This window comes from Benincasa hispida, chromosome 1, assembly GCF_027475165.1.
Source record: "Benincasa hispida cultivar pf3 chromosome 1, pf3_genome.v1.1, whole genome shotgun sequence".
Lineage (NCBI taxonomy): Eukaryota > Viridiplantae > Streptophyta > Magnoliopsida > Cucurbitales > Cucurbitaceae > Benincasa > Benincasa hispida.
Window position 1 is genome coordinate 23,321,230 of NC_143478.1, and position 144,179 is coordinate 23,465,408.

Sequence of the window (144,179 nt, forward strand, 5' to 3'; positions counted from 1 at the left end):
CTTCGTTCTCAACATCTCCATCTTTGATTTTCAAATTTTCAATCAATTGGTCTTCCTCATCTGATTCAAGTTGTGCAATCTCCACGTCAGCTCCTTCAATTTTTTTTTTCTTCCAACGCAATTTTTTCCTCAATCGCCACTGATTTTTTTCTTCTTCACCTATCATGGCCTTCACAATTGAACTATCTCAACCTGTTTGCTTTCAATTCTTTCATACACAAGTCTTGAATCTCTATGTCTTTCCTTTTTATTTGTTTATAGTATATTTTCACAACTTGTTAAGTTGAATTCTTGATCTTCTTGAGTGCTTAAATGTAGTTCTTGAAGGTTTCTTGAAAAATCTTGAAGAATATTATTATGCCTTTCTTGAACTTACCCCAAAAGATCCCAAATTCCATCCCTTGCGAAAATCCTTATGATAGATGTTTTTATTTGAATAATTCGGTTTTCTTGAAAATGTTTCGACTTCCAAATTGGTATTGGAGTGATTTTTAGGTGTTCTTTGATCATAATATCATCTTCTTCAAGCCATATTCAAGTTTTCATGATGCTTCACAAAGGCTTCATCCGAAGATTCTGAATCTTCCATCAAATATCTTGGGAATTGACCTCTAGAATCTAGCCAAGTGTTGGTTAAAACTCTAATGGGATGATTAAAATGTTGGTTTCTTGTTGAAAAATCTTTAATTATTCCTTGAGGTTCTTAAAGTCTTGTCGGTTGGTTTCTTGAAAAACGAGTTTGATTGGATCGAGCCGTTTGTCGATATTTTCGACTTCGTATTCCATCCCAAACTATCTTAGAAATGTAGTCGGAGTCATTAGAATCACTAGAATCAAAATTTCATTGTGGATAATGATAGGTAGGGGTGGAAACGGTTCAGACTGGTTCGATTTGACAACCGAATTTTCTAATACGTGAAACCGAATCAAACCACATATATGTGATTCGGTTCGGTTTTAAATTTGGTTTTGGTATTTTAAAAAAAACTATGTTATATGTTTTTAATTAAAAAACGATTCGGTTCAATTTGGTTTTAAATTCAATTTTGTTCTTTAAATTAAAAATGGTTCGCTTTCAAATTCGGTTTTACTCTTTCTTTAAATATATAAATAAATAAGTATATATATATATAAGTTAAAAACGGTTCGATTCGGTTTCAAATTCGATTTTCGAAATTGAAACCGAACCGAACCGAATTAATTCGGTTCCAAAATTTCTTCAAATCAGACCAAACCGCATTTTTTAGTTTCACTAAACTTTCTGTTAGATTTTTAGAAACAGTTCAATTTTTGCAGTTTGAATTGCCACCTCTAATGATAGGTTCTTCGAGAAAATCGGGCATGGGTAAAATTAGTATGTGATAATTCTTCTTATGAATCACTTGAATCAAAATTCCAACACTATTTTTGGAAGTGAAATTGATTTTCTTGCCCATAGCAATTGTTGTATTTTTTCTTGGATGCCTTCTTTGATCGATCATAGTTCATTCTTGCAAAATCTTGAAAAATCTTCGATTTCTTCCTTCTTTCTTGGAATTTTAAGGGTTCCTCCTAATCAGATTTGTTGTTTGGCACCGAGCACAGTCCATGAAGCTATCTCTTGCGATCGGTGTCGTCAAGAGTTTCCCAGTCTTCCACCGATAATCAATCTCGTCCCAGACGATTGCTCTGATACCAAATTAATATAGCCTAAGGAGATAAAAGAACTTTTTTCAAGAAGTTAGTTGTTCTAATACCAAATTAGTATGGCCTAAAGAGATAATAGAACTTTCTTCAAGAATCAAATCAAAGTTTTTATTATGAATCAAAAGTTGTCTAATACAAGACGGTGACTCTTTATTTAGAAAGAATTAGAAGAATCCTAAAAGGATACCAAAAAGAGAGATTAAAAACTAATTGAGTAATTAAAATGTAATTAATCAAGGATTAACTAAGATTAATTTGAAATTACCAAATTATTCCAATCATATTACATCAGATAGACTTGTATAAATTTCTATCACTGATAGCATTAATGATAGATTTCTATCAATTTCTATCACTAATAGATATTGATAAACTTCTATCAGTAACAAACTTCTAACAGTTTCCAGTTTCCATCACTAATAGACACTGATAGACTCTATCAACCTTTATCAGTGACAGACTTCTAACAGTTTCCATCCCTGATAAACACTAATAGACTTCTAACCGTTTCCATCAGTGATAGACTTGTATCAATTCCAATCATTAATAGATACCAATAGACTTCTATCGGTATCTATCTACAATTGTTGATGTCCAACTCTTTTCTGTAAAAGTATATAACAAATCGATAAGTGTTTTATTTTTTGGGCATTAACCAAAGCAGAAATTGGGAATGCTCAATACTGAGATTTCATTTGTTATTGCCGTGGATGTCAAATATACCTGTATACACAAATTAATCCGGGTGGAAAATGGCAACCTCCCCTCTTTCCCTCTATAATTTCCTAGTAAACCTCAAATCTTCCATCGAGAGATTATCTAAGAATATAAATGAAAGGCGTTGTTTAATCAAATAGGGAAAAAGAATTATCTACATACAGGAGAAATAACCCAAGTGGGCTTCTTCAACCTAACTTTGGCCAATAATTTCTACCAAAATTCTTTGAATGCTAAGAGGTATTTTACAAGAAACTATAAAGGTGATATGTTGCGATCAAACCAATCCGACAAGCGTCTAATTTTCTTCGACATGTCTTCATTCTTTGCCACAAATGACTCAAAATTCGACAGCATTACCATGAAGTCATGCTTCAAAGCTTCCAAGCTTCGGTAGTAATCATTCTGTAATCTTTCCTGGATTATCTCAAGGCACAATGGCACAGGAAACCTATAAATGTACAAGAGGCCAAAATCATAGATAAGGATCTGTTGAGTAAATTACTCGGGAGTAGGGAACAGTGGTTTATAGAGGATCAACATGATGGATCAACAAAATGATCAAAAAATGGCTTTATTGAACTACCTGTTCTTGTATTGTGTCTTCCGTGAGAGAAGCATCAAATCTTGGATCCCATAACGACCCTGGGATTTTAAGGACGAAATCAGGACATGCCGACCATATGATGTATATAATCAGATAAAACATTATAAACCGTGAATAAGCAGACTACCTGCATAGAGGGTGACATTAATTTGTCAATGGCCATTAACAACTTTGATTTGTTTTCATCATCTATTCGAGGCTGTTCCCACTGAGTAACAGTATCATACAGCTCCCAAGGACTATGCAAATGTGGTTCAGCAGGATCACTCCTATACTTAATTGTGTACCTCTCCCAAGGACTTTCTGGGAACTCTGAAGATTTTGCCTGCACAGAGACAATTCGACCATCCCACCAACTACCATCGACTCCAACGTCATTTTTCCACCACACTTTGCACTTGTCCCTGAACGTCCAATTCCTCTGCATTGCAGCTTCAAACCGAGTTCTTTCAACTAAGAAGTCAGGGAAACTAGTCAACTCGGGAAGAGTTAACTTGAAAGATTGGAGGAATACATGAGAAGTAGGATCTATGAACTTGAGAAGCATTTTACAGCAACTATCTCCAGAACCTGCAGAAGTTGAATAAACAAGCTCCACAACCTTACAGAACTCAACAGCTCGTATGGTTCCTCGGTTTGAGGTCCAAGGTCCCATGTCTCTTGTGTGACAGTAATTTGCACAACAATGATCTATGTATTCCTGATGGCCCTGTCAGGAAAGTATTCACGTTTCGTTAATAATCAATTAATTAGCACCAAATATTAAAAGGAATGTAGAAATCAAGCTGCAGGAAACCATTCATGTACTTACCTGCCTAAGATACGCAACTTCATCTCCAAGTTGGGGAATATATCTGGAGCCACCCTCATGTGCAGGCATCATTAACCACGATCCTTTTCTGGCATATTGAACCGACTTCCTTCTGTCTACTGGATTTATGTCTTGAGTAAAAGTACCCCTTCTGTTTCGAGTGGATCTGGATCCGCCTGTCATCCTTGAGCTCGATCCCCACTCTTCACTTGGTATATGAGATCTGTTCACAGAAGAATTTCCAGAACGTCTTGATCTCTGTTCAAGTTCTTGATCTTCGTCTGATTTTAGATCATCAACCACATTATTTAGATCATATGAGGAATCCTTAAACCTTAAAGATCGTGTCTTCCGAAGCATAATTTTATGATTGTCTGCTTCAGCAGGTAGACTACTGTTGCCCAAGGCATGTTCTCCTGAGCCACAACCGTTGCTATCTATATTGCTCTTTCCTTTGTTTGACTTGGATCTTCTATAAACTGCAGTGTACATTTTGTTTGTCTCAACTGCTTGCAACTCTGATGAGTTGCATAAGGTTGAAACTGGTTTTTCATCCATTCCAATGTCCATATCTTGTGAGCAATCATTTCTAAGATCAGAATAAGTTTCATTCTTGATACTATCTTGTAGCCCATTTAGATGCTGAGGGCTTCCAGATACTGTATTGTATTCATCATTCTTTGAGCTTTCATCAAAGGATTCTATTTTATGCCTCAACGAATGTTCAGGATCCAAGGAAATAGTCTTGAACCTTATCTTTGTACACATTGGTGCAATATTTTCAGTTTGCTCAGGAGCAGGAGTCCCATTTTGTATTGATGTGGTGGTCGCGTCTGAAGAAAACATAAAATTCAAATGACTTGAATCATCATGATGACATGACTTGCTGTTGCCAACACATTTAAGCTCTCCACCATTAACCATCTCCTGAGAATGCCCAGAAGCATTATCATCCTCATCCTTCAAATTTGTGGGAGATACTGTGTCCGTTTCATCTGCAGAATAATTCTGCACCTTTGCATGGGGGGATGGTGCACCAAAATGATTTTCTCGTTCTAAATACTCATGAACTGCATTCTCATTTTCATTATGATCGCCATTGGGAAGTGAAGTAGATACTGCATATGCATTAGAAGGCGCAGTATCCCCAAATCTTATGCGCTTGGACGAGCGAACCCTGGACCCTCCCCATCTTATGTTCCCATTTGTGTAGACCACAGTCAGATCAGAATGTCCATCAATATTAACAAATTGCCTCTCAGATCTCATAAGATTCTGACTGGTTTCAATAACTTCCTTTGGTGATCTTGACGATGAGCTAGCCACATCGGCCATGTTGGAACAAGTAACGGCCGTGTTTGAAGGAGGATCAATCTTATTTGGATTCTTAAGGGAGAATTTCAGAATCAACTTCTTTCTGTTTCCAGCATCTACGCGAGATTCAGAAACATCAAGCGATTTTCTGATCTCCTCAGCTCCATCAAAGAATACTTCTTTACCTTTCAAATGCTTATTTCTGTTTTGCAATGATCTTTCATATTCATCACTCTCAATGTCTGAATCTTCTAATGTAGATTCACTTTCTGAGCATTCACCTCCCGATTCGTATTCTTCTTCTCCATCTGTAGATTTTCCCTTAAATGATGATATCCAATTGCGGGCATTACGTGCAGCCGCTCTTTGAGGTCTTGACTTGGAAGCTGATTTCTTTTTGGAAGGCTTATGGCCAGATTTTGACTTCCGACTTCTGGAACTCCTGACAGTATCGCCTTCATACTCATCCATATTTCGTCTTTTAACACGCCTTCCTGAAGAAGTCATAACTTCCATCTGAAATGTAGGTGGAAAGAATATATCAAAAATATGAAGGAAAGGGTTCTATTTCAGAGGAAAATATTAAAAGATGGAAAAGGATCTTAATTTGGCGAAAATTAATATATCTATTTGCAAAGAGAGAGCTTCAGAGGAAGGATATACAATACTCACGTCTGCTTTCTGTTTTTTCCTTTTTGATCTTCGAAGACCATCAGCAGGAGCATCATCAATCCCTGTGTCGTCGGAGCTGCATTCTGGATCCGTTGAGCAGTTTGAATTTAGACTTCTTTGCTCCCCGCCACTAGAATAATCTTCAGTGACATTGTACTCTGAATCGGTATCCTCGCTTTGTACTTCATTTTCTGGTCCCCAGTCCATTGCATCCACAATATCAGGCAATGGTTCAATCAACATGTCCAAGTCTGCCAAAGGCAGTAATTGGTAATCTGGATCGAGATTGAAGTCAGGCCCAACAGAAAGTTTTAGAGAAGAAGGACGCCACTCAAGACCCATAGCTCCTAAACGTCTTTGCTGGTATGCAGTCTGATAAGGCTCTGGATAGGGTATCATGCCTACCATTTTTCATCACACAAGCAACAAACACAAAATGAATTAATACCAAACTGAAACCATATACCAACATCAGTTAGAGAAGAGGGAAACCTGAGTCAGAAAGAAGATCTTGCAAATTCCTTCTGTAAGTACTGAGTTGGGTTTCCTGAATCAAATATTGGCACAATCAGTATGATAAAGTATCATAAGAATTTAAATGAGAGCAAAGAACAAAAGAAAAGAAAAGAAAAGGAACAACAGACTTTTTTTTTTTTTTAAAGCAACCAATTTCATGGGAAAAATGAATGAGTACAAGGGTGTACAAGGGAACCCTGTTGTAGAAAAGGGGTCCAATTAAACAAAATAGTACTTATAGAATAATTACAAAAAAAAAAATGAAGTTGAAGGACCGAAGAGAAACATAAAACCTAATAAGAGCCTAAACATCACTAGACTCCTTATCCAACCCTCTAAACACTCGGTTGTTCTTTTCTCCCCAAAGATTCCACATTACAGCACACACCCCTACCAACCACAAGAAGCAACCTTTCTCAAGCAAGGTCGGATGGAAGAGAAACTCCCAGATCATAACACTAATGTCCCCTCTAACAAGTGAGCACAAACCATACATCTAGAGTCTAGAAGAACAAATTCCAAACCAAATGCACAAACACGCATCTCTAGAGGATGTGATCCATGTCTCCATCTGCCTTTCGATGGAGAATACAACAAAAAGGACCCACTAACGTAGGTTTCCTCAAAAACCAATCCAAAGTGTTCACCCGCCCGTGTAAAACTTGCCAAGCAAAGAATCTCATTTTCTTTGGAACCTAAATCCAGAAAAGATAGACTCTAGCACAAGAAAGATCCAACCAGCGAAAGAAGAGTTACAAGAGAAGCTTTCCAACATGTAAAGGATCTAGACACACATATCCTTTCTCCCACACCTAAAGTTAAACTCCCCCAACAATGATAACAAAGAGATAACATCAGTCGCTACCCTATTAGTCAAACAACGACTAACCCGAAAGAAAAGGAGACCAAACTCACCGACCAAATCAAAAAATAAAAAACTAAACGACTTTTTAAGGAAGATAACTAAAAAATACCAGGGAGCATTTAATTTGTTTATGTGAACATTTTGGATAGGCTCTCAAAGAAGATGGCCTCATTAATGATTCCTTTGGAAGGCAGAGGAAGATATGAACCACCTTCTCTAGAGCTATTAATTTGCGCGATCTGTGTGGAATTAATTTTTTTAGGAGTTTGTTTAGTATTGTGATAGCTCAGCTGAGGAATATTAGAGCAACAATCATAGAGTTCCTCCACCATCCGCCTTCCTAAGAGAGGTTATGATTTGCAAAGGTGTGCTTTGTTATGGGACCTTTTGGGGTTAGAGGAACAAGAGTGTTTACTATTTAGAGGTATGAAAAGGGACCCGAGTATTGTTTGGTCCTTGGTGTGGTTTCATGTTTCTCTTTAGGGTTTGACTTCTTTAAAGCTTTCGTTTACGATTTCCTCCATTTCTCTGTTTCTTCGATCTTCGATCAGCGTCTTCAGCAATGGCAGATACTGAAACATTTGCCTTCCAGGCTGAGATTAATCAGCTTCTCGGTCTCATTATCAACACCTTTTACAGCAACAAGGAGATCTTTCTCTGAGAACTTATCAGCAATTCCTCTAACGCTCTAGATAAGATCCGATTTGAGAGTTTGACTGACAAGAGCAAGCTAGATGCTCAGCCTGAGCTCTTTATTCACATCATTCCTGATAAGGCAAACAATACATTGTCGATTATTGACAATGGTATTGGAATGACCAAGGCTGATTTAGTGAACAATCTTGGTACCATTGCAAGATCTGGGACCAAGGAGTTCATGGAAACTCTTGCAGCTGGCGCTGATGTGAGCATGATTGGACAGTTTGGAGTCAGTTTCTACTCGGCCTACCTTGTGGCTGAGAAGGTTATTGTTACAACTAAACACAATGATGATGAGCAGTATGTATGGGAGTCCCAAGCTGGGGATTCCTTCACAGTCACCAGGGACACATCTGGTGAGAATCTTGGCCTGTACCTCAAGGAAGATCAGCTTGAATACTTTGAGGAGCATCGTCTTAAGCATTTGAACAAGAAGCATTCTGAGTGCATTAGCTACCCGATTTCTCTCTGGGTTGAGAAGACCATTGAGAAGGAAATCTCTGATGACAAAGATAAGGAAGAGAAGAAGGACGAGGAAGGAAAGGTTGAGGAAGTTGATTAAGAGAAGGAGAAGGAAGAAAAGAAGAAGAAGATCAAGGAAGTTTCCCATGAGTGGTCCTTGGTGAACAAACAGAGGCCTATCTGGATGAGGAAGCCAGAAGAGATTACAAAGGAAGAGTATGCTGCTTTCTACAAGAGCCTTACCAACGAATGGGAGGAGCATCTAGCCATAAAGCACTTCTCTGTTGAAGGTCAATTGGAATTCAAGGCTATCCTCTTTGTTTCCAAGAGGGCTCCTTTTGATCTCTTTGACACAAAGAAGAAGCCAAACAACATTAAGTTGTATGTTCGCCGTGTCTTCATGGACAACTGTCAGAAATTGATTCCTGAATACCTTGGCTTTGTTAAGGGTATTGTCGATTCTGAGGATCTTCCTCTCAATATTTCTAGAGAAATGCTGCAGCAGAACAAGATCTTGAAGGCCATCCATGAAAACTTGGTGAAGAAGTGCCTTGAGCTCTTCTTTGAGATTGCTGAGAACAAAGAAGACTACAACAAGTTCTATGAGGCCTTCTCCAAGAACTTGAAGCTTGGTATCCCCGAGGATTCCCAGAAGAGGCCTAAGATTGCTGAACTTCTCCGTTTCCACTCCACCAAGAGTGGTGACGAGTTGACAAGCCTGAATGATTATGTGACCAGAATGAAGGAAGGCCAGACTGATATCTTTTAAGTTTTACATCACTGGTGAAAGCAAGAAAGCTGTAGAAAACTCTCCTTTCCTTGAGAAGCTCAAGAAGAAGGGTTACGAAGTTCTGTTCATGGTTGATGCAATGGATGACTATGCAGTTGGTCAGTTGAAGGAATTTGATGGTAAGAAGCTTGTATCAGCAACCAAGGAAAGTCTGAAACTTGATGAGAGTGAAGATGAAAAGAAGAAGAAGGAAGCTTTGAAGGAGAAGTTCGAGGGGCTATGCAAGGTGATTAAGGATGTTTTGGGTGACAAAGTTGAGAAGGTTGTTGTTTCTGACCGTGTGGTGGATTCTCCTTGCTGTTTGGTAACTGGTGAATATGGGTGGACAGCCAACATGGAAAGAATCATGAAAGCTTAGGCATTGAAGGACAATAGCATGGCAGGTTACATGTCAAGCAAGAAGACTATGGAAATCAACCCTGAGAACCCCATCATGGAAGAGCTCAGAAAGAGGGTTGATGCTGACAAGACAAATCTGTTAAGGACCTTGTTATCCTCCTTTTCGAGACTTCTCTTCTAACTTCCGACTTCAGCCTCGATGACCCGAACACCTTTGGAAACAGAATTCACAGGATGTTGAAGCTTGGATTAAGCATTGATGAGGATGTTGGAGAGGGCGATTCTGAAATGCCTCCTCTTGAGGATGCTGATGATGATGCAGAGGGTAGCAAGATGGAGGAAGTCGATTAAATCCGGTAGCATCTTTTTTAAGGGTTCCCTATGTTATGTTTTTGATTTACAACATATATTTTGTCATGTCATTTAGTTAGTGTATGGCTTATTAAGATTTTTCTTCTCGGTTTCCTGATCAAGTTGCTGAGACAATTCTATTTTCACAAACATTTTGTGGCGACTTCAGTGATAGTATATTTCACTCAAAATGTGTTTCATCTTTCGAAACAAAATTATTCCCTCAGTAACATTTTACTTAGTTGGAACCCCTTTCTTTAACGAGATTGTTGTGGGCTTGGTTGGTTTTTTGTATGTCTTTGTTCTCTTTCCTTCTTTCTCAATGAAAGCAATTTGTTTATATTAAAAAACTTTGTGGGCTTGGTTGGTTTTTTGTATGTCTTTGTTCTCTTTCCTTCTTTCTCAATGAAAGCAATTTGTTTATATTAAAAAACTTGTACGAAAAGCTTACAGGAGCAATTATCACAGACTAGTAGAAATTGCTTCATAACAAGTTTAATAACAACATATCGCACAAAGTTTTCCTACCTGGTCAACTACATTGCCGGAAGGATCCTGAATAAGTGGGCGATAGTCACCAAGAAAGAACTGCAGTAAAGGCAAGACAAAAAGTATTCAAAAATTTCGCAAGACACATGATCATGAAGGAAGAAAAGTAGTGCTCAACAAAATATCAATCAACTCAAGTACCTGATCATACTTGGCATCCTGTTGGGATTCTCCCTGCCCTGTGCTTAATATATATAGCTGCCCAACATCATCTGAAAGTATAATTGATGTCCCGTCTCTATATCACAGAGGCAAAACTAAGACATTATCATATGTTTATACGTAAGGGATACATAGTAAAAAAGCAAGCCCTCACATTAAAATCATCTCAATATGAAGATCAAAACTGATCCAATTATGCACAATCAGCTCAATACATAATGATCAACTATGATGAACCTATTACACGGAAATTATAGCCACAGGCAAACATTGAATTTCTACAGTTCAATAATTCACTAAGTTTGACAAGCCTTATAAATATTATCCACCTTCAGCATCCTGCACCACTCAATCATAACTTCTAGATTCATTATATCCACAAAAGCATCTTGAAATTGCAAACCTTCAATATCAAGAAATACACACTTCATACAACTGATTGCAGAGCAAAGGCCATGGTAACGTCAAAGGCAATACCCATCTCTATGGCACCTTGGGTATCTAATAATCCAATCATTCATATCCACCCACTCAATCAGGGACCCCAGGCCCCAAGTGATCAAAAGTTCTCCCCCAATGTTTTCTAAAAGTATTGGGGGAGAACTTTAGATCTAGGGGCTCCTGGGTACATTGCAAAGCAGATTAATCTCATCCATAATAATATTGTCCATGTTATCGGCAATGGTGCATCCACATCCTAGGAATGACAGTTGTGTCGGCGATTCATCCCTCACAATTGCCTATCCTAGATTATTTGCTCTCTCTAATCAAAAGGAGGCCACCATTGCACAATGCTGGAATTTGGAATACGAATCTTGGGACCTTGGTTTGCGGCAAAATCTTAATGAAGAAGAGATTCTTGAATGGTCTCTTCTCTCTACTTCTGCCTCCTAATGACCACTCCATGGATGAAAAATGGAAATGGAAATTAGATAGGTCTGGTCTATTTACCACTAAGTCGCTCACGCAACTTCTTGCCTCAAGTGGTAACAAACAGAATGAACACCTTTATAAGAACATCTGGAAAGGTGCCATTCCAACAAAAAATTGATTCTTTCTGTGGGAGGCTAGCCATGGTAGTATTAACACGGCAAATGTTCTTATCAAAAAGGCCCAATGTGATGTAAAAAGAATAGGGGTAATTGGGTAATTAGGTAATATTCTAGGTTAATTCCTTTTTTACCCTCACTTGTAGTAAAACTCTATAAATAGGAACTTGTCCCTCTTGTATGAAACACTTTATTCATTCTAATAAAAGATTCACAATCTTGATTCTTGGAGAGAATTCTCCTTTTATCTCCTTTAGGCTACATCAATTGGTATCAAAGCAACCGCCTGGGCCAAGATTGACTGCCGTCGGTGCAAGACCGGGAAACTCTTGACAATGTCGATCTCAAGAGGGAGTTTTGTGAATTGTGCTCGTTGACAAACAACAAACATCTAATTAGGGGGAACCCTTGAATTCCAAGAAAGAACGAAAAAACCAAAGATTTTTCAAGATTTTGCAAGAATGGACTATTATCGACCAAAAAAGGCGTCCAAGAAAAAAGTACAACAATTGGTATGAGGAAGAAAATCAAATTTACTTCCAAAAACAGTGCTAGAAATCTGACTCAAGTTATTTCGAATAGAAATTTCAACACACTAATTTTGTCCATGCTCGATTTTCTCAAAGAACCTATCATTATCCATATTGGAAATTTGATTCTAGTGATTCTAGTGATTCCGATGATGTTTCAAGGACGGTTTGGGCCGGAATAAGAAGGCGACAATATCGAAAAAGGACCCAACGATCCAATCAAATCCATTTTTCAAGATATCAACGTAAAGATTGGGAGTTAGATGAATTAAAGAATCATCAAGAATGGATTTTTACCGTCCAAGAAAAACGTTCAAGACTCAAAATTACTCTTTTGGTTATGAAACACGATCAAGAAAGGTTGATTCAAGAGAATTAGTGGATGAGTCCTATACCCAACATGAGATTAAAACATATTCAAGAATCCAACAAAATGACTACTTAGATCTCATAGCATTGGAGGAAATAAAGAAAACAACAAAAGAAATCCAACGTTCATTGAGGAAAATGACTCAACATATTGATCAATTATCAATTCATTTGCAAGAGTTCAAGAACGGATTGATTTCATATACCGAAGAAAAACAAAAGAATCATGGTTGGAAAATTTTCAAATAGAAAATCCTGAAGATAAAATTGAAGAAAAACAAGAATTTGAAGATGTTGATTTGGAAATAGTTTCAAGTAAAAAAGAAAAATCCATTGAAGAAGATGGAAACGAAGTATCAAACATCGAGCAAAAATTGAACAAGAACAATGACACACTGATTGTGTGGAAATGGATCACCAAACTGTCAAAGAACTTGAAGCGAATGATAAAGAACACATGATTCTTGAACAATTTTCCTTGGAAGGTGGTTTTTTAGTGATTGGTCCTTTGAATACGGTTTTGAATGAGCTTGAAGGAGACATCTTTTTTGGGTTTATATCCGATGGAGAAGTTCATCTTTTGATGGCAATATTAGACTTTTTGTCTCAAATTTATACTTTTGATCATAATATTTTTGTTCAAAATGTAGGAGGTTGGTTTGGTCATACTCCGTTGAACAAGTTTATTTCATTCTTTGTTTGCTTCATAATTTTTTTCTCTTTAAAACTCGAGGGCAAGTTTTCTTTTTGGAGGGGTAGAATGATGTAAAAAGAATAGGGGTTAATTGGGTAATTAGGTAATATTCTAGATTAATTCCCTTTTTACCCTCACTTGTAGTAAAACTCTATAAATAGGAACTTTTCCCTCTTGTATGAAACACTTTATTCATTCTAATAAAAGATTCAAAATTTTGATTCTTGGAGAGAATTCTCCTTTTATCACCTTTAGGTTACATCACAATGGATCGTGTCTGCCTCCAGCTGGTGTATCCTTTGTCACCAATGTGGCGAATCCATTATGCACATCCTAGTTTTTTGTGACTATGCACAATTGTTTTAGTGGAGAATATTATCATGCTTCAACTACCATGTGGCCTTTCCAAATGACCCTCTCATCCTATTGAATATGTTTCTTATCGAACATCCATTCAAAAATGAGAAAGCGATCATGTGGACCTGCATCATCAAAGCCTTCTTTTGGCTCATTTGGAGCAAACACAATCATCGTACTTTTGAAGATAGAGAAACGAAATTCACTCTATTTTTAGATCACCTTTTGTATACTTCTCTATCTTGGTATAATTTTACTCCCCTTTTTTGTGATTACGATTACAATCTTACTTCTCTTATATCACAATGGAAAAGCAATATGTAATCTCTCACGGCTTTTATTGCCCTTTTGTAATTTCATACTGTCAAAAAACAGCTTGTAACCCTAGGGGTATTTTAGTAATTGTATGTACCCTAGGGCTTCCCACTAGTCTATTTATTTGGCCTATTCTCTTGTACTTTGTGTATCAATTCAATAATAAAAAATCAGTCTCAATCGTGGTTTTTTCTCCCTGATCTAGGGTTTTCCATATAAATCTTGTGCTCTTGCCTTCTCTCTTTTTCAACATGGTATCAGAGCATGGCAACAAAGCCCTAGCCACCATCGATGAGAATAGACCAGATTCTCCTCCAACAAACTCCATGGAACTAGTGGGACCATAAACGCCGACATCACTAAAGCCGTACGAGAAGCCGTGGAACAGTACCTTCAAGATGCACTACCGAAAATCATCCAATCAGTGTCGGACCTCAACCTTAGCCAACCTAGCTCCAGCCACCCATCCTTGGCCGAGGAAATCCCATCGGACTTCAACCCCAGCTGACCCAACTCCAGACGATCTTCCCCAGCCGAACCGCCGCATCTTCAGTCGCGTGATACCCGTGTGTTCCAGACCCAGCCGGCATATTCCGGTGCACGATTTCGCGATGACCCAGCCAAGCAGCATCAAGATTACCCAACCGATCAGCCACCGATCGCGATTTCAAGCGACTCCAAGGCTTTCCAGACCCAGCCAATCTATTCTACCGCCTGCCTTCACGATGACTTAGCTGCACAACCACCGATCGTGATGACCCAGCCGGCGAACCCAACGCCCTTCATGGCCGAGTCCACCCAGGAGAAGTCGGCCAAACCCTATGCGTCGGTCTTCTACCCAAATACTTCGATCGGCTCTTCGATCCAACGGTCTGCTCCGATGGCACCAGCAGTCGGGTCTGTACATGAACCTTGCCGAGGGTCGAATGATCTCCAACGGCGTTTTGCCCATCTCCAACAGCAGACTGCCGATTTCGGAACGGTTCTTGGGACAAACTCTCAAGATTTATCAGACAACATATCAATATATTCTGAAAATCCGGTAAATTCTTTCCCTATTTTACCCACTACATATATTGTCTGGATCCATGGAAAATTCTATAGGATTTATTACCGGAGAAAAACTGAATGGCCAGAACTATTTTTCCTGATCCCAATCCATCAGAATGGCCTTGGAAGGACGTCATAAATTTGGATACTTGACTGGAGAGATACCTAAGCCTGGATCAGGAGACCCTCAGGAACGAATCTGGAAGGGAGAAGACTCGTTGTTGAGATCTGTTCTGATTAATAGTATGGAACCCCAGATTGGCAGATCGTTATTCTATGCTGCAACTGCCAAGGATATTTGGGATGCTGTACAACAACTCTATTCGAAAAGGCAGAATGCATCCCAGCTCTACACGTTACAGAAACAGGCACATGAATGCAAGCAAGGAACTATGGACGTAACATCCTATTCCAATAAAATGGCTCTTTTGTGGCAAGAGATGGATCTGTGTAGGGAGATAGTCCGAAAATGTGCGCATGACGGACCATAGTATGCAAAAATTGAAGAAGCTAACCGTGTCTATGACTTCCTTGCTAGACTAAATTTGAGGTTTGATGCTGTTCGGAGTCGGATTCTGGGGTAACGCCCTACACCTTCTCTCATGGAAGTTTTCTCAGAAATACGTCTGGAGGAAGACAGATCAAGTGTAATGAATAACCCGGTAATTATCCCTACAGATGTTGCTGCTTTTGCCACTAAGTCCTCCAGCATCGATAGTGATAAGAAGCCCACTCCTGTTTGTGAGCACTGTAAAAAGTCGTGGCATACAAAAGACCAGTGTTGGAAGTTACATGGACGGCCCCCGAATAGTAAACATCATCAATCACATGAAAAATCAACCCCTGGACGTGCCCTTGTGAGTGACTCGACGAATGAGAACCCCCAGCATCAACCCTCAGCAGACAGTACAACCAGTCTAAATACAGTTGGAGTCAGTGCCATCGTCCAGTCAGGTACTATCCAGTCTTTTGGTCTTATTAGTATTAACGGTAAAAAACCATAGACTGTTGACTCATGGGCGACAGATCACCTTACTGATACTTCTGATCAGTTTCTTTCATGTTGTCCAAGTGCCAGTAACGAACGAATTAGGATCTGAATTGTCAAGCAGTTTTTTCACCCGACTCTATTTTATTTCAGGATCTGAGCTCGGGGACGACGATTGGCACTGCCCAGCATAATAGGGGACTCTACTTCCTCACTGATGATGCTTCCTCTAGGAATGATTATAGGACTAGCCTTGTCTCTTTAAATTGTGATGTGTGTATTCGTGCCAAATAGGGTCATGTCTCCTTTCACTCCCAGCCCTACAAACCATCCAAATCCTTCACATTAGTTCACAGTGATGTTTGGGGTCCCTCACCAACCACAACCTCCACAGAGAAACGCTGGTTTGTCACCTTTATAGATGATCACACTCGGCTTGCTTGGGTCGTTCTCCTCACTGATAAGTCCGAGGTGTTATCTATATTCCAACAATTCTATGCCATTGTGAAAACCCAGTTTAATGCCAGGATTGGTATTTTGAGAAGTGACAATGGGTGGGAATTCTTTAACGCTTCCTTCCAGGACTTCCTTGCATCCAAAGGGGTTATCCACCAAAGTTCGTGTGCTTACACTCCCCAGCAAAATGGGGTAGTCGAAAGGAAAAATCGTCATTTGGTGGAAGTTGCCAGGTCCTTAATGCTATCCACATCCTTCCAGTCTTACCTATGGGGAGATGCTATCCTTACTACCGCTCACTTAATCAACCGAATGCCTTCCCGAGTCCTCAACTTTCAAAAGCCATTAGACTGTTTGAAAGAGTCCTACCCAACTACTCGTTTAATCTCCGATGTACCACTTCGAGTGTTTGACTGTGTTGCCTTTGTTCACTCCCATGGTCCTAACCGCACAAAGTTCACCCCCCGTGCTCAAAAATGCGTCTTTGTTGGGTATCCGCTTCATCAGCGTGGGTATAAATGTTACCACTCATCCTCTCACAAATATTTTGTTTCCATGGATATCACCTTCCTTGAGGATCAGCCTTTCTTTCCCGTTAGCCATCTTCAGGGGGAGACATCCAATGAAGAGGCTAACTGGTCCACCTATACAGTTCCCTTATAGAGTCATCTCCTATTCCTGAATATGTCCATCCTATCCTCCCTACCAATCAAGTCCCATGAATAACATACAATAGGAAGAATCTCAGGAAGGAAACAGCGCCACCTGTCGCAGCTCCAGCTCTGGTCCATGAATCAAACCCGGCATCAGGTACGTGTATTCCTGAAATTATTGAGATTGATACTTGTGCTAAGACTAACGAATGCAGAGAGAAAAAGGGAGGAGAAGGTGCTGACAGCACCACTATAGCAGATGGAAAGACGATGGTGAATAGTGATTCGAAAATTGTTCCAGAAAATGTAAGTGATATTAGAGATGATGGTGTAAAGGAGACTTCTGAAGATGAAACCCAGGTAAAGGAGACTATTGATCACAGTGGGAATTCTAGCGGTCTGGAAGAGCACGATATAGTTCCGTTTTTCTCAAGACACCTCATCTCCTCCATAACAGGTCAGAGATTGAGGACACAAGTCATCCTACCCAAAGGGCACAAGACAGTTGGGTGCAAATGGGTCTTCATTTTAAAGTATAAGTCAGATGGAACCATTGATCGGTACAAGGCCAGGTTAGTTGCCAAAGGGTTTACTCAAACCTTTGGTGTAGATTACTCCGAGACATTCTCTCCCGTAGCTAAACTCAATACTATCCGAGTATTGTTATCTGTTGCAGTTAACAGAGATTGGTCTCTGCATCAACTGGATGTAAAGAATATCTTTCTCAATGGAGAACTTGAGGAGGAAGTCTACATGAATCCTCCTCCCGGATTTGAAGATCAGTTCAAACAGCCAGTCTGTCGGCTGAGAAAGTCGCTATATGGGTTGAAACAGTCTCCGAGAGCCTGGTTTGACAGATTTGCCACCTTTGTCAAAGGACAAGGGTATATCCAAGGGCACTCAGATCACACACTGTTTACAAAGAAGACAACTTCAGGGAAAGTTGCAGTTCTCATTGTGTACGTTGACGATATTGTGCTCTCCGGTGGTGGTGATGATGAAATTGTGAAACTCAAAGCAAAGATGGCCAAAGAATTTGAGATTAAAGACCTTGCAAAGTTAAGATACTTTCTCGGAATGGAAGTAGCCCGGTCAAGGAATGGGATCTCTGTGTCCCAACGGAAATACACTATTGACCTCCTAAAGGAGACAGGAATGACTAGGTGCAAACTTGTTGACACCCCGGTCGGATATAATTCAAAGCTCAGCAATACTAGTAACAGTGTCCCGGTCAATAAAGAAAGGTATCAGCGGTTAGTTGGGAAATTGATATATTTATCTCACACAAGATCCGATATTTCATATGCAATTAGTGTTGTCAGTCAGTTTATGCAGGCCCCTTATGAGGAACACATGAGGGCAGTTGAACGCATCCTACGATATCTGAAAGGTACTCCTGGTAAGGGGTTATTGTTCAAGAAATCTGATAAACGTTGCATTGAAGCCTACACTAAGTCTGATTGGGCAGGATCTGTTGATAGAAAATCAACATCTAGGTATTGCACATTTGTCTGGAGTAATCTAGTGACCTGGAGGAGTAAGAAACAGGGAGTTGTGGCCAGAAGTAGTGCGGAAGCTGAGTATCGGGCCATGAGTTTAAGGATATGTGAAGAAATCTGGTTGATGAAAGTGTTGGCAGATCTTCAAAGGCATTGAACTCCCAATGAAACTGTTCTGTGACAATAGTATTGCAAACAATCTTGTTCAGCATGACAGAACAAAACATTCTGAGATCGACCGACACTTTATCAAGGAAATACTTGACAACGGAAATATATGCATTCCTTATGTTCCCTCAAATCAGCAAATCGCAGATGTGCTCACAAAAGAGTTACTAAGACAAAACTTTGATTATTGTGTTAGCAAATTGGGCCTTATTGATATCTACGCCTCAACTTGAGGAGTGTCGAAAAACAGCTTGTAACCCTAGGGGTATTTTAGTAATTGTATGTACCCTAGGACTTCCTACTAGTCTATTTATTTATTTGACCTATTCTCTTGTACTTTGAGTATCAATTCAATAATAAAAAAATCAGTTTCTATCGTGGTTTTTTCTCCCTGGTCTAGGGTTTTCCACATAAATCTTGTGTTCTTGCATTCTCTCTTTTTCAACACATACTACCAATGAAATTATGATAGGATGTTTCTCATAAAAAAAAATGCTTTCTAAAAGTATGAAGCACATTAAAGTGCTATAGTCGTTGAGGCTTAACACATGAAACACCAAAAAAGAAGAGTGGAAAAGGAATCAGCAACTAGGTTTTCTTTAAACGCATAATAAATGTAAGTAACTATTTTATATATGATGAAATATAGTTTTTTTTCTTGGATACGTTTAAAATTGCAGTATTATGAATTATTATATAATTAAAATTTTAATAATTTAGAGCTTAGTCAGGGATTGTTATAAGAAATGAGGGATTTGGGGATACTTCTTAATTTCTCTTCAAAAAAAACAAGTCACGCATTCAGAAGATACTACTGCTTTTACCTGGGCATCGTAATTTCCACATTTATTTTATCAACTCTCCCACATATTGATACAACTATCAGAAAACATCAAACACCACCTACATTGACGAAAAATAACAAGACGCACATCATGCCATTATGCAGATTTCTCCCTGGAATGTCATCGGACCTCTCAAACATAAGTACAAAAAACTACCTCAAGAACCATATCATTTCACGAGAGAATGCTTTCACAAATGTGGGAACATTAATTCAGAGATAAATCAAGCATGTGAGGATCACTTGGGCAACTTGAATATGAACTTACGACGAAAACTTCCCATCAACCAGTTTGAAATGAGAAATTTCATATATCCGAATCGGTGTGCCTTCCCAAATCTAGAATCAAATAACATCATATAAAACAAAGGTCCTCATGAAGAAGTAAAAAAATAAAAATTATAACGTAAGACTGAAGGGAACCCAGAAACTCACATCCCAAACTATCGTCTTTCCATCGTATCCAGCACTCATAGCAATCCTTGGATTGAAAGGATGAACATCAAGTACATACGTCTGTCAGGGATATAAAGCAATCTTATCAGAATCTATGACTACGAAGTAGATATCTTTAGGGCTCATAGTGCATAAAGCAATGAATGTCAGCATCTTTTCTAACGATAAAAACTGCTAATATTACTTTAGTCTGGCTTCACTCTTATTTTCATCATTTCATGCTGTGGATAATCCATTTTTCTTAAAACAGCTGGCCTTTTGACACATCGGCTAGATGGTTTCAAGTAACAGATGTCAACAATTAGTATGAGGTATTGGGTTATTTAGTTATACTGGCCAGTGAAGACCAAAAATATCTTCTGGTTCAAGAGTCCGTGTTGCATGAAAACCCCATTAATGTCCAAGGTGACTCCCTCACAGATTTCTCTCAACTGCAATAACGAAGATGGTATTGATTTGGCACAAGAAAAGTCTCCTCACGTTTTGCATTCTCATCTGGGATTGGAGAAGTCTTTGAATTTTCAGAAGCAAGTAATAATTGGTTTTAATTCAGCAATTGATGGGCCAAATTCTTTGGAAGAGGAAGGGTCAGCCAAAATATCTCTTACCTTGGAAGGTGAAAAGGCTATCCCAAACACCCAATTAATTGGTGGGTCAATTTCTATGGAAAAGAAAGGGTCATCCAGTTTTCTTTTATCCTTGGAAGGTGAAAGGTCTGTCCTTGACAACCAAAGAAAACTTCAGTCTTTGGTATCCATTGTTGAAACTCCTTCAAAGACTCTTCAATCTTTTCCGTTATATTATTCTAGGAAAAAGAAGTCCTCTGTTTTTTATAAACAAGACAAATTTAATCATGACTGTTTGGAAGAAGCTGTTACTCAAACTTTGTTACCAGAATTGCAAAAAATCTCTCTAAAGCCAGTTCACCCTTCATAGGAGGTCAGATATTCTTCATTTTCTATTCCCAATTCTCAGATTTGTTTCCAACGGGGTGTTCTGTGACAGTTGAGCTCTATTAGTTCTCCTAAACAAAATGTCTCGGACGATGACTTGATGGTAAGTGTTAGTAGTGAAGAGCTGGATTTTAATTTGATGGAAAAAAATGTTGAGAAAATTCCTATAATTGAGAATTATGGGAAAGAGCTTAATAGTTTGTTTCAAGTTTCAGTCGTAAGCGAGTCTAGCAAAGCAGCTCAAAAGCAAGGTTCTCTCCACTTTCTTCTTCTCAAATCCCTTCCAAATTTTCTTCTCTGATTGAAGCTTGCGGTTTACAACTTTGTAAAGTCTCCAATCACCATTCTCCTTCGGTTAGGTGATTGTTTGTATGATAAGATTAGAATTTTTCAAGGTCATTTGTGGAGGTTTGTGGAGAGGCAAATGCTCTCTACGTTAGGTGGGTTGAATGTTTATTGGAATTGTTGGAGTATATGTTTCGGCTGCAATATTAATTAAGGCTGTTGAATTTCTGTCTTTTTTCAAGGAGTACTTTCAGCTGCATTTTTTTTTTTTTTTGGAAGAATTCTCCATTTTCAAAGCATTCTACTCATCTGCATTAACTATTTCGAGTTTTTCTCTCCTGCAATTCGGAAACATTTGTTGTAGTTTTGTTTTCGAGAATGGATAGCTCATCTGGATGAAGAAGTGGACCGAATTCAAAAGGAGAAGCTTCTGTGCAAAATAAAGTACCCCTAGCAGAAGATTAAAAATTTTCAGCAACTCTTGTCGGAGCTTTCTGACCTCTACTTTAAATTCTATGGGCCATTTGATGTCATTTCTTTTGCTTAATGGGAGTGGCCTTTTCTCAAAGCTGTCAAAGTTGGTGGATGGTTTCTCATTTCTCCAAGTTCCTTTGGTCTTTTGTCTCCGATTTTGGCCTCATCACACAGTTGTTGGTTCTCTTAGTTTCAGATTTAGTGGTCTTCTATCAAGAGCCATCTTATTCCGTTTTGGGTTGTATTTCTTTTTGTTCTGATTTTTTTGGACTAGTCTAATCATGGGCTATATTTGGTTGTATTTACGTCATTTTACTTATTTTGTTTCACAGTGCTTTGAGCATTAGTCTCTTTTCATTTCGAAAAGTGTCGTTTCCTTTAAAAAATAAATAAATAAATAAGTCGTAAAATCTAAATTCAGGTACATGTAACCTGATGCAAAAATTACAGGAAAGTCAGTCTGAGAACATGGAACATAAGTATAATGAAGATCCTTAAGTCGCAATACACTGAATTGTTCTTAACATAAAATTTTCTGCAAGTAATTCACTCTCTTTGAAACCACACACACACAACGCTCCTATCTATAGTTTTATCCTTCCTCTTTATCATAACTAACAAATCCGGTGTTAATCCTAGTTAGATTGGTATCAAAATCATCCAAATCAATATTTTTCAACACGGAGTAACTAAAGACACAAAGAAGCCTTGATTGGTATAGCTCCAGCAAAAACACAACTTCTCTTTCTCACAACTTTTAAAAGAATTACATCCATACTATTTCCAACAGTTAAGGAATTGCCATAAAACCCTAGACAATAGAGTGAAAGCATGAAACATTGTAATGACATAAATGCAAGGATAAAATAAGAAAGTATCTGTATGGCACTATGTATTGTACTATGACTAGATGAGACTTCACAAAAGTCATCATGTCATTAAACCAAAAAATTCGCAAATAAATAAACCACTTACCGATTCAGTATGACCTGTCAAAGAGTGAACTAAGCTGCCATCAGAAGCATTCCAAACACAAATTCTACAATCTGTACCACATAGGAAAAACTGCTAGGTTGAGAAAATTATAAATTATGCTCCTAAAATTTACCAGACTATTTGAGATCCTAAAGTAACATATTAGTTACACTGATGTCCAGCAGTCCTGGAATAACCAAGAAAAATGATGATAAAGAAAACACAGATTTAAATAACACAAAATTGTTCATTCTCCCACAATATAGCATCATTAAAATTTGTACAAATGCATGCATGTGTGTGCGCATCAAGGTTATGCCTTAATTTTATAAAAAAATGATAGATGTCTTAATTTTATGGAAATACTTGTCAATTAAATTTTTGTGATTTCTCTTGATAATGAAAGTTATATTTCTTGTCAATGGATATTTGTGGAAAAATTATAATATAAAAAATCGTAAGAAATATTTGAATTATCACACGTATTTCACTCTAAATTTACTATTATTAAAATTAGATCCACGTTTGAAGTGGAAAAATGGGGACCAACCTTTTGAGAAAATATGGCTTCAACACAAGGATTTCAACTCCCTGGCTGGTAAATGGAACAGAAATCTCACAAGGTTGGCCCAAAAATGGGTTTATGCAAAAACTAAGGGCCTTTTGGGATGCTAAGTTGGTTATTATGGTCAGTAGATATTATAGTTTGTGGGTTATAAGTGTTACCTAAGGAGTAGTCGATGGATAATATTATGTAGGTTTTAAGTTGGCAAGTTCTTGTTTTGTTTTGTTTCCTTGTATTTCGAGCATTAGCCACTTTTCATTTATTCAATGAAAAGTCTTATTTCCTTTCAAGTGGTATCCAAGGAATAGCCAATGGATATTATAGTTAGTGGGTTATAAGTGTTATCTAAGAATGTGAATGGTCTGCTGACCATGACATTGAAGGTGAATTTCTAAACTTTTATCAGAATCTTCTTACAAAAAGCAAGAGCAGCCGTTTCCTACCTCCATCTCTGCAACATGACCCAATTTCCCAAGGACAGAATGCTTCCCTTGAACTCCCCTTAACTGAAGATGAAATTCTCCATTTGATTCACGACTGAATTCTGTAAAAATATCATGGAACACCCTCAAAGAAGATATAAAGGGAGTTCAATGATTTTTTTTAGAATGCTTTCTTGAATGGTAGCCTCAATGAGATCTACATTATCATTATCGCAAGAAGGAAAGCGCAAAAATGTGGAGATTATAGGCCAATGATATGATCTAAAATATAATGCCCCCATGATATCCTCCACCAACTCCTACAAAGAATGCAACAAAGAGGCCCAACCATTATAGAACCTCTAGTCGAGATCCGATCCATGGTGCTAACTCTTCCGTGCCAAACCTACCATACAAAGAACTTCACCTTCTTAGAAATTTTCACCTTCCAAACCAAGGAGAAGATGGGACCACCCACTGAGGAAGGATTAGACGAGCAATGGAAAGAACAGCTACAAGAAAAACCTTTGGAAGGGCTAAGTGACCAAAGGCGAGAATCACCCCTCCCTGGCCTAAGGTAAATAGAGGAGAGGGAGAAAAGAAGAGCCAAGACATCCAATGTTTCCCTGTCCGTCGACAGACGACGAAAACCCAAGGACAAAGAAGGCGACGAATCTGCCAAACTGTGGGTAAAAGCAATTGAGTAATTCCTGAAGGAAGATAAATGATATAAATGAGGGAATAAGGAGCAAAGGAATCTATCCCCCCAACCACTTATCTTCCCCAAAATAGGCATCTCTCGTTGACGTCAACATGAATAAAGTGCAAAAGAAGAGAAAATCAAACGCAGCTTTCCATAGATTTCAAGAAGTGCCTTCTAACCGATCAAAGGGATAAGGTCCGTACTTGCTAACAATAACCTTATGGCAAAAGGTATCGGCTTCATGATAGAATCGGCAAAGCCATTTAGCCAATAGGGTTGTGTTTCTCGTCCTAACATTCCCAATACTAAACCTCCCAAGTCTAGAGGCCTAGAGACCACCTCCCAGCGCACGTGTGAACTCTTCCCCTTATCCACCATTTACCATAAGCTTCTCCATTTCCTTGCCAATTGAAGACAAGACTCTAAAAAGAGAAAAAGTAAATAGGGATGCCACTCAAGACTGATTGAGTCAGAGTGAATATCCCTCCTGTGGACAACTATGTCTTAAGACACAGCATCATTTTGATAGTTTTAGTATCTCTCCCTTTTTATTTTGCTGTATTTTTTTTTAATAAGAAACAGAAGAAATGCAAGGAACAGCCTATGCCCCCACGGAAAAAATGAAACCAAACAAGAAGAGCACTCCAATTGTTTAAAATCATAAGGAGGCTATAATTACAAAAGAATTTAGTGTAATTTGTACACCACCAAGAGGCCGTGTTCTGAACCAGGTCCAAAAAGAATCAAAAGAGGTAAACTTATCATCAAACAACCTATTATTCCGCTCGTTCCACAAATGCCACAAAAGGGCGCGGGTCGCACATTGCCAAAGAATTCTACCTTTAGCACAAAATTTCCCACCATACAGGCCATCCATAAACCAATCATCAATCTTCTCAAGGAGGCAACTAACCACCCCGAACGTGGCAAGAAGACAATTCCAGCCTCTAGACGCAAAATCACAGTGTGATGGTCCACAGACTCCATCTCTTTAAGACAAAGAAGACCAATGAAAGGGGAGCGGGACCAATTAGGGAACTTCCTCTGAAGCTTATCATGAGTATTTAGACTTTTATAGGCAAGGGACACCAAAGGAAGTCTTCACTTTTTTAAGAATTTTTCATTTCCAAATAAGGTTGACCAAAGGCAATTTAACTTCATTTGCCTAATACAAAAGAAGACAGAGGTAGTCTCAGTGAAAGATTCAGACCTATCAATTTATCTACTATAGTCTATAAGATTATAGCCAAAGTTCTTGCGGAAAGACTTAAGAAAATCATGCCTAGCCTAATAAGTCCAACTCAAAGTGCATTCATTGAAGGTAGGAAAATCCTTGACCTGATTCTAATAGCAAACGGCAGTAGAAGACTATAGAAGTAAGAAGAGGAAAGGTTGGATTCTGAAACTCGATCTTGAAAAAGCTTTTGACAGAGTGGATTGGGAGTTTCTTGAAAAAACCCTTCATGGAAGGAACTTCCACCCCAAATGGATTTCTTGGATTATGGGTTAATCCAATGTTCTCTATCTTCATAAATGGAAGACCAAGAGGTAGAATTAAAGCTACAAGGGGAATTAGACAAGGGGACCCCCTCTCTCCCTTTCTTTTCCTTTTGATCAGTGATTTGCTAAGTGTGTTGGTTGACAGAACCCGAGAAAAATGATTGTTTGAAGGCTTTGTGGTTGGAAAAGACAAGATACAGATCTCCATTCTTCAATTCGCTGATGATACTTTGCTATTTTGTAAGCACGAGGACGACATGCTAGATACTCTTAGAAAAACCATTGCACTTTTTGAGTGGTGTTTCGGACAAAAGGTTAATTGGGAAAAATCTGCCATTTGTGGGATTAATATTGAAGATTTCAAGTTGAGGGCAGTAGCTTCAAGGCTGAATTGTCAACTAGCACACCTTCCTTTCTTATATTTGGGCCTTCCCCTTGGGGGACATCCAAAAAAAGTGGAATTTTGGCAGCCGGTTATTGATAAGGTGCATAAGAAACTTGACAAGTGGAGAAAATATAATTTATCAAGGGGTGGAAGAGCTACTCTTTGCAAATCAGTCCTTTCTAATCTACCAACCTACTGCATGTCCTCTTTTTTTATGCCTAAAAAAGTGATTTCAACTTTAGAAAGGACCATAAGAAATTTCTTCTGGGAAGGTCACAAAGGTGGTAAGATAAACCATCTTTCGAAATGGGAGCTTGTATCTAAAAAACAAGAAGATGGGGGTCTTGGGCTAGGAGGACTGAAAGCTAGAAACTCGGCCCTTTTAGCCAAATGGGGCTGGCGGTTTATGCAAGAACAAACCTCCTTGTGGAGTCAAGTTATCACAAGTATTCATGGCAGCAGCCACTTCGGTTGGCACACGTCCGGTAAGGTTCATTGTAGTCTTCGCAGTCCTTGGATTAGTATTTCAAGAATATGGTTGAAAGTTGAGATTTTGGAAGCCTTTAAATTGGGGAATGGAAACAGAATTGCATTTTGGCAAGACCCTTGGTGGAGTATTCTCCTCTAAAAGACAGATTCCCTACCTTGTTTGGCTTAACCACCAACCCCAATGGTTCAGTCTCAAACCATTGGGATTTTCACACTTCTTCATGGTCCATCATCTTCAGAAGATTCTTAAAGGAAGAAGAGATTCTAGAGTTCCAAAATTTATTATCTTTGGTGATCAAGAAAGAAGTAAACAGTAGGCAAGATACTCGCATTTGGTCCCTAGAATCTAATGGCTCCTTCTCAGTTAAATCACTGGTAAAACACCTTTCTTTGGCCTCTCCACTCTCAGCTAGCCTTCAAAAAGCTCTTTAGAAGTCCAACAGCCCTAGGCGAGTTAATATAACAATTTGGATAATGCTTTTCGGAGCTCTTAATTGCTCCTCTGTGCTGCAACGGAAGCTGCCTTCACTTTATATCTCCCCAATTGGTGTGCCCTCTGCAAATCAGTCGAGGAAGATCTTCAACACCTCTTCTTCGATTGTAATTTCGCCATTAATTGCTGGAGAGCACTTTTCAACTGCTTCACCACTTCTTGGGTCTTCGACAGCTCCTTCAAAAGCAATGTACAGCAACTCCTTTCTAGGCCAACTCTCAAGAAAAGCTCAAATTTACTATGGATTAATGGAACAAAAGCAGTGTTGGCTGAAATTTGTTTTGAAAGGAACCAAAAAGTGTTCAACGGTAAGGAAACTCCTTGGTTTGCTCGGTCTGAGGCGGAAAAACTCAATGCTTTTCTTTGGTGCTCCCTCTTTAAATGTTTTGAAGCTTACTCCTTACAAGACATAAGTTTAAACTGACAGGCATTCATTCAACTGGAAAACTAGCTGACGGTTCTTCTAGTTCGGGTGTTCGAAATTGCCGTATTTTTAGTTTTGTCACTTTTGTTGTATTTGTTGTCTTTGCTATGTTCTCGGATTTTTGTAGCTTCAGCTTGTGAAGCCTCTGATTGTTCTCGTTTCATTGTTGTTAACCTTATTGTTAGCTTTATAAAGTTCCCTCAGTATTGTTGGGTATGATGAAGGTAATATGGGATGTCCGGGTGCGCCTGCTGATCCTTTGGTTTCGGTTTTGGTTTTTGTATTTGCCTTTATTTTCAAGTATACATCTCCTGTACTATCTCTTAATGATTAATAAAGGCCGTTTCCCTTTCGAAAAATTTTGAGGAAGGTGGACTTGGTAGAGAAGCTGCCCGAGGCTTCTAGTTTCCAATGCAAACTATCCCTGGTATCTCTCACCACCCAATCATTTAACAACTGGGCAAGAGCAATAGAGTTACCCATCTCTCTATCAAAAAGTCCTCTTCTTAACCCCAGATCCCACGCCTGGTTCAAATTATTCCAACAATCCGCAATGACACATTCTTCTTAGTAGAAATAGCATAGATATCATAGTAAAGGGAAGCAAGAGGTTGGGGAGTACACCACTAGTCTTCCCGAGTACACCACTGGTCTTCCCAAAACCTGGTCCTCTGTAATTATAGTCTTACCTCTCTTTTGTCCCATTGGAATAGCTTTTTGTAATTTCTTTGGGCTTAAGGACTCCTCTCCTTTTTGTAATTTCACATGATCAATAAAAGAAATGTTTCTTCTTAAAAAATGTTAAGGTCTCTATGATATAATAGAAATGTTGATCCACCTCTCATGTTGATGTCAACCCCAGGAGCATATGGGAATTTCGACACAAAAATTTGACATGGGGAGGAGAATTTAAAACCATGATGCGTGTGTGATTGATAGTTGGAGAAAATTACAGAAACCACATATATAACTTAAATATATCTTTTTTTTTTTACGAGAAATGATTTCATTTAATGAAATTACACAAAAGGGGAAAATACATCCACAGATATCACAAACATAGATATTTTATATTGCATTATAAATAAAGTGTCAAGTGATATATAAATAAAGTGTCAATTGGTGATTAGATGGTATCAAAGCAGGTTGTCTAGAGAGGTCCTGTGTTCAAGACCCTCACATTTTCTGCATTGTTGTTTACTCCTCATTAATATTGATTTCCACTTGTTGGGCATTCTTCATGTTTCAAGCCCACAAGTGAGGGGGAGTGTTAAGTGATATATAATTAAATTCACCTTCACCCATCAGCTTAAACTTTTGGGTCAATTGGTAACTTAAGATAAAGAATTATTAAAAGATAACAATAATGATTATTTTTTATCCCAAGAAAGTAACAGGTTACAATAATGAAATGTTTTAGACAAAATTTGAAATTTGAATTAAATATTTTTCAGATATTTTTTCTACTCATGCCAATTTTAAATATTGAAGTAACAAATATAACCATCTACTTTCCTTCTTTGAAAAAATTAAACTCTTGGTCCCTGACATTTAAAGTTTGTTTCAAATTGGCCCTAAAGATTCAAAATTGGACAATTTAGTTTCTGACATTAGGAAATGCTCTATTTTAGTTCCTCCACTAACCAAATCCATTAAATATTAACAGAGGTGCTGACGTGGATATTAAAAAATAAAAATCTCTTCCACCTTCTGATGCACACAAGTGAGGAATGCTTGGAAATTTTATTCAGAAGATGATGAAATGAGTACAAGAGGGCCCTATTTATAGGGAAGGCAGCTGGTCAAGGATACAAAAAGGTGACCTGCCGAACAGGTACCCTGTTTTACAAGCAGAGTACTGTTTTAGACTAATTTAACCAGTTGTAAAAGATTGTAAATGAAGTAAAACAAATAACTACTAACTAAAACAGAGAGTTATTACATCAAATTCTTCCCCCCAAGAAATTACATGTCCTCGTGTTATTTAGCTAAAGAAAATCCATCAGGAGGGTAGTATTCAGAAATGTCAGCAATGTAGAATGTAGGGCTGATTCTGAGATCAGGAGGAAGATCTAACTTGTAGGTGTTTTCGCCATATTTTTTTAGGATTCGAAATGGTCCCATCCTCTTGTTAGTTAGTTTATTGTGAAGCCCGATAGGTAATTGAGATTTCTTCAAGTGAACCATTACTAAACCTCCATAATACCATCGATTGTTTTCAATTTGCTCCCACCACGCCGACGCTCCGCTTTGAAGCTTGTAAGCTACCAATCGGACCTTCTTCTTCTCGGCAGTATTGGTGTAGGCTAAAAAATTTTCCACGTTCTTGACCCAATTTAGGAATCTCTTGATGTCCATTCGGCCATTAAATGGAGGAAGATCCATTTTGATGGTTCTTGAGTTTCTTGCATCATTTCGACTTCTTCATCCAAGGAATTAGAATCATCTACCATCAATCCTGGTAGAGTGATGTCATTTGATCTTTCTTTCCTTCGTTCTTGAGAGTAATCTTACAGTGGGTACCTTCTCTCGGGTGGAACTCTTTGCACAGGCCGATTGGAAATGGTGAGGGATGAAACTTGTTGAGTGAGGTTCTTGATGGCCCTTGTGATAGTGGATAGCTGTTTGTTGATGTCAACGACCGCCAATTCAACATCATTTAGATGATCTTCAAAGGTGGAGGAAGCTTCCGCAACCATGGTTGATAAGGGGTGAGGATCCAATTTGAAAGAACTTTAGCCTTGGATCGATGGGGCACCGATACAACTTGATGCACACGAGTGAGGAGTGCTTGGAATTTTATTAAAAAGATGATGAAGTGAGTACAAGAGGGCCCTATTTATAGGGAAGGCAGCCAGTCAAGGTTACAAAACGGTGACCTGCTGAACAGGTACCCTGTTTTACACTAATTTAACCATTTGTAAAAGTTTGTAAATGAAGTAAAACAAAACAGAGAATTACTACATCACCTTCCTTCTTAACCCCTCCCCCATCGTCACCTCCTCCAATCGGAGAATCCCCCAAAGAAGCTTGATGGGTTTGTCCCCAAATCCTCCCACCAGTAGCCATTTCAATGACAGTACATCCAAAGCCCAAAAATTAGATGGAAATCTATGTTCTTCACCTCTCGCAACTCCCCGACAAACCAGAAAAAAATCCTAACTCCATTACCGGAAATTCCATCCACAAATTTTGCACAACCTAGATCAGAGATTTTCATACCCCCATCACTCAGTAACACATTCTGCCTCTTAATATCGCAATGTGCCAAATTATTAGTGTGAAGGTACTCCAATCCTGTGAGAATCTAATGCGAAAAGACTCTAATTGTCAATTTCTCCATCCACCCGTCGTTGCTCTAGATCGCATCCCCTCCGACAAATACTCCATGAATAGATTGAACACCGGCAGATTGAAGGCTTCAGTTTCAATGTCAAAACCGAGGCACTTGATTAGGTATGGGAGCCTAAATTGGAGAGAAGAGTGTGTTCCTTCTGCAACTACGACAGCGGTGGATTGACGACAAACAACAACATCGATGGGGAAAAGGTGGGGGAGATGGGAATCGTGGGGGAGAAGCAAAAGAGAGAGAAAGAGAGAAAGAGAGAGTAATATTTACTTATCTTATACTATGTAATTATTTTAATTATTATTTTATTATTTAAAAGTTGCGCTAGCAACTCCATTAGTATTTAACCGATTTCATTAGAAGAGGGACCAATTTGAAACAAATTAAATTGTTCAATTTTAAAACCTAAAGATCAATTTGAAACAAACTTCAAACCTCGGGAACCAAAAGTGAGTTTCCCTTTTTTTATCCTTGATTGATTAAGATTAAGATTAGTTTCCTTGGTTTATTAGGATTAGAATTAGTTTCTTTGATTAATTAGGACTAGGATTAGTTTGCTTTCCAATTCTCTATAAATTGAAAAATTGTCTTCTTGTATTGGTAACTTTTGATTCATAATAAAGACTTTGATTTTATTCTTGGAGATTTCTCTCCTTTTATCCGTTAGACTACATCAATTTACATGTGATCAGGATAAGCTTAGGAGGTGGGCAAATGTGATTGGCTGCAAGGTGGGTCCCTCTCCCTCCTCTTACCTTGGCCTTCCCCCGGGAGCAACCCAAGGGCCATATCTTTTTGGAATCCTATTTCTAAGAAGATTCGTGAGAAGTTAGCCTTGTGGAATAAAGGTTTTTCTCCAAAGTTGGTAGACTAACTCTACTAGTTCAGTGCTGAGCGGCATTCTCATATATTGCTTTTCCCTATTTCGTCCCCCAATTCGATTTGCAAAAGCCTTGAGAAGTACATGAGAGACTTTCTTTGAGAAAGGATAGATGAACGAAAGGGTTCTCATCTAATTAGTAGGGAGGTTGTTAGGCGCCCTACGAATCAGGGTTGGTTGAAGATTGGTAATTTAAGGCTTCAAAACAAAGCTTTGTTGACTAAGTGGCTTTGGCGTTTTACCCTTTAGCCCAAATCCTTGTGGCATAGGATCATTCTGAGTACGCATGGTGTCACAATCGCTCTTTCGGAAGCTTCTCTTAGCGATTGTGCGGCACTTGTTCCCGCTCACGAACAAGCCAGCCAACTCGATTACGGACTGCCGATGGCACACCGAGTGCCTCTTGCAACCTCCACCCCCGTTTTAGGGAAAACGGTTTTAGAAAACGGGTTTGGAGAAAAGGTTTTCGTAAGAAGATTTGTGAGTGTGAATAAAGAAAGAAAGATTGTAGTAGACTAGAAAGCAATAAGCAACAACAACGGCTTTATAGAGTACTACTCCGGGTATGAGGAAATGATGGTTAGTCTTATCCCCATATAGTGCATTCTGAACAAAAAGCCAACTGGCGCCCTTGCATATGCAAAAGGGCGAGTGGTCACTTACAATGAAAATGTAAAGAAAGCAAGCTAACTAAACTAATACAATATAGGACATGAAAATATGCTAGAAGGGGGTTGGATTGGGCATGCGGCCATGGGCAACAGGCCCTGGACAAGCATGACCGTTACATTCTCCCCCACTTAATTGGTTGACGTCCCCGTCAACCGACCTTGTTCAAAACCTGCGATGGCCGGAGCTGCATTCTTCAAGTCTTCGGCCCGCTCCCAACTGATCTCTTCATCGGGGAGATCCTTCCATTTCACCAAGAACTCTGTCAGTTCTCGTCTGGGTCTTCCACTACGGCGCGTACGTTTACCCAAGATTTGTGCAACTTCTTTCTCAGCAAAACTCTTCATCGTGACTGATGGGCGCCTTAGCAAGTTCCGCTGTCCATCCTCGGGTTCGGGATGATAGGGCTTCAGGAGGTTCACACCGATGACAGAATGAATCTTCATCCATGAGGGTAACTGAACCCTATATGAGGTTCTCCCGACCTTCTCAATTACCTCCACTGGACCTTCATATTTCCTTACTAGCCGTTGGTCTCTCTGGCCTCGGAACTGAAACTGTCCCGGTCGTAGCTTGATCAGGACCTTGTCTCCAGCTTGAAACTCAAGGGCCCTCTGCTTCTTACCAGCCCATTTCTTCACTCTCCTTGATGCTCTTTCTAGGTAGGCGCGAGCTATCTCAGGGGTTTTGCTCCACTCTTTAGTGAAGTTATGTGTCTGAAGACTTTTGCCTGCATAAGGGTGGTCCACCAAGTGTGGCCTGAGTGGCTGTCTGTCGCACACTTCGAGGGCCGCCTTTCCGATCGCGGAACTCTGCTGGATATTGAAGCTAAGCTGAGCCATACCTAACAACTCGTCTGACTGTTTTCGACGCCCAGCCAATTCGGGCGGGGCCATCTGATATGCCTTCCTGGCAGGCGGCTTTGCCCCTGGCAACAACTCGACCTCATGGTCAATCCCCCTTCGTGGGGGTAGGGACTTGGGCAAGCTTCTCGGCCTGACGTCCCGATACTCTTCCAAGACAAATAGATCGTCTTGGGGGATCTCCTCTTCAGTGGACTCAACCGATTCTACTGGGATGGTCATGAACGTGGGTTCGTCGTGGGCCGGGCCCCTCTTCAACTGGAGGGCTGAGATCATTCTCACTCCATTTGGCCGCTTGATACTGGCTTGGACTACAGTCGGTGTAGATCCCGTAATGACTAAGCATTTGGCGAGGGGCACTGGTATGACTTTATGTTCAAGTAGGAATTCCATCCCCAGTACCACATCAAAATCATCCATCTTGACAATCACGAAGTCGACGAGGCCCTTCCAGTCTCCTAACTTTACCGGAGTTCTCTTCGCTATCCCCGAAATCGGTAGGGCTACGGAATTCACAGCTTTCATCTTCCCTGCATCTCTTTCCCAATTCAAGTTCAGGCGGCGAGCTTCCGTTTCCGCCATGAAGTTATGGGTAGCCCCAGAGTCAACCATAGTGGTTTTGGCCGATCTTTGGTTGACCCAAGCGTCCACATACATGAGACCTTTCTCTAGTGGCTCCGTCGCCTTTCCCATATTCTTCTGGAGTGCAGACAGAAATTTCAATGCCCTCATCCTGGGATTCTCAATTTCTGCCGCTGGCTCGGTTACCGTCTCCTCTAGTTCGGCCTCGTCTCCAGAGGTAGAGGCTAATGTGGCTTGAAAAGCATTGAACGCAGTTTGATTTGGACATTCACGCGCCCTGTGTGGCCCCCTACATATGAAACAAGACAGGGGGCGATTGTAATTGTTATGCTGTTGTGGCGGCCCCCGCCAGTTGCTTCCTGATCTCGGTTGGAATGATTTACGATCCCCCCCTGTGTTCTTGTCTCCTCCCCCAGGCCTGGGAGGACTGGAACGACTGTTTCTGTTTTCCTCATTTGAGGTAGTTGATTGCTTCCTCACATCTTGTGAGTCAGTGCTAAGGTCGTATAGTCGTTCAGCTGCCGCATAGGCAGAGGGGAGATTCTGTACTCCCTGTTCATATAGTTTTGCTTTCGCCCACGGTTTCAGCCCCTCCACAAAGCAAAAGACCTTGTCTTTTTCAGACATATCTCGTATGTCCAACATGAGTCCTGCAAACTGTTTTACATAGTCCCTGATGTTACTTGTTTGCTTTAGCTCTCTGAGTTTTCGTCGAGCCAAGATCTCAACATTTTCAGGGAAGAACTGCGAGCGAAGTTCTTGTTTCAATCTATCCCAAGTATCAATAGTGCAACGTCCTTCCTGTATATCTGTAAATCGTGATCTCCACCACAGTTTTGCATCTTCAATTAGATGCATCGTTGCTATTGTGACTTTCGACTCTTCAGTCACTGTGTTCGTCGCCTTGAAGTACTGCTCAAGGTCGAAGATAAAATTTTCCAGGGCTTTCGCTTCTCACACCCCACAGAAGGGTTTCGGTTCTGGGATTTTTATTCGGCTTACTGCCACTGCGCCCCCAGGTGGGGCTTGGTTCCCTACCGCTCGGATGGTGAGATTCACCCTCGCACTCACATTCGCTATCTCGGCTCTGACGACATCCAGGGCCGATCGAAAGTCTTCAGATAGGTCGGTTACCATCTGAAGTATTGCTTTTTGGGAGCTGTCCAGCTCTTCGACACGCTCCTCTATGTGGGCCACAGAACCCGAGGAGCTATCGCCTCGTTCAAAGTTGCCGGACCGTACTGTTTTGGTCTCGAGGGTCTCTACCCTCATCATCAATTCTCTGACGGGTAATCCGTCTAGGCGGCCTACCACCGCATCAATTCCATCGGCTTTCTCGGCAACTTCTTGTAGCCGAGTCTCAAGGAAACGAACATTATCTGGGACCTCTCTCAGGTAGAGCATTTGTTCTTCCATCTCTACCAATCTGTCCACATGGGACTTGTTCAGGTTCTTCGTCGCCGACATGATCACTGATCTTCCCTCTATAAGCCAACTTGGCTCTGATACCAACTGTCACAATCGCTCTTTCGGAAGCTTCTCTTAGCGATTGTGCGGCACTTGTTCCCGCTCACGAACAAGCCAGCCAACTCGATTACGGACTGCCGATGGCACACCGAGTGCCTCTTGCAACCTCCACCCCCGTTTTAGGGAAAACGGTTTTAGAAAACGGGTTTGGAGAAAAGGTTTTCGTAAGAAGATTTGTGAGTGTGAATAAAGAAAGAAAGATTGTAGTAGACTAGAAAGCAATAAGCAACAACAACGGCTTTATAGAGTACTACTCCGGGTATGAGGAAATGATGGTTAGTCTTATCCCCATATAGTGCATTCTGAACAAAAAGCCAACTGGCGCCCTTGCATATGCAAAAGGGCGAGTGGTCACTTACAATGAAAATGTAAAGAAAGCAAGCTAACTAAACTAATACAATATAGGACATGAAAATATGCTAGAAGGGGGTTGGATTGGGCATGCGGCCATGGGCAATAGGCCCTGGACAAGCATGACCCTTACACATGGCACCCATCCCTTTGATTGGTTCTAACGAGGTTAAAGCACAGACCAAAATCCATGAAAAGATATTTCGATTGAACACACACATCCCTCTTTTTCCCATTTGGTCGGATGCATTGTGGGGGATGATAAGGATACATACTTTTAGGAAAATCCGTGGGTAGGGATTAGTCCCCTCTGCTCTGCGTTTCCTCATCTTTATCATTTGTCATCCTCTAAAGATCGCCCAATCTCTAATATTTTGGTTTAGACAAGGAGCTCTGTGTTCTGTCCTTTCAGGTTCCGCGTCATTTTCCAATAGGGAGACGACAAAGGTTGTCTCTCTTCTATCTTTGTTGGAATAGTGCAATTTTAAGGTGGGGAGAAGGGTTGTTCTTGTTTGGAGCCCTAATCCTATTGAAGACTTTTCTTATAAGTCTTTCTTTAGGTTGTTATTAGATCCCTCTCCTGTTAGTGACTCGGTCTTTGATGTGGTTTGGAGGATTAAGATACCAAAGAAAATCAAGTTCTTTTACCTGGAAAATTCTGCTAGGTCGAGTGAATACTTTGGATAGGCTTACTAGGAAGATGACCTCATTAATGGATGTTGAAAGGTGAAGGAAGACCTGAATTACCTTCTTTAGGACTGTTAGTATGCAAGGTCGATTTGGATTTGTTTCCAGCAAGAGTTTGATGTTCAGATAGCTAGCCAAAGGGATATTCATGCGATGATTCAGAAGTTCCTCCTTCATCTGCCTTGTAGAGAGAGGCTGTTTTTTGTAGTCTGCTGAGGTGTGTGTTGTGTTGTGGGATATTTAAAGGAGAGGAACAATAGAGTGTTTCAAGGTTTGGACAGGGAAACCTAGCGAAGTTTGGTCCCTAGTGAGATTTCATGTTTCGCTTAGGATTTCGATTTTGAAGGTTTTTGGTTGTTTTTGGTTTTTTTTTTTTTTTTTTTTTTTTGAAATGGAAACGAGACTTTTTTATTGATATGATGAAATGAGTCTAATGCTTAAAGTACAATGAAATAAAAGAAAGAAAAAATACAAAGAAGAATTCAGAACAACAAGAACAAAATAAAAGAGACTAATCCTTAGAAGCAAATTAGGCTTTTAACTAAAATACAAACACCCTAGGAAACAAAACTTCCAGACGAGCACTCTTCTGGCAAAGAGTGACGCTTGAAGCTTGAGTGGCAAAGAGCTTTGAAAGCATATAAGGTTTGGATTTGAACTCATAAGCAGATTGACTAGCACGCTGTCAACTTAGAAGCCTCCCCATAAACTGATCCAACCACTCTTCTTATACAACCATACCACAACAGCCAGGACAAAGGTAGATCACGAAAGGACCAAGGACACCAAACAACTGTCAAGAGGCCATAAGATGAATTCAACAAAATTTTGTTTGGGCCCATTTGATGTTATGAATATCTTGCTGCTCAGACAACAAATTCTCCTAACAAAATATCAAGTAAGGCATAGGAGTAAAGCTCCTGTTCCTTGGGGGCGAGAGAAACATCAAAAATATTCTCTGGGTAACATCTTACTTAGTTGGAAACCCTTTCTTTAAAGAGGGTGCTTTTATGGGCTTTTTTTTTGTATGTCCATGTATTCTTTCTTTTTTTTTTTTCTTCAATGAAAGTCGTTGATTCTATTTTTTTTTTTTCAAAAAAAAAAAAAAAGGCGCATCAATTTAGAGAAAAAAAATATTGCATCAATTTACAATCAATGTTTTCTTTCAAGCTTCAAGTAGATAACAATAGAGACTGAAAAAAGGTATTCTACATTATCTATAGATTTGTTAATGAGTTATAGAAAAAGCTGACCCATTATAGCTGCTAAGACAAAACGATTATCTAGGCTCCAAATTATCATATTTACACCACGAGGGGTAGGAAGAATCCTCTGACGAGGGCCGCCTCGAGCAGGTTGTGGGGGCATGGGTGGAGGTGGCACTTTTAAATGGTATGCACGGGTCCAGCGACCAACCTTCCCCTGAAACAAAAATTTGAAAGCAATGTCCATCAGATATAAGAGTGACCTATAAACACTACATTTAATTGACCCGTAAAAGAAACCTACAAGAACATCTTTCCATCACATTAAAGAGTAGACACCAGCATAAAATGAAAGGAGTCATGCATAAAAACCTACATGTGACCTCCGTGATCTTGGAACCCAAATAATTGCACTTCCATCACGAGAACAAGTAACTATATTGTCATAAGTGAACCTGGAAACCACAAAAAGAAACTAATTTAGGATAAAGATGCACTATTACAAAAGGAAAATGCACAATCCATTTTTATTTTTCTTATTTTACTACTAAACCCATATACTGGTACTATTTTTCATTTTCCATCCACTCAAGCAATGTTCTATTCCTCTGGTTCCTTGGTCACATTTTGCCAAAAGTCCATCTTTATAGACTTGACGAGGATATGGATACCAATGGTCTCTCAATGGACGTTCCACCAATTTGGTGAAGAATGGAGTGAGTGGTTTTCACCCAATAATGCACCGAATGGGAATGAAATGAAAAATACTCATTTTTTTTTTTAAAGGAAACAAGTCTCTTTATTAAAATAATTAAATGAGACTTGTAAAAACAAGGAATATTATATAATGAGATATTTTATGGCCTACATATTTAAGTCGTAGAAGTTCTTGTGACATCCAGAGAAAACTTGAAAGTCCTAAAACTTTAATAGAAGGACCACAAAGGGGAAGAAAAAGAAAGAACTGCAAAATTTCAAGTCGAATACTATAGTCCAAAAATAATATAGGCAAAAAGCAGACAAAGTTATCAGCAGTTGTCAACGATATCATCCTATAAACGGTTATATCCTCTAGCTCTAAACTTTCTTCCCACCAGAAATAGCAAAACACACCAGGAGTTTTTGAACTTATGAACATTGTCCTCCTTCACAATGTCAGTAGTTGTAAATCTTGATGCTACTGCACATCCACTGCAGAAATATAGCAAGGGTAGATTAGCATGAAACTTTTAAAAATATAAAAGAACCTATACAATAAGAGGATCTGACCTGAATTGCACATAATTGACATCATTCTCGTGGCCAGCTAACACATCAATCTCATGATTTGGTTGTTCTGGGTTTTCATTGTTTCCTTTGCAGGCACTCCAAACCTGCTTGGTACAAGATCTATTAGTTAATAGTAAACTACCTGCTTTGTCTATAGGAGCTAGGAGCTTATCCTTGCTTCAAAATTTAGAAGCTATGCATGAAAATCATTCAAGGGTTTAAAGAAGATTAAGTATTTGAAGAAAACAAGTAATCTCACCCTTGCTAGAGTGTCAGAACTACCAGTAACAAAAATAGTTCCACAGGCATTAAAAGCACAGCAAAATATTTGATGGCTCTGAGGAAGAGTACTCATGGAAGAGCCTCCGCTTCTCGCTGCAGCCAAAAAATTATTGCAAATTAAGTTTTACGCAAATAAGATATCAATTGTATCGATAATACCAACAAATCATCCAACCAGTCACAGAGTCCAAAGGCCTTGGAACATAAATCCGAGGAGCATTCTGAGAAGAGCTCCGAGCATCCCATATCCTACATGTTCCATCATCTGACGATCTACACAAAATAGATAAATCCTACAAAGTGATTTTTCATAAAAAGCACATGTTTCATTTTCTAATGGTTATAATGAGGAAAAGAAATGAACAAGAGACAAATCTTTTAATTGAAGAGATGAAAAGAGAGACTACCACTCAAAAGATACAAACTCCAAAATGAGTGAAAAAGGAAAAACAAAAATGAAGGAATACATAGAAACAGAAACCACAACAAATGACAATCCTAAAAACCTAACTGATACAACTTCTTCAAAAGACAAAGGGAGGCAGCAAGAAAAATGCTAGCATCTTCAGCAAATAACTGGCACATCAATTTGTATCAGGAGAATTATATTTGCACTGTCCATAGAAGTTGGAATTGGCTTCGTAAAGTTCCAAGCATCTAACAAGTTTTCATAAGGAACTCTGAAGAGTTCTTCTATAAATTCAATGTTGAGGGATAATAAGAAACAAGCAAGATAAAATTTGGACTACTTTCCAGATGAAACACACAGAAAGATACAACCTACATCACAAGAAAATAATATAAGCTATCAGTTTCCATGGATAAAGATACAGTTACAGATAAGAATTTCCTCATGATGTGTCCATACAGTACAGACCATAAAACTTATGCAATTGTATCTCTGAAGAAAGACAGCAGCACACATTTTTTTTTTGTTTTGCGTGAAAGTTACGAAAGCCATAAAATTTGAAAATTGATTATTATATCATTGGACAACGGTGCTCGAGAGAGGGACTGGGGGAAGATTAAGGCTATTATTCATTTTGCAAGACAATCTTTAAGAAGAATGACACAAATACACGCATATGGTTCTTGGTATGAGATATCAGAACCAAAAATTCAATTTAATTCAACTTCAACCAATAAATATACACCAAACATAATGTCATCCCGGGAGGGGGGATGGGGGGAAATGAAGGCTTTTTATTCATTCTGCAATACTATATTATCTTTAAAAGGGATGGCACACATACACTGTATACGGTTCGTGGTATGAGGTATCAGAACCAGAAATTCATTTTCATTCAACTTAGAAATATACACCAAACATAATGTCATCCCAGGAGAGGGGGATGGGGGAAATGAAGGCGTTCTATTCATTCTGCAATACTATATCATCTTTTAAAAGGATGACACACATACACTGCATATGGTTAGTGGTATGAGGTATCAGATTGCATATAAGCAAAAACAAATGTGCCCAGTGCCCACAGAGCAAGGACGCTAAAGTTTATGTCACCAGTATGATGTTATGAACACGAATGCTATAACTTGCCACACTAGTATTTCATGCTTCCAATATACCACTCACAAGAAGCTATTTCATTTCTCATTTTCTCTAAAGTACATAGCATAAAATAGCTCCAAGCCTCCATCATAATATTTTTCAGTTGATTCCTCATTCATTGCTTCCAAGTCAATATTTTTCTTCATTTTGTAACATTTTGGGTTTTGGAGGTGGTTTTAGAATTATTCGTTGGGCTCTTGAGAAATTTCCAATTGGTTGTTTTCGGGCCCAAATCTCTCACTAGGAGTTGGTTTACATTTCCGTTGGCATGAGTTCCACTCTATCATCTCCCTATCTTGAAACTATATTAGCTTTAAGTTGGTTCGTGTATAGAAAAAACTACCTTTATTATAGATTCAGCGGTCAGAATTCTCTTATCAAATTGAAGTTGGAAAGAATCAGAAGAATTTTTTAAGAGTATTTTCCTTGGGTTATTTGGTTTGAATCCAAACGCTTTCATGCTTCATCTTGGTGCTCTTTTCTAAATCATAAGCTGATTTTTCATTATTTGATATCTGTACTACCCATCAAAGTGACCTTTCATCTTCTCGTGTGCCTGATCAATCTGATTCGAACTCTGAGGTAAGTTTGGGTAGTAATGACCCAGAGGATTCTTTCAATTTTCCAGCCCCAGTATTAATAGATGACCAGCCTTTGGATGATCCATATCTGGCTTTATTATTTTAAGAGAATTATGGTAAAAGGTTAGAACCCTCTGGCAGTTATTCCTTCTTCTGATTCTTGTTTGGACCTTTATCTGCAGAGCTTTCTAGCAAAAAGACTATTTCAACCACTGACTCTTATCAAAATAGTAATACCAGTGAGGATTTCTCCTTATTTCACCAGCAGTGTGAACTAGTCATCTCTGAGATAAAGGCTTCGGGTTCTTCTCTGGTTGCCTAGGCTATGAAGATCATATCCTGGAATACAAAAGGTTTGGGAGGATTCCAACAAAAGAATTGCACTGCAAAACTTCTCGAGGATCAGAATCCTGATATTTTGCTAATTAAAGAGTCTAAATTACCTCTCTTCGACTCAAATCAACTCAAATCAGTTTGGAGTTCTAAAAATGTCGGTTGATCAATATAAATTCCATTGGATGCTCAGGTGGATTGTTATTTTTATGGTATGAAAGTACAGTCAAATTCATTGAAGATCACAAGGGATCCTCTCTCTCAGTTCACTTTTCTTCTTTGACCAGCACTAGCTTTTACGTCACATTTGTTTATGAGCCCAATGATAAGCGTGAAAGATCCTTGCTACGGGTTGGATTTCATTCATTTTCCATTCGTTGTAGTGGCTTCTGGTGTATTGGAGGAGTCTCTAACATTGTTCGCTAGATGCATAAAGATACACATTTGGTAGAGCCTCAAGGAGTATGCATCAGTTCAATAAGTTAATTGATGACTGCAGCTTGGTAGAGTTTCCCTTATCCAATGGTGATTTTTACTTGGTCAAGATCAGGGAATTGTGCTCCTCGCTCATTATTATGACGAGATTTACTTGGCACTTGTTAGGTACCGAGATAATTAGTATTAGTAAGGGGTATAATGGTAATTAGATAAAGAGATAGTTACTAATAATCAGTTATTGGTTATAAATAGAAGGAAGGTGAGTGAGAGAAGGAGACTATTTGGTAGTATGATCTAGGGCTTGGGTGAGAGCACTCAAGAGGAGGGAGGTTCCAAGTTCCATTATACTTGATTATTTGGTAGTTTCTTCTTTAATTCTAATATCTGATTCTTGTTAGGAAGTATTCTAACAGCATAATGACAATTGGGTAGTCCCCTAAGAGTTTCCATTTTATCTTGGATTCTATTCATCAGTAGCCTCGGTACACCTTATTTGGGTTAATGCTGTGAAAGCTTTGCTGTCGGGTTTATGGTTTTTTTTTTTTTTAATTAAAAGGAAACAGTTTCTTCATTAAGATCATGAAATGAGACAAAAACTCAGTGTACAATATGAAAACAAAGAGCAATAGAATCTAAGAATTAGGAGGTGCACTAGAGCATCTTAACTAGGTTGACACCCCCTTAGTACCCTCATCATCTCCAGTTGTCAGGTTTGTGGTTGGAAAAAATTCTTAGAATTTAAAAAAAAAAAAACTATTCTAGCTCAAACGTCCTTGCTTCAGCTCATCTCAATGCCTTTATTTGGTGTTCCCTTACTTCATCCTTTGTTGGCTTCTCTTCTCAAGACATCAATCTCAACTAGCCAACCTTTCTATTTCCTTATTAGTTCGGCTTTTGTTCACTATGTTAATGTGTATTTTGGCATATGGAATCGTTCGAATTATGTTTTTTTTAATGATTTGTCTTTTATTTACTTTTCTTTCTCCTTTGTAGAATTTTGTATCTATTGAGCATTAGTCTCTCTTTTCATTTAATCAATGAAAAGTTGTCTCTGGTTCAAAAAAAGATATATGTATTGCTTTATTGCTTTTTTATATTTGTTGTAACTCTCTCCCTTGTGGAGCTTGTACTCTATGAGCAAAAGCACTTTTCATTGACTAAATGAAAAGTATTGTTTCTTATTCAAAAAAACACATGCCTTTTCAATATCAGATGCTTTGCAAAAAGAATTTTGGAAGTCAAAGAGTGATGTATTGTCTTTTTTCCTATGTTCTATTACTGTTTAGTGTATTTTCTATTATTACCGTTGGTAAGTTAATTTCCAACAGCCGTTAGGTTGTTAAGAAGTAGTTAGGGAGTTGTTAAGAAGTTATGAGCGGATTGTAGCCTATATATAGCCGTTTATTAGGTTGTATAAGGCATTATCATTGAAACAAAACTCCCATAGTTTGTCTACTACATTAAAGAGCCCCAAGAAGGAAAATATTCTCATGTGGATTTTGCAAAATATAGCAGATGGACTTCAAAATAAATTTCAATTGTAGGCCTTTCAACTTTTGAAGTGTGTTCTTTTTTTTAACTTTGAAAGCAAATGCGGATCAAGATTTTTTTTCCTCGGTTCTATTCATGGGATTGTTGGTAGTGTAGTTCCAATCTATTAATATACATTGGGTGTTCAATAAGAATCCAGGAACGATATCTTTCAGCTCCTATGTGTTTCAAGCTGAAGTCTAAAACCAAAGATGTTTAGGAAAAGTGTTGAACTTAGTCTAAAAAAATAAATGATCTTTTTAACACACATTTCTTGAATGGGCTGAAAGATGTAGTCATGTTTGTAGCTAACTTTAACGCATCCTGGCAGTGGTTCAGATCTTTTTTTTTTTTTTTTTTTTGCTAACTATTCCTCAAATGATATTTGTCAATTGGGAGGGCTTTTGCAACTTTGATGACTCTTTAGATAGAAGAGACCTCATTTTCACTCCTCCCATGTAATTTTTAACATATTTTAACTTTTTAATCTTTAAATTGCATCTTCGATGAATCTATACATAGAAAGGACACCATTCCAACTTCTCCCTTGTAACTTGAACATATCATTAACTTTTAAATCATCAATGTAAAGTCTGCTTTCTTGTTTGGAAAAAAAAAAACAACAAAAAGGAAAAACAAGACTTCATCGGCTAAGCTAAATGGTGAAAGGAGTCAGCCTTACGAAAGAAGCTGATATGCAGCTCTGGGACTAAAGGCAATTGCAGTAACAGCACCAGTATGTCCTCGTAAGACTGAAATTGGTAGCCCATCAGGCAAACGCCACTGTAATTTACCACAAGGGAAAGCAAGTAAAGGTTGATTTTTCCATAATACAAAAGTGAACTGAAAGAACCTGTCAGCAAAGTGAACTTACAACACGGATAACAAAATCATTTGAAGATGATGCCACCACAGCATTGTTAGAACTAACAGCGAGGTCAGTGATATCACCCTTTTGAAGCGCAAAATAGAGCAACATATAAGCACACTCTACTCAAGAAATTCTGAATTGTGCCGAGTATTCTACTCCAAATAATTAAATCTCACCTCATGTCCTCGGCAGCTTGCCAAGCAATATGCAGTTTCCATTGACCAAATCTTTACAAGGCGATCATCTGACCCAGTTATAACATACCTTCCCATGCGATCAAAAATTGCTGTCAAAAGTGAAAAGAAAAATGAACTATTGGCTAGACAAAGAAATGATATGACACAGTGATTGGACCAGGTGGATGGGATGGTATTAGTGGATATTTAAATCAATTATGAGACAAAAGTTGGAGAAATTGCAGTAGCAGCAACAGAGTCCTTTTTTTCTTAATAACCGAACTTTTATTAAAAACAAATAATAGAAGCAATTAAACAACTCAGTTGATTCCTACCACAATTAAACAACTCAGTTTTCATTGTTTAACCTTGTTAATAGAAAGTTTAAACACAATTTTACCGATATTCTCTCCTACAGCTAATGAAATCTTCATTAAATGAAAGCTCCCTTTATCTCTGAAGAATGAATCCCATCTTTAGCCAATCAGTAGCTTCACGTCCCTCATAGAACCCTCATTAAACCAAAAACTCTTCAGAGAATCAAGGGTCAATGATTGTCTTGTAGGTAGAAAAGATAAAAGATAGAAAGGATCACTTGCAGAAGTTGCTAAGCTTGGGACAAACGGTGGATTAAATAAACTTATTGTACAAGTTGGCAAAAACAAGGTCGAGTAGTCCTCCTTCCTCTCCCCGCTCAAAGACTTGGATGCCATCCAGCCCCAATCCAGACCAATTGCCTTTACTTCTTACCCTTCATACGAGGAAGCCTTAAATGTTAAGCCATTGTGGAGGGAGCAAATACCAGCCCAACAAGTCAATAATCAGCCACTCAACCATTCGACGCCTTTGGATAATAATGTTGAAATTAGGGTTTTTACTCTAGGGGCAATTTTGTCTTTTTTCCTTGTACCCTAGGGTTTCCCTTTTTTCTATTTAAGCCGGTAGTCATTGTGTATACTTTGTATCAGTTTTCTAATAAGAATCCCTTATCCCGTGATTTTTTCTCCCTTATTAGGGGTTTTCCACGTAAACTTTGTGTATGCTACTTTCTATCTCTCTTTTTTTAAAAGGAAACAATTCATTATATTAAGAAAAATGTGAACTAAGGACCAAAGTACAAGAGGGTTATACAATGAGCGATACAACGACCAAAGACCAAAAGGATCAATAAGCGCACCCGGGCATCTCAACTAGGTTGACACCCCCTTAGCGCCCTCATCACATCCAAAAAAAATAAAATTAAAATTAAACTAGTGATATGAGAATAGAACAAACAACACTACAAGCCCAAACAATGGTCGAACAATGGGGGGAAAAACAAAACAAGACAAACTGAAAAAACCAAGGAAAAAAGCAGACTACTGACGAGGCTAAGAACCACCGTTGGAAAGGGAGATTAAAGCTCTCTAGTTGAGATTGAAATCTGATAAACTGTAGCTATTAAAAGGCTTGGAGAGGATACACCAGGAAGAGGCATGCCGACGAGCGGATTCGAGGCAGTCTTGGCAACTAAGAGATTTATCATGAAACACCCTTTGATTTCTTTCAAACCAAAGTTTTGCCAAAAGAGCTTTGACCGCGTTAAACCAAAGTAAACGGCTGGATTTATGGAGGTTTGTTCCAACTAATAACTGCAGCACGTCCCCTGAAATCATTGCTCATAACCCATGAAATATCAAAGATGGACAGCAACTTCTCCCAACACCAAGCTTAATAGGAACACGCAAAGAACAGGTGGAGAGAATCTTCAAAAGAATGTAGGCACAAAGGGTAGATTGAAGGGGAAATATAGCTAGATGACAACTTCTTCTGTAAAACCGAGGCTACATTCAGCTGTCCATAAAGCATTATCTAGACGAGAATACTAATCCTTTGAGGGCTACTTGTCTTCCACAAGGCTGAGAAAAGAGATTTGTCCAAAGGGGAGGAGGGGGAAAGGTGTAATTTAAGGGAGTTGACCGTGAAAAGACCCGAGGCTGAAATGGACCACTCCCTATCAAATTCAACTGAAACTCTTCTTGCTGCAAGAACCCCAAGCAGCTCTTGGAAAGAAAGCATCTCCTCATCTTTAAGCAAACGGCAGAAGGAAATCGACTATGCGGTCAGTCGGCTGTCCCAATGGCCAACTGCTGAACCATTTGGAAACAAGGTGATTCTGAAAAGACTAATAAGATATTGAAAGGAGTCACTCCTTCCCAAGGGTCTAACCAAAACGCAATCCGGCTGCCATTTCTAAGCTTGAAAGTGGCCAAAGACTCAATTTTTAGCCAAAGCTTCGAAATACTAACCCACGGGCTTCTCAAACTTCTGCCCCCTTTACTTGCCGTGTGCCAATTAAAAGAATCCTTTCCATGTATGCTTCTGATTACTTGGCCCCAAAAAGAACCTTCCTCATTAAAATATCTCCAGCCCCATTTAGCAAGGAGTGCTAAATTCATACTTTTGAACCCACCAAGGCCGAGGCCTCCATCTGCCAAAGGCTTTTGCATTGAAGCCCACTTCACCAGGTGATTTAGCTTGCTGCCATTATGTCCTTCCCAAAAGAAATTCCTTGTAATCCTCTCCAACTTTGATGCAACTCCTTCAGGCATAAGGAAAATGGACATATAATGAGTTGGGAGATTTGACAAGACTGACTTGCATAAAGTGGCTTTACCTCCTCTTGATAGGTTGAAACGTTTCCATTTGTCCAATTTAGCTTGAAAATTGCCCAATACCGATTGCCAAAAGGATAGTTTTTTCAGATACCCACCTAAAGGCAGCCCTAGGTAGGAGAAGGGAAGGTGGTCAGCCTTACAATTCAAAGATGAAGCTGTGGAAATCAGCTCATTTTCATCCACATTGATACCATAAAGGGCTGATTTTTCCCAATTCACTTTCTGCCTCGAACACCATTCAAAAAACTCCATAGTTTGCTTGAGTTTTGCAAGCATGATGCTGTCATATTTACAAAATAATAGAGTATCGTCTGCAAATTGGAGGATGGAAATCTGAGTTTTATCTTTGCCAACCACAAATCCTTCAATAAGACCGGCTTGAATGAGCTTATTCACCAATGCACTTAACACTTCACTAACAAGAAGGAAAAGGAATGGTGAGAAGGGATCACCTTGCCTTATACCTCTTGTGGCAGCCACCCTTCCCCTTGGTCTACCATTGATGAAGACTAAAAACATGGGATTTTTAACGCATCCCATAATCCACTTTATCCATTCTGACTGAAATTTTTGTTTCTCAACACCTTTTCTAGGAACTCCCAATCAACGTGGTCGAAAGCCTTTTCCAAGTCAAGCTTGAGGATCCACCCCTTCTTCTTTTTTACTCTATATTCCTCCACTGCTTCATTAGCAATAAGAATGGGATCCAAAATTTGGTTTCCTTCAATGAAGGCACTTTGGGAAGGAGCTATAATACTAAACATTACCGATTTTAGTCTTTCAGCCAGCAGCTTTGCAATGACCTTATATATCACGGTAGTTAAACTAATTGGCCTGAAATCACTAACCGCAACTGCTATTTTCTTCTTTTGAATTAGACAAATGAAGTTTTCTTTTATACAAGCATTAAGCTTACCATTCTTGTAGAATTCCTCAAAGGTGGAGTGCAAGCTTTCCTTTATCAGGTTCCAAAATTTTAACAAGAACTCCATAGTGAAGCCGTCGAGGCCAGGTGCTTTGCATTTTCCAAGTGTTCTTATGGCTGACTGTATTTCTTCAATTGAGAACTTGGCTTGTAAGGTCAAATTCTAATTTGAGTTGATGCATGGCCAGTCTAGGTTCAAAGGAATGTGTCTCATCCCCGGGGATTTAAGGAAAATGCTACTATAGAAATTTAGGATTAAGCTTTCAATCTCTATAAGATTTCGTTGGCACCCCTTGATCATCTATTAGTTCAGAAATAAAGTTTCTTCTCTTTTTGCTGCTAGGAATTTATGGAAGAAGCTTGTGTTTTCATCTCCCAACTTGAGCCAATTCAACTTACTTTTCTGAACTAGGTTAAGTTCCTCCAGCCTATAAAGAGACATAAATCTGATTTCAGAGTGGATCTAGTTGCCATTTCACTGCTAGAAAGGGTAGAACAATCAGCAAAAGCATCCCACTTTTCAATTTCTTCTAACAGCCCCTCTTCTTTCCTTCTTTGAGCTTCTTGGAAGCTCGAATGCCACTCCTTGACTGCTGTTTTTACCTTTTTCAGTTTCTGATTAAGGGCAAAACCAGCCCAACCCTGAGCTTCACTACTTAACCAAGCTGTCTCAATGAGTTTGACACATTCCTTATTGAGCAGCCAGCTGGTACAAAATCTAAAAGGGGAGGGACCCCAGCTGAAAGAACCGACTTCTACTAAAATTGGATAGTGATCAGAGAAGGTTCGAACTTGTCTATTAGCTCTAGAGTTTTCAAACAGCTCATCCCATGCTTTAGAGATGAAAAAACGGTCTAATAGAGATCTTGAAGCTGAAACCCCTTCCTTAGACAAAGTAAAATTGCCATTTCCCAACCAGACCTCCAAAAGTTTGGCTTGGTCTATGAAGTTATTAAATTTCCTCATTCCTTTAGTGCTTCTGCCCAAAGGAAATCTCTCGTGAGCCCATCTTGTAATATTAAAGTCTCCCCCGATGCACCAAGCTTCATCACAATAAACTGAGAGAGATAGAAGTTCTGGCCAAACAAATTTTCTTTCTTTGTAGTCATTTGGCCCATAAACATTAGTGATCCAGCAAGTCTTTTTACAAGCAGTGATGCATTTTACTGATAAAGAATACCTTCCTTTCAAAGTTTCAACCACAGAAATCAAACTCTTATCCCATAACGTCAGTAAACCACCTGAAGTGCCATAAGATTCCACAAATTCCCATCCTATTTCTTTGGAGCTCCAAAGGGATTTGATGAAGCTTTCTTCAAAACTCTCTTTCTTTGATTCTTGAATTAAAACTATTGTTGGATTATGTTTCTTTAGAAATCGCTTGAGAGCCAACCTTTTATTAGCATCTTTTAGGCCTCCCGTGTTCCATGTCACAATTTTCATAATTATGGGCCTAAATTTTTGGTTGCAGCCAACTGTCAATCCAGAATAACTATCTCTACTCTGTCTTTTCATCATGGTATCAGAGCATGAAGACGAAACCCTGGCCACCATTGAGGAAAATCCAATGGAGATTCCCAAATGGAAAGTCGTAGTCATGGAAGAAATGGGGGCGCTTGAGAAAAATCACACGTGGGACCAAGCTACTCTTCCAAATGGACACGAAGCAGTTGGATGCAAATGGGTGTTCACAGTGAAGTATAGGCCTGATGGAACGATTGATAGATACAATGCCAGATTGGTTGCCAGAGGTTTTACTAAGACCTTCGAAGTTGATTATGCCGAGACTTTTTCACCAGTAGCAAAGTTGAATACAGTACGGGTTATGCTCTCAGTTGCAGTTAACAAAGACCGGCCCCTGCACCAGTTTGATGTGAAGAATGTCTTTCTTAATGGAGAGTTGGAGGAAGAAGTCTACATGAGTCCTCCTCCAAGATTCGAGAAACGATTTAACCACCGAGTATGTAGACTTGTCCTTGTATGGGTTAAACCAGGCTCAAAACAGTCCCTGAGAGCCTGGTTTGGCAGATTCACTACCTTTGTAAAGTCACAAGGATATAGTCAGGGACACTCAGATCACACTCTCTTCACTAAGAGGTCAGTATCCGGGAAGATTGCAGTTGTGATTGTATATGTTGATGATATTGTCATTTCAGGTAATGATGCTTCAAAGATTGACCGCTTAAAGACGAAAATGGCTAAGGAATTTGAAATCAAGGACCTTGGAAAACTAAGGTACTTCCTTGGAATGGAGGCAGCTCGATCGAAAGAAGGGATTTCAGTTTTCCAACGGAAATATACTCTGGACTTGCTTAAGGAGACAGGTATGGCAGACTGCAAACCAGTTGACACCCCTATAGAAGTGAATGTGAAGCTAAGTAATATGAGTGAAGGTGTACCAGTCAATAAAAAGAGATATCGGCGACTTGTTGGAAAGCTAATCTACCTCTCTCATACTAGACCAAACATTTCATATGCAGTTAGTGTGGTGAGTCAGTTTATGTAATCTCTTTACGAAGAACATATGAGGGCGGTGGAGCGCATCCTGAGGTATCTGAAAACGTCTCCAAGGAGAGGCTTGATGTTCAGAAAAACTGATAGACGGTGCATCGAGGCATACACAGATGCAGATTAGGCAAGTTCTGTGGTAGATAGAAAGTCGACATCAGGATATTGTACCTTCATATGGGGTAACCTTGTCACATGGAGGAGTAAGAAACAAGGGGTAATTGCCAGAAGTAGTGTCGAAACTAAGTACAAGGCCATAAGTCTGGGGATATGTGAAGAAATTTGGCTAGAAAAGGTTTTAAGTGATCTTGATCAAGGTCACACCGGTCTGATGAAACTCTATTGTGATAACAAAGCCGCAATAAGCATAGCAAATAATCCAGTTCAGCATGACAGAACAAAGCATGTGGAGATTGATCAGCATTTCATCAAGGAAAGGCTTATAGTGGCAACGTTTGTGTCCCTTATGTTCCTTCCAGCCAACAGATTGTAGACGTCCTAACAAAGAGACTGCCCAGACAGTTGTTTGGCTCTTGTGTTAGCAAGTTGGGTCTTATTGACATCTACATCCCAACTTGAGGGGAGTGTTGAAATTAGGGTTTTTTACTTTAGGGGCAATTTTGTCTTTTTCCTTGTACCCTAGGGTTTCCCTTTTTTCTATTTAAGCTGGTAGTCACTATGTATACTTTGTATCAGTTTTCTAATAAGAATCCTTTATCCCGTGGTTTTTTCTCCCTTATTAGGGTTTTTCCACGTAAACTTTGTGTGTGCTAGTTTCTATCTCTACTCTGTCTTTTCATCAAATAACTTGGCCCCCCTAGACATTAAATCCCCCGTTATCATCTACGGAAAATCTTTTCTTTAAGACTGGTAATGAATTCTTTGTGCTTTTCAGCAAGAGGTCGTTGACCATTGCTCTATGACCACCTAACGCTCACACAAACTCATCATTGGAGTTCAAGACAATGAATAAGCACACACTCTAAGTAATATTAAAGGATGGTACAAAGTTAGGGAATTTCTGGTTAAATTTAAAAACGAAATCGAGAAGAGTTCTAGAAAGACGGTTCTTATTGACCCTCTCTTCAACTTTGACCCTTACATTGAGTACTTGGTCAGTGTCCATGGCAAGCAGCCCCAAACCTCATCGATTAAGAAGCGCAGATACGGATACAAGACACGAACATAAACACAGTGACACGGCAAGGACACATTTATAAAACGTACATTTTTTAAAATTTATATCATTTTTATACCAGAAGAAAATTCAAAATAAATGGGCTGATAAATTATATACTTAAAAAAAATTAGTGTGATGTATTTCACACCCAAAATTTATTATAATATACGCGTCTTTTCCACCTAGTCAACAAGTGTTCTATGCACGTTTGACACATTCGTTTCACTCACAAGTGTCTAATACGTGTTCAAGAAGTGTCAGAATGTCCAACTGTCCGGCGTGTGTCAGGCACAGACATGCTAGTCAAACAAAAATATTCATGCTTCTTAGCTCGTCGGACATCAGACAAGTGAGCAATCAAAACTCACGCACAAAAGTCATTGTATCAAAGCCCAAGCCACATGCAAAAGGGCGTACGAGTGACCAAACCTCACGCACTCCAACCTCTAACTCTTCCAACCCATATCATGAAAAAGTTCATCTGACAGTGACCAACATACGACCCTTTGCATCCTTTTCATCTAGCCCGATCCAAAATCCTCATTCAAGCCCTAATTTATGTGAACTTTTTTGGGTAAGAACCTAAATTATGCAATTTGTACCTTTTCATTGTTTCTCCCGTTGCATCAAATCCCATTAATCAACAGCCTTTTCATATCCACATTTTGAAAAACTTGCACCGCTACCTATTAATCCTAAAACCCCTAACCAACTCGCTCTAATACCTCGTGGTTTTTGGGCTCATTACCCACAACCATAGTACACTCAATGGAGATCCAACACAATTGTTGTCGTTGACAAACCAAACTCATCCCTCTCCATCCTCATGGGCCACGACATCTTTGGCCCAAGATAAAATTGTGGTGATCAATCATAAGAAAACTAAGTTTATGATAGGGACCTTTGACACCACCACCAATAGTCATCTTCCCTTAGAGTCAGAAGACTTTGGCTCCAATCCCTGTTCTTCATTGGCCGACTCCCATGATGAACCACCATATACAGAGACACACTCTTCATTGCTTCTCTTTTTTAGTAACAAGATACCACCACAAAAACCACCATTCCCTCACCTCGCCCCTACTCTCCTACCATGGAACCTACACAAACGGCCAACCATGTTGCATTATGCCCATTTCCACTAAAGAGAAGAATAACATCTCCAACCAAAAAAAAAACTACACAAGCCATGTCAAGAAACTCCAAAATTCACTCTTTTGTCAATTACAATCCATCTAGTAGCAACCGGGTTAAAGATGTCGTTTACTTAGTGATTATCCTTTCATGGAAAGTACATGGCTTGGGCTCAAAAAAGGATCGTCATTAAAAAGTTCATCGCCAACTAAATTCCACCGTGATCATTTTGTAGGAAACTAAATCCTCTTCTACAAAAATAAATAAAGATCCGTCATGTAGAGTTCTAGAAGAATTGAATGGTTCTCCCTCTTGATGCAATTGGAACTTCCAAAGGCATCCTCATCATCCAGAATGATATCCTTATATTATCTTTTAAAAACTAGAATATATATATATATAACATGTCCCCAACGTGTCGTGTCCTATATTTCTAGAAATTAGCGTGTAGCTGCGTCGTATCGTGTCGTGTCGCGTGTCGTTGTCCGTGCTTCTTAGTGGATTGGTTATTCGATCCATAGGTTGTTTTGTTTTATTGTTTTAGTTGAGATATCCATCCTTAGGTTTTAGTGCTCTTGTATCTCTCTTTGTAACCTGAGCATTAGTTTCAATTCATTATTTCAAAGAAGAGACTCATTTCCTTTTCCCAAAAAAAAATAGACCATAATGGATTCTCCATAAGATTTTTGGCCAAAATTTTTGTCTTCCTTGGGTATTCAAGGCAAAAAAATCTTTATACAAATTGTTTGGACCGGAAAGTATCGCAAATCCCACAAAAGTTAAGTTCTTATGGGAACTTAGCCACTTATGTCTCAACACTTACGACAAGCTTCAACGAAAAACTTTAGGTATCTCTATGTTGTCTTCATCTTGTATTATGTGCACTGTGGGCCCAGAAACTCACAGCCACCTCTTCGTCTCATGCTCCTTTGCTAGATCTTTTTGGGAGTATACCACTCAAAGCTTAGGCTGATCACTAACGTTACCAACAGATCTTTGGACCCTATTAAATATTATTTTCCTTGGACATCCCTACAAGAATGAGAAGGAGACTCTTTGGCTTAACTTCACACAGGCCATCTTATAGTCATTATGGCTTGAAAGGAACTCGAGCATCTTCACAAATACATTACAGGACTTTGAATCTTTTAGTTCTTGTGTTACTTATACTGCACTTAATGGGTCTAAATTGGTTTCTCCCTTTTGTAATTGAGGCTTAAGCTCTCCTATAGCCCATTGTAAATGCTTTTTGTAATCCATTGAATAGGACCCTCATTATGTAATAATATCGATGAAATTATTTGCTCCCTATCAGAAGAAGAAAAAGAAGAAGAAGAGGAAAAAGAGGAAGGAAGGAAGGAAGGAAAGGGAAAAAAAAAGAAGAAAGAATGAAAGTTACCACAATAAACAGCATTCCTATGCCCTCGTAGCCTCTTTATGTTTTGCATTTTCTGCACCATTGTTGATGGCTTAGCAATTGCATAACATGCTGCACGCACAGAAGGTGCACGTTGATGTCGGGAGAAACCACCTCCAATTTCTCTCAAACTTAATCCACGAACAGAATCAGCTTTCATATGAGGCCATCGCATGTGTGCTGGGGGACTGCTTGGTTTGCCAACTCCTTCGTGTTTATCATCTGGGAATCAAGAATTTTCCCCAAAAAAATAATAAATAAATAAATAAATGAACAATAACTCCAAAAAAAAGGATAGAATATTAAGTCTAGAACTTCCAAGTAAATCATTGGATCGTGACCGAAAACAGTAGAAGAAAACATTGTTGGTATAATATACCCTAAATACACTTCACTAATAATCTCCAAAAATTCCAGTACGCTGTATAACATAAAATGGTTTGACAAGAAAAAGGTGCAAGCAAATATCACTTACAGCTCAAAAGTGAAAATGTGCCTGTTCCCAATAATGTAGGCACGTCAGCTGCATTTGGAGCAATTCCACCACTCATACCTCTAGATGGAGGGGCCTTGTTATGTATCAATTGCTTCAAAAGTTTTATCAGGTGATTCTTATCGACATGTGGATACCTTCAAGGGTAACAACAACATAATAATAATTATACCATGGAAGGCTACAAAAAGTAACATTACTACATTACAAGATAGATTAACTTTCGTATGTGTTGAATCAAATTCAATAATGACTACGGAAGAAGCAAGTATCAAAAGCACAGATTTTCCTTTCTCTCTCTGAGTAAGTAAGGGGATTTCGTGGGTAATCTTGAGGCAAAAATACCATCACCACCCCATCCCCAAAGAAAAGTTTCAAAAGAAGGAAGCCAAAACAGCCTAAAGACATCAATTACAAAGCCCCCCACCCCAGAGAGAGAGAGGGAGAATGATCAATAACAAAGTTATAAAATCACTTAACTTTACATCCCCCACAGGAAGATACTTGCATTTCTTAAATGCGGAAGTAACTTCTGGAAAGGACAACAAAATTACAGGCTATACACAAGGTTAAACTTTTATAAAGAACAGTCACAAAACAAATTAGAAGAGGTAGAAGCTTTACTGCCAAAAACACTTGCTCTAAAGTAATGCAAAATTGATTAGCAAGAAGAGATGCATACCTCTCCACTAAGTGTTGGTAACTTAATGGAAATGACAAGCCATCATCATTTTCATGGCCACTATGCATCCCATTTCTTGAATACCATGCATGATATCGTCGGGGTAAAAGTTGATGTTCAAAAAGCTCATCCCATAGTAGCCCACAAGTTCTACGACATGGCCCAGATGAAAGAAAGTGCATAATAAGAAAATATACTTCTCTAGGGTCAATATCTACATCAGGCTCCAACGTCTGGTTAGTCTCAGGTTCTTCAAATTGAGTTTTTTCATGCAACTTAGTGGGGAAACTTGAATGTTTCAAGTTAATAGAAGGTGTAACTCCACAAACAAATTTTCGAAGAGCCATATTAGTCATAGAACCTACAAGAAGAAAAATCAAGTTTTCACCAATAAACATCTCAAAATCAAATACTTAGTCAAATCAACAATTTTTTATGGGAAACGGTAACTATTTATTGATATGATGAAATATAACACAAAAGAAGTTCCTATTAGATAACCATTACAAAACAAGTGCCTTCATTTATTTTTGAGGTAGATAAACTATGATTACAAAAAGGAGGAGACAACTTGCTTCAAGTGATAGCTAAAAGAGATGTGGATTCAATAAAATAACTGAAGTCACGATTTTTATCCATGAAGATGTGTACATTGTGCTCCAACTAATGATTTCAAAAGAAAGCCCCAACACAAAAAAGCCAAAGGAACGTTGTCGAAAGTAATTATAATAACAATAATAATAATAATAATACTCTAACAAGAGAAATATTATACAACATGTGATGTGGGGGAATTGAACCTCTAACCTCGAGATTGATGGTACAAACTTTATGTTAGTTGAGCTATGCTCATTTTGGCAACAAGAGAAACATTATAAGGAGAATAAGATAGGATCTCTTTCATTTGGCTTAATATTTAGACTTTATTATTAATAATAACAATAATAACAACAACAACAACAATAATAATAATAATAATAATTTTAAAAAAACAAAACAAAACAAAACTTTCAATTGATGAATGAAATTATTGAAATCTTATTGAAAGATATAGACTCACAAAGGAAGTGAAAAGAGAACAAATCGCCAAATAACAAACATAACTTCAAATATTATAAGAGTCTAAAAGTAATTGTGTTTGGTCTTTGAAGCTCTAAAGTTATCAAAAATGTGATCCCACGACTTTGAAATGAAGAATATTTCTTCATGCCCATGTTTGATCTTTCACCTGAGGAACTCTCGAGTGGCCATCTTATAATATAATAAAATTGCAACCAATGCACCACGGGGGTATTTAGTCTTTTGAACACATTAAATTGAAATAATCATCAACAAATTAGATGGTATATTTTTTTAAAATCCAATTTTGCACCACTTCCTCAATACACTCCAATGTCACACATCTTCCTCTTCCTCTTCCTCTATAAACTCTCACTCTCTCTCTTGACTCCCGAGTGCAATTTTCTTACTTTGGTTTTCGTAATCAAGGTCATACCCAGATGCATTCCTTCTCCTGAAACATCTTCTTCAAAGGCCTCCTCTTTCCCCGTTGAACTTTTGGCTATTCAGCAAAACCCCTCTCTCGACCTATGTCCCACCAAGCAAACCAATGAAAAAAATTTGGAGAAGAAAACATTACCCTCAAGCCATTACTCTCCAGGCATACTATGTGGAGTAAGTTAAGAAAAAAGTACCCCTCTCGAGCCATGTCCTCCAGTTCTCTCCCAATTGATCAAAGCCAATTCAAAGCTCTTGAAGAGAAAATCATCTCGGACAATGGGCAGATGTCTGTGTGTGAATCGTCTCGGACAATGGACAGATGTCTGTGTGTGTGTGTGTGATTGAAAGAAAGAGAGAGAGAGAGAGAGAGAGAGAGAGAGTGGCACTAATGCAGTTAGCAGTAGCACTAATGCAGCTATAGTCTAACACTGCTGAATGCTCATAAATTTCACAGAGTGTACAAGGAACAACAAAGCCAAAATGAACGTGAATTATATCCGGACCCTAAGCCACAAAGAACCGCATACCAAAGTAACAATCGGAGTGAACCAAAACCCAGACCAACTGAACTGAAGGATTCACAGAATTCATCCAGATGGTGAGTCACAGAAACTAAGAAATTCTTTTCTGCACCTATGAAATCCCGACCTCTCAAAATCCATTATGCATCTCTGTTCCGTTCCATAAACTCTAATTCAGTTTCATTGAAACTCCCACAGGACAATTTGACTAAAAAAAAAAGTAACATACACAATTTCATCATACCAAATTTAAAAAACATACCCACAAAATAGACAAGCCCTACCCAATATCCAAAATATTTACGAACACCCAAAAAGACTACCATTTAATAAGTACCTTCAATGGAGTTAGCTGCAAATTCCCCCCAAAACTTGTACGGTGGACAACTGCATCTTTAGCTTCTGAGATTGGAAGACTGTGCTGGATATGGATCAAGAAACTCAATAAATAATTGCAGTGATGAGATATCGAAGAATGGGATAGAATGAAAACTATAGAGTGTGGCCGAGAACGGAAATTATAGGTTTAGATTGTTGGAGGGAGCTCCGAAATTTTCATTGGGAATTTCTGTGAGAGTTCATTCTTCTTCTATTTTCTTTTTCTTTTTCTTTTTCTTTTTCTTTTTTTTGCCCTTTTTTCCCTTCAGTCTACAGGAAGAAGAGCAATACAAAAACAGCGAGACGAATAAAATGGAAATTGAGAGAAGAGTAGAGAATGGAACGAAGCGTTTTGATGTTTAGAACAACGCCTTCTCGCCAACTTAATTGACAATAATATTTTATTGAATAGTAAAAAGTTTTATTTAAAAAAACAACAAAAAGAAAAAACCATCGCCTACTCCGACGTCGTTTTACTCATGTACAGCAAACGACGCCGTCCGGAGTTCGGGGGATTTTTCTTTATTTATTTTTTTTTTTTGGAATCCAGTCTGGGGAATCAATTACTGATTTAAACATAAAATATTTATGGTATGTTTGGTTCGTAATCTGAATTTTGTTTCATGTTTGAAGATTCATTTGTTTAATAGATAGAATAAAATTGTTTTCGAATTCTATGATCAACAATGTAAATTTTAAAATAATATTTTTATGTTTTGATTAAAACAATAGTTTTATGTTTTGATTGTATTTAGAATTTGAATTTTAAGATTTAAAATGCAAAATTATATACTATGTCATGTTATAAACCCAAATTAATATTTTAAAAATTAAAATAAGTATTATATAGTATATTATAAATTATGTTAAATTTTAAATTTGGTCCCATGGTTTTGATAAAATTAGAAGTTAGTTCATATGGTTTTAAAATTTAGAATTTAATTCATATGGTTTGATAATAGCTTCATAGTTTGTATGATTAGTTAAATAATTTTAAATAGTCTCTACCATATAAATTATATAATATTACAAAATAATAATTATACAATTTTTTAACATAAAATCATGTTCATAAATAAATTAATAATAGTTTATTGTCAACTAATATTTAGTAAGTGACTATTACTAGTTTGTGATTGTTTAAATTATAATTCAATTTATGAATGTCGACATCAAACACAAATCTGAAATCGTGAAATATAAATTTGATTTCATCTTATCTCTTATTTTCAGATTCTCTACCAAACAGATACAATTTTTTTAATTGAATTCGAGGGATTAATTATTGAGTTTAAATATAATATATTGATGTTTTAAACAAAAGTGGTACATTTCACTTTCAAGTTAATAACGCACAACTAAGTCTTTTTTTCTGAAATATCTTGTACCATTGCATATAATAATTTACTAATTTTTAAGATCATGTTTGGTAATTATTTTTTTTTTTTAATATTAAGTCTATGAACACTATTTCCACATCCAAATTTATTTCTTATTATCTACTTTTCATCAATTGTATAGAAATTTCAGTCAAATTTTGAGAACTAAAAAAAAATCTTTCAAAAATTTGTTTTTATTTTTTAAATTTGACTAAAAATTCAATCATATTACTTAAAAAATGTGTAAATCAAGATAAAAAAGATAGATATTATAGGTTTAATTTTAAAAAATAAAAACTAAAAACTTATCAAACAAGACCTAAATATCTCGATTGTGGTTCGCATCGTAAAATAAACGATTTATGTCCCTAATGTAGTTAGGAATTTTTAGGCAAGCTTTTGCTTTTGGCCTTTGGGAGTAGTGATTATTTATAAATTATAAAAGATTAAAAGGCACGGTATAAATCTTTTCGAAATACATAAATAGACGAATAGTGTTCTAACAACATAAAAATTTGTGTGGTATTTTGGCCGTTTTCCTTACTTTGAATTTTGGATTTATTATACAAATCATTAGATAGTGTTATCTGAGAATGATAACGCACATATTTTATTTTTAACATTTAATTTTTCTATCGAGTTCGTCTTGTGCTTATATTTTTCTAAATATACGATGTCATATTCTCACGTTTAAAATCTTAATAGGTTTCTCAAATATATATATATATATACTTATACATTTCATTTCAAAAGACGATAAAGTTTTTTAACTTTTAAATAAGTTTTTGTTGTGAACTTGGAACACAATAGGAGTATCGATACCAATAAAATATAATATTAAAATAAATTAAATATGATATATAAATAAACAAAATAAATTAAATTAACAATATATAAAATAAGAAATTTCTCTAAATTCTCCACTTTCTCCAATTTTCATGAAAATTACCCACTATGTGTCTTCCAAAATCCACCAAGTACCACTATATATAGGCAATTTGACAAGTAGAAGGTAGATTACATGGACACTAACTAGTGTGTAAACTTGAGACACCTGGACAATACATGGGGTAATAGATAAATGACGCATGGCCAATGGATATTGATAATTGATATCTACATTACACTATATAATATGATACTCTTAAAAAGAATAGAGTATATTTACCCCCTCATTAAAACATCACTTGAGATCTTTAAGTTGTCGCATTCCAATGTTATGCACCAATTTCTCAAACGTCACGGTTGGTAATGAGTTTGTATATAAGTCTTCCTTCAAATGAATTTATTGCACAATGATGTAGAAAAGCTTTTGTGAAATATGTTTTGTTCAATATCCTTTAATATATCCTCATTTGATTTGAGATATGCATGTTGTATTAATATAGTTGGAAGATTTTTACTAGAATACAATTCACATGTTCTACGAATGTATAGAGTCATTGATCTTAGCCATACACATTATCGACTAACCTCGGAATTGCAAGAATTTAAACATGATTTAAGGAAGTGGTTGTCATGGTATGTTTCATTAATCGCCATGATATAGCAGTCTCTCCATATGTGAACAAATAACCTGTTGGTGATCTAGCTTTGTGTGGATCAGATAAATATCCAAATTTTGCACAATCACTTAGATTAAAATTTAATTTGTTTGAATAAAACAAACTCATGTCGATCGTTCCTCGGAGATAACAAAATATATGCTTAACGTCGTTTCAATATCTTTTTGTTGGAGAAGAACTATATCTTGCTAATAAATTTACTGAAAATGCAAAATTCGATATTGTATTATTATCAAGATACATAAGTGCACCGATTGCACTAAGATATGGTACTTTAAGACCAAGTAGTTCTTCATTATCATTTCAAGGTCGAAACATATCTTTCCTCACATCTAGTGAACAAACTTCCATTGGAATATGTTGAGGATACATTGTTTTGTTAATATGTGTTAATGGTCATGCGATGATCTGAAGGGTATGCGATGATCATGCGTTCATGTCACGAGTTTTCTTGCTTTCTCATCAAGTATAATGAGATCGCAAGTTTCTCGCGATGATCAGAGATTGAATATGGGGGCTTGCAACAAAAAGATGAATGTAAAGTAATATGTTTGAGGCGGAGAATAAAACTAAAAAGAAATAAGCTTATTAACCATGCGTTACTCCTACTTTTAGTTAAACATACTGAACAATTGAAGTTTAACTATGAGAATCGGTAGAGATGCGACAACTGTTAATGCGTAATAAAATGCATGGAGAAGTAGGGTTGGGGAGGAGACATCATCAAGTCCTTAAGTTCGGTCGCAAGGACAATCCCAGCTCGCCACACTTACGCATCACACACCTCTCGGTGATCGGCTACATGAGTCATATCTCCATAACGCACGATTGATGTTGCGTTGAGCATTGATAACTCTCAAAAAGAGTTATTATTCCTAGCTTAATTCGGGCTCGTTAATGGATTTTATGTGTTTGTTTTTCTATTTTGTAGGTATCGAGCAATCAAGAGGTAGAATTAATCACTTGGCAAAGAACAAGGTTAATTTAAAGCAATTTGGAGTTGATTGGAACATTCGAGCTTCAAATAAGCTTAAATTATCAAAATACCATTGAATTCTTACGAGTGAACGAGTATCAAGTCGTCGAGCAGCAAGTAGCGAGTATTTGGCAGTGGACTCAGCATCGCAACGCTACTCCAAGTATCATGACGCTCCAGAGTTTAATCATCGCCAGCGTTCCAATGCACCTCAACGCTTTAACTTCAACGCTCGAAGACAAAAGCATCAGCGTTGCAATGCTTCTTTAAATCATTGTGACGCTGTGACGATTGGCAGATAAGTAATGAGGCACACACGCAAGTGAGTGTTGGACTTCTTGCCTGACGCTTTCGTTCAGCCGCATCAGCGTTGAAACGATATTCCAAGTGTTGCAATGCTGCGTTGATCTCTATATATACTTATCCTCGGCCCTAGGTCAATTTATGCTGATTCTTGGAGGTGAATGCTGAACTTAGGAGGCCAATTTGATGGAGGCCGAAGTTAGACTTCCTTCTTCTTCTATTTCCTTCAATTTTTAGTATCCTTAGGTTAGTTTTGCTTTTTATTTTGGGTTGTAATCGATCGATTGGAGGTTCTTTCTTGATTTGTCTATGAATTGAGAGGTAATTTCTATCAAGAGCCTTATATTTAATTTATTGCAGGTTTTCTACTTAATTTAACTGAACTCTTGTGAATTATTTGGATGGATTCGTTTTAATATTAATAGAGTTTCGACAAATTTTTTCAACAAATTAATTTTTTGAAATTATTGTTTGCAAAATCATTATAGCCTATGCAATATTGATTGATTAAGTTGCATGTATTAGGATCGCATGTGTGAAGCCTAGACTTTTTATGACCTAATATATGTATGCCCTAATATAATATTTTCCAAATAAATCATGCTATAATATATGACTTTTCTGCTTATAGTATGTCTCAACAATTGAACCATTTTTTAATGCTTTTTAGTTTTAACTTGTTTGTCGTTAAGAAGGACAAGTTTTAAACTGAATTAGGGCTGATTTGAATTTTTATCAAAATTGGCTACTATTAGATTTTCTAATAGGTTGAGGGGTTGACAGATGCAGTGTAATTAATTGATGCCTAATGAAAGAAATTGCATAGAAACTCTCTCTTGTTCTAGAAATTAGATAGACTCTTATCCTAGATTATATTTACCCGTTTCTTTCAATTTCACGTATTTATCTCTTCCACCCCCTCCCAATTTATCGCTCTAGTAAGAAAATTAACTTAAAGAAACCAATCGCGCTTCTTTGCAGATCGACGCAGACTTACCACTGTTGTTACGCTTTAGTAGTGATAGGAATAGTTTGGTATTTACAAATTTTCTTTTGTTTCGGTTTAGAGTCGAATTAACGATATCGATTCCGAACACATAATATACTTTGCTTGGTGAATTCTACAACTACTTACCCTATCAGGCAGTTGGTTATAGCAACTTGTTTCTACGATATCATATATAGGCCTTGCGATAACCTCAGGCTAAGCAAACAGGATTGAATCTCCACACTCGCGCGCCGCACACCTCTCGATGGTCCACTCCATGTATCATATCTCTATGACGCATGATTGAGTATGTGATAACTCTTGCTATCTACACTTAGCTCATGACAGTGAAAGAAAAATACGATCAAATAAAAGAGGTTAATGAAAATGATATTGAAGGAACTAAATAGATGCATTGATTGCAAAGTGTATTAATGTCTTAAGCCATAATACAAGGTGAGAAGAGAGAGGTGGATTTTGCTTCCATAAGATATGTGTCAAGGCTGCCGGTGGGGCAAGGGATGGGCGATGGAGTATTCCCTCTCGAGCTCTATCTCCAGCAAAGCTCTGGTCATCAATCGGAAGAAGTTGTGGAAATGAATAACTCTCAGAGAAATTCTTATTCATGCTATCGTCTGTGATCACAGGAATATGCCCAAAACAGAAGTCCTGAATGCTTGAATATTGGTTTCAAGGCTCTATTTATAGAGTCAATGCTGACAACTTTGATAATCCTGCTCTGAATCACCGCCATTACTGACGCGGTAGTGAGAATGTCAGCGTTGCATCATGGTCTGACTGCTTTTTAGAAGGTCTGCTGAGTAGCTCATATATCCCGAGGTATACGTTCATATTCATTCTTCAAAAAGAACAACACATTCCACCCACTCTTTCCAATCATACTTCTATCATGGTTATCATTCTATAGATGCAGTAGTGCATGCGACTAACTTTTATTCAGTGAGATCAACGCATTCAATCGACTCTTGCTATAACAACAAAATAGACACTTTGACGCAGGATAACGTATGATATGGGGTTAGCATGATTTTTTTAGTGTAAATCAATGCAAGTTCATTGTTTCACATGAATTCTTAGTAATATCAACGTATGTTCTGCTCATCAACCCTCATCATTCTAAGTAAAAGGCTGCAATAGCTTATATTTCTACAAGCTATCAGAACGTTCGATGGATGTGCTTTGTCCATATAAAATCCTTTTAAAATTTTTCCTATATAAGTTGATCAATGAACGGATATCCCATATGCTAAATGCTCAATTTGTAAGCCAAGGCATAATTTTGTTTTTTTTTTAGATATTTCATCCCAAGTTTTTTCTTAAGATATTCTATTGCCTTTGAAAGCTCTTTAGGTATTCCAATTATATTTAAATCATCAACATATACAATTATAATAGTAAATCATGGTCGTGATTTCTTTATAAAAACACATAGAAATATTGGAATATTTTGATATCCTTCTTTCAACAAATATCCACTAAGGCGATTGTACCACGTTCATCATGATTGTTTCAATCCATATAGCGATCTCTGTAACTTTATTAAATATAATTCCCGAAAATTTGATTTATATGTTTCAAGTACTCTAAATTCTTATGAGATTCTCATATAGATATCATTATCAAGAGATCCATACAAATTTACTGTGACTGCATCCATGAGATGCATGTCTAGACGTTCATGCATAATTAGGTCAATTAAATATCTTAGTGTAATTGCATCTACCACTGGATAATACGTCTCCTCACAATCAATATCAGGTATTTGTGAAAAAACCCCGTGTGAACTAGTCTTGCTTTATATCTTATGACCTCATTATTCTAGTTTCTTTTTCTCATAAATACCCATTTGTATCCCATAGGTTCGACACATTTTGGTTTTCGAACTACTGGTTTAAAAACTCGACATTTTGAAAGTGAGTTTAATTCTGCCCGGATTGCTTAACGAAGTCAATCTTTTCCATGTCAACATTCTTCAATAGATTTTGGTTCATAATCCTCATTTTCAGATATAACATTAAGAGCAACATTATACGCGTTTGCCGTTAAAAGTCAACCGGTGTTCTCCCTACACAGGTAGTGGAGGTTGCTGTGAGGAGATCCTTGTGCCAGTGAAGATTGCTGTTGTCAATAATCACATGAGTTCGGTTCCATATTTTTCCTGTCAGAACGTAGCTTAATGAAATCTCATTATTATCTTTAGGCATTTCACCTTCCTCACTAGTCATGTCAAGGATTTCTTCATGGATATTTATATTCCCAACCAAGTCTTTTTTACTATTGATTATTTTTCTTTTTTTGAGGATTTTTATCATTGAAACCCACAGGTCTACCATGCTTCTGACGTGTTCTAGACTCATTAGTAATAACTTGCTGTATTTGGATATCAATTTTTTATGGAACATTTGCAGCTGGTATATGTGTCTTAGTTACTGTGTTTACATTTATAAATGCATATAGTAATTGATTTGCTATATTTTGCAAATGAATGTCTTCTGAACTTCAAGTTCATATTGATCTGTATGAGGATCTAAATGAAACAATAACTGTTGGGTTGTATGTCCTAAAACTCACAGTTTGTAATGTTAAACATATTCTATTATCAATAAATATGTTATTGGCGTTTATTCAATAAAACTGCTATTGAATATGTGAGTTGCACTTGTAAAGTCTAAATCCAATCAACTAAAGACCCATGACTATTATATAAATACATGAACTTTATATTGAGACATAAGAGTGGATCAAGTTCAGTAAATAACCAAAATGGTCTATAGTATACGAATAAGACTGGGTACCTTAGTCTGGTAACACTATCTGATGCGGCCCACTTTGTAGTTGTTACAATTTTTTGTAAAGTGCTACAAACGAAGTGATATTTATTCGTTCATGTATTGACATGAGGAGCGAGGGTGTCCTATGCAATGAGTTTACATAAGATTGAACCAATAATTAAGTCACTCTTACTTTATAATGTTGTTTACTGTTTAAGACTCTATTTCAAAGCGATGACCTAGGTAACTTGACCTTAATCCTGAGCTAACTATGAACTTTTGTTTATTCGGGATTATCCTTAGATTTGCATGGGTGAGGGTTGTCTCAATAGCGTTGGCTAAATAAGCCTCCCATTTCAGGGGTAAAAGTGGGTAGATAGTTGAGGACATAGGGTGCAAGACGGAATTCACTTCTACCCGCTTTTAGGGATAATAGAGAGGTTGCTTCCTTAAGTTCTAACTCCGAGTCTTGAACAAGGGGCCCCACCCTCTCATTGGCCCGAGAGGGACTCAGTTTAGTGATTGGATCACAAACCAATTGTTCATTAGAGGATCAGTGGGACTTAACAAAATGTAATCTGGGGGGTAAAACAACTTTTGACCCAGTCATTATTACGAATAACTTGTGAAGGGTTGACTTACTTATCATGGTTATATCAAATAGACACATAATATATCTATAGTGGGGGGAGTGCAACTACATGCTATAATGGATAGTACTGTTAGTTAACGAATGTTGATTGACTAGGTTAAAGAGTTTGACCGATTAGTCTCGGATCGTTGAAGCCTATGATCTGTAGGTCCATCAGGTCTCCTTGCTAGCTCACTACAGACAAAATTGAAGAACTACGTGAAATAAGAATTTGAAATGTTCAAATTCGAGTTTTAGGAAAATTTGTATTTTATATGAGATATAATTTACAATTAAATAATTTATTAATAATTTATTTATTTTCAGAGTATACTTGATCATTAGCATTAAAGTGTTTTTAAACTTGATCAAAGCTAGGTGTCAAAGACAATTTAATATATGATATTAAATTTATTTATTTAATTTAATTGAAATTGTTTTGATTGAATAATTTCCAAAATTTGGAAATTATATTTTATACGAGATATAATTTACAATTAAATAATTTATTTATTTATTTATTATTTTGTAGAGTATAATTGATCATTAACATGAAAGTGTTTTTTAAACTTGATTAATGTGATTAATCAAAGCTATGTATCAGAGACAGTTTAATATATGATATTAAATTTATTTATTTTATTTAATTGAAATTCTTTTGATTAAATAATTTCCAAAATTTGAAAATTGTATTTCATTTTCTTGATAAAAACATTAGTTAGTGGAAAAATCCAATGGTTGGATTTTCGCACTAACTAAGTGGACTTTGAAGTGTCATTTCCCAAACTTGACATCGAGAGATTACATGCTAGTGGAGTTTGAGGTGGAAGATATGCAAAATGGGATTTTGCATGTGTTTTCTCTATAAATGGCTTTGGTTTTTAAATTTGCGAGACTAATACTTCCACAACTGTTGACCTAAACTCTTCTACCTCACGTCTCCTTTACTCTATTTCTTTCTATAGTGAAATTCCCTTATTTTCACCAACATAACAGTCCCACCACCGTGTTATTTAACCGGAGAATAGCGAGAATTTTCCGTTTGGTGGCGTTGATCGAGCTCGGGAGAGGAAGTCTACAGTGGAGTCTTCAAAGGTTGTATTTTCTACCCTTTTTACATGCTTATTATTGTTTTTATTGTAATTAGAACGTTATCAATCATTACTTTCGCTGTGCATGTATTCTTTATATTCCCACAAGAATGATGCATTTCATGTAATTTCTTTTTTCAATTTCTTAATTTATCCCCCTAATGTTGGAAATTTTGTCTCGTTAAATGACAATCAATAAATCGTACAGTAAGTACATCATCCGTCGAAGGGTTAAAGATATTTAATAATTGATGGGGAATCATATCCAACATATATTCTTAATCTCATTTGAGGACCCATCTTAGTACATTGTGGTGGAACAATTAGAACATATACGACACATCCAAAAATCCTCATATGGGAAATATATGACTCATGACCATAAGCTAAATATAATGCGAGTGCTTATGATAAGACACTGGTCTAATGCATACAAGTGACACTGCATGTAAAATAGCCTGTCCTCATACATAGAAAGCGTAGCTCTCATAAGCAATGACTTGGCAATTAACTACAAACGATTTATGAATGATTTTGCTAAACCATTTTTGTGTATGAACATGAGCTACAGGATGTTTAACACTTATCCCAATTGACATACAATAATTATCAAAAGTTTGGTATGTAAATTCATCAACATTATCAAGACGAATGATCTTAATCGTATAATCAATAAATTGTATTCTCAACTTAATTATCAAAGCAAGTAATCTTGCAAATGCAAGATTTTGACTTGATAATAAGCACACATGCAACCATTTGCTTGATACGTATATTAATACTGTAAAATATCTAAATAGTCCACTTGGTGGGTTAATGGATCCACATATCATAGTAGATTCGTTCTAAAAATATAGGTGATTTAGTCCCCACTTTTGCTGGTAATGGTTTAATTATCAATTTTTCTTGAGAGCAAACATCACATGATAATTCATTAGATTGAAGAATATCTTCAATGGGTGTCTATTTGAATTCTTAATAATTTTCTTCATCATTATAGATCTTGGATGACCCAACCGGTCATGCTAAATTATAAATATGTCCGGATTCATGAACTTCAAGTTTATTATTGCATATGTTTCAATTATTCGTACATAAGTATAATATAATCCAAAAGATAAAGTAGACAACTATTTCAATATGTGTTTTTCCTATGAGACAATATATTTTATTTAAAGATACTCCATATTATTATTTCTATCAATTTCAATATGATAACCATTGCAATGTATACCTTTAAACTAAGTAGATTTTTCTTTGATTGACTAGACAATGCATTGTCAATTGTAAATTTTGTTCTTTTAGGCAAAATAATGTTTGCTTTTCCAAACCCTTCAATTATTGCATAATTTGATATTGTATTGACTTTTACTTTCAACGTTGTCAGTTTAGAAAAATATTTCTACTTGTAAGTATTATATGTGTAGTTGCCCTATCTAGATCTTTTTTATTTATTTTTTAGTCACCTGACATATGAAAATGATTCAGACCTCTTCGATAAAATAAAATAATTACAATAGCAAAACAACATTTGAAACATACAAATGTTAACATCTACTGGGGGGAAGGGGGAACATGGAGATGAATAAAAAAAAATTACAATATTAAGTCTATGTAATTCAAAGTCAAAGAAAACACTTGATGTTCCATCAATTCTGTCAATTTTCTCTTCAGGGGATTCAAAGAAGTTCGCCACATCCAAAGTTTTCATATGAGATGGGTCAAATATGTCGTTATCCTGATATGCAAAATTTGCTTCCACATTTTTCTCCTTTTCCTTCAGGGATGCTTGGTAGTGATCAACTAAGTATTTTGACGCACGACAGGTACGTGACCAATGTCAGTCATTCCGCATCGGAAACATTTATTTTCAACACTTTATGAACTCTTATCTTGTGAATCTTTTCCTTTGTGAGTATCATTTTGTGTAGTTCTTTTAAAATTTGAATGATTGGAACGACCACCACGAAAATAATAATAATTTCTTCCTCTGCCATGGTCAGACCTCGACCTCGACCATGACCATAATCTTGATTGTGATTATTATTACAATTCGCAGCATTCACTTCAGGGAATGATGTCGTCCCGATTGGTCGAGATTCATGATTTTTATTGATAATTCGTCATTTTATTCAACCATGAGAAGACATCAAATGAGTGTAAAATATTTTTAAAATATTTCTCTCGACATTGATACCGCAGGAGTATATTCGAAATGTAGAAAAATGTCTTATCTAACGTATTGATTTTAATTTTTTGGAGCCTCAAGTGCATCCATTTACGACAAGATTTAGGAAGAAAAATTATTTTCTAATGATCACATTTTGATGGCATCCATGTGTATTTTGGCATCAAGCACTTATGACAAATAATTATTGTCGTTAATATCAAGGGCGACAAATTCTAATTTCGTGAGATTTGTCATGGAAACATCATCATAAAATATTGTATTTATATTCAAAATTTAATAAATATTAAATATGCAAAATAAATATTAAAATTATTAATTATAACGAAGAGGGAAAAACCAACACATCTCTAGGACTTACCTTTAGTAGGGAAAACAATGGAGCTCGTGTTCATAACGTGTTGTGAACTTGAGGAGCATAACAGGATCACGGATATCAATAAAATATAATATAATAATAAAATAAATAAATATTGAAATAAATTAAACATAATATAAAATAAGAAATGTGGTCTAAATTATCAACTTTATCTAGTTTTCATGGATTTTTCCCAATGTGTGTCTTTCAAAACCCACCAGATGCTACTATATATAGACAATTTGACAAATAAGAGGTAGATTACATGGATACTAATAGTGTGTAATATTGAGACACATGAACAATACATGTAATAATGGATAAGTGATGCATGACCAATGAACAAAGAAGCTACGTTACACCTAATTTAACATATTTATAATAGTTTTAAGTAATTAAGAGAATGTGACCAGCTATATTTGTTAACTCCTTTTGTTCTTTTTAATATAATAGTATATATATATATATTAAGAGAATAATAGTATCTAAAAATCTCTCCTTGCTTATGTAATATTTATGTTAAATTATAAACCTCTCATCCTTGCTTATGTAATATTTATGTTAAATTATAAAACTCTCAAATTTATACATACGTTAAAATTAGGATCTCAAATTTGTATAATTATATAAATTGGAATCTCATATATTTAAGGGTAAAAATTAAACCATCGAACTTATAACATTGTTAAATTTAGGCTCCTAACTCTGTAAACACGTAGAATTTTGACCCTTAAATAATAAATTTAAAAAATTAAAGTTGGTTGTGATGGGCTTTCTTCATCAACAATGCATTGAAACCTCTTTTTTTTTTTCTTTTTTTTTTTTTCGTTTTTTTAAAAAAATTCAGTTTGTTTAATTGATGATGTTTCTTCTCGGCTTCAATAGCCCAACACCAATATTGCTTCGTGTTGGATTTCCTTTTCCCGCCGAACCAAGCGCCCAGTAAAATTAGGTATGCGTTTAATTTTAATAACTAATTAAAAGTTTGTTTTTCATTATGAGATGTTTAATGGTCAAATTTCTTACAGTTTAAAAGTTAATAGGCCTAATTTTAACCTTCGTAAATGTTTCAATTTCTCTATGCAAAATTTGAAGGTCGGATTTTAATATTTATATAAGTCTAAGGACTCACTTATTAATATTCAAAATTTGAGGATACAATTACAACTATTTTTTATTATCGACCCTCGTGTTTATTGTATTTTTAGTGATTGAATTTAATCGATTGATTGTTAAATTTCGCATTTAATTGCATTTGTAATTTATTATTCTGTCATGAAATACAGGCGATAATTCTAATCGTTTTACTTTTTTGGAAATTCAAGATGATAATAACATTAGTTACTTAATATTTTACAATATATCCATATTTTTACTTTATTTTTTTAAGAAAAAATTTATTTTTATTCTTATTGAGAAGGACAATTTTTAGGAGAACCACATTATTTTATTCTAAGTGTAAATATATTAAACTTTGAAAAGAGGAAAAATATATATATATATATTTTTGTCATAAAACTTTGAGTCCAGTTGCAAATTTGATACTTTTAGTTAATAAGGTTTGAGATGATTTGTTTCTTTCTTATCTCACTTTATCATTAAAATGTTTGGTTGTTTTGTTATTTTTCTAAAAAATATAATTGTAATTTAAGCTCGTAATTCCAAACATATATTTGACACATACATCTAACTCTTCTAATTTGGACTATATTGCTTTCTAGATTTTTTTTTAAAAAAAAACTTCCAAAAAAGAAGTTCAAGTTGTTGGTAAATGACAGTTGATGAAAATTTCTATTACGATTTTAGAGGACCGAAAATTTCTGTACTTCTAAAATTCCAACTCAGTAAAGTTCTATAGTTTACTATAATTTAATATATGATAAATCTCATAGAAGTTGAATTTTCGACGTTTTCTATAGTGAATCTTGATAGCGATGAAAATGTACTATCTTGTCCCACTTAAGTCAAGATTATTCCAAGATTTTATGTGTCTATATGGCTATTTTGTAGGTTTCACGCACATTAAAGATAAGCTCGGGTGTTAAAGACGGCATGAAGCTAAAAATGACTAAAACGGAGCCAAATTGCATCAATCGGGAAGGAAGAATGAAGAATTACAAGTGTTGTCCCTACTTGCACGACGCCATGCTCGGTGTCGAAAAGGCAGAATGACCCAAATTTGTCAAAAGCACATAGTGTCGTGGCACTGTCTTAGAGCGCCACGACGCGTGAAATTTTCGTCAGCACCGCGACGCTGCACCCTAGCGTCGTGACACCATCACAATTTCTATAAATAGTTTTTTTTGCCGCCTAGATCAAATCTCTATGATTCCAGCCAAATCAAGGACGATTTCTTTATGTTTTCTCCATCTTTTTTATCTGTCTATGTACCTAACAAATCTTTGGTGTCCATGATGTCAATTATGGGCTATCGACTTTCATATATTTGTTAGTTTTTGAACCAAATTCTATATTGTACTGTTGGTTCAATTCTGTTCTTGTTTAGATTATAATTGTATTATCGTACGCTTGGAGATTTTACAATCATTGCTTTGATTAATGTATGATTCGTGACACTTGATTGTATGCTAATTCCAAAAACAATAGGTTTAGTTAGCTTGCGAATCAAATTAGATGAGTATTGTTCTAACTAACTTATGATTGAATCAAACAAATATTTACTTAGGCGCTTGAAAATTAAATATTTCACCTAACATGTCCTAGATCTTAACACATTTAGGACAATTAAAATTTGTATGCTTTTCATCCATTCGAGTTCACCTTGTTAGTTGTTTAGGATAATTTAGTTAGCTTTTCTAAATCGAATTGGTTAGGTGTAAGCTATTACTTAATTTTGATGATGAGAATTCAATGATCGAATACTTTGAATAAGGAAAACTTTGTTACAACCCAAGCTAGACATGTTTATATAATCTATTAAATCTTTAATTTCTGCAATTTATTCTTTTGCAAATCAATCAACTTTGAAACCCCCTTGCCCAGTTACACTCGGGCTGCAAACCATTTATTGGAGAAATTTGAAGGTTTCCCGTGTTCAACCGGTTTTGCCATTAAGACTACTTAGTAGTTGAAGTGTTAGATCACGAATATAAATATCATTCGATCAATTGAAAGCCCCGACAACTTTTCGATAGTCAAATCTCTCAACTAATGAGGATTGGGATGGATGGTTCTATGACTCCAAGGAGTCTCCTTGGGCACATGGAATTTTCATTTTTCAAAGTACAAATGTTCTTGAAGCTCACGTAGTTTATAATGGATCTATGACAATTTATATTATTCTCTTCAACAAGGAGAAAAACGATCATTGTGGATTCAGAAACCCTTGATGTAACTAACCTAATGATTAGGGAAGCTCGTGACTTTATTGATGTATATGAAATTGTGAAGGGTTAGCTCAAGACTTTGGGCAAGTTTATTGTTTTTGCAATCACTGCCATGATATGGCTAAGCACCATGTTGCTCGGGGTTGATTTGTTTAGAGGGGATTGTTATTTTGAGTGAACGCCCTTCTTTTATGGAAGACAACAAGGTATTTTGAACTAAGATGTTTTGAGTGGTTGCTATTACTGAGGATATCACTTCGAACGGTGGTGTTTAGTCTATTGATTAAAACTACTTCTTAGAAAAAAGAAAACTATTGAAATTCAAAAGATGACTTTACATGTTAGAGATTCATATTACATATATTTGTCAAACTAAACGTGCATTTATAATCAATATATATTTTGTTTAATACAAATTACAATATATATTTTGAGAATGTTCTGTCTAAATTTAATTAGCATTATTAAGTCATCAATTAGACAAATATAAAAATGAAAGTATTTGTACAAGATATTTCCAATTTATTAGTTTTCAAACTTAACTTAAAAAGTGAACTTTCATATACCAATATTTAAACATGTTTATTATAAACGAGAGAGCTCCTCATACTTTGTTGGTAATTTTAGAAGAAATGGAAAAGGAAGGAGGGAGGGAGGGAGGGAGGGAGGGAGGGAGGGAGAGAAAGAGTTGAAGAAGTGTTGGACCATAAAACTAAGCAAATGAGATGAAAGACATGGAAGAAAGAAATGGTGTGACGTAAATAAAGCCATTTTCATCTCTATAAATAAGTAGCCATAACTTTCAATGTTAAATATCTCTAAACATTGTGCTTACCAAATCAACGACAATAAGGCACAAAATTGCCAACTCAAGTAGAGCTTGATTAGTATATGTATTATATTTGATATATAAATTAGAATTACATTCTCTTTTATTGGTAACTTATTAATAGGTACTTAAAAAGAATTAACAGATTTTGTAAATACGTAGTTAATGAAAATTAATCAACGTGAGTTTAGTTCAGTGGTACTGACAAGTGTTCCATCCACTCCGTCATTGTTATACTGAAAAAAACTTAGCGAATAATTAGTATTTGACATATATTTACTTGAGGTCATTATGTTCAATTCTTCATTCTATAATTAGTGTATTAAGAAGTTTTTTTTAACAAACTACTGATAAAGTAGATTTTTTACCTTGAGTAATAGATAACATTCTAAAATTTTTAATTTTGTATCTCGTAACATAAATTGTGGATTATATGAACAAATTTTAAAATTTGGAGAGAATTTATAATTTCACCAAAAACAATTTACATTTTAGATAGGGAAAATTATTTTAGATTGAAAATATTTTCAAATATAGTACAATGTCACAGTCTATAAATGATAGATACGAATATACAAATCACACACTAATATTTTACTATATTTATATATATTTTATTTTATTTTTCTATATTTGAAAAGAACGGTGTAGATAGCTAATTTCGGAGAGTAGTTTGTTAATTTAAGGTTTAACCACAGAAAAATACCATAAAAATATCAAAAGTTACTTTTTTATAAACCAATAACTCATTGACACGTCGACAAACAAGCAAAGAATGACGTGGCACGTTAATACCCAATTTCGTTCGTCCTCCGTGCCAATAAATTGCGACCCCCATTCATCTCTACGGTTTGGCTTTGATTTCGATTCAAATCCTCTCGTTTGGTTCCGGGGGTCGCTTCTTTTTCTTTTTCGATCAGATAATTGTAGTCCTGTGATCGGGTGGTGGTTGCAGTTGGATCGGATCTGCGATTGAATTGCGAAGCTATGGCGGAGGATAAGTACAATCTAAAGAACCCTGCGGTGAAGAGGATCCTTCAGGAGGTCAAGGAGATGCAGGCTAATCCTTCTGACGATTTCATGAGTCTTCCTCTTGAGGTTTGTTGCTTCTGAATTTCGAATTCTGTTTTGAAATTTACCCTAATGGGTATTGTTCTTGTTTGGTCGGTTTTACATTTTAATGGTTTGGACATCTTTGTTGAATGAATTGATTCATTGTGATCATCTACAATTATTGAACTGGTATGATGTATGTGGAAGTGTGGACGGAAATCGATTATTTAATTTGGTGTTCTTTAATTTTTCTTGCCTGCTCGTGTCTGCTACTGTTTGCATATGAATGTTCCGTTAGGGCTCAGAAAGGAAGAAAAATGGATATATAAAATTATTAACCTTCTTTTTTCTTTTGATTAAATTTTTATTATGCCATTCATTCGAATTTCGAGTTTACAATCTTCGAAAATTTGGGGCAGTCCTTTGTTTTAAATAAACTCTCGCTCTCTAGTTAGGCTAATAATCAATCTGTTTTAATTGATTACTAAATCTACAAACACGCGTGCATTCAGTCCTTTTCTGGATAAATCTGCATGCATCTTATTCTATTCTCATGTGTCTTGATTTTTATAATTGCATTGTCCTCATTGCATTTCGGATCAAGGGGAAAAAAGAAAGAAAATACGAGTTAGGCAGCCATGGGAAGCTTTCTTGACGAATACATCAGTTCTTGTATTTATCCGCGTAATTTTGGTTTTTTAATCCTTATAGAATTTAAGGGTTTTGCCAAAAATCTCTATTAAATTTGAGGCTTAATGTTGTTTTTTCAGGAGAATATATTTGAATGGCAATTTGCCATCCGCGGACCTGGTGATAGTGAATTTGAGGGTGGGATATATCATGGACGTATCCAATTGCCAGCAGAATATCCATTCAAGCCACCTTCATTCATGTTGTTAACCGTAAGATATAAATCTCTCTTCATGCTTGTTTCCTTTCTGTCGCTTCTTGGCTTGGGATGTTTGGTTATGATTTTGAAATGGTCATAAATCATTATAATCATATTCAATACACTTTTAAACATAAAACACAATTTTCGTACTATCAAAATTCACTTTGAATGATTAAAAGCAATGTTTTGGAGTGAACACATGACTAAGATGATTATAACAATTTCATACTTCTTTTGTTGTGTATTTTGACAAGTGATTTTATACTTCATTGAAGAGCTGATCAATATCAATTCTTTTCTTTCAGCCGAATGGTCGCTTTGAAACCCAAACGAAGATATGTTTGAGCATATCAAATCACCATCCAGAGCATTGGCAACCATCATGGAGTGGTGCGTTCTTCACATCCTTTATTCAACTTGTCATGTCATGTCATGTTATGTTAAACTTATAGGATTTCCATTGTCTGGTTTCTACATTTTCATTTAGTTGCTTCAAGTTCCACACGCTCTGATCATCGTTCCTTTTTTCCCACTTCCCCTTTTCTGTTGATTACTGTTTGTAGTGCGTACTGCATTGGTTGCATTAATTGCTTTCATGCCCACAAACCCAAATGGCGCTCTTGGTTCCCTGGACTACAAGAAGGAAGAAAGGCGAGTATTGGCCATCAAATCTCGAGAAGCACCCCCAAAATTTGGTACTCCTGAACGTCAAAAGCTAATTGACGAGGTAGAGTTCTGTCAATATTTTGTAAGCTATCGAGTAATGTACCGAATTTCCAACATGTGATATGATATTCTTAAGTAATTAGCTTCTTTACTACATCACAGATTCATGAATATATGCTGAGTAAGGCGCCGCCTGTCCCTCAATCGGGTTCTTCAGATGTCTCCGGGGAGAAACCCACCAATGAAGAGGCTGATGTCCAGGTAACTTCTGAACCTGCTGAACTTGCAGCTTCTGGGGAAGAGCTGCAGAATCCACCTGCAAATGACAGGGTCGTTGAGGAAGTAGTACCAGAAGTCCGACCAGAAGTGGTTGCGAGAGTGGCAAGAGAGGTGCCATCTAGTCGCCCTCCCGCTCAGGCCGAGCAGCGGAGGCTAGAGACGGGAGTTCATAAACCAGCTGATGACCGGTTGTTCACATGGGCTGCTATCGGTCTCACTCTTGCAATTGTTGTTCTTTTGCTGAAGAAGTTCATGAAAGCAAGCGCTCATGGTTCTGTCTTCATGGATGAATCTTAGATTACAGATATATTTGTTGGTTGATAGCTTTGCTATGAGACACGGGTCTTAATGTGTATTAATAGTTTTAGCGTAAATTCAATTGGCTTATCATTCGACAAAGAAAAAAGCGATCTTATGTGTTATGGTGCCGCCGTCTCCATTATTTGTAGTTAAATAATAACATAAGCAAAATTGCTTGGCTCAAAGAGTGTGCCTACAAACCATTTCATTACCTCGTTGTCTGTTTTATGTACAAGGTATTATTTGCTATACTGGTTTATTCTTATTGTTTATTTGATTTTCTTCTCAAGTTAAATTGTGTGAACTTTTGATTTAATAAGCGAGGTTTGCTTCTCGGGAATTCACAATATTTTTTACTCAATTCACCCATACCCACATCTCTTTCTTCAACAATATAAACCTGCAAGACTTTCAAATTTTCAACAATCTAATTAAATCTAATGACCATTTTATTATTTATCACCATTTTTATTATTTATTGATATAGGCATTGTATTTTATTTTCGTGACAGAAATAAAATCATAACAAAATTTGAAGTAGAAAAATTAAATCGTTAAATTAGGTTTCAGATCTAGTCATTAGTGTATATTTTTATATTGAAAATTACAAATGATTAATTGATATTTTTCAGGGTTTGTAGGTACTTATCGAAGATATCAATTAATCTTTAATATCAATATCGAACTCTTCAATTCAAGGATATATTGACAAATATTTTAATTTTGACAAGATGCTACAATCTTTGGTGAACACACACGGTGTATGGGTATTTACAAATCTTCCTCTAAAATGTGTTCTCTAAACAACCTTTTCTTAAAATAGTAAATTTAGTTTTTTAATATCCTAAGGGGTTAAAATCTGCATGTTTCTCCTGTCATCTCGTTTTTGCTCTAATCAATTCTAATCATGGGCTCAAATGGGTCCGTACCACTTTCATTCTTTTACATTAAATGTGAACTATATAAAAGCTTAAATTTTCAATATCAAGAGATGAAGTTCGTGATAATTATAGAGTTCAAGTTCATATTGATACATGTCTCTCTCATTCCTTTTATATATTTTTATTATTCGAGTTTGTAAACATTATAGGATTGTTATAGTGATGTTTGATTGTACGTACCTTAAGATTATATCATTGAGGACAACAAATATCTAGTTTTAAAATGAAATTTTAGAAAGATCTAAACGCAGTTTTCATCCAAAAAATACATAAACGTACAATATAAAATTAGAATACACAGTAATTATTTTGAAGTTATGGATAGATATACTCTTCCTGACAATAACAGAAATTAGAATCTAAGCTAATAATTCAAAATAACGGAAAATAATGAAATATTTAATGGAAAAATCAATTCATTAAATTATATATATAATTTTTTTTATGGAAGCGAAAAACGGTCTCTACCAAAACACAGTTATGCACAAATACAACGTCTGCGAACAAATATAAGCAAAATCAATAAAAAAAAAACTTTATTAAAAAAAAAAAACTACATACCATAATATAGCCATAAATATAAGATTTGCACATTTCATGGCGACGATATAAATCCAATATTGACAAGGATCAAATGAATAATAATTCATACACTCTAGAAAATAAGGTACACGTTATTACACTGTCATCTCACAACCCTCAAACCCATGAATTAAACAGCAAACACACATGTTTTATTTATTTATTTATTTTTACCTTATTTGTGTGGGATGTTTGTCCATTGTTAGCATTGATAGAAAGTGTACTGGAGATGTACACGGGGCGGAGTCGGGATGCCATTCTCCATTCCTGTCCCCACTCTTCATTTCATTCTCCATCCTCATGAAATTTTCCACGGGGATCAGGGCGAAAATTTTCAGTAAAGAATTTTTCTCCGTTACTTTTTTTGGTAAATGTGAACAAATTTTAATTAAATAATCAACTTTATCACTAAATTATTTATTATAGTTAATTTTATATGACAATTTGAATTTAAAAATAAATTCTTCAAATTTTATTCTAAAAAGTTAATTAATTTTTTTAATAGAAAAAAATGAATGTAAATCAAATTATTCACACATATACTAAATAACATTAGATAACTATACTAAATAAATATGTAGAAGTTAATCAATAATCGGAACGGAGACGGGAAACGGGGCGGGGGCAGGGACGAAGAATGCATTCCCCACTCTCTCTTCCATTCCCCACCTAGTTGGGGAATCTCCACCCCGTTCGAGGTGGGGCCCACCCGTTTTCGTAGGAAAATTGAACATCTCTAGGTGTACTCGAGATATCGTCAAATATAATGACTATACACAAATCATTTGTGGGTTATCTTCCTACTAAAGTCGTCACTGGTCAGATCTCACTGTCCTGCGGCTCAAAATCCGACCGTCACCACAGCTTCGGTGTCGGATTTACACCACTAGGTTGTTGGTGGCGCAACCGCTTGAATTGAGGGCAAGATTTTTGTTTGAAGGAAGTAGTGGGGCGATGGAGGAGAGTCATTTTGGTAAGGGAACGGAGAAGATATTAAACAAAAGAGAAAACATTTGAAGAATGGTGATTATCCACCATTGGCTTGATTTTGGACAAATTTGACCAGACCATGACCAACTGGAGAATTGGATATGTAGCCATTGCCGTGTGGATTAAGAATAAGATCATCGTCCTTCAATTTCTTCTACATATTATTTGTTTAAATAATTAAAAATATAAAATCTTAAAGATGTTGTAGATTTTTTTTTTTAAAAAAACCCCATGAAAATGGGATTTCAAACCACCCAAAAATTAGCGCACAAATCTAGGAAGCACGATAGTTAGAGGGCAATTTGGACTACATACATTAACGACTGCACACCTTTTTTTTAAATTTAGACATTTTTCAGAACAATTTAAAATATACATTTTCCAGAACACCCTCGATTTAGACATTTAATACCATTTCTCTTGAAAAAATTCCAACTATGGATCCTCAAATTGTTCGTGGATTAGTGGGAATACGAGGAGGAGAGAAATCAATAACTTGACATGTAAATAAATAAATAAAATTCAATAACGATAATTTTCTCTTAAAATTTTCCTTTTATAAAAAAAATAACTTTCATAGCAAAAGTATTTTCATAAAACTAAAAAAAATAGGACAACGTTTACAAAAGAATTTACAAAGCAAAATTAGATCTAACTCTCAAAGTCTATTAGTGGTAGACCATATCACAAATAGTAGTTTATCAACATTGATAAAGTCTATTACGGATAGATTTTGTTAAATTTACAATTTTTAAAAAATGTGGCTATACACTGAATTATTTAACCTAAAAGTACTATCCATTACAATTACTCAAAGACATTTTAAAAAATATAATAATAAAAGATATTTCTATTATAAATATTACAAATTATGTGTAAAATAGATATCCATTCTCAGTGTTAAAAAGCCAAATATCACCCCTCTACACCTCATGTTTGTTTCCATGTGTCTTGTAAATACTCATTCTTAGTGTCCAAATAAATCACCAAGTAACCAGTGAAGGTTCGCAACATAAGGGAATTGTCCTAATTTTCAATTCTAACAGAACACAAGTTTTACATAACAAAAAAAAAAAAAAAAAAAACAAAAAAAGAAGAAGCATAACCAACATATTTTACAACATGCTCATTAAAAAAAAAAAAAAAAAGAGAGAGAGAGAAAAAAAGTTGAGAAATCCTTACCTTTGAAGAACTTTTCTTCGAAATCTCTCGAACCAAAATCACGAACAAAAGCAAACCAATAGGGCACTACCAATTGGAGTCCTTTATATTCTCTATGATGAGAATCTAATGAGTTATGGACTCTTGGAATTTTGGTGAGGGAGAAAAAAACAAAAGATGAGAGTAAAAGAGAGATTTCGTGTGGGATAAATTTCTGTGGAAAAACGTACAAATAATTTTACATTGCCCAAAACTTCTCTCTGTAGAAGAAGGAATGATGATCACATCCCATTCCCCACTCCCCACTGAACGTGAGAAGAAGAAAGAATTAAGGGGAGGAAAATATTCCACTTAAATTCATAATTATATATATATATATATATATATATATATATATATATATATCACATATAATCAATGGTTAATATTGTATCATATACAATATAATCTATAGTTTTAATTCTCTTATCAATGACATTTAATATAAATCTCATTTATATTAAATTTAATTATATGAATCAAATTCATATAATTAATATTTGAACAATATTCAAATATTTATTTCCTCTCAAATAAACTTTATATTATAACGTATCAAATACATTATAGTAATTATATCATATATAATTAAATTAAATTAATTATATCACATATAATTAATTTCTTCAATTAATTTGAACAATTCAAATTAATCCAAAATTGATTATCATTTAATCCCTGTTGAGCTATAGATGAGACCTCGTAGACATGTAGCTTGAAGCTCCAATGGTACTTGAATAATTAATTAAAATATTTTAATTAAATTATTCAACATCCATTAACTGTCGGACACCCCAATAAAGACCGACACCTGCACTCTTCACACTATTTTTGTGTCCATTGGATATAACGAGTCAACTATGCGATGACTCTTCACAAATTGCTCATAAGTACAACTAAGCCAAAATTACTAGAGTTGGCAAAATTTTCCGCGGGGGCTCCCTCGATCAGGGCAGTGAATCCCCGGTTTGACCGGGGATGGGGTCAAATCGGAAAAAATTTTTGGGGCCCCGTCCGGGGATGGGGACGGTATCCTCGCCCCGTCTTCGACCCCGACCCTGACCTCGATTAATCCCCGACCTCGATTTGATATATTTATATTTTTATAAATATATATTTATAATATATAAAATAATTTATTTATATATATATATTTATAATGTATAGTGTTGGATTGAAGCCCAATATTAAATGTCTAATTTCTAACTCTAAGTCCAAGAAGCCAAGCCCAAACTTAAAAAAACTAAAAAAAGCCCTAAATTGAATATGGTAGGGGATTTCCCGTGGGGAAACGGGGAATGGGGTGAATTTCCCCCACGGGACCGGGGATAGGGGATCCCCTTCCCCCACCTCGATCCTGTTGCCAACCCTAAAAATTACTGTTTTGCCCTATAGTTATATATAACTTCTTAAGTAACACTGATCTCTCTAATGAACAATAAGTCATAGTTCAACTGTGACCAAACCCCTATCGAGTCAGGATAGTTGTGTTCCCAACTCCCCAATTGGTCAAATCCCCAAAATGGTAGGCTTATTGAGTCGGCAATCTGGTCACTCTTACCTATACAAATCAAAGGACCGCCTTTATATGCAAGAGTTCACAAGTCACTCAAGATTCAGGTCATGTCACCTATGGTTATCCTGATGAAATGTAAGTCTCTATTATGAACGAAGTTATATAATGAGACTAGTCATCTCGTGGTCCGGTCTTATACAAACTTCTTTCTATAGAATAACTCCATTCACATGTCTCCACATGAATGATCAGAATCAGATCATTTGTAGCATTTTACAACAATTGTAACATCTACAATGTGGGTTGTATTGTAGTGTCACCATGACAATGTATCCAGTCTTATCCATCTACTACAGACCATTTAGGTTATCACTTAAACATTAAACATGATCTATCTTTATGTTTCTACATACATGTTTAAGCTATAGAGAATAACCTTGGATGTTAGTTTATTGGTTTGTGGATTTAATGCTACTAAATGTCAAATAAAACATCTCATATTTTATTAAATAAATAAAATGTTTGTACAATACAATTACAAACTATAGGATCCTATGAGATTTAGGGCATCAACCCCAACATCTCTTACTTGCCATTTTGCCTATAAATAGAGGCATTTGATGGAGCTTGTAAGACACACATTAGGCAAAGTCCATGAAAACTGGAGAAGAAAGGGAAGAATTTAGAGAAATTTCTTATTTTATATTTTATTAATTTATTTTATTTTGTTTATTCATATATTTTGTTTAATTTATTTTAATATTTATTTATTATATTATATTTTATTGGTATTCGCATTCTCATTTGTACTCCTCAAATTCACAATATGTTATCAACACGAGCTTCTATTGTTTTTCCCGCTAAAGGTAGGTTCTAAATGTATGTCGGTTTTTCCTCTTCGTTATAATTAATAAATTTATTGTTATTTTGCATATTTAATATCTATTAAATTTCTAATATAGATATAGTATTTTATGATAATGCTGCCATGACAAATCTCACAAAATTAAAATTTGTCGTCCTTGATATTAACGAAATAATTATTTGTCATGAGTGTTTAATGCCGAAATCCACATTGATGCTATGAATCTTGGAGAGACTATTAAAGAAGAAAATACAACATCCAATCAGGACAAGGCGAAAGCTATGATTTTTCTTCATCATCATCTCCATGAGGGACTGAAAATAATGTATTTTACAATAAAAGATCCTTGTATCTTGTGGAAAAAATTGAAAGAAAGATATGATCATAAAAAAAATAGTTGTTTTTCCTAAAGCTCGTTATGAGTGAATACATTTGAGATTACAAGATTTCAAATCAGTAAATGATTACAACTCCATATTATTTAAAATCTATTCGAAATTTTTCTTGGTGTTGATATTTTAGAGAAGACACTTTCTACATTTCATATCTTGAATATACTCCTGTGGAAACAATAGTGAGAGAAAGGTTTTAAACAATATTATGAACTAATTTCATGTCTTCTTGTGGCCAAACAAAATAACGAGTTATGATACAAAATCATGAATCTCAACCAACTAGGACGACACCATTCCTTGAAGTGAATGCTGTGAATTTTAATAATAATCGTGGTCGTGGTCAAGGTCGTGACCGTGTTAGAGGAACAAATTATTTTTATTTTCGTGGTGGTCGTTTTAATCATTCAATTTTTAAAAGAAGCACACAAAATGATTATCAGAAAGGAAAAGCTCCACAAGATGAGAGTTCAAAAAGTGTTGAAAATAAATGCTTCCGATGCGGAATGACTAGGCATTAGTCACATACCTGTCGTACGTCAAAACACTTAGTTGATCTCAATCAAGCATATCTAAAGGAAAAAGAGAACAATGTGGAAACAAATTTTTCATATCAGGATAATGACATATTCAACCCATCCCATATGACAAATTTGGATGTGACGGACTTCTTCGAATCTTTTAAAAAGAAAATCGGTTGAATTGATGGAACATCAAGTGTTTCCTTTTACTTTAAAAATATCTAGACTTAATATTGTTTTTTATTCATCTCCATGTTTTTTTTCCTCTTAGTAGATGTTAACCTTTGTATATTCCAAATATTGTTTTTCTCATTGTAATTATTTTCTTTTAATAAAGAAACTTGGATCATTTTCCTATGTTGGGTAACTAAAAAATGAGTAAAGAAGATCTATGTCTAGCAGACGGTACAACTACAATACCTACAAGTAGAAAATATTTGTTCAAATTGACAATGCTGAAAGCAAAAGTCAATACAATATTAGGTTCTGCAAACCTAATAGAAGAGTTTGGAAAAGTAAATATTATTTTTCCTAGAGGAACAAAATTTATAATTGACAATGAATTGTTCTCTAATCAATCAAAGAGAAATCTACTTAGTTTTAAAGACATATGTTGCAATCGTTATCATACTGAGACTGATAGAAAGAATAATATGGAGTATCTTTATATTATATCTACTGTCTCATATGAAAAATGTATAATGGAAGTTGCTTGCTTTATCTTTTGGATTATATTATACTCATATACGAGTAATTGAAACATATGCAACAATGAATCTGAAGTTAATGAATCCAGACATATTTACAATGTGGTATGACAAATTAGGTCATCCAAGGTCTATAATAATGAGAAGAATTATTGAGAATTCAAATGGACATCCATTGAAGAGCAAGAAGATTTTTCAATCTAATGAATTATTATGCGATGCTTGCTCTCAAGGAAAATTAATCATTAGACATCACCAGTCAAATTGGGGACTGAATCACCTGCATTTTTAGAATGAATTCATGGTGATATATGTGGACCTATTGACCCACCAAGTGGACTATTTAGATATTTTATGATATTAATAGACACATCCAGCAGATGGTCACACATGTGTTTATTATTAAGTAGAAATCTTGTATGTGCAAGATTACTTGTTCGAATAATTAAGTTAAGAGCACAATTTCCTGATTATACAATTAAGACCATTCGTCTTGGTAATGTTGGTGAATTTACATCCCAAGATTTTGATAATTAATGTATGTCAATTGGGATAAGTGTTGAACATTCTGTAGCTTATGTTCATACACAAAATGGTTTAGCAGAATCACTCATAAAACGTTTGCAGTTAATTGCTTGACCGTTGCTTATAAGAGCTAAGCTTCCTTTATCTGTATGGGGACATGCTATTTTGCATGCAACGTCATTGTACGCATTAGGCCAGTAGCTTATCATAAGTACTTACCATTACAATTAGCTTACGATCATGAATCAAATATTTCCCATATGAGATTTTTTGGATATGCAGTACATGTTTCAATTACTCTACCACAACACACTAAAATGGGTCCTCAAAGGAGGTTAGGAATATATATTGGATATGATTCCTCCATCAATTATCAAATATCTTAAACCCCTGAAGGATGATGTATTTATTCATGATTTGCTGATTGTCATTTTAATGAGACAATTTTTCAACATTAAGGGGAGGAATCAAGAAGTTGAAAAAAGAAATTATATGGAAAGCATCGTTATTGTCTCATTTAGATCCTCATACAGATCAATGTGAACTTGAAGTTAAGAAGATAATTCGTTTATAAAATATAGCAAATATGATGAAAAATAGAGTAGGGAAAGAAAAATAGCACACCAAGATTTTACATGGAAAACCCTAATCAGGGAGAAAAACCACGGGATAAGGAGATTCTTATTAAAAAAACTGATACAAAGAAATACAACAGACCACCGACTTAAATAAAGAAAAGGGAAACCCTAGGGTACAACGAAAAAAGACAAAAATGCCCCTAGAGTGCAAAACCCTAATTTCAAAACTCCCCCTCAAGTTGAGGCGTAGATGTCAATAAGACCCAACTTGCTCACACATGCGTCAAACAACTGGCTGGGTAGTCCTTTTGTTAGGACATCTACAATCTGTTGATTGGAAGGAATATAAGGAACACAAATGTTGCCACTATCAAGTCTTTCCTTGATAAAATGTCGATCAATCTCTACATGCTTTGTTCTATGATGTTGAATAGGGTTATTTACTATGCTTATAGCTGTTTTATTATCACAGTAGAGTTTCATTGAACCGGTATGCACTTGATCAAGGCCTTTCAAAACTTTTTCAAGCCAAATCTCTTCACAGATTCCCAGACTCATGGCCCTGCATTCTGCCTCGACACTACTTCTGGCAATAACACCTTGCTTTTTTGCTTCTCCATGTAACAAGGTTGTCCCACAAAAAGGTATAATACCCTGATGTTGATTTTCTGTCTACTACAGATCTTGCCCAATCAGCATCGGTGTAAGCTTCGATGCATCGCTTTTCAGTCCTGGAGAGGTTTTCAGATATCTCAAAATGCGCTTTACTGCCCTCATGTGTTCTTCGGATGGAGACTGCATGAACTGACTTACCATACTTACTGCATAGGAGATGTCAGGTCTAGTATGAGAGAGATATATTAATTTTCCAACAAGTCACTAATATCTTTCTTTGCTCACTGGAACACCTTTACTCATATTACTTAACTTTGCATTTGCTTCTATAGAGGTATCAACTTGTTTGCAACTCGTCATACCTGTTTCCTTAAGCAAATCCAGAGTATACTTCCGTTGGGAAACTAAAATTCCTTCTTTTAATCGAGCTACTTTCATTCCAAGGAAGTATCTTAGTTTTCCAAGGTCTTTGATTTCGAATTCCTCAGCCATCTTTACCTTCAACTGGTCAATTTCTGAGATATCATCGCCTGAAATAACAATGTCATCAATATAAACATTCAAAACTGCAATTTTTCCGGATACTGACCTTTTAGTAAACAGAGTATGATCAGAATGACCCTGTTTATATCCTTGCGACTTTACAAACATAGTAAACCTGCCAAACCAAGCCCTTGGTGACTGTTTTAGCCCATAAAGGACTTTTTTAATCTGCAAACTCGGTGATTAAACTGTTTCTCGAATCCTGGGAGAAGACTCATATAAATTTCTTCCTCCAACTCTCTGTTAAGAAAGGCATTCTTCACATCAAGCTGGTGAAGGGGCCAATCCTTATTAACTGCAACAGAAAGGAGGACCCGAACTGTGTTTAGCTTTACAACCGACGAAAAAGTCTCAAAATAATCAACCCTAAAAGTCTGAGTAAAACCCCTGGAAACTAATTTGGCTTTGTATCTGTCAACTGTTCCATCGGGGCCTGTACTTTATTGTGAACACCCATTTACATCCGACAGCTTTATGACCACTTGGAAGATTGACTTGATCCCACATATGATTTTTCTCGAGAGCTCTCATTTCTTCCATAACCGCGGCTTTCCATTCAGAACTTTCCAAAGCTGTGTGTATACTGTTTGGTATCACCACTGTGTCTAGGTTTATAGTGAGGGCCTTGAACTCAGGAGACAAATTACTATAGCACAATTAACTCTACAATGGATATTTAGTACATGATATAGTACCTTTCCTTAGGGAAATCGAAAAATTAAGGGATTCATCTTTGTCTTTACTTTCTTCTGACATACTGCACTCACCCTTCGGTTCTGTTATTTTCCAACAATTTTTTCAGCGGGAATAAGAGACGCTTCTTTTCCAGGTTCTACCATGTTATTAAGAGTCACACAATCATCTGTCTCTGCACCATCATCGACCTCAATCACATCTTTGCTGTCATTATCTTCCCTGCATTTGGTCTTAACGTTTTCAAATATAAGCATCAGTTTTATCACATTTATTATCATGATCAGGGATAGGGCTACTAGTACCTGGAACTGATCTTTGTTCAGACTCATGAACTGGAGTCAGAGAGATAACAGGCGACGCTATTTCCTTCCTGAGATTCTTCCTATAGGTGCATTGATACTGATACTGACATCAAGGATGAGTTCAGGTTCAGGTAAAGCAGAAAGGCTGGAACCCCAATTGGTTTCTTCACCAGTATGCTCCCCCTGAAGAGAACCATTGGGAAAGAATGGATGATCTTCAAAGAATGTCACATCCATAGAGATAAAGTATTTTCTGGAAGAGGGATGATAACACTCGTACCCACGCTGATGTAGAAGGTACTCCAAAATTGCATTTTTGTGCCCGGGGGGTAAACTTGGTACGGTTAGGTCCGTATGTATGGACGAACACCACACAGCCAAAGACACGAAAGGGTACATCGGAAAGAAGTCTGAAATTTTAGGACTCGGGATGGCATGTGGTTTATTAGATAGGCTGCTGTCAAGATAGCATCACCCCACAAATAAGAAGAAAGGGAAGTTGACAACATAAGTGATCGGGCAACTTCAACAAGGTGACGATTTTTTCGTTCGGCCACTCCATTTTGTTGAGGGGTGTACGCACAGGAACTCTGATGGATAACACTTTTGGAGACTAGGAATTCGCGTAAGGCGTTACTAAGGTACTCTCGACCATAATTACTCCGGTGAATAGCGATTTTGGTGTTGAACTGGGTTTCTATAGAATTGTAAAATTGTTGGAAAACTGAAGTAACTTCTGATTTATCTGTCAGAAGGAAGACCCTGGTTAGTCTAGTATGATCGTCAATAAAGGTTACAAACCAACGCTTCCCAGTTATGGTAGTAACTGGTGACGGACCCCAAACATCACTATGGAACAGAGTAAATAGTTTAGAGGGCTTATAAGGCTAAGAAGAGAAAGAAACACGAGGTTGTTTAGCTTGGACACACACATCACATTTCAACTTAGAAATATTAATGTTGTGAGAAAGATGAGGAAACAAATAATTCATATACTGGAAATTAGGATGGCCTAGGCGATAATGCCATAACATATAATCAGTTTTAGAAACAGAAAAATGGGAAGAAAAAAAACTAGTCCTATCACATATCCTAAAGGAGGCCTCTTCAGTGAGGAAATAGAGTCCCCTGTTATGTTGGACAGTGCCAATCGTCATCCCCGAGTTCAGATCCTGAAAAACAACAACATCAGGTGAAATGATAACACGACACTTCAAATCTCTTGTAAGTTCACTAATAGATAGATTGTAAGAAACTTTTGGCACATGCAACACATCTTTGAGGATTAAGCCTGCAAAGGGTGACACCCGTCCTCTTCCAGCAACGGGGGCAAAGGACCCATCTGCAATTCTGATTCTTTCATTTCCAACACAAGGTTGATAAGACAAAAATTGATCAGAAGAGCCAGTTAAGTGATCTGTGGCTCCTGAATCTAATATCCATGGTTTATTACCAGTTATACTCACAAGGCCAAAGGAGTGGAAAGTACCTGATTGGGCGATTGTACTTACACCCACTGTAGTAGTAGTGCTCTAAGTGGTTTCCTGATTCTGAGGCTGAGTATCTCCAGTGACAGATTCACCTACAAGAGCCCGACTTGGTTGTCGTTTCTTACCATTTGGCGGTCGACCATGAAGTTTCCAGCACTGATCTTTCGTGTGCCAGGGTTTCTTGCAATGTTCACACACTAGGGGCGACTTACTGTTTTGTTTATCTTGGACAGGGCCTGATGTTTTGAAAGTAGTGGATCTGTTGGTGTTACAGGTGTACTGTTCATGGCCCTCGACCTATCTTCCTCCAGGCAAACTTCAGAACAGACTTCCATCAGGGATGGTATAGGTCTAGTCCTCAATATACAGCTTCGCACAGTATCAAATTTAGAGTTGAGTCCGGCAAGAAAGTCATACACGTGGTCAATTTCCTCAGATTGATAATGTAAAATTCCTCCACAAAGACAGTTCCAAATCATTTCACGACACAAATCCATCTCTTGCCACAAGAGAGACAGTTTGTAAAGTAAACAGTAACGTCCATTGTCCCTTGTTTGCATTCATGGATCTGCTTATGTAGGGTATATAAACGAGAGGCATTCTATCTCCTAGAGTAGAGTTTTTGGGCTGCCTCCCAAATATTATGGGCTGTAGCTGCATATAATAAGGGTTTTCCAACTTGAGGTTCCATACTTCCAATCAGAATTGATCTCAGCAAAGAATCTTCTCCTTTCCAAATCCGCTCTTGGGGATCACCTGTCCTTGGTTTTAGTATTTCACCTGTCAGATATCCAAATTTGTGCCAACCCTCAAGGGCCATTTTAATGGATTGGGACCAAGAGAAGTAATTATCACCATTCAACTTTTCTCCTATAATAAAGCTAGAAGAGTTGTCTATAGCTCTAGAATATAAATTTTAGTAGTAAGTAGGGAACGAAGTTACCAAATTTTCAGGATATTGGTTTAGATCTGGTTGATCTCAGGGCTTCCCGAATCACAGCTAACTGCTGCTGGAACATCTCGTTCTGTTGTTTAATCTATAACTGTAACTGAGAAACTTGATCCTGGATTATAATCCATTGGTCCTGGTGGTAAGATGAAGAATCTCCCCTTCCAAATTCATCCATGACTGGCGAAAACGGCCTCAATCTATTGCTCATATTAGGCTGAGAAAAACCCACAAATCTGCCATCGGTTTTCTTGTTCGGCTGAGACACACAGTGGGTTGGATTCGGAAAATAGGACAACACTGGCAACTGAGATTAAACGCCGGTGAAGATCTGGGCGCCGAAGACCGAAGGTGGTGTCAGGCGCAAAGAGCTTAGCGCCGATCGAGACTGGGTAGCGTCGATCGTTGCGTGGTTGTTTGGTCGCTGCTATTTTTGGCTGGCGGCTAGCGACTGGTCGCCGATCTAGTCGCGACTGGATCTGGTCACGGCTGGCAGCTGGTCGGCTGGCTGGTCGTCACATTGAAAGTGAGGAAGAAGGGACTGAAAATATCTATCAATTGCTTATTAGATAATACTGGTTATATCTGGTTATTGGTTTAGGATTCTCCTATTGGATTTTCCTTAATGGTGGCCAGGGTTTCGTCTCCATGCTCTGACACCAAATTTGTGCCAACCCTCAAGGGCCATTTTAATGGATTGGGACCAAGAGAAGTAATTATCACCATTCAACTTTTCTCCTATAATAAAGCTAGAAGAGTTGTCTATAGCTCTAGAATATAAATTTTAGTAGTAAGTAGGGAACGAAGTTACCAAATTTTCAGGATATTGGTTTAGATCTGGTTGATCTCAGGGCTTCCCGAATCGCAGCTAACTGCTGCTGGAACATCTCGTTCTGTTGTTTAATCTATAACTGCTACTGAGAAACTTGATCCTGGATTATAATCCCTTGGTCCTAGTGGTAAGATGAAGAATCTCCCCTTCCAAATTCATCCATGACTGGCGAAAACGGCCTCAATCTATTGCTCATATTAGGCTGAGAAAAACCCACAAATCTGCCATCGGTTTTCTGGTTCGGCTGAGACACACAGTGGGTTGGATTCGGAAAATAGGACAACACTGGCAACTGAGATTAAACGCCGGTGAAGATCTGGGCGCCGAAGACCGAAGGTGGTGTCAGGCGCAAAGAGCTTAGCGCCGATCGAGACTGGGTAGCGTCGATCGTTGCGTGGTTGTTTGGTCGCTGCTATTTTTGGCTGGCGGCTAGCGACTGGTCGCCGATCTAGTCGCGACTGGATCTGGTCACGGCTGGTAGCTGGTCGGCTGGCTGGTCGTCACGTTGAAAGTGAGGAAGAAGGGACTGAAAATATCTATCAATTGCTTATTAGATAATACTGGTTATATCTGGTTATTGGTTTAGGATTCTCCTATTGGATTTTCCTTAATGGTGGCCAGGGTTTCGTCTCCATGCTCTGACACCAAATTTGTGCCAACCCTCAAGGGCCATTTTAATGGATTGGGACCAAGAGAAGTAATTATCACCATTCAACTTTTCTCCTATAATAAAGCTAGAAGAGTTGTCTATAGCTCTAGAATATAAATTTTAGTAGTAAGTAGGGAACGAAGTTACCAAATTTTCAGGATATTGGTTTAGATCTGGTTGATCTCAGGGCTTCCCGAATCGCAGCTAACTACTGCTGGAACATCTCGTTCTGTTGTTTAATCTATAACTGCTACTGAGAAACTTGATCCTGGATTATAATCCCTTGGTCCTAGTGGTAAGATGAAGAATCTCCCCTTCCAAATTCATCCATGACTGGCGAAAACGGCCTCAATCTATTGCTCATATTAGGCTGAGAAAAACCCACAAATCTGCCATCGGTTTTCTGGTTCGGCTGAGACACACAGTGGGTTGGATTCGGAAAATAGGACAACACTGGCAACTGAGATTAAACGCCGGTGAAGATCTGGGCGCCGAAGACCGAAGGTGGTGTCAGGCGCAAAGAGCTTAGCGCCGATCGAGACTGGGTAGCGTCGATCGTTGCGTGGTTGTTTGGTCGCTGCTATTTTTGGCTGGCGGCTAGCGACTGGTCGCCGATCTAGTCGCGACTGGATCTGGTCACGGCTAGCAGCTGGTCGGCTTTCTGGTCGTCACGTTGAAAGTGAGGAAGAAGGGACTGAAAATATCTATCAATTGCTTATTAGATAATACTGGTTATATCTGGTTATTGGTTTAGGATTCTCCTATTGGATTTTCCTTAATGGTGGCCAGGGTTTCGTCTCCATGCTCTGACACCATGATGAAAAATAGAGTAGGGAAAGAAAAATAACACACTAAGATTTTACATGGAAAACCTTAATCAGGGAGAAAAACCATGGGATAAAGAGATTCTTATTAGAAAACTGATACAAAGAAATACAACAGACCACCAGCTTAAATAGAGAAAAGGGAAACCCTAGGGTACAATGAAAAAGACAAAAATATCCCTAGAGTGCAAAACCCTAATTTCAACAAGTTACAAGATGTTTTTATAGATGCAAAAAAAGTAACTAAATCACATACACTAGCTGCAAATGTTTCATAAAAAATTGATATCCCAACACAACAAGTTGTCACTAATGAGTCTGGAACACGTTAGAAGCGTGGTAGATAAGTGGGTTTTAAAGATAAAAATCTTCGAAAAAGAAAAATAATTAATAGTTAAGAAGACTTGGCTGAGGATGTAAATACCCATAAAGAAATTCGTGACATGATTAATGAGGAAGATGGAATACATAAAGATAATAATGAGATTTCAATAAACTATGTCATAATGGGAAAAAGATAATATCAAACTCATGTAGTTATCGGAAACATTTTTGCGTATAATGTTGCTCTTGATATTATATCTGAAAATGAGAATTCTAAACTAAAATATGTTGAAGAATGTCGATATAGAAAATATTGGCTTCAATGGAAAGAAACAATCGAAGGTATTAAGACTAGTAGTCCGAACACCAGAGGATGCCAAATCTGTGAGGAAAAGAAATGAAAATATTGAGGTTGTAAGATATAAAGTAAGACTAGTTGCAAAAGGTCTTTCACAAAGACCTGGTATTGATTATAAGGAGACTTATTTTCTGGTGGTAGATGCAAATTACACTAAGATATTTAATTGATCTGTGTATGAAAGTCTGGATATGCATTTTATGGATGTAATCACAACATATTTATATGGATCTCTTGATAATGATATTTATATGAGAATCTCATAAGGATTTAAGGTACCTGAAACATATAAATCAAATTTCTGGGAATTGTATTCAATAAAGTTACATAGATCACTATATGGACTGAAACAATTATGATGAATGTGGTACAATCGCTTGAGTGGATATTTTTTGAAAAAAGGATATCAAAATATTCCAATATACCCACGTGTTTTTATAACGAAAGCACAGTCTGGATCTGCTATTATAACTGTATATGTTGATTATTTAAATAAAATTGGAACTCTTGAAGAGCTTTCAAAGACAATAGAATATTTTAAGAAAGAATTTGAGATGAAAGATCTCAGAAAAATAAAATTTTGCCTTGGCATGCAAATTGAGAATTTAACTGAACGGATATTCATTGAACATTCCAATGGAAGTTTGTTCACTAGATATGAGGAAAGATATATTTCGACCTCGAGATGACAATGAAGAACTACTTGGTCCTAAAGTACCATATCTTAGTGCAATTAGTGCACTTATGTATCTTGCTGATAATACAAGACAAGATATTGCATTTTTAGTAAATTTATTAGCAAGATATAGTTCTTTTCCAACAAAAAGATATTGGAAAGGTATTAGACATATACTCCATTATCTCTGAGGAACAATTGACATGGGTTTGTTTTATTCAAACAAATCAAACTTTAATCTAGTTGGTTATACATATTTTGGATATTTATCTAATCCACACAAAGCTAGATCACAAACATGTTATCTTTTCACATGTGGAAGAACTGCTATCATGACGATCAATGAAACATACCATAACAACCACTTCCTTAAATCATGCTGAAATTCTTGCAATTCGCAAGGCTAGTTGAGAATGTATATGGCTAAAATCAATGACCCTGCACATTCGTAGAACACGTGGTTTGTCTTTTAGTAAAAATTCTCCAACGATATTATACGAAGACAACACAACATGTATATCCTAAGTCAAAGAAGGATATATTAAACGAGATAAACAAACCATATTTCACCACAATTTTTTTACACTCATGATCTTGAAGAAAATGGTGATATCAATGTGCAACAAATTTGTTCGAACGATAACTTGACAAACTTATACACAAAATCATTACCAACCACAACGTTTGAGAAATTTGTGCATAACATTGGAATGCGACGACTTAGAGATCTCAAGTGATGTTTCCAAGAGAAGAGTAAATATACTTTATTCTTTTTAAGAGTATTAGATTATATTAAATATATTATTTTTCTTTCACTAGGATTTTTTCCTCAATTAGTTTTTTCCTAGTAAGGTTTTGACGAGACATATTATATATATATATATATATATATATATATATATATATATATGGGTATCTAAGGGGGTGTATTATAAATATTACTAATTATGTGTAAATAGTTACCTATTCTTTAGTGTCAAAAGCCAAATGTCACTCTCTCTACACCCCATGTTTGTTGTCATGCATTTTGTAAATACTTATTCTTAGTGTCCAAATAAATCATCTCTTGTTTGCCATTTAGCATATAAATAAAGACATTTGGTGGAGCTTATAAGACACACATTGGGCAAAATCCATGGAAATTGGAGAAAACGGAGAATTTAGAAAATTTTCTTATTTTACATTTTGTTAATTTAATTTAATTTATTATTATATTATATTTATTTTAGTATTATATTTTATTGGTATATGGATTCTCAATTGTGTTCCTCAAGTTCACAATAATTTCTTTTAATTGATAGCTTTGTATTTTGTAAATATATCCCATCGACATATTTTTACATCAAAAAACCAAATCCAATATAAATTTCATAAAAATTTCCAAACATTCTTTTGATTATACAGACCAAATCAAAATTGATTACTAAAAAAAAATACATTCTCTTCAATTAAAAATAATACAACAGTTCTTTTTATTTAATAATAATAATATATATTTTTTAAAATAGTTTCTTTCCTTAAGTTTTATACCAAAACGCTTTTATATGTAAAAAAATAATGACTTCCCAACTCCCAAAAATGAAAAGGGAGATTTAAGATATTAATTATTATATATTTTGAAAGACCAAAATAAATTTTAAATAAATTTACGAACATGAAATATTTAAGGAGTTGGTTATTATAGTACTAGATTATTATAATTGGATTACAATAATTTGTGCTGAAAATGTAGATTATTCTAATTTGAATTATAATAGTACATATTTAAGGTGTGAACTATTTTAGCTTGAGAAGTAAATAATAAACATTGTAGCAAAAAACAATTGATGAAGGTAAAATAGTAAAAACTGTAGTGAATAATAAATATTGTAACAAATAGAGGTTTTGAAATAATATTTAGTGTAGCACATAAGGAAGGTGATTATTATAGTCTTAAAATAATCATTGTTCCAAAAAGTCCCTTAAAAATAAAAAATCATTTTTTCCCACTTACTTTAAAATAAGTGAATTTTGTCTGATGGGATCTAAACTTACAATTTTATGTCAAATAAATTATGTGAATATATATATAAAATCTTTAATAGCTTAAGAATCGATCAAACAAAAAATCCTATTGCTTCTAAAAGTTCAAAGATGGACCAGTTAGACCATTTTCAGAAGGAACTAAATAGACAAGTTTAGTGTGTAATTTGACCTTAGAACAAGTCAAGGCAGACATGTTTTTACTAAATTGTTATTCCACAGAAAATTGTTTTCAAGAACACTGTCAAACAACCTCTAAACCATCCTATTGCAGCCCATAAAAGCTCTCATTATTTGACAAACATAAAAACCACACGGCAACTAAGGCCAGACCAACAACATATACATTACAAAATCACAAAACATAATAATCACCATCTTACAATAAGAAAATTTGAATGGGAAAATGTAGATTTTAAGAGTGCCGTGGTCTGAGATGATCAGTTCTCATTATCTGCTTTCTTCACCACAGTGACTGGACAAGAACCATTGTTCACTACATAGTTGCTTACACTCCCCAATATGGCCCTGTAAAAGTATTGCATACACAACTTTCATCAAATTCAAAACAGCAAAGTTGATTGGTTTCAATTTCCATTCTATTGGAATCAGGAAAGCCAGTTTCTTTAACGAATTTGGTTTCTAGTTATATCTAGATTGGCGTTAAACGTCACCTATTTTCATGAGTCAACTGTCTGACCCATATTATCCAACATGTTACAAAAGTTGTTGGTAACGTATTCGCTAAAGTTTGAAAAGGTAGCCTTTAAGGTATCTAGGAACTATTATGGGAACCATATTTGAAGTGACACTGGAATACACCATTCACAAATCTATGACTGAAAAAAGAAAAGAGCTTCATAATATATTTAAACAGTTATCTAAACATATTTTTACAGTTACAAATGTATGACCATTCAATCTATCTCAATATAAGTTCAAGCGAACAGGACACTATTTTTCATTACAATTCCAAACGTTTCAAATTTTTAGGCTCATTTGATAACTATTTGGGTTTTTTAAATTTTGTTTGTTTTCTCCCAAATTTTTTACAATTTTTAAAATCTTTTTTGGGAATCTTACCAAAATTCCAAAGACGAACAAATTTTTAAAAACTACCTTTTCTTTTTAATTTTCACATTTTGGTTTAGACTTTGATAACATTTATAAAAGTAAACAATAATAAACAAAAACTAATAAGGGTAACTGTGTAAGTAGTAAATGGGGCCTTAGTCAATATAAGCTTAGTTTTAAAAAACTTAGCAAATGAGCGAAGTAAAATGCCCAATTCAGCCCATGATTAAAGAAGTACAATGAAGATCCAGGGACTATTAGATATGTTTTCTACAAAAGTAGTTTCAGAAATTTGGTCTATATATAGAACCATTTTTATCAGTTTTAAGAACTCATCTCATTTCTTCTAAAACACAATAAATTCTGAACACTTGCATTTTCTAACCAAGAACGGCTTTTGTGCATGTTTGGGAGTGATTTCGTGTTAAAAATCATTCCAGAAACACACCTTTAATCACTCAAAATTAATTTAATATTTCATTTTACACTTTTAAATGCAATTTTCATATATTTTTCATTTTGAAGGGTTAAAAACATGATTTGGAGAGATTTTTGAAAATGTTAAAGTGATTTTAACTAGTACAGGCCTTTCACATGGGTGTAAAAGCCAATTCATGAGCAACAGTAAAGAAAACAATATTTTGGAAGAATTAGCCAAACCTTTCTTGTTAATTAAATCAACTAAAAAAAGCTTCTTTAACATCATATCTTATGATTTAAACAACAGAAAGAGAATTCATGTTCTTACCTCTTAAGCTTGCCAAGACCTCTGTTCCCAATAATGAGACAGGTAATAGGAATGTTATCAATTGCTTCACAAATCTTCTCACGAGGATCTCCCCAATAAATTTTAAGCAACACAGTGATCTGTTCCATTACTGAAAGATTCCAATGAGCAACAAAGAAATAAAAACAAAACGATAAACATTTGGAATTGCCTTGAATCCGTTAATTGGCGCTCTACCGTGAACGTAGGTAATAGACTATCAGTGAATCACGTAAATCAATTCTCTTTTGGTTTGCATTTTCCTTTCAACTTTGAAGGTAGATACAAAGAAAGGAAAAATCACCTCCTTCTGAGAGGCCGCCGTCGTCACAATGTCCATAGTTTCAGCATCAGGCTTAACCCCGTACTTCTTCATGGTGTGAGGATCAGAAAACTCAACCAGAGGAATAAGCGCTACGAAACAGTAAACAAACATAAATCGAAAATTACAAACAACCGTAGATCATCATCGAGAAACAGAAAAATCAAACCGAAAACGAAATCAACGCCGAATAATTTCTAAGGAAAAAGGTATTGATGCGATCGCAGAAATGCATGCACATGCGGTGTATATCTCCGATGATCAAAAGAGACAAAGGAAGAGAAATCATACGAGATCCGGTGGTTTGCCAGAGCTGCATCTCGCCGTCTTCATAATCGCCTTCGGGACGAACGGTGATGAGAACTAGGTAATCGCCCTTGCGTATAACGTTGTCGATAGCCCATTTGAGTGCTTTTCTGCTGCAGGGGGAGAAATCCACCGCGACGCCGACTCTCCGTTCACCGTCCATGATTTTTATGGGTTCAGATTTTCAGTGCGTAGGAGCTTGTGGAATGAATGAATGTTGGGAAAGCTTCTTTTTATGAGAGGAATTTTGAAGAAAGGGGCGCAAATTCAGGGGAAGAGACTACCATAAGGATTAACAATTATTGAATGTGAGAGAGAAAAGGCCAAAAAGAAAAAAAAAATGTGAGAGAAAAATGGGGGTTGAGTCGTTGACATTGACGGATACCTAGTTTCTACGAGATGTGATCCTCTGCGGACGGGTCTAGCGACGACCGTGTTCAGCTATTGGCATTTTTTTCTCGGGAAAATTAACCAATTCTACCCGTAAATTTTGGATGTTGTACAGAAAATCAAACTATGAAACTATAGTTATATCTAATCCATTTATATCTTTTTACGAATTAGGATTAAAATATATTCAGTTAGACATAAATGAGCATAATTCAATTGACGAGTTTGAGGTTAGATTTTTCTACCGTATATATTATAAAAAGAATAAAAAAAATTTATTTGAGATTTATAATTGATTTAATAAGTATTTTTATATTATCATAAATCAATTTAGATATTTTTTTAATTAAAATTATCTTTGATGATCGTTAATACTCAATTTATTACTTGTGTGTAGAGTTATAGACACGTGAGATTAACAAAATAGATGATTGTGGATGCATGGATGATTTTCAAAATAAATTATAATTGCGAGGTCAAATTGATTCTTTTATTGAAGTTTAGTATTTAAATGATAAAACTAGGCATCTCACATGATGCTTATCCAAAGAGAACGTAATAGAATGACTAAAGTGATACTTTATCAAAGTTTACCGTTTGAATTGATATAATTATTAATTAATGCAAGATAGAAAAAAGTGATTTTATAAATTCCAACTAAAATATAGATTAGAGGATAAAATATCAAATAATATTTCAAAAATTAATAGATCCATATTTCTCCTTTTTTTAAAAAAAAAATAATTGTGTATGATTAAAATGCTAAGACTATAAATATATTCTAAAGTCTCTTATAGGACATTGGGTTATTGCATGGAAGACATAAAATTAAAAATAATAGATTCCTAGATATACTGAAAACCTAAAAATAAAAATAATTGTTTATTCATAAATTTCAATATTTAGATTCCAGTAATTTTTTTAAAAAAAAATCAGTTTAAAAAAACAAATATGCCAAGTGAAAGTTGGCTGAATCATTCAACAAATTCAGATGATCCCCTTTTTAGATTTTTTTTTTTAAAACCTATAATTTTTAAAAATAGAAAATTCATTAAACTCAGGAATAAAGAGAACGATGAAGAAGAAAAATTAACACTAAGAGGTTATTTAGGGTGCTGAGTTGAGATATGATGTATGGACTTTATATGTTTGTGTTTGAGATAAGAGTTTTTTGGTCTGAATTTATATGTCTGTCTGGGATGCAGAGTTGAGGGGTACATGGTGCAGTATTTTGAATTCTAAATAATCTACTTTTTTATGACTATTTTTGTTTTGAAATATTTTATTAAATAATTCTATCTATTTTTGTGTTAAATAAAATATGGATTACAATTTTTGTTCTTTTAATTTTTAAAGTTTTTCTTTTTTTCTTTCTTTCTTTTTTGGAATAATAAACAACAATTAACATACTACATTTTTTGCAGAAATATAGTCAAATAAAATAAGAAATCAAAGAAAAATCAAAACTTTTTATTCTTAATTTATAATTATCGGACTTTTTGAGATCTCTAACTGGGTCATTACTATTATTCATGCAATTTTTATCGTAAAAATCAATTGACAATATTAATGTAAAATAATAATTTTCTAAATACATAAATAACAAAAATAAGATTTGGTTCGGGGTCCCTAAAAATAACTTTAAACAAAACTAAACATTTAAATGTCAAAAAATCTCCAAACCCGATCGTTCTAAATGAAAATACATTCAATGTCTTTTAAAAACTTGACATTGAGCGAAAGCCTTGGCACCTATTCCCTTATGACACCTTCAACAGATCTCATCGCCATGCGCCTGGTATGATCTTTGTCTTTACCTAAAAAACATAACATAAGGAAGCGTGAGTATGAAATGTGATAGGATAAACAAGCATAAAGCGGAAACAAACAAAATCATTAAGCATTCTAATTACACTTAATTTAAGTTACAAAAGCATGCTAAAAACAATTTTACAAAATATGATTTCATGATAGTATACCTTTGTAGAATTACTTCAAATCCTTGTTGAATTCCGTGAAATTGATCTCCAATACTTTAGTAGACTACCAAGAGAGTCTTCTCTACTATCCTTGGCCTTGGATTGAGTGGTGGAAACTCTCAATTGAGTTGAAATTGAAAGGGTTTGAGAGGGTTTTTGAGAGTAAAAGGATTATGGTAGAAAATTTCACAAATTTTCAATTACATGAACTTCATAAATTTGAATTATGAGGTATTTAACAAGCTGAAACATGCAAGCACTCACACATTCAACTAATTGACACCTTAATTAGTACTAAGTGAGTGAGCAAGGTGTCAAAAAGTGAAAAACTCCACTATCAATATCAAATGTTAGATTTTCCTACTTTCATATTCATTTCTCAAAAATAATTAATCTAAAATTAAATTAAACATAATTTAAAATTAAATTTTCCAAAAAAATTGAATTTCTTAAAAAATGAAATTAATTTTAATTTAATTAATTAAACAAATTTATTTAATTAATTATTAATTTAATATCAAATATTAAATTAATAAAATGCCTAATTTAAACATGAATCCTTATTCATGTAATCAATATCTAAATTAATATTTAAATATTTTAAACTTTCTAAATACGTTTAATTTCGATAAAATAAAACGTTTAATTATATCGAATATAATTATCCAAACCCTAAAATTGAATTTGAACATTTCAAATTTAAAACCCTAATTTCAAATTTTAAACACTTCAAGTTCACTTAATTTTCTAATCCAAGGTGTAATGTTTTACGAGCTAGTAGAGGGACCTTATGGTCCTATAGATTATGAACTTCAACGATTTGAGATTAATCGGTTAAACACTTTAACCCGAGTTAATCAATATTCGTTAACGACCAAGATATACCACTATAGCTCGATGTTTGCACTCTTCTCACTGTAGATATATTTCTATCCACTTGATTTAACCATAATCAGTAAGTCGATCATTCACAGGTCATTCGTATTTACAGTTGGGTCAAAATTACCGTTTTACCCCTATAAATACATCTTGCTTTTTAAGCTCCAAATGATCATCTATTGAACAATTGGTTTATAGTCCAACTAATAAATCATGTCCCTCTCGACCATGAGAAGGCGAGACCTTGTTGTTCAAGATCAGAAATCAGTACTTAAGGGAACAACCTCTCTGCTAACTCTAAAACGGGTAGGAGCCAATTCCATCTTGCAGGACTATGTCCCCAGCTATCTATCCGGTCTTATCCCCAAAATGGGAGCTTGTTGAGCAGTGTTGTGAAACGACTCTCACCTATGTAGATCAAAGGATAATCCCAAACAAACAGGAGTTCATAGTTAACTCATGATTAAGATCGAGTTACCCTAGTTTATCTATTTGAAATAGTCAGTTTTAACAGTAAACGGTTATTATAAAAAAAAAGTGACTATTTCGTAGTCCGGTCTTATGCAAATCTCTTTTGCATAGAATGCCCCTACTCACTGATGCATTGTGAATATGATGAAATTATGGTGTATAATGCGATGGTGGTGTATGCGTTGTGCATGCAAGTTTTCCTAGCAAAATCCAAGTATAAATTCTACTAGGTTGCCTGGTAAGCCCAGGGTCGAACACAGGGACTATGGAGACAATATGCGATGATGATTTCTGATAACTTTGCGGTGATAAATAAAACAATGGGTTTATTGGTATGTTTGTTTAAGGTATAAGATCTATGCGGCGGAATTGAGAAAATAGTTAATAACAACGAAAGTGACAATGAGTATGCGGGGGAACGAAGTGAGAAAGGGTTTAGCTAACACTTCCTAAGATTGCGTTCACGTTATGCGATCATGCTACATACATACAATAGCAAGTCATCTCTCAATGCAAATGCTATATCTTCTAGTTTTATGACGCATGCAATGTATACGATGATGTCTATAGGACTTATGTCTAAGCCTCTACTCTTGTCTATGCGATGATGCATGACACACACATATACAAGGCGACCGCATACTACTATAACCTATTTCTAGGATGCATGCGATGTATGTTATCAAACAGAACTTATCTCTAAGTCTCTATCTATTGCTTATGCGGATCTAATCTTGCTTTCTCAAGTCTAAATTTTAACCTGGCTCTATCAAGTCTAGGTTCTTTCTTTAGACTCTCTCTTGAGTAGCTCTAAAGAGTGCTGGACAGATACATAAGACAAGATGATCGCATAAAATAAAGATCTTAGGTCATGTTAGCTAAGTGCTACTCAACCCATTCGGTAGTTTAGTTACTCATGCGTAATGTAAAGAGAGTGAACAGATGTAGAGATGCCAGTTCCATTCTATAAATGAAATCAAGGTACAGAATGACAATGGAAATAAAGATAGGGAGCCTAGTAGCAATTTCTTGCTTCCCAAGTCTTTTACACTGTTTTTCTCTACTCTGCCCAAATGAATATTCTTTCTTTCGCAAAAGTTGGTCCTTTCTCCGACGCTTCCCGGCATTCTCTCGAGCTGACCAGGAACGATCTTCCGGTGTCTTCTCACTTCACTCACCTCCGTCTTCTAAGTGTAAGAAAACTATGAACAACAGCTTTGGTGAACTCTCTATATGGCTCAGCTGAAAATGGAACTGAACCGAACTCTTTTAACGAAGGTGACCTTCGGTATTTATAGAGATCAAGGTGAAGAAGCTTTTCTCTCAAATGATTGCACTGATGGGATGTCATTAAATCTCTGTATGATGCGTCGATTAATTGTCACCGAAAAGTTGAGTGTACCTGCTACAGTGTGTCGTTAACAACTTGTCAACTAAATTCGGATTCAACCGTCATTAGCTTTCTGTCCCATCGTGATTTATTAAGCTTTCACCTCGATGCGCCGTCTCTATGCAACCACCTTCTTGAGCAGATCTTCGCGAACGCAAACGATCGCATAGCTTTGCGGTTGCAATCTCTTAATGCGCTCGGACGCTGAATTCCTTGGATCGCAATTCTGTCTTGCGCCAATGCATTTTCCTACACAAAATACGTAAATTAGTTGCTTTAATGCGATGGACGTATGCGATCGCAATGTTCTCAACTCAAAGCTTTTGGACACGATTTTACATATTTTTACCATTGCAATCCTTCATTGTTTTATATCTTTGCGTTGTAATAACGTGCATTTCTGCCCGTTATCACTCACATGTCTCCACATGAACGATTTCGGGATCACGTCATTTGTATCGATATAAAAAGTAGATCGTATCCATAGTGTCCCCAAGACAAGGTACCCAATCTCATCCATATACTTAAAGACCTTTTTGGCTATATATTATAACTTGATTCTCTTTTATGTCTCTACATAAAGTTACAATATTCATACTATAGTCATGGATTCTTTATTGGAATTTTATTATATTATGCAATTTCGATAACATTTTTATTGAATAAATGCTTCAATAATATTTTTATTGATAAAAAATATGTTTCCATGATTACGAACTGCGAGTTTTAGGACATTCCCAATAAAATGCTCAATAGGTGACCCACTATTAGGCCTTCTAGGTAACATATTAACCTTTCTGTCTAGGAAACAATGTATATCTTGCAGCATATCAATCGTGGTGAACCCGAAGGGTCACAAATCAGTCGTAAACGTGATCCCGAAGGAACACATATCAGTCATAGGCGTGTATTATGAAGGTACACGTATTGATCATGGTGAGCCCAATGGTCACAATTCAGTCGTAAATATGAACCCGAAGGTACGCATATCAGTCATAAGTATGCTCCTGAAGGATCACATATCAGTCATAGGTGTGAACCTGAAGGAACACATAACAGTCATCGGTGTGAACCCGAAGGAACACATATCAGTCGTAGAAGTGCACAGCCTGATAAGAAAGCCAACAGTCACCATCAATTCAAGCATCCATCAGTCAATCATTAAACCTCACAATAACATATATTCACATTAACCTAGTCATCATATTCAGTGTGCAGAATATAAACATAGGATCCTGTTATTTTCACAGCAACGTAACTTAAGAATTACCAGATCGCCCATAGTCAATACAAAATCAAAGCGTAGCAAACCATTCCATGAAATTCTATATAGATGCACAATCTTATCATCATCAGTTTGTAAACATTGTATGAACAAACTCTTTATGTGATTAATAAAATATTTGATATTTTATTCACTTTATCTATAAAATATGTGATATTTTAATTGCATTAACCCCAAACCAATAAACTAAACATCCAAGGTTATCATCATAACTTAAACATGTATGTGGAGATATACAGGTGAATCGTGTTTAAGTGATAACCTAAATGGTCTATAGTAGATGGATAAGGTCGGTACCTTATCGTGGTGACATTACGAGTATGGCCCGTTTTGTAGGTGTTACAATTGTTGTAAAGTACTACAAATGATTTGATCCTGATCATTCATGTATTAGACATGCGAGCGGGGATATTCTATACAAGAGAGTTTGTATAAGATCGAACCACAAAATGTTTAGTCTCATTATATAACACCGTTCATAATAGAAACTTACATTTCACCAGGATAACCATAGGTAACATGCCCTGAATTCTGAGTGAGTTGTGAACTTCTGCCTATGAGGGCGGTCCTTTGATTTGTATGGGTGAAAGTGGCCAGATCGCCGATCAACAAGCCAACCATTTTGGGGATTCATCTGATTGAGGAGTTAGGAACATAGCTACATAAGATGGAATTCACTCATACATCAAAACCAATTATATCACATATAATTGTACCAGCTTAATTATATCATATATAATCAAACTCCCTCTTGTCAATTTGAAGACCCAAAAACTGATTCTCAACTTGAATCCATTGAGCTACCAAGGGGACCTTATGGACCTATAGTTTGAAGCTCCAACGGTACATCTAAACTCTTTAGTCACGAGATCTACCATCCGTTAATTGTCGGACACTCCACTAAAGATCGACAGCTACACTCTTCGCACAACAGATATATTTCTATGTCTATATAACCAATCAACAGTGCGATAACCCTTCACAAATCGCTCGTAAGTAAAACTGGGCCAATTTACCGTTTTGCCTCTGTAGTTACATCTAACTTCTTAAGTACCACTAATTCTTCTAATGAACAATAAATCATAGTCCTACTATGATTGGGTCCTTTCTTCCAAAGAGAATATGTGGTCACTATGTTCAAGACCCGGAATCATCCCTTAAGGAAACAATCTATCTACTTACCCCTACTTTGGGGAATGAGTGAATTTCATCTTGTGTAACTGAGTTCCCAACTCCCCAATCAAACAAATCCCCAAAAAGGTAGGCTTGTTGAGTTGGCAATCTGGCCACTCTCACCCATACTAATCAAAGGATCGCCCTCATAGGCAGGAGTTCCCAAAACACTCAGGATTAAGGTCATGTCACCTATGGTCGTTTTAGTGAAATATAAGTCTCAATTATCAACAACGTTATATAAAGAGACTAATCATCTCGTGGTCTGGTGTTATACAAACTCTTTGTATAAGACACCCCTACTCGCATGTCTCCACATGAATGGTCAGGATTAGATCATCTGTAGGAGTTTACAACACTTGTAAACATCTACAAAGTGGACCATATCCGTAGTATCATCAGAATAAGGTATTCCTCATTTGTCCTTATACTACAGACCATTTAGGTTATTACTTAAGGCATGATCCACTTATATGTCTCGCATACATGCTTAAGTTTACATAAAATAACTACGTATCTTAGTTTATTGGATACAAGTAACATTTATTTTATTAAATAACAACGTGTACAAACTGTTTACAAACTACAAGATTCCGGGAGAATTAGGACACCAATCCCAATACATTAATCATCTCACATTTTAATATAACAATTATATTAAATATATAAAATCCTAAATCATGCATATGATATATTATAATATATTACAACATACTTTCAATGCATGATACATGCTTCCTATGGTGCGATTTTAAATCTACATGACATACTTTATGCACATACAATATTTAATTTAATTAAACATACATTCATAATGCATAAATAATTAAACACAAACTAAAATAGACTGGTTTTGGCATTCTAAGCATGCAAGCAAACTAATTATTACATTAATAATTGAAAAAAAAAATCCAAAAGCCTCTGGACCGCTTGAACCGGACCTCCAAGATCTAAACCGGTCAAATCGGTTCAGTTGAACCACTGAACGTTTGGTGCGCATGCGATAGGGCTGGGATTAGCAATGTTGCAACGCCGATAACACCTTCGTTTCTGGGCTGGCTGAAGAACAGCGTTGTAACACTATGAAGGTAGCACTGCAACGCTGTCTGACAGAAGCTTCAATTTTGAAATTTTGTAGTTGAGCATGTTTCAAATTTTCTTCAATTACAAGCTAATTGCAACTCTATTGATTCTAATAAATTTATAGGCTCTTACTCACACATTAAGACCCATAAACAAAGAGCCAATTGCAACAATTATTTGTAATTTAAGGGAAATTTAAATGCCAAATCCAAAAAACATCCGTTTCAGCAACCATTTCATGCAACTCGTGAAAAACTCCTACCATAGTTGTAGGATCTAAAGGCAACACTAGAGGGGGTGAATAGAGTTGACTACCAATTTTTTTTTTTTTAAAAAAAATAATTTTATCTTCAAACAATGCTCAATAAATTTAACCCATTAATTTGATTAAAGAAAATTTATGCAAGACAAAATTTAAATCATGCAAGCTATGATGACTTCAAATTTAAAGACAATTTAATCAAGGATAAATTTAAATAACACACTAAAAATTAAATCATGCAATTTGGAAAGATTAAAAAAAAAAAACTAAGACAAGAAGCAAAAAATTTGAAAATAAGAAATAAAAGAGAGAGAGAGGAAGAGAAAACACCGAGAATTATAGTGGTTCGGCAAATTGCCTACTCCACACTCCAAGACTCCTTCTTGGATATTTCACTTAGTGATCCGCTTGCAGGTGAGGACCAAACCGACACATGACCCATCTTTTCCCTAGGCTAAAGAGAAACCCAAGATCCTTTTTATTGGTTCAGGATCAAACCAATTTCTTTTTCTCACAACCCAAGGTGTACCCACACCTTAATACAATTCCCAAAAATTAAAAGAAAACCTCACAATATTACCTCTTGAAGGCTAAATACACAAGTTGAGCACTCAAAAAAATACTCACAAAACTAACTCTAGGCCAATTTAGGAGCAAGAAGGACAAGAATTTGAGAGTAGAGAGAATTGAGAGCTTAAGACTTGATAGCTTTTGGTGTGTCAATGAGTAAAATCAAGTCGAATTTATAGGCGAAGGGGATAAATTTTGGCCATTGGATATGATTGCAAATGAAGGGTGGAGATTGAATAAAAATAGAAAAGGAAAGGATTTGAAAATGAATTTTCAAAGATTGGAATTATTGAGATTTGGAGAATAAAAAGGATTTGAAAGATGAAAAATTAGGAAGGAAATCAAATTTGAAAAGGTTGAAATTTGGTGAGAATTTGGAGAAAATTGGATCAGAAAATTAAAGAAAAATAAGAAAATAAAAATGAAAATAAAAAATAGCCGGATGATATGAGCACCACGCGCACAGGGGAAAAGATTGAGTGTCACGCGCTACATTCTGTGAAGAAACCACAGGCACGTGCGGCGCATGCGCGCGTCTGCGTGTGAAGCTGGGTGACACCACTTGTCATTATCTCATTCGTCCACAATCGTCACGTCATTGGCACATCATGTGCCACGTCAGCAAAATGATCGGTTGGAGCGTCACGTCAGCTACCACGTCATCAATATTGATCGTTTGTGTGCCACATCAGTCGCTACGTCGGATGCCACGTCAGCAAGGTGCCACGTGTCACTGCCACATTGGATTTCCTCTCCAATCTTCTTTTGCTTATAACTTTCTCGTTTGAACTCCGATTTGAGCGATTCAAATTGCGTTAGAATCGTCTTTCCGAGCTCTACAAGATAGTGACTCTAAAACATTGAAAATATTAGTACAAAAAATCTGAGTTTGTTATAATCAAAATACTTGGTTTGATTGAAGCCCTAAAGCTAACAATACTAAAATTAACGCAAATCGAGGGCTTAAAACATGCTCTGATACCAATTGATGGAGAAATGAAAGCAGTTAAGGATCTAAGCACTCCAACTACATCAATTCTAGTTAATTAGCATGCATATTCATAGTTTTAATGTATTAAGGTTGCAAACCTTTGATGATTCTCCCAAATTGATTAGATTCACCATGGAATTCTTTTTCAATCATTGTAGTAGACCACTACAAGTATTTTCTGTACTAATCTCAGACCTTAGATTAAAGTGTGGTCTTCAAATTGAGGGGGAATTTGAAGTGATTTTGAGAGTTGAGCTAGAGAGGAAAACCTGAATTTTCTTTTCTTTGATTTTTAGTTTGCTTAGTCATTCAATCTGATCTAAAAATTCAATATATCAAAGAAGATCATGCAGTTGAGATTAAACATGAAGTAGCCACTTCATATTCCATTCAACTTAGTGGCTTGAGGTGTTATTCAAAGTGGAATAAGTGTGATTATCCCACTTTCATAAACTTCCAATTTCTCAATTCAAAATTGAATTATTTGAAAAATGTAAAAATTCAAATTCAAATTGAAATTGAAATTAAATAAATATCATAAATCTAATTTTATAATTATAAATTTACTAAATCCAAAAAAAACAATTAATCCAATTTTGAATTATATAAATTCAAAAATTAATGATTAATAAATTGAAAATTAATTAAACTAATTTAATATCAAATATCAAATTAATAAAACAGCTCATTAAATATTTAAATCAGATTTAAATATTGTCAACTCTCTAAAATCGTAATGTTTAATTTGATAATTAAACATCAATTATATCAAATATAATAATCCAAACTCTAAATCGAGTTTGAACATTTCAAATTCTCTCAATACGCTATTCTAAAGTTTAATCCTTTTACGAGCTAGTAGATAAACCTAATGGACTTACAGATCATGAGCTCCAACGATTTGAGGTTAATTGACTAAACTCTTTAAACTGAATTAATCAATATTCGTTAACTACCGAAACATACCACTATAGATCAGTAGTTGCACACTCCTCACTGTAGATATATTTATGTCCACTTGATTTAACCATAATCAGTAAGTCAATCCTTCACAGGTCGTTCGTATTTACAACTAGGTCAAAAATTACCGTTTACCCTTATAATACATCTTACTCCTTAAGTTTCCACTGATCCTCTGATGAACAATTGGTTTATTGTTCTACCAATAAATCGAATTCCTCTCAGCCATTAGAGAGCGGGACCTCTATGTTCAAGACCAAGAGTCAGAACTTAAGGAAACAACCTATCTATTAACCCTAAAATGGGTAGGAATGAATTTTCTCTTACAGAACTATATCCCCAGCTATCTATCGGTCTTACCCCTAAAGTGAGAGGCTTATTGAGTGGTGATGTTAAACCACTCTCACCTATGCAGATTAACGAATAATCCTGAATAAACAGGAGTTCATAGTTAGCTTAGGATTGAATCAAGTTACCTTAGGTCATCTAATTAAAATAGATAGTTTTAACAGTTAACGGTTGTTATAAAGAAAAAGTGACTATTACGTGGTCTAGACTTATGCAAACATCTTTTGCATAGGATGCCCCCACTCACATGTCTTCACACGAGCGACTTTGAGATCACATCATCTGTATCCATATACTTATAGACCTTTTGGCTATATACTAAAAGCTTATCCTCTTTTATATCTCTACATTAAATTTAAATATTCATGTTATAGCCATGAGTTAGTTTATTGAATTTAGTAATGAATGCAATTCAATAACATCTTTATTGAAAGAAATCTCAATAATATATTTATTGTGAATAGAACATATTTAAAGTTTACAAATGGTGAGTTTTGGGATATTTTCAATAATATTTATATTGATTTTGTTAAATTAATATTGATTAATTAAGTACCTAACTATATTTAAAAATGAAATTATAAATAAAATGAAAATTTGATGGAGAACTGAAAAGAGAAAACTCACAATTTTAAAATGACCTTGTATGATGTCTAAAAAAAACTTATTCTCAATAAAGCATTGAAAACTGCAAATATATGGTTTTATATGTGTGTATCAATTTCCTTGCAGAAAATCTCCGACCAAACAATTCCTAAAAGATTTCAAATACTTAAAGACAATCAAACGGTTGTGGTTTGGTTTGAGTGAGAGGAGAGCCGGTTGATGAAGTGATGTGAGAAGTATGATCGTGATAATCGAAATCCAACGGTGGATGATTAGTTTGGTATCTGAAGCTGTGATGTAGCGTAGTATTATTTCCATCAATAATGCAATAATAGTCATAAGTGGAGAGTGACAAGGCCCAGGGGGATGTGATGGCCAATCAGTGGACTTTCTATAATATCCTATATTTGGTCAATAAAACATTATCATCCCTAAATTTTATGTAATTATTACAATAAGCTCAAGTTTTACCATTTTCAAAATTTTAATTTAAAAGATTTTAAAAGAAACAGAGTGTTTGGTAACCACTTAAAATAACTTCTCATATGTATTTTAATAAGTTTTTATAAAAATATTTAAATAAAAACGAATTTTTAAAAAAATATTTTTTCTCAAGTCAATCCAAATGGACCCTTAATTTTTTATTTTTCATTGATAACTATTTAAAGTATGTGTTTATACATGTATATATATAATTTGGTCCTTAAAGTCAACATTTAGACCATAGAATTTTGAAAATTATAATTTAAACTCTACGGTTCGATAAAAATTCACAAACTCTCACAAATTATCCTTACAACATCAACTAGTTATGAGACTTTTATCAAACCATAATAACTAAATTCGATTTTTTTTTAAAACCATATAATTAAATTTACGATTTAACCTAACTTTAGTATGCAATGCAACAATTTTGTCGTGCATTTTAAAATTTGTAATGACTTGGATTATAAAGTTCTAAATGATTGTTGAGAAATTAATTAGGGACCACTTGTATTCATAACTACAATAACTTATTAAATATAGAATTAAAATCTACACTTAATTTTGATGAACATCTATAAAGTAGAGACTAAGTTGTTACAAACTTTTAAAATATGCTACCTAGATTATTACATCTTAACGTTCATGCCTAAATTATTACAAATTTTAAAGTACACGGACTATATTGTTACAAAATAACATTCATATACTAATTTGTTACTTTTATAAAAATTTAGGGGGAAAATATTTTTTAAATTATATCTTACTTTCTAATCAGGTTAAATTACACGTTTAACACTTGAACATTTGAAGTTGTATCTATTTAATTTTAAACATTAAATACGTCTAATAAGCCTTTAAATTTTTAAGTATGTCGACATACAAAAGGTGAAAGGAAGTGAACTATAGTAGTAGCATACAAAAATACAAAGGAGTAAATATTCTATTGGAAGAATGGAATAAACCACCATATACATTATAATCACATCATTTAAAAATTTCAATTCGTTAACCATCTCTTTAAATTCACACGATTATTGTAATTAAGCTCTTAAAAATTGCAATTTATAAAACCACAATACACTCGGAGTAGGGTTATTTCCATCAAACTTAAGTTCAAATGGTAAAAATTTCATAGATTTTGATATTTATTCGATCTCTCGAGGTCTGACATTCAAACTTATACTACCTTACTAAACAAAAGGTTTAAATACTATTTCGATATTTGTACTTTTAGTTTTGGATCATTTGAGTCATTATAATTTCAAAATGTTCATTTTGGTCTTTATACTTTTAAATTTAGTTCATTTTGGTCATTGTACTTTCAAAATGTGATTACTTTGATCCATTCATTTTCATTTTTACTTTATTTTTAGGAAATAAAAATGGTTACTTCTTAAAAGTTTAATGACCAAAATGAACTAAAATTAAAAGTACAAACATCAAAATGAACATGTTGGAAATACAAGAACAAAAATGAGCGAAAGTTAAAAGTATAGAGACTAAAATAAATATTTTAAACGTAGAAGAACCAAAATAAATAAAAGTTAAAAGTACATACACTAAAATAGTATTTAAATAAAAAAAAAAAAGAGAAAAGAAAAGAAAAGAAAACTTTCCATATAGTTCAAAAATGTATTTTGCAATAGTGAAGGGCTTAACCGTAAAATTCAGTAAATTTAGGGACTTATCACCAAAATGAAAGTTGTTTGATATGATCATAAAACCGTATAGCTAAAACTTAAAAGGTGCACTCCATGACTCATTTGTAACGGCGCTGAAGTAATGAAATTGCAGAGAAGAAGGCTGCGACGAAGATCACAACCACCACCCAAACGGCGGCGACGCCGATGGCTACTGGATTCCTTCTCAGCCCCCGCCACTGTGTGAGGCATCGGTCCGGCTTCTCGTTTAATTTCTGAACAATGCCAGCAAAGTACGTTCCCGATAAGCTCTCCTTCTCCTCGCGCATCCATTTTAGATTCTGAATAATCTGCTCCTCGTCGTCCTCCAGATCGATCAGGATTTTCCTTCTACAGAGTATCTTCACGTCTTCGTCGGACTGGAGAAGGTGGCTCATGAAATTGATATACGATTTCACTTGCAGATCGCTTCCGAATTGACGGATTTCATACGCGGCGAGATTCCTCAGAATCGCCTCCGTCTGCTGGTACACTCTGAGAGGCGGAATTTCGAGGACTCCTTTCTGAAATTTGATGTCCAATAGGCTCTTTGGAGATCTGGCGTTCTTGAATTTGATTCCGGCAGTTTTAAGCTTCGACGCACTAGGTAATTCTCTCGACTTCGATTTATCGTTCGTCTCCATTCGAGGATAGGTAGAGAGGAAACAAGAGTGCACCATTTCGAGTAGATGATCTGCTTCCACCATGAAATTGTCATAGACAAATTTCCGATCTCCAGCAACCATAGTTTTGAAGAATCGGAAGGTTAGGTCATTGAGAGACATATTTTCCTCGAGCGGATCTTGCACATTTTCATAAACTTCATCGAGAAGGAAGTATGGAATCTGATTTTCAAGCAACATCAAATCGCATCTCAAATCGAAAAGCAAACCAGGAGTATTGAAAACAGGATCATTCCAGCGCCTGAACCTCTTTTTCGAGTATCGCAAAAGCAACTCGAGAATGAAGCAGCAATCAAGCAACATCATCTGCGAAAACTTATCACTATCCAAATCATAAAACTCTCCCTCATAGCATTTTCTCAATCGGCTCTCTGATTTTACAACGAGTTCAATAAGATCGTCTAAAGTGAGAGACGGATTGTGCTTCAAGAAAGTGGACAAGTAGCGCCACTTGAGATTTTCCATGGGTTCGAGATGTGGAGCGCCATGGTGGAAAGGGCCGATTGAGACTTTGGCGGGGACGAAGACGTTTTTGTCTTCGATACTGATATCGTTTGGAGCTCTGAAGATGGTAATGGATGAACAGAAGGCTTCCAATTTTCCTTCAACGGAAGATAGGAGAGATTCTTCTTGAGAGCTTCCTTGTGCAATCGCCGAAATATCAATCGAATGAGAAAATGGCTTTGATGATTCCATCTTTCCGGCGACGGCCAGAGATTATACAGAGGCTCTTTACTTCAGGGACAGAGGTAAGGTAATTGGTAAAATATTGTTCTTTAAGGATCTAATTCATCAAAAATAATTATGAGAATAAGAAAAGAACAATAGTCTCATTAAGAAAATGAATAGTAATAAAAACAATAATAATGAATGAACCTATGCACGTAGATCGAGATTTTAAGTATGAAAAATCATAAAAACAAAAAGGGAAAGCATCGACCAAAAAGTCTATGTTAAAATGTTTATTAATGATAATTACATCAGTGAAACTAACATTTTTGAAACTATCGAAATTAAGATGAAGAAAACTTTGTATCAAAATCTTAAAAATTCTTAAATATTAGTTTCAATTTTAGTTTAAAACAGAACTTTTTCCCAAAAAAAAGACCGCAATGATTTTGATGTTTTAAGTGAGTGTGTTTAACCCTTACTCAAAATTTCGTTAGGTTTCAAATTTTGGTAAAGGAGGAATTTCCATTTTCTCCAATTTCTTGAAATTTCGAAATTTCTATGATATTTTGATATTTTTATCTGAATTTCGAATTTTCATTTTTTGTATGTTAGTTCAAGAAAAGTTTTTCCTCTTTTACAGTGTAAAATCTTTATTTTCAAGAAACCATGTATTTTCATTCAAATATTTTTCATTGAATTTTTCTATCATTTCACTTCAAATTAAAATGTACTGATTTTTTATTTTTTTTTTTTTGTATCCACTCTATTTTATAACATATAATTTACAATTATTTTATATTCAAATATTTTAAAATTATTTTTCATCATTTTTGTTCTCACATCAAATTTACACAAATATTTTATAATATACATCTAAATGTTGTCTTATTTTATAGAAATGATTATTAAAAATAGTCAATTATAGTCTAATTCAGCAACAATTAAAGCTTCATTAACTAATTATAACAATTTCCATCAATTACCATCAATTTCAATAAAGTTTTCCGAAATTTCCATTGATATTGATATTTCCATAAAATTAGGACTTCAATATTTCCATGTACATCGACATTTTGAACTTTGGTTTACACATTAAATAAATAAAATTTTGTGAGGAATAATATAAGTTTATGACAAATATCTTTGGTTAAATTATAAAAATGACCTTTAACTTTGTACTTCTACTTGATGTCAAAAATACCTTGAATTTCAAAAGTAATACTTGTTAGTTTTCGAAAAGAGTTAAAAAAAAAAAAAAACTCTTATAATTTGGATGTAAATCATCAGTATTTTATTTTAAAAATGTCTTAAACTTTCAAACGTTTAAAAATTACCCTTAAACTTAAAAAAGAATGTTAAAAAACATCCTTACTATTAATATACAAACAAGTACCTCGATGTAAAAATACCTAGATTTTATGCTAACATAGAGTTTTAGTTTATATTTTATTGTGAGAAAATTGGTACAAGAATTGGACAAATTGAAGAAAAATGAGAGTATATATGGAACAAAAATATCTATATAGTCTGTTTTAAAATTGGTTCTCTTCAAATTCCGGAAAACATCAACTAAATTGATCATCATACTGATGGCAGAAGCATTTTTTAAACTTTTCTTTTTGTAAGTTAAGAGTAAGAATGCAACTTTTAAAAATTTAGGGATATCTTTTAAACAAATAATAACCGCATGTTTCCAAATACTAACAATTAAAAGTATTTTTAGATTTTTTTTTTAAAGATTAAGAGTATTTTTTTAGACTTTTGGAAGTTCATGATATCTTTAAAATAAAAATTTCCATCCAAAATTAATGGTAAAAGTATTTGTCAACTTTTATAGAAAACAAAAAGGTATTTTTGAAATATAAAATTCTAAGAGTATTTTTTGACACAATACAAAGTCTAAAAATATTTTGTATGGTTCAGCTAGTGTCTTTGTTTGATTTGCAACAAATAATTAATATTAATTTTATAAGATTTTGCAGATAACTTATGAACTAAGTGTACTAGAACATAGTTGAATCAGTCAAATAATTTATTCTCAAACAAAGGGTCGAAAAAATCGAATTTCTATATACAAACAAATAAGAAAACCAACTCAATAGACATAAAGAGAGAGCCCAATACATACAAAATATGGAACGAATACTGGAAAGTAAAAATGGAAGGTTTCACCCTACATTTCAATTGACAATAAATTCGGATATATATTATACAATCTAACATAACTTTATTTTTAAAAAAAGAAATTCGTTTTACTTTCTCTAAGACTTCGTTAAGTTAATTAAATTAGGTTTAAATTTTATTTTTTTAAAAAAGAAATGTCATTTTACTTTCTCTAAGACTTCGTTAAGTTAATTAAATTGGGTTTAATTACTATTTTGGTCTTAATACTTTATACTTTGATTTACTTTAGTATCTAAAATTTCAAAAACCTTCCACGTAATTCTACCTTCAGTTTTCACCCATTTTAATTTACACACTTTTGAAAGTATCCACTTGGTCCTTGTCCTTTTGAAACATTCCATTTAGTTCTCCTTCACTTTTTGTCATTGTTTTCAATCATCATTTCAACACTACACTACACTCAATAATTCTTTTTTCTTTTTTTGGAAATGTAACAACTTTGTATTAAAGAGTCTAAGCTATAGAAAGAACTTAAAATAGAATTTTGCAAACACAAATTAAAATGATCATTATGTAAACACAAAGATTAAGATAGACTTTTTGAAAGTACGAACACTAAAATGAATAGAAATTAAAAATATATGAATCAAAATAAACCAAATCATATAAACCTTTAAACTTTGGGATTTCAACTGTTTATTTATTGCCAAATAAGTAAAATATTAAAAGAACAATGAGTCTTACCGAGGAGAATAATATTTAAACTAATCAAGTGATCAAATGTCAATAAAAAAAATAGGTTCTTCCTTAGTATTAATCTTCTTCTACTTATAAAAATAATCATCATTAGCTTATAGACAATTTTTACACAATATTTGCAAAAAAAAAAAAAAAAAAAAAAAAATTATTGACTCAACATACCTTAAGAGAACTGAAAATCTCGTGATGCCTTGAAAGAAGATGGAGTGAAAAATTAATTAAAGAAAGAAAGGAAAAAGAATAAGTGGTTATGTAATGTATTATTAAGCATGTAGGAGGATGATATATAATAATATGTAAGGTTTAGGGAGGCAAAAATAGAATCAAGGGGTGACTTGGGGAATTAGCCAAGGAGAAACTAAAGAGAAATTAAGGTGAAACACATGAAGATCACAGACTAAGGCAAATTCATTCCATTTTAGAAGCAAAGACCAAAGGCATATTAAACTTTTGCTAAAGAGCAACAAAATTAACAATTCATTGCTTCAAATATAATTCAAGAATTGGTGGTACAGTTCCAAAAGTGAAAATACTCCATCTTGCTTGGCTTTTAAAACTTCAATCCATGCTTATTATTATTTAAAGATATTTTAAAAAATTATAATTTCCATAACATGTCAATATTTCTACATGTTCATGAGTCTAACATCAACATAGAGTCGATCAATATTTCTATTTTATTGTTCGAAAAATTGGCCAAATCTAATATAAAAAAAGAAAAACTCTAATGTAGATCAAATATTAATAACAAAAGAAAAAAAAAATAGAACCTTTTTTTTTTAAAAATGTAAAATGTGTTTTTATTAATTTAATTTTTTTTCTCAGTGAAATTTTAATGTTTCCACTAATTTGGATAAAATAGAACTCAACATTTCTATCAATAGATCAGTACATAAAGTTAAAAGTACTAATTTGAAATCCTAGTTTAAAATGTTACAATCTAGCCTTTAGAGATTATCATTAATTAATTTGTGGCACACAACCCTAAGGAATTTCTTATCTCAAGCTTTTGTCTCACACATTGTCCCATACTTTTTTGGCCTAAATATAGAAACTTGGACTTCAATTGATGCTATCAAAAGGTTAAGTATAGGGTCCCCGACCTATTCGAAAGGTCTACATTACGGACCACATATATGTATAATGGATTTAAGCATATCTTTAGTCTATACTCAACTTTTATAACAATTAAGATCTTATACCTTTTTGTTTCCATTAAATTTCCAACTAGAAAGGTAGAGAATGTTTCAATACCCTATTTAGATGAAGGATAATAATGGAGCATCAAACATAAAATAAGAAAAGCTAAAACCCGTTTAGTAACCATTTGAGTTTTTTTTTTTTTTCTCTTGAAAATTAAGCCTATTTCCATCTCTAAATTTCTTCCTTAATTATCAACTTTTTACCGATGGTTTAAAAAACCAAGACAAAATTTGAAAACTAAAAAATAACTTTTAAAAAGTTGTTTTTATTTTTAAAATTTGGCTTAAAATTCAATCATTGTACTTGATAAAGATGCAAATTCATAAGTGGGAAGAAAATATGATTAATTTTCAAAAAAAAAAAAAAAGGAAAAATTACCAAACAAGACATAAAATACCATTTTAGTATATTGAATTTAATTCTATTTTAATAGATGTACTTTTAAATGTTCAAATTTAGTGTACTAATCAAGTTTAAATTTAAAGATAATTACAAAAGTTCACCTCTAAAATATGTAGTTACAATTATACCCCAAATTTTCAATCGTAAAAAACCGAGTCTTTAAACTTATACAAGTAGTAAATTTAGAATCTAACACTTATATAATTGTATAAATTATAACAAATGTACATTTGATGATCAAAATTATACAACTATTATAAATTTGAGGGTCTAATTTTAACACTTTTATAACTTTAAGAGCTCAATTTATACCATTAAAAATTTGATGTAACTGCAATTACCATCATACTTCATGGAAGACTTTTGTAATTTTCTTAATCATTCCAAGATAATTTTATAAAAATTATTTAAATAATAATAATAATTTCCATGCAATGAAATGCATTATGCAAATGTCTCCATTTTTTTTTTTTACCGAGAAAAGACTAATAGAAATTTATTTCTCTTTTTAGAAAGATCATCAATAAACTAACATGGACCATATTAGAGATTTATTATAGGTACGTGAACTAAATTTGGAGATTTAAAAGTATATATATTAAAATAAAATGAAAGTCAATTCAAAGTATAAGGATTAAAATGATATTTTAACAAATAATAATAATAATATTGACAATTTTTTTTTAAATGTTAAAACTTAATCATAACATTTCCAAAATTACATGACTAAATCATTACAAAACGGATTACATCTATATTGGCCCAAGACATCAACACATTGCCAGAGTAAAAAAAGAAAAAAATAAATAAAAGGGACCAGAAAATTAGAAATGTGTTTACCTTTATATTGATATGACCTCTTCACTTGGTAAGGTGTTGGTGAACTCAAAATGAATTGGATATTGCGGAACAAGACATTGAAATGAACAATGAACAATATCTTTTGCCTTCTTGCGGCAGCCATTGTTAGAAAGACAGTTCCTGAATGCAACATCATTCACACTTGAGTGCACGAGTAATCTCCCATGAAAGTGGATCCTTAACAAAATAGACATTATTTCCACATTTGCTGCTCTGTCTCCTGCAATTCACTATTGCAACCACAAAATTTTCATTCTCGAGTGACGATGGGTACATTACTTGTTCTTCCTGCAAAATTAGGACCAACTCTTAAGACACTTGTGTTTGAAGAACCTGACTAAACATGAGACTTCAGATCAAATAATGATTCTCACAATCAGATTATCATATCATGATATATCACAACTTTGTAAACCAAAGAAGATAATGTAGAAGTGATTTTCCATTTAGCAATATTGTAAATCAGTCCAGCCGCGCAGCACAGAAATAATAATAATAATAATAATAAATAATATATATATTTACAAAAAAAAGTTTGGCACGTGCCAAATTGTGATTGGACCATTAAGCTGGATTGCAAAAGAAAAAAAAGGTGTAACCCAACTAGCAACTTATTCTTTATTATTAAACAAAAACTATTTTCACCTGAACTAGTTGTTCTGAAGTATAAGATCTTTTATAAAAAGCATAATTTTAAGTTCAGTCTCTACCTCAGGTAGTTCACAGAATTCATCAGGAGATATTTGCAACAACTCTGCAGCAGTTTGACCTGTACACCAAGCAAAGATTTTTGCACTTTCGTCTGCAAGGGTGATTTTCAGGTCGAATGTACGCACGAACTCAGACTTGCATTCACAACGACAGAAGCTGCACTCAATTCTGGCAGGTGTCTCCTCGACAAAATGACCACAAATTGCATGCAAAAATTTCGTACTAACATGACAATGTGAAACTTGGTCAAGCCGAACTCGACAGACCTGGTAAGGAGATTTTGGGGAAATATAATAAAGATCACAGCTGATAGAGGAGATATAACAAGACTATTGGAAGAGTAGGAAAGGTAAAATCATGCTCTTGTAGGCCCATCCACTTTTCCGATATTTTGATCGGAATGCTTAAAATTCTCAGGAAATAACAAACAAATTTTTTATGTAAATAATAATGTGGCGACCGTAACTCCAATGTTACATTACCCGATTACAGCAAAATTTCCTTTCTCATTTTCCAAGGGGTATGGTTAATAAACAGAATTATCAGGGAATTAATTAAGGGTCAAGTTAAATAACTGTTGTATTCTTTTTTTAAAAAAACAAACACTCGAAATGAGAGTGGAAAGAATACATAAATTCTTCGAAGGTCGAAAAGTTGTGTTTTGAAAGCGCAGCCATGACGTCATAGAAAAATGAAAATATTGTAGGAAGAACATTCCTGATTCTCAATGTTCTTTTAGGGATCCAGTTTAGGAAGCAGAGCTGTGAGACTAGGTGAGAACGAAAATCAAACTTTTCCCTGAACTCCCAATTAAGGTTGCAAAAAGAGAAACTTCATTGGTCATTCGGCTCTCTCCCCTAAAGTTTGTTGTTGATATATCATGTTATAAGGATGAGGGTCCCTAATTCGCTGAGTAACAAATGGTTAGAGTTTGGCTTCACTTGTTCTCCAAAGGGTATTGATGAACGGGTCCCATAAATCCTTTCAGTAGGGTAGCTAAGGTTTCGTGAAGATGTGCGACTAGAGCTCTCTCGTGGTCCTGGTGAATGGAAAAAATCCGAAACCTTTGACGTTAAGATATATATATATATATTATTTACGGCCTCAAACTGAAGATCTTCTGCAATCAGTCTTTTTGTCGATAAACCTCAATATTGGGGCTGTTTTTTTTCCTTTTTGTAGGCCCCGTCGGTCCTCTCCTCTCCATCTTTCCTCAGCCTCAAGGTTACTTTTCCCTTTGAATTTTGGAAAGTTCCTTATGCCACATAACATGCTACAGACAGAAAGAAAGAAGAAAAAAGAAAATACTTTACCTTCGTACCAAGAGTGTTGCAGGTAAGATCAGAAAGTCGTGAAAGTTTATGAAGACAAGATGACGTTAACAATGCTGGCAAGCAGCTAAGGTTGACAAAAGAAGCTCCAACATGATTCTCAATCCATAAAGCCTCTAAGCTTCACAAGCAAAAAGCTCAAATCAAATTAGAAATGCCATCAAGAAACCGCCAACATATATAAAAGAAGAAAACCCGCAAATTGAAGACAAGTTATACTGTATGTCTGGAAGCATTTCAAATTGTCCAAGACTTCCTTTATTTACAAATTACAAGATAACTGAGTAAATAGTTTGAATTAGCTCACCGATTCTTGTTCTTGGTGCATCTCAGGCCACTTATAAATACTGTATGTCCAATGCTTACCCTTCCTAATGACCTTTACAAGAGGGTGGCGTGGTACAAAAGAAGAGAAAAAGGAAAGTGAAACTTAGAAAATGACTGGAAGTATACATGATAAGTTTTTGTTATTTCGAGCGCTATGTAAAAGTGAGACTCATAAAACTCACAAATTAAAAGTTAGGAAAAGAAAATGACGATACCAAGATCTCACAAAGTGTAACTTGGCCAAAACTTCTCCCGTGTTATCTTCGATTCTCATAGAGAAAACAGCTTCTGTGGTATTTCTTTCATGAGCTATATCTAAAACGATACCATATAAACTAATGCCAGTCATCTTGTCTTGGAGGTCGATCACAAAAGACTGTAAACTTAACAAATAGCATGGAAAAGTTAAGATTTATCTCCATAAAGATTAACGAGACAAACTCCAAGGTGAAAGGTTCAAGTAATTGCAGTTAATTTTTTTTTTTTGCAAACAAAGAAAAAACAAAAGCTTGGATGATAGGGGATTTGAACGTCAATGTTGGAACAGTGCAACCTCTTGTATATAATATGACTTCGAATTTCAACATTAGATGCGTAAGGCACAAATTGGCTTTTACTTTATGCATCTTGTAAAACCTGAAATTATGAATTTCATACAACAAAAGAATTACCAAAAAAAAAAAAAAAAAAAAAAAAAAAAAAAAAAACTGTCGGAGGCTAAATATGTAGGCCATTCTGAATTCAGATTGAACGACAGTCAGGTTTAGTTCATACACAAGGTGTTTGGAACTGTATATAAAGTAATGGGGTTGGAGCAGACATTGTAAATGTCAAGGGTTTATTGTACTACTAAAAGTTATCAAGAAAAAGAAAAAGTATACAAATGCAATCAAAACATTAATTTTATGTTAATCTAAAAGTTAAACTCACCCGAAAAGGATAATTGCTAAAATCAATAGCACCATGTAAATCACAAGGCAAGGAAACTTGAGAAACTTGGGGACCCTGAGTAGGATACGACGTACTAAGTGTCCTTAAAGCTTGGTTTATATTCTGGGTTACAACACATACCTGTGGTAGCAGAACATTCACATATTAACGGGATCCAAGAAACATAAAAGTTTTTAAATTTTGTGTGTGTATGTGTGTGGTGTGGGGATGGTGGGGCTCTACAACTCACTTGCTCCTCATGCTGAATGCAAGGCACCAAATATAACTGTGTTGCACTACCATATTCAAGACAAAGTTCATCACTTGTTCCAACGCCATTCTCGTTTGCAGTTGCAATATATGGTCTATCAAGCGCAAGCACGCTACCAACACTGTTCAAATGAGAACTGTTGTGTTGATATAATCATATAAGAATATTCTTGTAATAAATAACATCAAACTAAACGACTCACCTTAAAAGATTGGCCAGTAACACCTGTTCACCCCATAAGAGAAACTTAAGCTTGAAACCATAGTTATCAACAAGAACGACTTGCATCATCCGTAAGCCATTGATCTTCTCATAGATTTCCAGTGGACCAATAGACTCAATCCTGCAAATATTGAAGATACGGCAGCCATTATTTAGTTTATTATTGGACATCCAAAATCCATTTTTAGTGAAAACTGCTTTATGTAATCTATTCAGCTTCTAAAGTTTAAGCATTGACCATTTTAGGGAGGATAAAAAACAAAAGAAGACCCAATATCATAAATGCAGCTCACTGCAGGATAAGAAACCAGTTTAAACAGAAATTAGGCAAAACTGAAGAATAGGCAAACCAAATAGCGTTATATCTTGCCTTGCATACAATGAATATGTAGTCCCTTTGTTGACGGAATCAAGAGACACAGAAGAAAAGGAATCAGAACAAAATTGAGCTCCTAGAAGCATTACATCATCGTCCTCTTCCTACAATAAACAGAAGGTACTAATTGCATTATCAACAAGAGGAATGTAATATTGATTCTGGTAGTCAGAAAAATCATTTTTAACAACCTCATCTAACAATATGATAAGGTATTCAGTTGGTAGAAGTCGTGGATGACCAGAGCCGCCACTGGCAGCACGAAGATAGCATCCAGTTACAAATATTTGCCTCCCTTTCTTCAGAATCCCATCTACTAAGTCATAGAATCTGCCATCCAAAGATTTCTGTTTTACTTGTTCTTCCATGAAACATAAAGATGGAAAGTTTGTGCAGTTTGTAGAGTCAAAATACAACCTCAAATCAAGATGAAAATACAGAGATGGAAGTCTATCTTTAGGGATAAAACTGAAATAATGTGCTTCGAATATACATCTAAGTATTTTATAATCACTGCTTAATGTCAATATGCAATACAAAAACCCATCATTCATGTCCAGCAACTGTGTTCATCAGCTCGTGACCTTACGTGAACAAGATCTGTTTATAGCTTGTACACACTGTATCCTTCAGTTCTAGAAAAACCCAGCATTCAAATTCTAGGCCTCTTCTTTCTTTCTTTCTTTCTTTTTTTTTTTTTTTTTTTTTTTTTTTTTTTTGTATAAAAAAAACTGCAGGCATTCACTGGCTTACATTGAGAGATAATAGGCAATGGAAAGAATAAATTACTGCAATGGGGCTTTGGAGAATACCGAGTTAGGAAGAAAGAAATTTTTTTTAGATAGACTTCTAAAAAACCTTTTATCACATAATTGGGAATTCCTGGATAAGGTTATTGATAAAATAAAAAAATAATAATAATAAGGTCTTGGCTTTAGATGAACTTAGATTGGAAATTTTCTTCGATCAACCAATTTTCCTACCTTGATTAATGGCAGTCTAAGGAGAGAACTTTTGTAATCAGGAGCATTTAATAGGACACCGGCACCCCTCTTTCTCATTTCTTATTAATCTTTGGGGTAGATGTTCTCCGTCAACTAATGACTAGAGGGATGGAAAGGACCTCATTGAAGGTTTCAAGATCATAAATGACTTTATCCATCTTTCTCGTGTACAGTTTGTTCATGGAACTATTTTCTTTTACTCAGTGTAGGACATCTTGTATCCTTCTTGTTTGAGTTCTTATACTCTCGCTTCCCTGGACAGGCGGTGGAAACTACCAAGCTGGAGTACGGTAGGGGCAGAGGGAATTTCCGGTGGAGCGGTAAAATGCGTAGAGATCGGAAAGAACACCAACGGCGAAAGCACTCTGCTGGGCATTTTACCGGTCTTTGGTCTGAGCTGGCCTTAGTTTATAAATTGGCAGCTGATTGTATTCTTTGAGGCATTGTTTATATTGACAGAATTAATAAAGTTCTCTCCTTCCACTTAGTTTACATCATCCACTCTTGCCCTTGGACTGAATTGGTGTCAGGTACAAGTGCAATGCAAAAGATGTTCAGCATTAACCATGGCACCCTTTTGCTTTCAAAGTGTGGGTTGTATGTGGCAGACATTTGATACTTCTATTATTCAGAGGTCGGGCATACAAGGGATGATGGATGAAGTCCCGTTGAATTCATCGTTAAGGATGACAAGCTAGTGCTTTCATCATTCTACCGTGCATTCTGTATAAAAGGAATCAATAGCTTTCATGGGGTTAGATAGGTTGTAGGAGGAGGCATGGGGTTTTGTGCATGTTAACGCTTCTTTTTTGGGTTCGTACTACAAAACTTCTTTGCAATTATATTTTATTATTTATCAACAGCAACTTTGGGTTTCATGGGGTTAGATAGGTTGTGGGAGGAGGCATGGGGTTTTGTGCATGTTAACGCTTCTTTTTTGCGTTCGTACTACAAAACTTCTTTGCAATTATATTTTATTATTAATCAACAGCAACTGGGGGGGTTGTTAATCTTTTTATGTGTTCCCCGCATAGCCATTCAGAATGCATTCATTCCAAATGGTTTTATTGGATGAACCATAGATCACAAAGGTACAGTAAATGGTTTACCTACGATGGAGATAAAGATCAATTGTATTAGAGCTCCAAAAGTCTCCCAAAGTAAGCATGTGTATATTTGTACCTTGAGAAAAAAACATGACAATAAAAGATTCAGATCCTTGTCTGTGACTCTGTATTGACATCTAAACAGTTGATCTTGGGAAACAACATCCTGAACTTAAGTAGTTAAAAAAATCAAACAAAATCCAAAAATAATAGAAGGTATCAGTTCTCGAGAAAAAAGATGTACATCTTATTCAGCATTTACCAAGTACTGTTGAATTTGAAACTATGTGATTCAGTTTCTTCAACCCCTTAAGCTACAAATTTACAAGCTTCATAAATCATGTATAACTAACTTGGAAGTGCAACATCAAGAACATTGCTCAACTTATTATCAGCTTAAAATGGGAGATAGAAGTACCTGGAAGAATAAACTCATCAAGAATTACAGCTTCCAAAACGCTACTTAAAGATAGGAAATTCTTCTCATGTATGGAGTCAATAGTAACTGTTTTTGGGAGCTTCTTTCTCCTATTCTTCTTCTTCAACTGGTTAATACACTCAGGTATTTTCTTGGGAGCACCAACTCTGTGTTGCTCATACCAAGCCTTCAAAATAAAATCACTTGTCAAATAACTGTCTTGAAGAACTAAACTTTGAAATTTTAACTTAGACTATCTTAGTTAGTAACTAGAAGTGGACCAGTCATAGTCTAGATAAAACATTTAGATACTGCCCCTTTTCAGCTTACTGGAGTTGCACCATATCCGTCAAGTACCATGCTATCTTGCCATCTAAATCAGGCACAATCTTTTGATCCCTTAACATAAGAGTTAGGTGTAGTTGTTCTAGATATAGATAGCTTTGTCTGGTTTTACCAACCATTCAGCTTATTAACTCTGTCCAAGATGATGTATCATGCACCGCATTTTACATAAAGTAAATCACTTTCATCCCATAATATCTCTCGTCACCACCACGTTCACGGCTAATCCCAACTCCTACCACTAGGAAACCTGGCGAATCAGGTTACGTCGGTGTAAACAATTTTATTTTTTTGGATAGGAATCGGTGTAATTTTATGCTTTCCTAAGCTAACAAGTTACAAACTAGAGGAGAATGGACTGGAGAGATAAAGCAGTCCAGAATGTATTTTCGTCCTGGAGAAGAAATGAATCCCTTCGTCACCTGTGGATTTCTTATTCCCAATCCAGACTAAGGCAACCAATCATTTCTCAAATGGATAATTTCATAATTGACAGTTGACAGTTGAAATAGCCACTCAGCTGAGGAGATAATGACCCCAAAGGAAAACTGGGAGGATACTAATACATCAAAAACCAAACCAATATGTGGGGTCAAGGTGCAATCTATATCACTCGAGGTTGGCCCGCATTACCTAATGCTTAAAAAACCATACCCTAGAAGCAGCCTAGAAGCAAGATATGACTATGAGTTCTGGGTATCCATCCCTCAATTAGAATAAAATATGGGCCCATGTACTACCCTCCCCTCACTACGATCACTTGGTAATAAGTGGGTGTCTATAATAAGAATGGCCTCATATGGCGTACTGCTACCGATTCAAACTTGTAACCAAAAGATTCCATCACTCTTATATTCAATTACGGTGGAACGGAATCTTTAGTCTAAATGCGAAACATCAACAATTCAGGCAGCCCTCACTGTTGCACTTACCTTTGATTGGAAATCGGGAAAGTAACATAATTTTACCATTCGGTTGCTCAAAATTGGCCTAAAATCGAATAAAGACACGTTAGAGGAGTTCGAATTTGCGGTACCTGCGAGAGCTCAGATAGCAAAATCGCAGGGGTAACAGAACTGGAGTAGGCGATACAAGTTCTGAGGACCCGAGAAGCGATCCAACTCCAACCCGGGGTGTTGGTCTCTGTTCCATTAACATGAGGATCGAAGTACTCTTCGTCTTCGAATGCTAGCACAGACCTCGCATAGTCGACGAATTTAAGAAACGGATCGTCATCACCTTCGTCTTGAAGCCTTGGGCGGTCATCTAACTCCATGGCTGAGTTTCGGCCGGAGTCGTCCTAGTTGGAATGTTGGCCCTGAGAAGACAATCTGGAGAATCACCGAGTTCAGTTGAAGTTGGCCGGATTAAGCCATTTCTGCGCCCTAAATTTGAGGTTGGTTTTCAGCGGGAAGAAGATTGCCAAATTGCCGCGGATTTCTAAGGCATATAATTTTAAATTCTTTAAAAATAAATTGCACAAATTTACTAATATAATCAAATAATAATTTTTTTTTTAAAAAAAATGAACCATTGACATTATGAGATGATGATTAACATTTGGGCCATTTTTATCCAAGTTTAAAAGTAATGGACTGAAAAGAAAAATAGTAAATTTTAAATTTTTATTTGGAAAAATGGTTTAAAAAATTTCAAAATTGTAAAAATAGCCACAAATTCATATAATAAAAATTACTAATTAATAAGTAACAAATCTACCCTAAAAATGACCAAATTAAGTACAAACGAGAATGCAATGATACACTGCTTCAAAAACAACTTGAATATCATACACCCTATCTAAACATTCTAGAACTACAAATACACTCTATCGAAATATTTAAGCAAAAATTCAAAATCACCTAATATGGTCCTTAACGCTTTCGGCTACCTATAGAATACATGTATGTGAGAGAAGTCAACGACTAGGTGCCAGGGTCGTTAGAAACTTATGGATGTCCATATCGATGGACTTTCTCCAAGGTGAAAAAGAGCAAAGTTGATTATATCGGTGAAGTTATTGTTGGCAAGTGAGTATTTAATAAAATTGCAACCTCAGGACGATATGACTATTAGAAATGGGATTCGTCAAACTAGTTGTAGGGAGTTTCATCGTCTTGTTAAGGAAGAAGTGAATTCCGTCTTGTATAGTTATGTTCCCAGCTCCCTGATTAGACGAATCCCCAAAATAGTAGGCATATTGAGTCGGCAAACTGGCTACTCTTACCCATGCAAATCAAAGGGCCGCTTTCATAAGCAAGAGTTCACAACTCATCTAGGATTCAGGTTATGTCACCTATAGTCATCCTAGTGAAAAACATTATGAGAAGCTAATCAACGCAACTTTGAGAAGTAGAGTAGTATAAGATATGCTTGAAGACAAGCAATATTCAAATTTGGGAGTGTGATAACTTGTATTGTAGTCTTTTACTTAGAATAATGAGGGTAGATATGCAAGATATGTGTTGATTATAATAAGAATTTATGATTAATAGTATACTTGCGCTGAAGTACACTAAAAACCCCCACTAACCATGTATTATGAGTAAAGTGCACCAAAGTGTTTATTTTGTAGTTGATCGCAGGATCTATTCACATGCGTCGATCTTCTACCTGATGAAAAATAGTTAATCGTATGCCTTAGGATCTCTGACTAGTTAATCGTATGCCTTAGAATCTCTGACTCTGTGCCAACAGATCATCTGCCGAAACCTTCAGACTGTTGACCATGATAGAGTGGGAATCCTAATAATTATCAATGCATGGCTATAAATAGAGCTTTGACGCCCATGAAGAATTTGTGCAAGAGTCGAGATTTTGCCCGAGAGAAACCTTTGGCCCGATACTTACACCACAAGCAAAGAGATAACATAGTGCATTTTCTGAGAACTTCCATCTTCAAACTTCATCCTGAGTCATCATCGGAGCTTCACCAGAACAAGAGTCTGAGAGAGCTTTATCCACCCCACACCACCATCTCTTCACCAGCAGCCTTGACATACATCTGTTGGAAGCAAGAAATTGTTGATAACTGCCCTTTCCTTTACTTATTTACTCTTGCTCATTGTTGTATTGCATTTTGACTAAGAGATTATTCATTTTGTAAACAATTACTCTATTTCTATCTATCTATCTATCTATCTATCTATATATACATATATCATCGTCATGTCTACTTTCATCATCTTCTCTATCTTTACCTCCGCTTTCTCATTTACTATGAGTTGCTAATCTTCACGGGGTAAGGGGGAAGGTTAATGCTATAAACTAAGTTAAACCTTTAAAGGTTAACCCTGTTTGCTTAGTGTATGGTTATTTAAATGCTTGCCTATGATCACTCATTGAGTCAAGCAACTATGACTAACTGCCCGAGAGGGTAAGTAGTTGTGGAACTCACTAAGCAAAGTAAGAAGTGTTTCTAGAGATAGAAATGAGATAGAAATAACCTTATGCTCAATGCAACATCACTCACGCGTCATAGAAATATGACAAGTGTGGCTGGCCATCGAGAGGTGTGCGATAAATGGATGTTGCGAGTCAGGATTATCTTTAAAAGTTAAACTTAGGGTGCGACATTGACTTCCCCCAAACATGCCTTCTCCATATATTTTACACACGTTAAAGCTGTTGTATATCTCAATTTTCTCAGAACGAAACTTGAAGTATTCCTTGCTTGTTTAGATATTTTCATCGCATAGATTTACTTAATCATATGATTTTTTACTCTCCTCTAATTATCTAAGTTCTTGCCGCATTCACATACTTTCCAAACATTCATAGTACAAATCCATGAGTTCGACCTCGGCTCACACCGAGAAACTTATATTTTGTTTATACTTGGCGAACTATAAGAAAACTTGTGACAAGCGCATGGTTAACTACAACTGGACGCATAATATGTTTAACGCATAGACACTCTAGTGTAGTTCATGATAGATGCACACACAAATATAATCACAACAAGTTTTTAGAGCCATTGTCAGGGATTTGACAATTGCTTGAGTGTTTGAATTTGTATTTTTGCAGGCACCTATTGATTTTTCAGAGTATTGTAGCTTGTGCGACCAAGCGACAAATAGTATATGAGTGTAGGTACTGAACCTGAATTCAATATTGACCCTGAGATTAAGAGAACTTTTTGTCGCAAAACAAGATAAAACAGAAACAAAAGAAGAAGGAATATTGCCAACAACAACAATCGGAATAACCATGGGGTAAACATATTATTCAGGCAAGGACAACGATATCCTATTTTTTTGGCCGTAGACCACAACATTCCTATAAGGAACTATACGACTTTGAATCTATATGAATTTTCACCTAGTATTATGTGGCCAACCATTGACAAGAATGCAAGGTTTGAGATTATGCCAGTTATGCTTCAGATGATTCAAACTGCCGGGCAGTATGGAAGGATACGGGGTGAAGATCCTCACGCTCACCTAACAAGCTTTGTAGAAATGGGTAATACATTCACTATTCTGGGTGTAACGCCAGAGGAAATTAGGCTCTCTTTTTTCCCTTGTAGTCTCTGCGATGAGGCCAAGAAATGAGCCTATTCCTTAGAGCCAAATGAGATGGTATCTTGGGACCACAGCCAGTTGAACGATTTATGAAGTTGTTCTTCCCTACAACTGTTAACGCAAGGAGACGGCGGGACATCTTGAATTTTGAACAAGGAGACTCAGAAACCTTGAGTGTCGCTTGGGTTCAATTTAGGCGTCTTGTATGTCATTGCCCGTACATTGGCATTCCCGACTTTGTTCTGATGGAGACTTTCTACAATGGGCTGAATAGAGCTTCGCAATCGGTGGTTGACGCCTTTGCTGCAGAGGCTTTATGGACAAGATTTACACTGAGGCTAAGGCGATTTTGGACAGGGTTTCTAGAAACACTGTGAAAGAGTAAATATGCATAAAACGGAAGCTAAAAAAATCATTAAGCACTATAATTACACTTAATTTGAGTCAAAAGCATGCTAAAACAAGTTTTAAAATAGAAAAGGGTTTCTATATATACAACCTTTGTAGATTTCTACTTGCTCTGTGCTATATCCATAAAATTGGATCTCCAAATCTCCAGTAGACCACCAAGAGGATCTTCTCTACTATTCTTAGCCTTGGGTTGAGCGATGGAAACTCAGAATTGAGAGGGGTTCAGGTTGGTTTTGGAAAGCTTGAGAGTAAAACAGTTTTTGTTGAATTTTTTTCAAACTTCAGAATGCATGAACTTCAAATCTCTGAAAAATGAAGTATTTTAACAAGTCCAAGCACACAAGCACTCATTCATTAAGCTAATTGATATTTCAATTAGCACTAAGTGAATGGACAATGTGTTAAAATTTGGAATAATCCACTAACCAATTTGAAATTTGGGGTAAACCCACTTTCAAATTAAAAGAACATTTTTAATTTGATTTTAAATCTAATTAATTTTTACTTCAAAACTAATTTAGATAAAAAAAAATTAAAAATTCAATTCTAAAATTGAATTTCATAAATTAAAAATGATTTATTTAAATAATTTAATTAATTAAACATATTTAATTAATTAAATAATGATTTAATATCAAATATTAAATTAATAAAACACCTAATTTAAACATTAATCCTATTAATGTAAATAATATTTAAATCAATATTTAAATATTTTAAACTCTCCAATTACGTTTAATTTCAACAAATTTAAACATTAATTATATTGAATATCCTAAAATTGAAATTGAACATTTCAAATTCCAAACCCTAAGTTCGAATTTAAGCACTTCAAGTTCGCTCAATTTTCTAATCCAAGGATTAATCTTTTACTAGCTAGTAGTGAGACCTTATGAACCTACAGATCATGAGCTCCAACGATTTGAAATTAATTGGTTAAACTCTTTAAACGGGATTAATCAATATTCGTTAACTACCGAGACATAGCATTACAACTCGATAGTTGCACTCTCCTCACTGTAGATTTATTTTTGTCTACTTGATTTAACTATAATCAGTAAGTTGATCCTTCACAGGTCGTTCATATTTACAGCTAGGTCAAAACCACCATTTTACCCTTGTAAATACATCTTGCTCCTTAAGTCACCACTGATCCTCTATTGAACAATTGGTTCATAGTCCAACTAATAAACCGTGTCCTTCTCGGTCATGAGAGGGCATGACCCCTTTGTTCAAGACCATAAATTAGTACTTAAGGGAACAACCTATCTATTAACTCTAAAATAGGTAGGAGAGAATTCCATCTTTCAGGACTATATCCCCAACTATCTATTCGGTCTTATCCCCAAATTAAAATGGGAGGCTTGTTGAGTAGTGCTGTTGAACTACTCTTACCTATGCAAATCAAAAGATAATCCCGAATAAACAGGAGTTCATAGTTAGCTCAGGATTAAGATCGAGTTACCCTAAATCATCGAATTGAAATAGTTAGTTTTAACAGTAAACGGTCGTTATAAAGAAAAAGTGACTTTTTCGTGGTTCAGTCTTATGCAAACATCTTTTGCATAGGATGCCTCCACTTGCATGTCTCCACATGAACAATTTCAGGATCACATCATTTATATCAGTATACAAAGTAGGCCACATCCGTAATGCCCCTAGGATGAGGTACCTAATCTCATCCATATACTTATAGACCTTTTTAATTATATACTATAACTTGATCCTCTTTTATATCTCTACATATAGTTTGAGTATTCATATTATAGCCATGGATCTGTTTATTGGATTTAATAACATAATGCAATTTTAATAACACTTTTATTAAATAAATTCTTCAACAATACTTTTATTGATAAACAAAATATGTTTCCATGATTGTGAACTGCGAGTTTTAGGACATTCTGGGTAGATGATGGATATGGGAACCAGAATGTTGATATACGCAAGATGGAAGGAGCGATCATGTAGTTAGCTCATTAGCCGCTCAAATGGCTACTGTCACTTCCCTTCTATAAACCATGACCATAAATCAAGATGCTTTGAACAAGAATGCTGCTCAACTTAACATCATGTCTCAGGTTGCAACGGTAAGTTATGTACAATACGAAGAACCTCACTCTTTTGAAACATGCTTGCATGACCCTCAACATGTTTTCTCCATCCATAATAACCCGTTTAGTAACACTTACAATTCGGGTTTGAAAAATCACCCCAATTTCTCTTGGGGAAGAAGTCAAGCACAGTCGAGATAGAAGAATGTACACCAGCAGTAGCAAGCGCATAGAAGGAATCCATCTGGATTCAATCAGCACCCCCTTAGCCATCAACAAAACCAGAACCGACCTCATTACAACCACAATCATGCTTCAAATTCAAATGTGACGTCATCGTTGGAAATTCTTCTCAAAGAATACATTTAGAAAACCGATGCGTTAATCTAGTCGCAAGCCTCTTCAATACGGAATCTAGAGGTTCAAGTAGGGAATATTGCCAATGATCTGAAAAATAGGCAATCGGGCACCCTACCATGTAAACCAAGGGTCCACGGGGAAATGACAAGGAGTAGTGTCAAGCTGTGACACTGCGAAGTTGGAGAACAATGAGTAGGCTGCCTACTGATACCCAAGAAATCAGACCAATGAAACCAGTGGAACCACAGGCTCCAAGAGAACAAGAAATTAAGACTCCAACAACTACTCTAATTGACACTGATAACCCTGAATTCACAATTGATCTTCATAGTTCAACTTTTCAACCATCTAATCAATCCTCAATGACCTTGAACTCCAATAATAAAGAAGCTCCAAAAATAGAAAGTTTAGAATCGTCGTCGAAAGTTCCTGATGCGGAGAAAGAGAAAAACAAAGCGAGAGAAATCTTACAAGTGCCACCTCTTTTTCCCAATAGATCGATGGAGAAAGATGATAGCCGACAATTCAAGAGATTTCTGTATGTGTTAAAACAGCTACATATCAACATCCTGCTAGTTGAAACTCTTCAACAGATGCCAAGCTATGTGAAATTTCTAAAAGACATTTTGTCCAAAAAGTGCAGGTTAGGCAAATTTGAAACGGTTGTGCTCACTGAAGAGTATAGCACATTATTCAAGAATAAAGATGAAAGACCCAGGAAGCTTCACTTTATCGTACTCATTGGTGGGAAAGAGATTGGCCATGTGTTATGTGACCTAGGAACCAACATCAACCTGAGGCTACTATCCATCTTTAAAAATCTAGGCATTGGTGAGGTGAGGCCTACTACTGTGACCTTGCAACTAGCTAACTGGTCCATAATGTACCCGAAAGGGAAGATCAAAGATGTTCATATGCAAGTTGATAAATTCATCTTCCCTGCAGATTTTATTATTTTGGATTATGAAGTTGACACAGAAATACCAATCATCTTTGGGTGTCCATTTCGTCAACAGGGCAAGCACTGATCGATGTATAAAAAGGAGAATTAAGTATCAGAGTATATGATTAGCAAGTCAAGTTCAATGTGTTTAACACACTGAAATTTTCGGATGAGCTGAAAACTTGCCAACGCATCGATGATCTCTGTGCTAACTACTGTGAGTTACTTGAGAAAGAATTGTGAGAAGAAAAGAAAAGTGAATTAGCTATTGAAGAAGTCCAGCGGTGATTAAGACTAACCCTATTTTCGAGTTTTTGAATTTAAATGAAAGATAAGCAACAAAGATAAAACCATCATTGGAAGTGCCCCCTGTCCTAGAGTTTAGAGCTTTATGGATGCATCTCAAACACACGTACTTGGGCGATAACAACACTCTGCTAGTCATTTTCTTTTCCGCATTGAGCATAATTGATGAGATGGCCCTGCTGCATGTGCTGAGAAAGCATATGAAGGTCATTGGATAAACCTTTGCTTATATACAAGGAATCAGTCCCTCGTACTGCATGTATAAGATTCGGTTAGAGGAAGGGAAGGAAGACTCTGTGGAAAGACAGCGTAGGCTGAATCCAATCATATGTGAGGCAGTTAAGAAAGAAATAATAAAATGGCTCGACGCAGGGGTCATTTACCTCATTTCTGACAGCAATCCCAGTGCAACATATGCCAAAGAAAGGAGGAATTATAGTAGTAGCCAATAGTAAGAATGAGCTAATTCCTACGAAGACTGTGACTAGATTGAAGATATGTATGGATCATCAAAAACTGAATCTAGCGACGAAGAAGGATCATTTTACGCTACCATTTATTGACCAGACGTTAGACAGACTTGCGAGGAACAAATTTTTCTACTTTCTTGATGGATATTTAAGATATAATCAGATAGCAATTGCACCAGAGGACCAAGAGAAAATGACGTTCATGTGCTCATTTGGCACATTTGCTTTTCGGCGTATGCCCTTTAGGCTCTGTAATGCGTCATGGACCTTCCAGAGGTGTATAATGGTAATATTTTCTGACTTTTTGAAATGGTCTGTAGAGGTCTTCATGGACGATTTCTCTATTTTTGGTAACACATACAACACTTGCCTTCAAAATTTGGAGAGTGTATTAAAACGTTGTGAAGATACCAATCTTATCCTTAATTGGGAGAAATGCCATTTTATGGTGATGAAGGGCATTATGTTGGGACAGTTCAGTGACCTAATCCTGGATTTGACTGATATCTACTGACTATCCCCACTGCACAGCAGATGTCAGGTCTAGTACATAACATAACATACATCAAGCTACCAACAACTGATGCATAGGGGATCCTCTCATCTCCTTAACTTTTCGAAGTGTCTTAGGACACTGTTCCTTAGACAAAGCAACTCTATGCCTGAAAGGTAGCAAGCCTCTCTTGGATTTTTGCATCGAATACTTGACAAGCATTTTGTCAATAAATGATGCATGAGACAAATTGCACCTTTTCCAAATCTTTCATTTGGAATTGGGTTACCAACCAATGTTTAATTTTAGTTAATACACCTACATCATTCTTAATGAGTAGGATATCGTCTACATACAACACTAGGAAAACTACTGAACTGTTGATGATTTTTTTTGTAAACACAAGACTCATCAACATTTTGATCGAAGCCATAAGAATTGATCGCAGTGTCAAATCTTATATTCTAAGATCGAGAAGCTTGTTTCAATCCATAAATAGAACAATTAAGCTTGCAAGTATTTTGCTCATGACCTTGGGTTATGAATCCCTCAGGTTGCTGCATAGTCTCCTCCAGGTTGTGATTAAAAAAGGAAATCTCTACGTATTTGCCAAATCTCATAGTCATAATATGAGACAATGGACAGGAGTATCTGGATAGACTTCAACATGATAACAAGTGTGAAAATCTCCTCACGGTCGATTCCTTCAACTTGGGTAACCCTTTGCCACAAGCCCAGCCTTGAGGCTTTGCACCTTTCTATCAACACCCCGTTTCCTCTTGTAAATCCATTTGCAACCAATAAGTTTTACCCCACCGGTTGATCTACAAGATCCCATATTGAATTGAAGTACATAGACTCTATTTCGAGATCCATAGCTTTGATCCATTCATCTTTGTCAACATCCTCCGTTGCCTTCTTGTAGGTCAATGAATCCTCAAGGTTGCCATAAAAAATAACGACTAGGGTTTCTGTTAAACCCATATGACGTATAGGCAGGTTCATAACCCTCCCACTATATCGAGGGTCTCTCAATAGTTGAGGTGGATGTGACCTACTAGATGAACCAACATCAACAACTCCTATCAATGTACTTGGCTCTTCAACAACTCTTATTGAAGGTTTAGTAGTTTCGGTGGAAAGTTCAGTTAACACTATCCTACTGCATAGTTTATGCTCCCTAATATGGTTCTCTTCTAAAAATGTAGTGTTTGTTGACACAAACACTTTATTATCTTTAGGATCGTAGAAGTAACCACCTCTCGTTCATTTGGGGTAACCTACAAATATGCATAATTTTGAACAAGGTTCCAACTTCTTAGGATTAGTATCAAGCACATGTGCTGGGTAACTCCAGATCCTGAAATGGTACAAACTGTAGGGATTGGTGTCTTAAATATCCTTGTAATCTCATAGTTTGTAAACTTTGTATAAACATATTGTTATTAATAAAATAAGTGTTATTTTATAAGCATATACTCAATCCAATAAACTAAAATCCTAGGTTATTTTATGTAATCTAAACAAGTATGTAGGGATATACAAGTGGATCTTGTTTAAATAGTAACCTAAACGGTCTGTAGTAGATGGATAAGGTTAGGTACCTTATCCTGGTGACACTACGGATATGGCCCGCTTTGTATGTGTTACAAGTGTTGTAAAGTGCTACAAATGATCTGATCCTGATCATTCATGTAGAGACATGTGAGCAGGGATATCCTATACAAAGAGTTTAATAAGACTAGACCACGAAATGATAAGTCTCTTTATATAACACTGTTAATAATAGAGACTTACATTTCACTAGGATGACCATAGGTGACATGACCTGAATCCTAAGTGAGTTGTGAACTCCTGCTCATGAAGGCGGTCCTTTGATTTGTATGAGTGAGAGTAGCCAGATTGCCAACTCAATAAGCCTACCATTTTGGGGATTCGTCTGACTGAGGAGCTGGGAACACAGCTATACGAGACATAATTCACTCTTTCCCCGATGCAAAGGCAAGTATATAAATTGTTCCCTTAAGGGCTAATTCCGAGGCTTGAACATAGTGGCCACACCCTCTCCTGGCTCGAGAGAGACTTGATCATAGTTGAACTGTGACTTATTGTTCATTAGAGGGATCAGTGGTACTTAAAGAGTTAGATGTAACTATAGGGGCAAAATAGTAATTTTGGCCCAATTGTACTTACGAGCAATTTGTGAAGGGCCATCGCACTTTTGATTGGTTATATCCAATAGACATAAAAATTTATCCGTAGTGCGAAGAGTGCAGTTGTCGGTCTTTAGTGGGATGACCGACAGTTAACGAATATTGCATAACTTAATTAAAGAGTTTAATTAATTATCCAAGTACCGTTGGTGCTTTAATCTACATGTCCATAAGGTCCCCTCTGTAGCTCAACAGGGATTTGATTGAGAATTAATTTTGGATTAATTTGAAGTGTTCAAATTAATTGAGAGAATTAATTATATATGATATAATTAATTAAATTAATTATAAATGATATAATTAATTAAATTAATTATATATGTGATATAATTAATACAATGTATTTGATACATTATAATATAAGGTAATATGAGAGGAATTTGAATATGATTCAAATACTAATTATATGAATGAGATTCATGTAATTAAATTTAATATAAATATGATTTATATTAAAAACCATATTATATATGATATCATTAATTAAATTCATATGATTTACAAATATGATTAATATGATTATTATTAAATATTTGGATATGATTCAAATATCAATTATATGAATGAGATTTATATAAGTGAGTTTACTATAAATGTGATTTATATTAAATGTCATGTATGGTTGAGAGAAAATACATCTATAGGTTATATTGTATTTGATACAATATGTAAGTATAGATTATGTGTTATATGGGATATAACATATAGTTTATATACATATAATAAGGTTGTTATTATATGTATAATTATTATCAATTTAATTTAGTAAATTAATATTAATTAATTAAAGGGAGGGGGTTACAACTTCCTCTCTTTAATTTCTCTCAATCAAATACGTGATGAGAGGGCCAAAGAGAGGGATGGTGCAGATTTATCTTCCTTCATGAAACACTGAGAGAAGAAGTTATCTCTTAAAAAAAAAAACGAAAAAAGAAGAAAAATTCTTCTCCCCCTCCTCCTCTATATCTCTTTCCCTCTTCCAAAATCCTAAGGTAGAGCCCATACCTCCTGCCATTCTCAGTCCATAAGGAGAATACAGAAGGCTCCGGTTGGTGATGTCCCTTTTGGAGTAGGATATTCGTTCGTGACTTGTTCGAGGGATTCTTGAAGAATAGTCTTCAAAGGTAAGGGTTTTTGAAACCCTAAGTTTTCCTTTATTAATGCATGCTATAATTTATGTAAATGCACATCTTATTCTTGATTTACTGTAAAACTTACATTCAATGAAAAATGGATTTGGGATAATCTTGCTTCTGCTCAAGGTTCTCTCCTTATAGAGTTCCTTCACAAACTACCTTTACGACCATTCTATAACTCCAACGATGTTCCAGTAATACTTTTGGATGGAACACAGTTCAGAATATAAGTTGTAGTTTGTACTGCATAACCCCAAAATGAATCAAGTAAGGAAGCGTAATTCATCATAGAAGGAACCATGTCTAACATCGTTTGATTTATCTTTTATGATACACCATTCTGCTGAGGTCTACTAGGTGTTGAGAGTTGGGATACAATTCCATGTTTTATCAAATAATCTTGGAATTTCAAATCCATATGCTCTCCACTCTGATCAGATCAAAATGTTTTTACCATTTTACTTAATGCATTTTCAACTTCAGCCTTATATTTCTTGAACTTTTTAAAAGCTTTAGACTTATGTTGCATTAAATAAACGTACCCATACCTTAAATAATCATTAGCGAAGGTGATGAATTATTCAAACCCTTCTCTTGCCTTAACATTCATAGAATCACAGAGGTCTGAACGTACAAGTTCTAAGGGCTCTTTGCCTCTGTGACCTTTTTTTAGTAAAAGATCTCTTAGTCATTTTTCCTTCAAGGTATGACTCACATACAGGTAGATAATTTTCTTCTAACTCACTTGGAAGTTAATTCTTAACTAATCTCTCAACCCTATTGAGGTTTATGTGACCTAATCTTAAGTGCCAAAGATGGACATTTTCTTTAGGTGAAATTTTCTCTTATATTTTGAGTTACCACAATTTAAAACAAATCAATATTAAGGAGGGTCTTTGTTGCTAACGGTTTTAACACATAAAGATTATCTTCCAACTTAGCAGAACAAATCTCAACATCATTTTTGCAAATAAACTATTTATTTATAGAAAAGTTTACAGAGTAAGATTGTTCAATTAAACACTTTACAAAAATCAAGTTCTTTTTCAAATCAGGAACAACATATACATTTTTCAATAAAATATACGATTTTTGTAAAGTAAGTCAGAGTCTTCCACTGCCTTCGTTGAGATAACGTGTCCAGTTTTAGTATGCATTGTTATCTCACCAGTTGCCAATTGCCGCCAGGAATCAATTCCCTAACATGAAGAATAAATGTGGTTAATGACGCCTGAATCTATTATCCAGGCCGAATAATCATTCACCACTAAGCATGTTTCCAACACATGTAAATCATATTTACCTTGTTTGGCCTTCTTCTTCTCCGCCAAGTATTTAGGACAATTCCTTTTCCAATATCCTTGTTGGTTGCAATGGAAAAATATTCCCTTCGTAGTCTTGGTCTTATTGCTCCTTTGGGCAGCAACTAGTGGGTTGGCCTTCTCCTGGCCTCCCTTCTTCTTCTTTTTTCACTTTTTGGTGTCGGAAGAAGATGGTACACACTTGGTTCTAGAGATCGAATGTCTATGAAACTTCTTTGAGGACGAGACAACATTTGTCTCACCCTTCTATTCCTTGACTTCATCAAGGATTGATAAGTATGTAGCTCATTAAGCAAGGTGGTCAGGTTGAAACTAACCTGACTGACTTAATCAGTGACAGACCCGTTCATCTCGGTGATATTAAAGTTGACCTTCATGTTCAAAACATGTTCTCGAACAGAGGCCCCTTCTGGCATACGGGCATCAATGTGAACCCTTTCTCTACTTGAGTTTATTCCCTACTTTGTGGTGAGTAGGTTGATGTGAGAATTAATGTGTAATTGTAGAGAAAAGGGTGAAAAGTTAGAAGAAAAGTTTGAATTTGAAAGCTTAACTCTTGGGTAAAATTTGAAAAATTAGTTAAGTGTTGTGTCATGCGTGGGACATACTCATTTTAGAGGTTATTTGGGCGTTGAAGGAAGCCAAAGTATGTCCAAGAGAAAAGCTATGCATGGGAAAGCATGCGACAACCAATGTCTTGAGAGGTTAGTAAAGCGTGCGATAGCCTCAATGTGCGCGGACAAGGGTGCTGGGCATTGGAATTGTGCGCGTTGGACGATTGTGTAGTAGTGAGCGGCGCTACACGATGAGGTATACGATCGTGTAACAAATGAGCGGCACTACACGATGGGGTATGCGATCGTCTAGTAAGTGAGTAGCGTTACACGATGAGGTAGGCGATCATGTAGGCTGGCGTTGGACGATCATGTAGTACATGAGCGAAGCTAAGCGATGTGGTAGGCGATCGCACAGTAAATTATAGCGTTAGACGATGCGAAGGATCGCACTAAATGATAGCGCTATGCGTTAGACGATAGCATTAAGCAATGGGGTGTTTGAACTACGCGATCGGCATCAGTGTTAGACGATGACATTAGGTGATGGTGCTATGCGATGGGCGTGTGTGCTAGACGATAGCCGTACTGCGTTAGATGATGGGCGTCAGCGCTACACGATGGGCATCAGTGTGCTATGCGTTGGGCGAGATCATCTGGTGACAAGCATCAGAATGAAGTCATTAAACGATGGGGCAGTGAGCTAACGATTGGACTGGTTTGATCGACATTAATCATCAATTAAAAATACCAGATGTCCTTAGCACCAGATTCGACTCTTTGAAAGTTAAAAGGTGTCGGGCTAGCATTTAATGAGTGGCGGTGGAAAGCAGTATAAAAAGGGGAAGTCGAACTTCAAACGATCAGTGTGATCGATTCCTCCGTGCAAATTTAGAGTTCTTGGTGTCGTTGTAAAGCTCTAAGAGTCTTCTTTCAGAGGTAACACTGCCGGAAGAAGTCCTCATCAGATTAAGGCCAAAGAAGGAGAAAAAGAACCAGAGGTTCTGTTCTCGGGTGAATCCAGGTCATCGTTAAAGAATTGAGTCTCTAGTACAGACCATAAGGAGTCTGAAACTCTAGAATTCGAGTCATTAATTTCGTAAGATGAATCTGGAATTTTATGAACAAGCAGGCAGCTGCTTAAGTTGAGTAAGCTGACAGCTCGAAGGAAACGCTTGGACAGACCAAGGGCTAAGTTTTCCCATGCGTTGGACCTGCTGTGTAGCCGAAGAGAGCATGCAGTGGAGTCTTGGACGCATAAACAGCCTTGAGTACGACCATATGCAGCTGTAAGAACACTTAGAGAGAAAAGTGTTGGTTGCATAAGTGGTGTTGCATTTGTGAAGAGCGGTTGGAAGCTTTGCATGAGCCAAATCTCAAAGAAATTCCCAAGTGTCTAAACCTACAGCAAGGTGCGTTGTTGTGAAAGTCTTCAAAAGGGAAGGCTAAACACAAAGTTTACTTAAGGGTTAGTCTAAAAAAGGAGACTTATGCTAGTAGCTAATACATGCTTTTGTGTCCACAGGATTGACACCAGTAATAGAAGCATATCGACCCTTGAAGAATAGTTCTAAAAGTTGTGAGTGACTAAATGTTTACAATGTTTTAAAGAAACCATGTTTTAAAGAAAGATTATTCTCATGCTAGCTAGTTTTACAAAGTAATTTCCAAGTAAACCATGAGTTATGTTTTAAACGCATGCCA

General features: G+C 35.7%; 5 protein-coding genes and 1 pseudogene across 5 annotated transcripts; 2 read left to right on the top strand and 4 right to left on the bottom strand.

Moving 5' to 3' along the window:
- Positions 1-2,353: 2,353 nt before the first annotated feature.
- Positions 2,354-58,572, bottom strand: LOC120083899 (WD40/YVTN repeat and Bromo-WDR9-I-like domain-containing protein). The gene is made up of 24 exons (XM_039039810.2): positions 58,151-58,572; positions 55,793-56,153; positions 55,093-55,247; positions 54,600-54,839; positions 44,797-44,906; positions 44,624-44,701; positions 44,432-44,532; positions 39,476-39,573; positions 39,278-39,393; positions 39,019-39,122; positions 38,863-38,940; positions 38,126-38,204; positions 37,798-37,966; positions 22,656-22,726; positions 19,948-20,028; positions 19,781-19,851; positions 10,520-10,616; positions 10,358-10,417; positions 6,300-6,354; positions 5,808-6,208; positions 3,822-5,651; positions 3,138-3,719; positions 2,990-3,048; positions 2,354-2,854 (listed from the first exon to the last, which is right to left on the bottom strand). Exons 2-24 carry the CDS (start codon positions 56,146-56,148, stop codon positions 2,659-2,661), a joined length of 5,187 nt encoding a protein of 1,728 aa, XP_038895738.1. The 5' UTR covers positions 56,149-56,153; positions 58,151-58,572; the 3' UTR covers positions 2,354-2,658.
- Positions 7,751-9,829, top strand: LOC120083905 (heat shock cognate protein 80 pseudogene; annotated as a pseudogene).
- A 16,873-nt stretch (positions 58,573-75,445) lies between the features above and the next one.
- Positions 75,446-78,077, top strand: UBC32 (ubiquitin-conjugating enzyme 32). The gene is made up of 5 exons (XM_039039302.2): positions 75,446-75,736; positions 76,462-76,593; positions 76,889-76,973; positions 77,147-77,310; positions 77,412-78,077. The coding sequence occupies exons 1-5, from the start codon at positions 75,626-75,628 to the stop codon at positions 77,823-77,825; spliced, it is 906 nt and encodes a 301-aa protein (XP_038895230.1). The 5' UTR covers positions 75,446-75,625; the 3' UTR covers positions 77,826-78,077.
- Positions 78,078-97,079: 19,002 nt separating this feature from the next.
- On the bottom strand, positions 97,080-99,593 carry LOC120079269 (Adenine nucleotide alpha hydrolases-like superfamily protein). Its single transcript, XM_039033445.2, has 4 exons — positions 99,379-99,593; positions 99,070-99,179; positions 98,748-98,866; positions 97,080-97,453 (listed from the first exon to the last, which is right to left on the bottom strand). Exons 1-4 carry the CDS (start codon positions 99,554-99,556, stop codon positions 97,366-97,368), a joined length of 495 nt encoding a protein of 164 aa, XP_038889373.1. The 5' UTR covers positions 99,557-99,593; the 3' UTR covers positions 97,080-97,365.
- Positions 99,594-113,863: 14,270 nt separating this feature from the next.
- Positions 113,864-115,324, bottom strand: LOC120072587 (UPF0481 protein At3g47200-like). The gene has a single exon (XM_039024987.2). The coding sequence runs from the start codon at positions 115,322-115,324 to the stop codon at positions 114,026-114,028; it is 1,299 nt and encodes a 432-aa protein (XP_038880915.1). The 3' UTR covers positions 113,864-114,025.
- Positions 115,325-120,416: 5,092 nt separating this feature from the next.
- On the bottom strand, positions 120,417-129,162 carry LOC120072117 (Nucleic acid-binding proteins superfamily). The gene is made up of 13 exons (XM_039024532.2): positions 128,727-129,162; positions 127,346-127,532; positions 126,931-127,003; positions 125,009-125,147; positions 124,812-124,921; positions 124,422-124,562; positions 124,199-124,340; positions 123,949-124,089; positions 123,234-123,394; positions 122,999-123,070; positions 122,674-122,812; positions 121,360-121,626; positions 120,417-120,937 (listed from the first exon to the last, which is right to left on the bottom strand). Exons 1-13 carry the CDS (start codon positions 128,964-128,966, stop codon positions 120,782-120,784), a joined length of 1,968 nt encoding a protein of 655 aa, XP_038880460.1. The 5' UTR covers positions 128,967-129,162; the 3' UTR covers positions 120,417-120,781.
- Positions 129,163-144,179: the final 15,017 nt, after the last annotated feature.

What these genes read in the sequence shown, in the direction of transcription:
- UBC32 (XM_039039302.2), top strand. Translation starts at nt 75,626, where the DNA reads ATGGCGGAGGATAAGTACAATCTAAAGAACCCTGCGGTGAAGAGGATC. An exon ending in CTTCATTCATGTTGTTAACC is followed by an intron (nt 76,594 to 76,888) that starts GTAAGATATAAA and finishes CTTTTCTTTCAG; the next exon opens with CCGAATGGTCGCTTTGAAAC. An exon ending in TTGGCAACCATCATGGAGTG is followed by an intron (nt 76,974 to 77,146) that starts GTGCGTTCTTCA and finishes TACTGTTTGTAG; the next exon opens with TGCGTACTGCATTGGTTGCA.
- LOC120079269 (XM_039033445.2), bottom strand. Translation starts at nt 99,556, where the DNA reads ATGGACGGTGAACGGAGAGTCGGCGTCGCGGTGGATTTCTCCCCCTGC. An exon ending in CTGGCAAACCACCGGATCTC is followed by an intron (nt 99,180 to 99,378) that starts GTATGATTTCTC and finishes ACTGTTTCGTAG; the next exon opens with CGCTTATTCCTCTGGTTGAG. An exon ending in GGTCTTGGCAAGCTTAAGAG is followed by an intron (nt 97,454 to 98,747) that starts GTAAGAACATGA and finishes ATACTTTTACAG; the next exon opens with GGCCATATTGGGGAGTGTAA.
- LOC120072587 (XM_039024987.2), bottom strand. Translation starts at nt 115,324, where the DNA reads ATGGAATCATCAAAGCCATTTTCTCATTCGATTGATATTTCGGCGATT.
- LOC120072117 (XM_039024532.2), bottom strand. Translation starts at nt 128,966, where the DNA reads ATGGAGTTAGATGACCGCCCAAGGCTTCAAGACGAAGGTGATGACGAT. An exon ending in TGATGAGTTTATTCTTCCAG is followed by an intron (nt 127,004 to 127,345) that starts GTACTTCTATCT and finishes TTTTTTCTCAAG; the next exon opens with GTACAAATATACACATGCTT. An exon ending in ACATATTCATTGTATGCAAG is followed by an intron (nt 124,563 to 124,811) that starts GCAAGATATAAC and finishes CAATATTTGCAG; the next exon opens with GATTGAGTCTATTGGTCCAC.
- LOC120083899 (XM_039039810.2), bottom strand. Translation starts at nt 56,148, where the DNA reads ATGACTAATATGGCTCTTCGAAAATTTGTTTGTGGAGTTACACCTTCT. An exon ending in TAGGAATGCTGTTTATTGTG is followed by an intron (nt 44,907 to 54,599) that starts GTAACTTTCATT and finishes CACTTTTGACAG; the next exon opens with CAATTTTTGATCGCATGGGA. An exon ending in GTCAATTATGTGCAATTCAG is followed by an intron (nt 38,941 to 39,018) that starts GTCAGATCCTCT and finishes ATATTTCTGCAG; the next exon opens with TGGATGTGCAGTAGCATCAA.